The following is a 144,179-nucleotide window of genomic DNA, read 5'->3' on the forward strand; positions in this document are numbered from 1 at the left end:
TCGCATAATTCTATCAACACATTGATTTTACGACACACGCAATACCAATCACAATTCACAAGAACAGCTGCCTAAAGGTGTCCTTGCAAAATTGATGCACGTGTTTCCCAATAATTGTCCAGAATACAAACTTGGAACTTGACAATATAGCAACAATAAATTTGACATTATAGTAACTTGAAAATAAATTAGTAATTTGACAATATAGCAATAATAAACATATATGTTATTTTATTATATTGCAGTTTACTTCATAAGCATTTTGAATGTGGAAATTCTCATTTTAGAATCGTTATCAGCGACCTCAAAAATATGACAAAACTAGTCTTCAGCTTATTTCAAGACTTTTAAAACATTTTGCATGACATTTTAGATCCGTCATTTTGAATTTTTGAGTTTTGACTTCATAATCATGATTAGCGACTTCAAAAATATGATAAAACTATTTTCAAGCCGAACTGGAGAACTTTAAAAACATTTTGCCCGCCATATTGGATTCGCTATTTTTATTTTTTTTAATTTTAGACCTCAATTGTTATCAGTGACCTCGAATGCCTACATATTCATAATATTATGCAAATTCAACAATGTTTTCATATTTTTACCAGCTTTTTAGAATTTCAGCTCACTGTACAAAGGTAGAAATTATACACGTAATGACTTATTTTCTAACAAAGTAACTGAATATAGATTTTCAATGCACACACACACATACATATATACATATACATACAAACACACACACACACATATATATATATATATATACAGGGTGTTTCAAAAAGACACGGCAAAAATTCAGGGGCAGATTCCTGATGGGTAGACAAGTAAAAAAGTTCATATGAACATATGTCCGGAAATGCATCGTTACAGAGCTATGGCCACTGACACCACCTGACGGTGTGAAATAGTCACCTTCTGTCCGGAACTGTTTCCCGACGTATTACCAGAGTGTCGTGTGTGAAAGAATATGCAACACAGGTTCGAACGAAAATAATTATGCCGATTGCGCGTTGAATGGTGCAAGAATCAGGAAAAAGGGGATCTGTGGAGACATTTAAAGCCGTTGGTCTACGCATCTGCTGTGGATACTGAGGAGACGCTTCGTATTCGTATCGAAGCAGCTTGCCAGCGACTACGGAACACCCCTTGTACTTGGGCACGCGTTCGTTCATTCATGCGGCGACGGGCTGCAGCTTGCATTCGGGCAGAAGAAAGACATTTTCAGCACTTACTGTAAGGTACTACAGTATCGATTTTGTAGCGCTGGTGATGCACACAATTTACTGTTTGTGGTTGTAACTCTTGTTTGATGCTGGTTCTTTGGACTTTATGATTATCCCTGTGTCGTTTTGCTTTTCTCACTGCCATTTGTATTAGTGTGGCACTTTCCAATACGGACATTAAAAATACCAATTATTATGCATTATTTGCGAATGCTTTTTTTCTGATTCTTGTACCATTCAACGCGCAATCGGCATAATTAATTTCGTTCGAACCTGTGTTGCATATTCTTTCACACACGACACTCTGGTAATACGTCGGGAAACAGTTCTGGACAGAAGGTGACTATTTCACACCGTCGGGTGGTGTCAGTGGCTATAGCTCTGTAACGATGCATTTTCGGACATATGTTCATATGAACTTTTTTACTTGTCTACCCATCAGGAATCTGCCCCTGAATTTTTGCCGTGTCTTTTTGAAACACCCTGATATATATATATATATATATATATATATATATATATATATATATATATATATATATATATATATAGATAGATAGATATATATATAGATATATATATATATATATATATATATATATATATATATATATATATATATATATATATAGATATATATATAGATATAGATATAGATATAGATATAAAGAGAGAGAGAGAGATGAAATCAATTTCAATCTGCTCAATCGATTCTTTATTTAACCGTGAACTACTCTCCTGGGAACTCCGAACCCGGTCGCTATGTGTTCCTCTCCAAATTTAAAATTGCGCGATTTAAAGGCGTACCCTCTTAATTTGTCGTAAACTATCATTGCATTAATCGAAATAACTTTCTTTTTTTGGCAATATGTATTACTCACAGGCTGAGATACCCTGTCCCCGGGAGTATAAATATTAGTATTTTTCATTATTGAACGTCATGAATGATAAGCCCGATTTATATATATTACTTAGCTTTCGCTTTTTATAGGTTTGGTATTTATTTATATATACAACTGTCAAAATGACACAACATATGCCACTGGTCTAGAGATGGCGTTATTTTCTATGGCTAGTCCAAGTTCAAATGGATTTTTTTTTAATTGAAACTGCAAATATCTGATGAAGAGTGTATATATGAGATGACGATTTATTTGAAATGCCAAGACAAGGATTAAATATCAAATAGATTGTTCAATTCCTTCAAGACAGTTTGGAGGAGGAAACAGACGAACAAACTGAAAGCGATATTAAGTAAAAGAAATCGATAAGTAAGCGATATTGGAAAAGTGCAGTCACACAATGACTAGTGATGAACCTTGTCTTGAGTAGGGATGGCCAGAGCCAGTTCCTGGTTAAACCGGTTTTCGGCTCTGAACGGATCCGGTTCTAGAAGATCCAGGTCTGGAACCGATTCCGGAACAGGTTCTGAAAATCGGATCCCCAACAACCGGTTCCTAAGATCCAGTTCCGGAGCCGGGTTTTCGGAACCAGGTCTGGAACCGGTTCCGGAACAGGTTCTGAAACCAAATCTCCAAGAACCAGTTCCTTGCGGAACCGGAACTTTGTGGCCATCCCTAGTCTTGAGGAAATACGTGGGTCGTTCAATATATAATTTTCCGAAGCCGTAAAATATTTATTTTCTAAGATACATTCCTAAACTATACATACATATGTAGGTGGGTCCTTTCTCACCTCTCTACATAATCCCTATTGAGATTCAGGCAATTGTCTCACCGTTGCACCAATTTGTCCAAACCATTTGCAAAAAATCAGAGCTCTGGTTATTTAGTACTCTTCTCACATTCTGTTTTACTTAATCATCAGTTGGCAGGAGCTCTCCATTGACTTCTATCCTTAGCCACCTGGATCAAATTTTTACTTTGTATTCTTATTTCTGCGAGATTCATCTTAATATTGTTCTCCCATCTCCACCTAGGTCTTTCTAATGGTCGTTTTCCGATTGGACTGCCAGTTAAAACTTTGAAAGCATTCCTACTTTATTCCATCCTGGCTACATGACCTACCCACCTGAGCCCCTTAGACTTGATGACCCTAACAATGTTCGGTAAACCGTATAACTTATGTAGTTCCTCGTTATGAACTTTCCGAGATTCCCCATTCCCGCTCCTCTTGGGTCCGAATATTCGCCTCAGGATATTATTATCAAATACTTCAGTTTACGTTCTTCCCTCAGAGTAAGCGATCATGTTTGGCAACCATATAGAACAGGCATGATTATCATTTTATATATTTTAAGCTTCAAATTCCAGAACGGAATTCGGAGCGGCAAGAGATTTTGAACTGATTAATAATATGATTTCCTGCTTTATGCCTTATGAGTTAGGAATAATACAAGGTCTAATAAAGTAGAAAATAATAATAATAATAGTTAAAGGATTGAAGGCAGAAAATAAATCATTACAATTTTCTTCTTTTTTTTCTTTTGAAATTGTGCCAAGCCGAACAAATTAATACTCAATACAAAATCATTTCAATGGTAATCTTAAAAGGTACTAATTTATTTAGCTTGGCACACCCTTAAACAATTTTTATAAATAATAATAATGAATTATGTACTGCTTTTAGGCTCTCTATTATTATTATTATTGTCAATATTTTGGTAATTTTATTATTTTCTTTAGTGTTTTCATAAGATAGGTTATTTTTATTTTTAAGTTCATTTGACTTCTCCACTTTTTCGTTATCTTAGATAGACCACTTCGGTAGCTACCTAAACTAAAGGTATAATATTTAACTATCAATAAAATGGATCGGGCTAGTAACTGCGATATTAACAATGTCACCCGTTCAACAGTTTCGTGATCTACCTCGGAAGACTATCAGCAGATCATACTGAGGCATGATCATAGGCGCCCGAAGGGGAGCAGCAGGGAGGGTCCAATGACTAACTAAAATGTATGGGGAATATAGTAAACCAGACGTAATATAGCAACAATGTAGATGCCACCCCTAGAAAATTCTCCTCGGTCCCCCATGGGTATGTTGAGTTTGAGTTTGAGTTTAACGTCCCTTTCCGGAGCGAGGCTATATGAGACGGGATCTATTGATCAATGTCGAATCCGAACCACATGCGATCTCGCCGGAAATCGAATCCGGGTCTCCCATGCCAAAAGAGCGTACACTAAGCGCTTAGCCAAGCAGAGCCGCCCATAGGTATGGTGGCTCAGTGGTAGAGCGCTAACCTCTAATGCGTGGGATTCCTCGTTCGATCCCCGACCAAGTAAGTTTGTGGTGGACAACATCATATTCGTAGGTTTTCTCGCGATATACCTGTTTCCTCTTACATTGTCATTCCATCATTTTTTCCATCATCATTCACTTTCCTTAGAGATCGTCTCCTTTAGCCTAAAGGGCATAAACGTGGTATATTAAACTCAAAGATTTGAATTTATTTCATTTATCAAAAAGAACCTCCTGAAATTTACACGAGACCACGGTGTAAGAATATTCTTTACACTACTACTACTACTACTACTACTACTACTACTACTACTACTAATAATAATAATAATAATAATAATAATAATAATAATAATAATAATAATAATAATAAAAGTAGACAACTTATCTCCCTGTTAAGCGTAATCACAGATAACTACAGATGAACACTGTCAGCTGTTGATCAGTTTCATCGTCTAACTCCGAAGACAATCATTGTGATGAAATTTGCATGAAACTACCAGGAAACTATACTGTTTTAAAAAACAAACAAACAAACCAGAAAAAATCGTCTAAATCTGTTCATGTATGTCTAACTTATGCCTGAATATACCCACAACAACGAGGTGTGTTGACAAAGAAACTAAACTTTTGCTGTAATGTCTGTATTGCTCATTGTACAACATTTTAAGCACTGTCTCCCTCAAAGTAGTGGCCTCAGCTCAATATACTCTTCCCAACGTTTCTTCCATTTTTTGGAAAGCCTCCCAGAACGCACTTTCTGGGATGGTGCGCAGGTCCCATGTCACATTGTCCTGAATATCCTCTATGATTTGAAAACGACGTCCTTTCAAAGTGATTTCAAGTTTGAGAAACAGTCTTCTGGGGGTAGGTCCTGAGAATAGAGTGAATGGGGCACAACAGGAATCTGATATTTTCCCAGATCAGTGCAGATGAGGAGCGAAGGGTGAGTAGGTGCATTGGTACGGTGCACCATTCAAGTATGATTTGCCCACCATTCAGGAATCTTCCAACGCACAATATCCTCAACCGCGCTTACATTTCCAGGTACAACTGTTTATTTGCCGTCTGAATACGTGCTGAATACGTGACAGAAATTCATGATGAACAATAACTTTCGAATCAAAAAGCACAACCCACATTAACTTAATCTTTGACCGAGTCATGCGGTTTTTTTTTTTTTTTTTTTTTTTTTTTTTTTTTTACGAGGAGACCCTCAATGAACTGAAAAGCAACTGAAATGTCTTTGTAAATATTTTGCCAATTTGTAACACAATTTCACATACATATGTCGTACTTCAAACTCTTTCATTCTCACTATATCATTAATCTGACGAACAGTTTGTGCACGCGCTCACTTCAGCAACTGTAGCTCGGCAACTAACTGTCAAAGCGAAACGGAGCAAATGGCAATTTGCTGTCTGAACTTGCCACTTGGTGTGCTCAGTAGTCGCAGCGCGCTCTCTCCCCCGATTAGCGCGCTATTTCAAAAGTTGTTTTCTTTTTGAACATACCTCGTATACTTAAAGAAACTCTGGTAAAGAGAGTAAGAAGTATCGCCCAAAATGTAAACAGTTATCCCATCGTTCTTAATCTATACGATATTGACTCTATTAACGAAGTCGACCGAAATAGTCTCTCTAGCTATCTATTCCAAATAACAGAATTCAAAAATTCGGTTTTGTTCAAGAATTATCATGCGGAGTAAAATACTAACAGTAACTGTTTTAAGTTCCATTGCGTGATCCTAATAATTAATTAATTATCGAAATAATTATTTTTAATAGGTAAGAATCTTTCTCAAGCGGATCGAAATACAACAAATGCTTCTGCAGATGAAATTTCATCCTAATTTTTGTTATTGTTTTTTTCCGCCTTTTAGTTACAGTTCTTTTAAATCGATTTTTTCCTTTTATATATATATATATATATATATAGTTTGCCTCCGCTTGTCAGCACATGCAGACACAAGCGTTCTACGTCTTGCCGACGTTTGTATGCATATGCATACACGGACCTTTATCACCTGATACATGACGTTGACACTAGAGAAATGTAAACAGAAACAGTTGAATCGCTTTTAATCCTTTCTTTGACATTTGACCTTCAATTGTGAAGTAGGTGTCAAAGCCTGACATGATTATCAGAGTTGAAACCACACCATTCTTTAGTCTACCTCCATATAGGCCTCTTAATGTTTTATTCCTCGAAGTAAGAGCTTGGGAAGGAAGTTCCCGTCAGTGTTGCCAATTTAGCGACTTTGTCGCCAGAACTAACGACTCTTGGAAGTGTCTAACGACATTTTTTATTATTATTTAGCGCCTAGCGACATTTAGGAATTCAGATATTTTGTTCTATATTTATATTAAAGGTTCCAAAAGTTTGCAGTTTGTGATACTAATAATTACTTTTACACACTCGGTTGCACTAGAGCTCCTCCGTGGCTAAGCGGTTAGCGTACGCGCCTTTGGCGTGGAAGACCCGGGTTCGATTCCCGGCGGGAGCTCATGTGGTTTGGATTCCACGTTAATCAGTAGGTCCACGTCTCATATAGCCTCGCTGCTGAAAGGGACGCTAAACTAAAATCAACTCAAATCAACTCGGTTGCACTACTACTATGAACGACTTACTTCGTTGGATTCATCGCTGCTATGAGGAATATGTCCTTCTCTACGGGTTCGGAAATCCGGGAATTTCCCGTATCTAACTAGTTGCGCCATAGCTGGTAACTTCTTGCATTGTACAGTGCGTGCAGTGACAGTGGCTCTGGAGATTATTGTGCTTTTCTAATTCAGTGTAGTGCGTGTGATTTATATATTAATATAACTGCGGTTGTTCTTAATATAAATTATACAGAAATTTTCGTGGGGTGAGTTGATTGAAGTGTTCCAATGCAAAAGCAATATGAATTTCCCCCTCCAAAAAATCGTATAGTCAACATTATAGGAAGGAATGGGAACACCATCAACATCTGTAGATGAATCTTTGGAAGAAATTGAGGAAGAGGATTTGGATTAATTTTCCGATGACTCTGATGACGAGTAAATGGGTGAGTATTTGCAAACTTTTAATGCTATGTTTATTAATTTTGTATTCTTCAAAGTGCGTAGTGCATTGGTTCTGTCAAGATGATCATTTCTTTTCAAAGAAAAAATACTCGAGTCTCCCATTGTACATGAAAAACATTTAAATTATTATAATTACTTTGTAAAATTATATAGCGACTTTTTTTAGCGACTTGGCCGGAGGCGTTTAGCGACTTCTAGCGACTTTAGAGTACTAAACTAGCGACATTTTACACTCGCGAGTTGGCAACAGTGGTTCCCGTTTGCCGTCAGTTTTCCCTGTCAATTCAATGAAAGTGTTTCTGCATCGTGTACCGCATGTAGGTTCGTATTTTCGCTTGTGTCTCGTAAGAGAAAGGACATTCCCAGCACGAGCGGTACAACTACTTTAAGCCGCGCCGTCCTCTTATAAGAAACTCGGAGATGAAGAAAGATGTTCTGATAGTTATGTGTCGGTTCAAACAAGCAAATTTCATAGGTTTCTGAAACTAAAGAAAATATTGGTGGTAGAAAGATATTGAAAACGGGATAAATATTTAAAATAATGACTCCTAAAGTTAGTTGTGAACATTTGTACACTTGTCTCAAAATTCTGTTCCCCATAGTTCCCCGGTATCAGCAGAAAATATATTTCAGAAGAAAGCACCGTATATCTATTCAATGCTTTCAATACTTTGTATCTGAAGAGTGGACAGAAAGTACAGACAGTGGCTAAGATTGATAAATATACCGAAAAACAAATACTAAAAAAGGGAGCGGGAGGGGACTCTTAGTACAACATTGGTGAAAAAATCACTAAGTTTGGAACACTGCTGATTCTCTGTGCATAAATATAAAATATTAAATTTTTTACTGAAAATAGTTTTATCCTTTTTCTAATAATATGTCAAGTTTCATTTAATTGGTTTCCAAAACATACGGTCCATGGCTTTTTATCGAAACCGTTAAAAAGCGCCGTCACCAAGGATTTACAAATTTAAATACCCTGCAGGTTCAAAGTGTTGATGTCGTGTTACATGCATCTCTATCGAATAAGAGACAGTTTCAACCATAAAAATACTTCTTTCTATTTGGTAAGCATCCCACAATACTCCGGAAAGGTACAGCCTTGCATAACCTACAGGATATTATGAATTAAGAGGAACAAATCTTACTGGTGCTTGTGCTTGGTATTTATTTAATTACAGATACATTAAACTGAAGGAAGGAGTGAAATGAAGAAAATAAAATGAAATCTTTCAGTTTCACGTTCCACGTTTATGTCCTTTAGACTAAGAGAGACGAATGATTAATTCAAGTGAATGATGATGGAAGAATTGGTGGAATGAGAATGAGGGAGGAAACAGGAGTACCCCACCAAAGGCGCACGCGCTACCTGCTAGACCAGCGGGGAGGGCGTCTAAAAGCTTAATCCAAAGTCCTATTCTGATTTTTGGTAGGAGTTTAGCATTCATTTCAGGCACACAGAGGGGCTATCCGAGGCTATATGAGACGTGGATTTCCAGTTGAAAGTAGAATTTGAACCAGTATGAAACGTTCAAATTTCAAAACTTTCGTAAGGAGGCAGAACCCTGGACCCTGTGCACCAAAGATGCACGCGCTAACCACTGGACCAATTGGCTGGGGTACTCTGGCACTTCTCCTAGGTTAGTATCTCCATTCTGGATCGCAACCAGAACAAGTCGGAGTGAAAACATACACACATTTGCCACTTCGCTATGAAGGGTGATTTCTTTCTTTTGTTTGCACAGAACATTTAAACAATGGCTGAAGCAGGAGGAAGAAAAAAAACTTCCGACAAATGATCTCCTAATAGGAAAGGAAAGAGTCCCACGAAAGCCTATCTTGAAGCCAGAGTGAGTCAGCTGTTGCAGAGAACCAATAAAGCAACGTTGCCAGACTCACAAAATGTGAAAATCGTATGCAAGACAAGAATGAACCGTTTTATCCTCCGGAGGGCTGTGTACAATAAAAAATCTGATGAAAGCGCTATACTCTTTGATTATACTTAACCTTTTTTATGCTTATGTCTATTCTTTTGCTTTAGGATTGTACACGATAGTTGCCAGTTATGGAAATATTTCAGCAAGACGCAGAACACTATGATAATTATTAAAAATTCACTATTTATGTTAGCTTAAAGCACAGCCAAATAGCAGGAAAAAATCACAATCGCCGATTTCTCAATTATCAGAACTAAAATTAAAGAAGGCAGACGCAAAACCGCACGAGTTCACTTGTGATCAAAAATGTGTTAACACTGGAATAGTATTCCTTATAATATCATGCATTAGTTCCTGTGCAATACAACATAAATTTCCATTACGAAGTTCTTAGACCCTGATGAAGAAAGTCAAAGCAGTTGAAAAACAAAACCAGTTCTGAACCTGTGGTGCCTTATGCAGAGTCGTTCTGACGTGTGATTAGTGTCATACTAAGGAGTTTTACTAACATATGTTTCCTTCAATAGTCAGACCTCTAGTATGACGCTAACCATGCGTCAAAATGACTCTGCATAAGGCCCGTGATGTTTTGCTACTGACACAGCACGTCATATATACGTTGGACTTGTGCGGTTTTGCATCTGACTTCTTCAACTATTATCTTCACCCTCCGATGGGACGTCGTCACTTTATACTGAATGCGAGTTTTCATTCGTACAAATCATAGAAGCCAACTTATTATAGAAGCTTAACTTACAGCTAACAGGTTACCTTATTTGAGGATGGTGTGAATCTGTTACATGTGGATCCATTATATTGAATACTGACTGGCTAAAACATGAGCAATCACTGCAGAGGTAACGAGGTAATACGTTTACTTCGGTCTATCGCTTTTGTTATGTTTATACATACACTGTAAAATATATAGTTTTGTCATTCTTGAAACGGTAGTAAAATTGCGTTAACATGCACTGCCTGTGTTCCAAACATGCGTTCGGGCCGTGGTGGCTCAGTGGTAGAGCGTACAACTCTGGTACATGGGGTCCTGGGTTCAAACTCTGCTCCCGCCAAGTGAACTTTGTGGTGGACAAACACCGTTTGCGTGGGTTTCCTCGGGGTTCTCCCGTTTCCTCCCACTTTCTTCATTCCACCATTTCATTCGTTTCTCATAATCACCGTCTCCTTTAGCCCAGCTGGCATAACCGTGGGAAGTAAAACTCAAAAATTTCATTTCATTTCATTTCCTAACATGCGTTATCTCGAAAATGTGTCCTGGCAAGACATAGTTTAACAACTTCTTTAAACCGATTACTGTCAAAATAATTTGAAAACCCTATTAACTTAACGTTTTTACGGACACACTGTGAAGATTGCTGAAACACACAGTGATTCACTTAAGCCGTATGGGATTGATACACTTATCTGTGCTTCTGATATAGACGTGTGATTTGTTGAATATGTGAATCTCTTCACTTGAATACCGCCTATATTATAAGCACATGATTTTTAATTTAGCTCTCTTACTATCCGTTGAATCAGTACCGTTCAATTCTCATCGTCTTCTTTTAAATAAAGAATAATCAAAAATGTTCAATTAAAGAAAGACACTGCGGACTCATTAATTCTAACAAAAGTTTAATACCCTTGAAAACTTTACTGAACCTGTTTGGGTAATTCGAATGCACTAGAAGCACTTTCAGTGCTGGAAAAGTTACAAAAAAAAGAATTCAGTTTCAAGTGGTTTCCAGTTATTCAGAACCAGCCAAAGAGGAAGAGTGACAAACAGACACACACACACACACACAAAAAAAAGTTGACTTTATGACGATGATAATAAAGATGAAGAGGAAATAGGTGATGAAGCAAAAGGCTGTACTAAACCCATCTGAAGTTTCAGAAATAATGGGTGTAACAAAATTCACGCAAGATTTGAAATTGTGCGGTAAGGTGTTGCAAATGAAAAAAAAAAAAAAAAGACGGCGTGGCAGCTGACAGTCCAGGGTTATTAAAAATGTAGCGCTACACGAAAGAACAAGACATTTTCATTGTTGAGCAATATCTTAAAAATAATTAAAGTTTCGCAGCTACAGTTCTGCTCGTGTAATTTCAGTTTCACTCGTGTAATCGGCAGGCCAGATAGTGTGATTTAACACCATTGGACGTTTTTCTTTGATTGTTTTTAAGTCTACGGTTTATGTCAATAATCACACCACCGCCCACGCCATGAAGGACGAAATTGAGCTCTGTATGAAAGAAATTCAGTCACAGTTATACAAAACGGTCATAGAAAATTTCAACAGAAAAGTAAGTATCTGCCAACAAAGCTGTGGAGGCCATTCACCAGAAATGCTACGCCATACATAATCCTATGCTGTATACTTTATGAATCAATAAAAAAATACAATTTTTTATTATAAACCTGTGTTTTCTATCAAAATTAGTTCTTGCGTGAATTTTAGGACACCTGTTAGTTGAAAGTTTAAGACGGTTTATTGAATGTCTACCAAATGTTCACGTTAAAGGATGGTAATGAGAAATTTCACACAAAATAAAGATTTTGTTGATTATCTAAAATCAATCAAATCTAAACAAACGAAGATCACAAAATTCTTTAAATGAGAACATATACTTAAGATTCTTACTCGTGAAAATATGAAATAAAGACTTTCACTTTAACGTCCCATAATTATGCCCTTTAAGCTAAGGGAGACGATGATTAAGACAACTGAATGATAATGGAAGAATTCGTGTAATGAGAAAGTGGGAGAAAATAGGAGTACCCCGAGAAAACCCAAGGACACGATGTTGTCCACCACAAATTTATTTCATCGGGGATCGAACCAGGAAAACCACACACCAGAGGTAGGAGCTCTGCCACTGAGCCACCGTGCTCCAAGGTTCTTACTTCTGTATGTGTTTTATGTTAATTCACGGTATGTGATACTGTACTTAAATATTTCCTATCTTCCTTGTGACTTAATTTATTTGTGAGTAAATGTCGTTCGTTTGTTTGCGGTACTCCATCTCGCAAGTAATATGTTGCCTTAAAGGCAAAAGGTCTACTGTACATTAATTATTTACTTCTTCATATACAGTAGTTTTGTTCATTTGAGTTTAAAGATGAATGTTTCTGGATATTTCGAATTTTGGATAATTCAAACTTTTATCGTGTCGCTTTCCACTTTGAATTAAAAGGAGTCCGGTGGATATTAAAGTACTAATGGAACTTTAAAAAATATACGAAACTAGATATCTGCATTCCTATTAACCTTAACAACGAAGTGTTTCAATGAATGAATTATGTATTTATCCGTGACTTGCTTTTCTTCACTGCCTGTAGTGGCACAGTACAAAATAAATAAATAAGTTAATTAATTAATTAATTAAAAATAAAAGGTAAGGTGGTAGATTGCTCACTTTTCGTGTGTGTAGTCCTTTGTTCAATCCCAGCTCTACCCAGGTATTTTTCATGTGTAGTATATTGTAATTTATAATTGCGTAACGTCAGCGTTAATTTCTGAAAAAAATAATGGTCTTCCTCAAAATAAACACGTTGGTGCATGCCTGGTCAGCTGCCCAAAAGTTTCTATACAGGTGAATAAGTGTCATCCGGGATTATTCAACGAGCTTCGGTAACGGGTAAAGTGTCCTATGTTCAACAGTCGTTTTGCTCGTATATTCTTTGAACACATCGGAACTTCTTGTAAATTTGAATACTCTTAAGATAAATTTCTTCACTAATACACTTCAGGACACTTTTGTACATGTTAAGCAATGTCCTAAAAAGTTTGTGAAAAAAGTCCAAAACATGTTCAAACATGATTTTTTTTTTGGCCACGGTGGCTCAGTGGTAGAGTGTTCATCTATGGTACGTGGCGTCCCTGGTTAGATCCCATTCGCGCCAAGTGAATTTTGTGGTGGAGAAACACTGTGTGCGTAGATTTCCTCGGGGTTCTTCCATTTCCTCAGACTTTCTTCATTCCACCATTTTATTCATTTCTCATCACCACCGTCTCCTTTACCCTAGCGGGCAAAACCGTAGATGTAAAACTCAAAGATTTCATTTCACTTTTTGTCTTCACGAATTTATTTTTTGCAATGTACTGAAGGACGAAAGGATATCAGCGCCGAAACAGCACTAACTACAATGGATTATGGCGATTTGTTGACCAGTACTTAGTGGGAGATAAAAGCATGACAGAAAATAACTTTTTGCTTAAAAATAAAATATTACAATGAAATCTGTGCACGTTGGCCACCGTGAACTACACTGCAAAGTAGCCAACTTACAGAAAATAAATTATTTCTGACACAAAAACTTAATAACTACTTCTAACGCAGCTACTTATTGTTACCTATGCATTAATTTGTATTTTATAATTACATGGTAAAATATGCTTTGAAATAAGTATCTATCTTAGCATGGGCGCCCGAAGAAAATTTTCTAGTGGGGCTCAAATTCCTGGCTGCTTTATTACGTTTCGTATTTTTTTATCTGTATTAAGAAAATCTTAAGAACTTTAAAATACATTTTCATGAGTCATAGAAGAGCTTGGGCCCCACTCTACCCTCCTCTTCGGGCGCCCGAGCTCTACCTTAGTCATTTCGCACATTATGTTGTTTCTCAAGCATGCTACAATGACCAAAGGGAGACATGAACTTTGACCTAGATCTATCCGATCGTCAACTCTTACCCATGAAATTTAGACAGTGTCGTCTCTCGCGCTATACGGAGAACATCTGAGAACGCACGAAGCACCTACTTTATTTGCATCTCAATGTTTAAATTAATGTAATTATATAGTTATTTGCTTTGCAATATTTAATTGTAGTTAAAATTTGCGTTAATATTTTATTTCGTTCTAACCATTTTTTTTAAATAACATAAAGAGATGACATTAAATAATATAATGTTGTGATATTATTTATGTATATATTTTTTCGCTCTGACATGTAAATTCGTTATTTAATCTCATACTGGGAGCTGTAGTAATATAGGGAAGTTAGTATATTGAATTGATTTTTAATCTTCATGACAGAAGCAAAACTTCAGTTTTTTTTTTTTTTTTTTTTTTTTTTTTTTTTTTTTTTTTTTTTTAAAGACATTTCCTGTAATAAGCTGAAACTAGTATAATGAACGTGTCACCAAAGGGCTGTTATGTAGAGTACGGATGGCCAATCACGACTTCGCGTTTGCTGTCACTGTGCGAAGGTTGCAATGCTAAAGCTGTTCTCTATATTGCAAGGATCCCCACATCACGACAGACGCACGTGGCAACTCAATACGTGCTATTATTTATAAACAACCTAGCAGACAGCAAGCCAACGCGGAGGACACCGCGAGGGACACCGAAAGCAGACGGACCTCACGGAAGGACCCGAGGAGGACAAATAAAAGGAGGAACACCGAGGGACCCAGCATCAGTCGTCCAACTGATCAAATCAGCTACACCGCCCTGAGGTGTATTTCCGACTATTAATCTGAGTTCATTTTCTTGTTCTACCAAGCCCAAAATACTACCATTTCTTCAGAAAGCACTAATTTAGATCTATTGTAGTCAGTAACTGAAAATTAGTGTAGTCACTAACTATATGCCGTTTCAAAGAAAAAAAAAACGAACAGTTATTGCAACAGCTCATGAAACGATCTTATTCTAAAATATGAGGCAAGCTGTTATACAACTAAAGTGGGTTGCATATAACCAAGGGGTTGAGAACATTTTGGTAGCCAGGTAGTTCTAATCGGTTTAACATTGTTAGTGTGAGAAATTTAGGTGATTGGTGAGGTCATCACTGTTTACATCCCAGTCTTGCTCAACATTTAGAATAACATCCAATTTTTGTGTGATTGGTTTCCCACTACGAGGAGCATCTTAAGACACCGACATTTCCAAAATAGAAAAAATGAACCACCTTTTGGATATCTCTTTTGATAATGTATCTTCCACATAAACAGCATAATTTCATCACGTGCCTGTGCAGCATTTGCGCCTATACCAAAATAAATTTGTAAAATGTAGTTTTGCAAAAAGTTTACTCATCTTCACGGTCGATTACCTTGCGTCTGATTGGAAAAATTTCAACAGTTTTTTTTCATATGTACGAGGCCTGTCCAGAAAGTAACAGAAGTTTTTAAATAAAAAAGTAACAGAATGAATAAACCAACTTGTATTATTATTATTGTATTACTATTGAAAGGTACAGTCTTAAGCTATTTTTCCACGTGATCGCCACGCAAGTTAAGGCATTTATCATACTGTGGCATAAATTTTTAAATAACGTCACGGTAGAGATCTGCCGCCTGCGATTTCAACGACCGAGAGAATTTCACGCATCAAACTTCATGAAATTTGGGAGAAATGATCAGCACAGCAAGTTCCGTAATCGTGAAACGACAATTTGCACGAATATCGTCGTCGATTTGCTTCAGCAGTTCATCAGACACAAGGCTAGACCTACCACTGCGGTCCCCGTCGTGAACATTGGAACTGGATTTTTTTTTTTTTAATCAATGCACCATTGCTTCACTCGGCCTTCACTCACTATTGCAATTCACACAGTTGGCGATGGGTTTCAATTGGCTTGTGGTTTTTTGCCAACAAAAACCTAATTACAGAACACACCTCACAAGAGGCGGGGTTTTCTATTGCAACGGACGTTGTAACACGTCACAGAAAGCACAGTAAGAGCGTAACAGTCCTCTCACTACCACAGGTGGGTGCGTTCTGAGTGTAGCAACGTTTTGACACCAAGATAGCGACTCTAGTCCCGCCCACTGCCGTGATAGGCCAAAACGTCTGGGACTTTCTGGACAGCCCTCGTACTAGCTTCAAGTGTCACTGTGAAATAACGTTACATCGGACCCGATACGACTTCTATTCCCTGCGATCTGGAACACTAACGCCGTCTTGTGTGCAACAGGTTCATTAATTTTTAGACTACGTGATATTTTGATGCGGTTTTAAGTAATGTAATGGGCCATTCCCAAGCAAGGTTCTTACCTAGAGTGAAAATATTTTCATAATTAATTATTACGGTTTTATTCACGTATGTTCCATGGAGAGGCCCATTTTAGAGGTTGGTGTCGTACCTTTAGTTAAGGTTTCTAACTAAACTTTGGGGTACAGTGGCTCAGTGGTACAGCGTTTACCTCTGTGCGTGGGGCCACTGGTTCGATCCCCAGCCAAGCAAGTTTGTGGAGGGCACCATTGTGCCCGTGGGTTTTCTTGGGATACTGCTCTTTCCCCTCACTTACTCAATTCATCAATTATTTCATCATTCACTTGCCTTATTCATCGCCCCCCTAAGTCTAAAGGGCATAAACCTAGGACGTTAAACTCAAAGATTTCATTTCGTTTTCATCTAACTTAAACTACAGGAGTAACGAAAAAATGCGAAAATGAAAAAATAAAAATCAAAAAGAAAATAACCGACTTGAGAAACGCACTACTTTCAATGTTTAGGTCTGGCAACACTGGTTGATACTTAAAAAAGAAACGCTTTCATTTGTTTTTTGGTTTGTTTTTGAAGTCGGTTATTTTTCAGTTAAAATCATTTTATTGTTTATAATCTACATAATGCGACAAGCTAGTCACTCTTAAAGTAATCTGATCAGGAAAACTAAATATTTTATTAATTATATACTCAATGGCAGTTTCATTTTTTTTTTCAAGTCATATATCCTAAAGAACGGGAATCGCTACAATTTGGTATAATTGCTTCTTTAAATAAAGATAATGTAAGTCTAGATCATAGAGGACAATTGGAGAATACATTGAAAGATTTGCTTAATATTCGTCCTTCTACCCATATTTCGCTATCATATTTTCAACCAACTTAAAAAGTTCGTCACTGAATTCTCTATATCTGTCTGTCTGTTATTTGCGATTTTTTTTTTTTTTCAATTTTGAACCCTTCATTCGATAGAGCATCAAAAACTATCTGACAAAATGACTAAATTTTTCGCGTCACTCTTACCGTTCCCGAGATATTGAGTGATATCAATAAAAATGAGTAACTACTCCTGAGAAGTCCTGCTAGAGAATCGGAGTAACTACACCTGGAGTAATCTCCTCCCTTAATTTCGTATCAACAATACAAGTCACTACTAAGGTCGAGACGCTCCACATTTATGAACGTTTACTCGCGTTTCCTCTACGCGTAGCACAGAGTCATATCAAGAAAAGAAATAATTAATCATTTCTCTCATTTGCCGGGCGATCATTCCGTTGTGCTTAACCTATGACGCAGTATCCTAAACGCCATGGAAGGGACAAGTAGCAAGGGCAGTTTCAATCAAAGTGCATTTGTGGATATTATAAAAGTTTCCAGCATGGGCGCCCGAAGAAAATTTTCTAGTGGGGGCTCATCTCTCTGGTTATTACGTTTGGTAATTTTTATTTGAATAAAAAAATCTTAAAGTGTCTAATATATTTTCTTGAGCCAGAGGGGGGCCCGGGCCTCACCCTGCCCTCCCCTTTAGGCGTCCATGGTTTCCAATGGTACTTTCGAAGCACAGCCACCAGAAAGTAAACGAAGGAAAGCCGTGGCTTTGAAAGCAATTACAGTGAAATGCAACTAAATATCAAATACACCAACGACTGAGACACAAATCCGAAACTGCTTTGAAAAAAGCGGGAAACAAGATAGTAATAGTGAAACCATGGGAACGAACTTATTGGAGCTGATGGATGCTGATTCGAATCCAGCAATATCAAGATTAACACAATAAGCGCATATCACGTGTTGCCCAAGGTTTTCGTAGATTGCTTGGCTTTAATAATGAAATCAGACACTTCGTCTCTTTGTTTCTTTAAAAAAGAAAAAAGAAAAAAAGTCCAGAAAGTCACGCCATAAAGCATATCCATCTGATTGTGTTTTCCATACCACACGTGTCCCCTTCCGCCTTGGCATAAACAAAATACATACACATATATACCCTTTCCTATTAACGTATTAGTCTCCAAAAAATACTAGGTTTCTTCATTGCCACGTGTATACAGTCAAGTGCTCCGGAAATGTATATTGTTCTTTACCATACATGCCTGTGCTGCTTGCATATTACGCACACTTGCCGGAAAATTTCAGATTTCGTAATAATTGCATCCATTACGAAATAATAGACACAGACACAGTACTCTGAGTTAGAGTACGCGCCTTTAGTGTGGGGGAACGGGTTGTATTCCCTGCGGGACCTTATGTCGTTCGGATTCACGTTAATCAGTAGGTTTCGTCTCATATAGCCTCGCTGCTGATAGGAATGTTAAACGCAAAATCAACTCAACAGTACTTTGAGCCACACCCGAATCTTCTGACATTCCGGCCTGGAATCCCGGATCACTCACGTAACACACACACAAAAAAAATAATAATAATAATAATAATAATAATAAATAAAATAAAATAAAATAAAATAAAATAAAAGGCGTCTTTTCGTCATTATTTGGTGCGCCATCTCGAGTGTCAGTTGATTCTCCTAAAAAAATGTGCTAACCACTCCACGTTTTATTTCTTCAACCTATAAAGTTTTTTTCTTTCGTTTTTTTTTAATCGCCATTTGCAACATTTCTACCCAGTTTATATGTTTTTCTACGTTACAAAATAATCATGTACTCTGCCATGTTTCTTACGGAGTCACCTACTGAGCTTGCTCCACAAATTTGGAAAAGTTTCTCGCACCACAGGGCAGTTTCAGAATTTTATTGATACCAAACGCGGAGTAGTTACTCAGCTCGAGAATAGAGGTGTAGTTGCTCTAAAGGGGCTTCTCCGAGATCATCCGAGACGAGTAGCGCTCAGTTCACCTTTCATAGATACCACAAAGAGTAACTACTTCAAAATTGGGCAGAATGAGTAACTTCTTCTCTTCATTGATATAACCCATTGGCTAAAAAATGGCCGATTTCTATATATTTAAGGAGCCATATCTCGGGAACCGTAGATCACAGAGATTGGTGTTGATCAATATCTAAGAATCTGGTAGATATTTTGGTACCAAATAGTAATCGGTGGCCAATTTTGAGGACTAATTACGTACAAATTTGTAATAACGCAACGCAAAATTTGCGTTTTAGTTTCGGTTTTTTTTTTTTTTTTTTTTTTTGCGCGTTGTGATCCACAAATTTGCACAGACCAATTCATAACGATACCCCATGCATTCCTACCACGAAGCAGGGAAAAAGAGAGAAGGGCCCCAAACAGGCTACAATTGGTAAACAGTACGTACAACAGTAGAAAATGTCTACATGAAGAATACATGGTCAGCTGAAAACCGTGATGCAAACTTCTGTTTTTGGCGCAAGCGATCTGAAAATAATAGTAGAATGTCTATGACGTTGATGATGAACCATGAAAGATAGAAAGCCAGTGTACTGCTGCATAACAGTTTCTCTGCGCATTAAAATTATTTAAAATGCATAATTTTGGCTCCGAATATACTCCGAGACAGTGATGGGACCCAGAAGCAGTCAGACTTCTAACCCAGGAGACCCGATCAGTGTTGCCAGATTGAGCTACAAGTAGCGGATTGGCCGATTTTTTAAAAGTGTCCTCACTACCAAAATTTCAAATTGGGAACACGCTACTTCTGGCCTACTTTCAATTATCTGTAGGCTATAACTCTTAAGAGTGCGCTACTTTCTTATCTTCATATATGAAATCCCAAATTATTAATTTTATGTAATACAATAGAAGTTTTATTTGCTGAATGTTCTATTCATACCGGACAATAGTTTTAGTAAAACTAACATGTTCGATACTAATCTCATTCTGGTTTCAGTTCTTTTTAACTCCAGATCTGACAACGCTAGACTTTTGATGAGTTTGTCTGTTGCAGTATCACTGACCGTGTTGCCTAGGTTAAAGCCAAGCCCTAATACATGTACGGAGCTCTGTAAACGTGAACATCGCAAATTTAATTCTGTTACTATAGTATCCATAATAACAGTAAGTGGAGTTACAATAAAATCTTCCAAAATTCATAACTCCCAGACAATGCAGTTTCACAAATGAATTAAAAAAATGAGGGATAATAGTGAGAAGCATACTGTAAGCATTGTAAAGTGTATTTCAGAGTCCATAAAATTGACTTAAACAAACATATCTCTTTACACATCAGAATGGTCTATTTTATAGTATTACTGCCTGCCCAGTTCATTGCACACAGCTGTTCTACTGCTACTGACGTACTATGGAGTTTCCCCTAACACACCACCACCAACAGTCCGAAATTGTAGTCGCTGCCTGACTGTTGCCAACCCAGACATCTTACGTATCTCAACACCAGGTGTTTCTATTAAATTGATAAGGAGTCATTATATATGATTAGTATAAGTGTATAGCTACAAAATGATTCATTTTTACGTTTGGCCTACACAGTGATTTATTTGTGGATTTTGTAGAAGGAGGGAATTTTTATAAAGGATTGCTACTAAAACGTGAAGTTGAATTATTGTACTTTATAACAGATTATATAGCCTATGAAAGGGGTATTTTCCCTGGAAAGACTGAACTAAGAGACAAAGAAGTCAAAACTTAGAAGGGGGGAAATTCCCAGGCTTCCCTCGCTACAAATAAATCCCTGGGCCTACAAATAGCTCAAATCCGCTACTTTCAGAGCATAACCTGGCTACTTTTTGATCTTCTGATCTGGCAACACTTAATACGATGACACACAGTGATCTGAAGACGACAAAGCACACATACACATGGGGAGTATAGTGGAACAGAGAATGTAATTCTAAACAAGGACGTTTCTTTTCTCTGTATCTGTTGTGGCGGGCCGGCGGTATGCGTTTGCGTAGACCGACACCCACACAAGAGAGTTTTGTAATTTACCAAAATACTTCTATTTAGTCAACCAAAGTTTCTGCAAAACACCAACTATAACTCGAGCGGTAAAGTTATACTGGAAACAGGAACTCAGCTAACAAAACAGTCTGAAGAATCTTAGTATTACACGGTAGCGTTGGCCGTGGCCAAGACTTATCTTCTAATGGAAACAATGGAATCGTTATCCTGATTAAGGTTTGATAACCAACAATCCTTTGGGATATCTCTTGAAACAAAACTCGACAAATATGTTCCTTGCAGTAAGCCTGCAGTTTATTGGCTCTAAGCAAATTACAAGAACCAGAGCCGGGGCGATAGTGTAAGTACTGTGTCTATATATAAAAGAGTTTTAACTTACGTGGCGACGTTCCAATAGGTAGTAAAAATAACTCACTAAAAATCACTGATAAACAAACAAACTTGACTGTAGCACTTTTCACAAAATAAAACAAAACTGCACTAGACTGGGAGGGCACGAATCAGTCCTAGTGGGTAGGTAGGTAAGAGGTATACTATTTGATCTACCGGTCTGCGAACAGACATCAAATAGGGTAGGCTACCAGAGGTTAGGAACAGGTTACCGTTTGATCTACCGGTCTGCGAACAGACATCAAACAGGGTAGGTGTAAAGGTTACCGTTTGATCTACCGGTCTGCTAGGCAGACATCAAACAAAGTTGGTTACCAGAAGGAATTAAGGTTACCGTTTGATCTACCGGTCTGCGAACAGACATCAAACAAGGAAGGTGTAAGGGTTTACCGTTTGATCTACCGGTCTGCGAACAGACATCAAACAGGGAGTCACTATTTGATTACCGGTGCGTTTTAGGCCAGCTAAGCAATAAACTTAGAGTCTGTCAAAACACACATCAAATAGGGGTGCGACAGAACTTTAGCCGTCAACTTCCTAAGCTTGCCAGCAGTTTCTGGAGCGAGTCCGGGCTGAAGCGAAACTTGCGGAAGTAGATTGCCAAGTTCGAAAGGAAGTAACTTTAGCCGTCAGTTTCCTAAGCAGACCAGCAATTATGGGAGAACCCTGGCTGAGCCATCTTGCTTTCAGAAACAGATTGCCAAGTTACTGTGAGGATTAGGTAGGGTAGTACTTTGACCGTCAGTTTCCTAAGCCGACCAGCAATTATGGGAGAACCCTGGCTGAGCCATCGAGCTTTCGGAAACAGATTGCCAAGTACTGGGTAAACCAAGGTAGTGAGGTAGGTAACCAATAGATTGAGTAGGCAGGCCTCCGTAGAGGCAGAGAGGTTTGAAGGCAGAGGGATGGACAACTAGAGACTTCTTCGTGATAAGTTCCTGAACTGAGACGTACCTAACGAATTGCGTACTCCTCGTAGTCTGCACGTCTCTGAGGGGTTCAGGAGAGGGACGTTGTCCGACGAGAGAGGCCAAAACACGCGTTTTTAAGGGCCTCGGTCGGAGGTGCAAGCGGCACCAATTTACGGTCTGTGTGCAAAATAGTAACGTGAGCAAACGTTGCACGAGGACCGTAAGGTCAGAGGTTGAGCATGCGTGGAGATCTAAAAAGTACCTAGGGCGGAGCCCGAGGGGGACCAGTATCCTGAAAAGAAATATTATTGGCTTTGCACACGATTTCGGGTGCAGATGACCTCGGAAGAGTTCCACTCTGAGGGGTGGAGCGACTAACTATTGGAACGAGCCATGCCATTAACATCTAGATTGGCTAGAACAAGGTGCCTTGGGCGGAGCCAGGCAAAAGATAAGATTTTGTGTGTGCGCATGCGTGTGCATGTGATGTGTAGTCCTTGAATTTATGTGTGTGAGCCCCTTTCTCTGGAAGAATGAGGTTACATCGAGATATTACAGAGAATGGTACAAATAGTATCTTAAACTATAAACATATACTAAACATAAAAGATTTCAAGTAATAAACTTGAAAGGTTTTATACATAATGAACTCAAGACCCTTCAACAGTTTATCTTACTTGTTTTCGACCAAAGACACACATATATATTTAATGTTCTGAAGAACGAAAAAGAATCTTCTTTCAGAAGCAAAAATGACATTTTAAAGATACACAAACTATATGGGTTTTCTTAACAGTATTCTACCACTAATAATAATAATCTAACTTGTTAAAAGACTACATCAATATAGAAAAAAACTAAGCTTCTGTATCGAACCAGAAGGGGAGAATGTTTATCTTAACTGCTGTTGACCTACAGGTCAGAAAGGGGGAACTCGGTGAAGGCAGACAGGATGTCTGGTTTCCAGCTAGGAAAAAAAAGAACACTCAACACGAATTTGTATTTTAAAAGAAGTAAATGAAATACGAATTCTGTCGCAGTTTAAAAAAAATAAAAAAAAAGAAATAATTATTCGCAAAAATAGTTTGCGAATTTGCGGCCCCACTACAGTCCTTCCTCCTAGGGAAAGAAAAATTTTAACTGTAAGGCAAAAATTTAGATTTTAACTGTAAGGCAAAAATTTTTCGTACTAACTACAATCAAAGTAAAAAAAAATTCCAAAATTAAATTTTAACGATAGTTCCTAGACCTAGTAACTCTCTGATTGAGATGAGGTGAATCATCCTCTTGTGATTCCTCGTTAAAAGTTATTTCACCAGAAGCAGCTCGATAAGTAGCATTAAGAGCTGGACTATTTGATTGTACACCTGCAATGATTGTTGGCTTAAAACATATGGTTCTGATACAGTCTGAATTACACCATTTATTCCTATGTCTACAACAATTAAACTTAAAACTACAATACACACAAAGAAATATCAGAATAGTAAACATGATTATATAAGTCAAAATAGAATAAGAAAATACATGATTACTTTGTCTTATCTGCCATTCTTGTTCATTAATTAATTTTTCAACATCCTCAACACGATGGCTGGCATATTGTAAATCTGTAACTTTGTGTATGATATGATTTAACGGCAAAGTAAATTCCATATTCTTAATATTGATCTTTGAGTTTGAGAATATACAACAATCAATGCTATCATTTAGTAGTGGAAGCAAATCTTTACTTGTACTGTTACTTACATATATTTCCTGAGAACTGATTAAGGAATTTGGACCATAAGCTTTACAGTTTTTATCTAAAGTTAATTTTCCAGTTTTATGAATCAAAACAGTTTTCGACACATCATTTCCACAAACTATTGTTAATTTTTCTGGGAATGGCGAAGCAAATAGCCATTCATTATTATCTAATGAAATCCATAAAATATTTCTTAATTCTACTATACGTTTGTTACAATCTGCTGGAATTGATTTAACAAAATCAATAAGTTTTACTTCACAGTCTTCATTACTATGTGTAGGTTTTAACGGAAATGTTTGTTTGCAAACCCTTGAAAATGAAGTTAATTCCTTACAAGTATTAAACATATGTTCATCAATTTTACCATAATATTGTTTCGATACTTCAATAATCAAATACGGATTTTGAGGCTGTATAAAGAAATACTTATTGTCTTTAAGCTCAGTTGGAAATGGAATTAATTTATACATATTAAATCTTAAACCATCAGTCAAAGGTAAACTAATAACATAACCAAGAATTTTCTGATTGATAAAAAAAACAATGGATCTAGATGTTTTTATTAATGTATGACCTGGAATTTCATCAATGTTTGACTACAAGTATTGACTACGTTTAATAGACAACACAGTGTCATGAATAGTTTTCAAAAGACTATTTAATAATAAATAACATATGAAATGACATCTGATTTAATTATCGTAAATAATTAAATAAGAGTCATTGATAATTAACATCTGAAATACCAAAATGAGAATTTTTAGATTTCAAACAACCAAATTAAATTTATGAAGTTAATTAAATATTCCTCTTTGGTTTTTCACCATGTATGTATTTTTAAATTTGCTCAACCTTGTGGAGTTTTCGGGTGATTACATTTAATTAAAGTTCTCGATGAGAATACTCAGAACATATAACAAAAAGTTTTTTTTTAATATAATCAAACAAGCAGACAAGGAGAGAGGATGTCTCATGATGGCTGCGAACAAAAATGGAAACTACACTACCTACTAATAGTCTACTAATAATATAACTTTAACCTATTAGCATGAACTACAAATGTTTTTCTTCGATTAGCAATAGTACAATTAACACCTTTAACTTTAACTACTTTGTATGGACCGATCCACTGTGAACCCAATTTCTTGGATCGTCCTCTTCTAACAGATTCATCTCTAAGTAACACTTGATCGCCTGCTTTAAACAATTGTTCTTTATGAGAGGCGGTCTTATCATATTGTTCTTTGTTTTTAACCTTAGCTTGTTTCAGTTTTGATCTAGCTAACTCGTAACTGTTCTGAAGCTTCTGCTTTAGGGTTTTGATGTAATCATCATACGCGTAATTAATGTCGGTAGTTTGTTTCTGTAATATACCAGGGATGTTAGCCATCCGGCCAAACATCAACTCGTGTGGAGTATAGTTAGTTACTGAATGCGGAGTTGTATTGTAAGCAAAAGCAGCGTATGGCAACCAGACGTCCCAGTCCAGTTGGTTTTCAGACACATAATGCCTCAGATACTCAGCAAGAGATCTATGAACTCTTTCAACGAAGTTAGTTTGAGGGTGGAATGCACTAGTATGTAGTTTCCTAATCTGGAACATGCGACACATTTTCTTAAAGGTATCGCTCATAAAATTAGTTCCTTGATCGGTTAAAATGGTTTGAGGTATACCGAAAACACAAACAAATTTCGTCACAAATGCTTCAGCTACGGTTTCTGCATCTTGTTGCTGTAGGGGAATGGTCACTAAATATTTCGATAATTCATCTTGGCATGTTAAGATGTATTTGTTTCCGAGAGAACTCTCAGGAAACGGCCCTACAAGATCTAAAGCGCATTTCTCAAATACTACATCAGGAGTGGTGGTCAAAACCATAGGAAGTTTGACATTAGGTTGGGTGAGTTTGTTCTTTTGACACGACTCACATTTCTTTATGTATTCTTTGACATCGGTGTTTAGTCTTTTCCACGATTTTGGATCGATATTGTTCAATTCTAAGTACGATTTAATTTTAGCTATAGTTCGATGAATACCTTGGTGTCCACCGGCAGGAAGGTTGTGAAACTCTTTCAGAATCCTACTCTTTGTTTCTTCGTCAAGGGTAGAAGGTTGACCTTCTGGATTGGGGTCTAAATATGCAATACGACTCAATGCATCAGCATTGGTATTACGGACACCTGCTTTATAAACAATCTTATAATTATATTCTTCTAACTTAATTCTCCATCTTAAAAGTCTACTACTAGGATCTTTTACACTAAACACCCAAAGCAAAGGTTTATGATCAGTCACAAAGGTTGTTTCTTTTCCAAAGATGTATGGGCGGAATAGTTTGGCAGCCCAAACTATCGCAAGTAATTCACGTTCGGTTGTGGAGTAATTTCTTTCAGCATTATTAAGTGTACGACTAGCGTAAGCGATTGGTTTATCTTGACCAATTTGGCCCTGAGACAAGATAGCTCCAATTGCGACTTCTGAGGCGTCACAGGTAATAATAAAGGGACGGCTCATGTCAGGATATTGAAGGAGAGGTGGTGTTGTCAACTTTTCCTTCAAAGTCTGGAACGCTAGTTCTTGTTTAGTTTCCCACTTGAATGGAACATCTTTCTTTAACAAAAGAGTGAGAGGTTTGGCTATATTGCTATAGCCTTCAATAAATCTACGGTAATAAGAACTTAATCCTAAAAATCCACGCAATTGCTTGGCATTTTTCGGATGCGGAAAATGTAACACTTTCTCAATTAAGCGAGGGTCTGGCTTCAGACCTTGATCTGTTATTTGATGTCCTAAATATGTTACTTCTTTTCTAAGAAATTCACACTTATCAGGCTGAAGTTTGAGGTTGTAGGTTCGAAACCTATCAAATACAAGTTTCAATCTTGACATATGTTCTTTTAAGTCTCTGCTATAGATACAACAATCGTCTAAATACGAAAAACACTTTAATCCTTGCAATCCGGATAGAACAATATTCATCATTCTCTGAAATGTTGCGGGGGCACCGCATAATCCAAAGCTCATGCGATTATACTCGTAATGACCATATGGTGTACTGAAGGCGGCCTTACTACGGTCTTCAGGTTTAATTCTAATCTGTTGGTACGAACTGGCTAAATCCAAGGTCGTAAAGTATTTCGATTGCCCTAACTGATCCAGTATTTCTGTAATATTCGGTAAAGGAAAGCTATCTCCAATAGTAATCTGATTAAGCCTACGAAAATCTAAACATATACGAATCTTAGGTTTGCCTGATGCGGCCATCTTTTTCGGCACTATTAATATCGGAAAATTCCAAGGACTCTTGCTTGGGGAAATTATACCTTCATCTAACATCTTGTCGATTTGATTTTGTACTTCTGCCTTATGTACCTCGGGAATACGGTACGGTTTCTGAGTCACGACTGTACCTCGTTTGTCGGGATGAATGGGGATGCTATGTTCAATCACATCAGTATAGGAGAGTTTGTCTCCCTCTAAATAAAATAAATCATGATATTCTTCACAATGCGACAGTATTAACGCTTTCTCTTCTGGATTCAAATGGTCTAATCGCAAGTTCTGCCTAAGTAATTCTAAACGCGATTTTAACCCTTTAGTTTGACTTGCATTGTCAGATTTGCTCAATGCATAAACACTATGAGATTTTGTCATATCAAGAAGGGGTTCAAAATCTAAAGAGATTGGAGGAATTTGTACGTCTACCTCATTTTCAGTCAAATTCAAAATGCTAGTAACACATTTGTTATCGGATGCTTTAACTATAGCGTCTGGCAGGAATACACCGTCTGCCAAAGTACGTTTGGACAAAAATCCTATCCCATTATTTTCAGTCTTAACTTCAATTAGCTTTTCAGTACGTGCTGGGATCTTTACTTTAGTTCCTACATCAATTTTCAATTCAGCTTGTCCGTCATACGAAATTACACAATGATGTTCAAGAAGAAAATCTCTGCCTACTATACCGGCTACATTAGGAGGTAATAAATCACTACGCATTACATGAAAAGTATGAGTCACTCTATTCTTGCCTATTTCTAATCTAAGATCTAATGTACCTAAAGTATGGGCATGAAAATTATTGAATCCATGCACTGGAGTGGAGTCACATCTATGTATCTTTCTCAACATTGACTCACGCAAATGGCTATACTTAATAAGCGATAGATCTGAGCCTGAATCTAATAACATTTCGTAATTCTTATTTAAATCCATCATCCGCACTTTAATTTTACCCTTTTCATCGATTATACTCTTAGTGGAACATTCGCATAATTGGGCGTAACGTCCAATTGTATCAGACTTAACAGAATTTCGATCAGGTTTCTGAGGTGGGGACACCTTCGTACAATTATCACTCGTTTGTTCAGTGGAACAAAGGAAAATCTTCTTAACATTATCATTCTGATTTCTATTACTATCAAAACGTTTCTCTAATTTAACTCTGGAGGAGTTGTGTCTCGATAAACAACATAAAGACTTATTCTTGCTACAAGATTTTGGCTTGGTGCTGTGGTCAGCACGGCATTTCTCTTTCAATTCACAATCATGCGTGTCAAAGGCGGGATGACGACGCGGTGAGACATTATTCGGGTTTGGTCGCGGAGAAGGTTTGCGCGGTGTACGGCGCTGAGGACACACATACACTGGGCGACGCGGCGAAGGACTACGCGCTGGGCGATGTTGAGTGCGACGCGGAGAATGACTATGCGATCGGCGACGCTGAGTGCGACGCGGAGAATGAGTACACGCTGGGCGATGACACTGAGGATGGCGCGGAGAAGGATCTCGCGCTGGGCGACGCTGAATGCGACGCGGAGAACGGCTTCGCGTTTTGCGGCAACGAGAACTACGCGGAGAAGGACTGCGCGTTTGCCGGTGATGAGAACAACGCGGAGAACTCGTGTTCTTTCGGGTACAAACATGGATACGCTTCTTCGCACAAGTATGGTTACGCTTTGCACGACAATGATAGGAGTGTGTACAACGTAAAGCACAACAAGAATTGGAATCCTCAAATTTATCACTATTTTCACTACAATGTTTATCATGCGGTTCTTCATGCGAGTCTACTGAATGATCGCAATCTTCTAAACAATGAACCTTTTTCTTAAAATTTTTCCTATCCTTACGGGAATGAGAAAAGTTATGGGAATCTCTAGATTTACTTTCAGAATGCTTTTTCTGGGAAAATTTCCTATTTCCTTTCTTTTCTGAATTATGGTTATGATTTGAAGAATTTGCCCTATCTTCATTCTTAGAATCTAATGGCTTTCGTCTCTGAGACAATATGTGCGACTCTTCAACTAGAGCGAAATCTACTAATTGAGCGAAACTATCATCTTCTGTACTTTTACCACGAATTACTGTTTGAATGCGGGGATCGCTAATTCCCTGGACAAAAGATGCTTTTGTCAAATGATCAATAAGTGAATGAGCACCAGCTCTTTCAGTTTCACGACATATTTTCGAAGCAGCAGCTTTCAGATCAGCTCGAATTGTATCTAATTTGCTAGCCCATGAGCTAATACCCTCATTTTTGCCTTGCCTGGCAGAAAACAATAAACAAGCATAATAATCAATAGATCTATGTGTAGCATAATTCTCTTCTAAAATTGTCTTAACTGCTTCCCAAGTATCTACGTTCAATCTAACTAAAATACGATTTCTAGGTTCTCCTAAAATTTTCGACTTAATAAACTTCAATAATACAGGCTTATCACGGGGGTTAACTAACCCTTGAGCAATTTCACAACTATCAATAAATTGCCTTAACTTAGAACGATCTCCTGTAAATGGTTCTGCAATAACCTGAATTGCCTGAGAAACTTTAACATATTCTGGCTGTACGTTACTTCCGTCAGCTTCTGCCATGATTAAAAATTCAAATTACGTTTCTATGTGGAAACAACAAGTTAAATAAATGAATGAACCTCTTAGATTTGCGAAAACTCGAAGGTTTGAGCAATAATGGTTTCTGAGAGGAATTTCTCACTTAACCTAACTAAATCTAAATTTACGATGAGTTTATCATCTGTATGGGGCTTTAAATGCCTAATTTCAACACTAAGATGCACTGCACTTATTTAAACACTAATGAACTGAAATCACTAATGTGCGTTTGGCGTCACGATACAGTGAGCAGGATGTTTTGCTGATTGATGGCCAGTCAAACAACAAAAGCGTCCTTTTCCCTTTTTCGCTTCCGCCAAGGAGGATGGAATGAAAGTTAAACAGATGGAAAAAAACTTTCAGCACACAATAAATATCACACATGCAAAATGCACATGCACAAAACACAGTTCACTTAAATAACTTAAACTGGAATCAAAGTTTACGATGTCACGATTATTCCTGATATCCTAAGGCTGTGCAAAAAGTTCACGATATCCTAGGTTGTTCAAGATATCCTAGGTTGTTCAAGATATCCTAGAGATGTTCAAGATATCCCACAAAGCTGACACCAAATTTTGGTTACAGATCCTTATCGCTGCCACCAAATTTTGTGGCGGGCCGGCGGTATGCGTTTGCGTAGACCGACACCCACACAAGAGAGTTTTGTAATTTACCAAAATACTTCTATTTAGTCAACCAAAGTTTCTGCAAAACACCAACTATAACTCGAGCGGTAAAGTTATACTGGAAACAGGAACTCAGCTAACAAAACAGTCTGAAGAATCTTAGTATTACACGGTAGCGTTGGCCGTGGCCAAGACTTATCTTCTAATGGAAACAATGGAATCGTTATCCTGATTAAGGTTTGATAACCAACAATCCTTTGGGATATCTCTTGAAACAAAACTCGACAAATATGTTCCTTGCAGTAAGCCTGCAGTTTATTGGCTCTAAGCAAATTACAAGAACCAGAGCCGGGGCGATAGTGTAAGTACTGTGTCTATATATAAAAGAGTTTTAACTTACGTGGCGACGTTCCAATAGGTAGTAAAAATAACTCACTAAAAATCACTGATAAACAAACAAACTTGACTGTAGCACTTTTCACAAAATAAAACAAAACTGCACTAGACTGGGAGGGCACGAATCAGTCCTAGTGGGTAGGTAGGTAAGAGGTATACTATTTGATCTACCGGTCTGCGAACAGACATCAAATAGGGTAGGCTACCAGAGGTTAGGAACAGGTTACCGTTTGATCTACCGGTCTGCGAACAGACATCAAACAGGGTAGGTGTAAAGGTTACCGTTTGATCTACCGGTCTGCTAGGCAGACATCAAACAAAGTTGGTTACCAGAAGGAATTAAGGTTACCGTTTGATCTACCGGTCTGCGAACAGACATCAAACAAGGAAGGTGTAAGGGTTTACCGTTTGATCTACCGGTCTGCGAACAGACATCAAACAGGGAGTCACTATTTGATTACCGGTGCGTTTTAGGCCAGCTAAGCAATAAACTTAGAGTCTGTCAAAACACACATCAAATAGGGGTGCGACAGAACTTTAGCCGTCAACTTCCTAAGCTTGCCAGCAGTTTCTGGAGCGAGTCCGGGCTGAAGCGAAACTTGCGGAAGTAGATTGCCAAGTTCGAAAGGAAGTAACTTTAGCCGTCAGTTTCCTAAGCAGACCAGCAATTATGGGAGAACCCTGGCTGAGCCATCTTGCTTTCAGAAACAGATTGCCAAGTTACTGTGAGGATTAGGTAGGGTAGTACTTTGACCGTCAGTTTCCTAAGCCGACCAGCAATTATGGGAGAACCCTGGCTGAGCCATCGAGCTTTCGGAAACAGATTGCCAAGTACTGGGTAAACCAAGGTAGTGAGGTAGGTAACCAATAGATTGAGTAGGCAGGCCTCCGTAGAGGCAGAGAGGTTTGAAGGCAGAGGGATGGACAACTAGAGACTTCTTCGTGATAAGTTCCTGAACTGAGACGTACCTAACGAATTGCGTACTCCTCGTAGTCTGCACGTCTCTGAGGGGTTCAGGAGAGGGACGTTGTCCGACGAGAGAGGCCAAAACACGCGTTTTTAAGGGCCTCGGTCGGAGGTGCAAGCGGCACCAATTTACGGTCTGTGTGCAAAATAGTAACGTGAGCAAACGTTGCACGAGGACCGTAAGGTCAGAGGTTGAGCATGCGTGGAGATCTAAAAAGTACCTAGGGCGGAGCCCGAGGGGGACCAGTATCCTGAAAAGAAATATTATTGGCTTTGCACACGATTTCGGGTGCAGATGACCTCGGAAGAGTTCCACTCTGAGGGGTGGAGCGACTAACTATTGGAACGAGCCATGCCATTAACATCTAGATTGGCTAGAACAAGGTGCCTTGGGCGGAGCCAGGCAAAAGATAAGATTTTGTGTGTGCGCATGCGTGTGCATGTGATGTGTAGTCCTTGAATTTATGTGTGTGAGCCCCTTTCTCTGGAAGAATGAGGTTACATCGAGATATTACAGAGAATGGTACAAATAGTATCTTAAACTATAAACATATACTAAACATAAAAGATTTCAAGTAATAAACTTGAAAGGTTTTATACATAATGAACTCAAGACCCTTCAACAGTTTATCTTACTTGTTTTCGACCAAAGACACACATATATATTTAATGTTCTGAAGAACGAAAAAGAATCTTCTTTCAGAAGCAAAAATGACATTTTAAAGATACACAAACTATATGGGTTTTCTTAACAGTATTCTACCACTAATAATAATAATCTAACTTGTTAAAAGACTACATCAATATAGAAAAAAACTAAGCTTCTGTATCGAACCAGAAGGGGAGAATGTTTATCTTAACTGCTGTTGACCTACAGGTCAGAAAGGGGGAACTCGGTGAAGGCAGACAGGATGTCTGGTTTCCAGCTAGGAAAAAAAAGAACACTCAACACGAATTTGTATTTTAAAAGAAGTAAATGAAATACGAATTCTGTCGCAGTTTAAAAAAAATAAAAAAAAAGAAATAATTATTCGCAAAAATAGTTTGCGAATTTGCGGCCCCACTACACTGTCGTCTCATTAAACTTTTTCTCTCTTGTTGTGTGCGTCTATAGCCTACGTCAAGAGCGCCGATCCCGGGGGGTGGCGAGGGGGCCCGGGCCCTCCAGAGCTCATGTGGGCCCCATTACTGCATTTGTAAATTTACAATATTTGGCTTAATTGGAATGCAATTTGTTTTAAAATCGTCATATATGCTTTGTGCATCTGAATGCCCCCCCCCCCAAACTTACAGAGAAATCGGCGCCCTTGGGCTCTGTCAAAGTATTGCACTGAAAGCACTGCCAGATCATATCACAGGAAATATTAGTGACTGCTCGTCCTCACGAGATGATGATGACGTTGGGGTCTCAACCTAATATTTTGAGAATAACTAAGAAGCTAATTGAAAAAAAAAAAAAAAAAAAGTATAGCTGTGGTCTAGAAATTCAGCATTAACACCGGGATAGAGGAGATATGCTGAACACACGTCACTTCAAAGGCATGAGTTCTACAAGTCGGTGGGTAGTAGTGTTGCCAACACAACGGCAAAGAATGACTATAAGTAATAACTAAAAATGGCCAGAAATGGTTAAAAACAAGCCGTGCTTCCTCGCTGAGACAAAGCTAAATAAATTCGGTTCCTATAATTACAGAAAATTAAAGCTTAACTCCCCTAACATAAATAAATATCGTCTTCTTCTTCTTCAGGTTGAGGCGAAGCATTTTATTTTTATTTTTTTATTTTTATTTATTTATTTATTTATTTATTTATTTTGTCTCGGTTGCGTGTACCGGAGTAATTTTGTTTCCAAACTATGGCTGAAATGTAATTCAGAAATTAACACTTCTGCACATGGTGCTACCTACATCTCATTCTTAAAATTTAAGAAAGCGTTTTTGTTTTCAACCTGTTCCTAAGTCTGTTTTTGACTATATTCGGCTGGTTGAATACACGCTTTCACTCCCACGTTCGAATGTGAAAACATTAGTATGAAAATACTCTAACGAAACTTATGAACAAAGACTTTTTCCACCAGCATCTGTGTACTGATTTACTTCTTGCAAAAAATTCTTTAGTTTTAGTCTTATCTTACAGAGCTGTCAACTTTTCAAACTGCTCACCCGTACATTCACACCTTGAGTTGAGTTGATTTTAAGTTTAACGTCCCTTTCAGCAGCGAGACTCTATAAGAAAGGACCTACTGATTAACGTGGAATCCGAACCACAGGAGCTGCCGCCGGGAATCGAATCCGGATCTCCCACGCTAAAGGCGCGGACGTTAACCGCTTAGCCACCAAGGAGCTCTATTCACAGCTTGAGTCCTCCAAATTCAATTTCGTTAAATTAGAACCTTATTTCACTTAAACACATCCATACATGTTTTTTTTTTTTTAATCTGTTTAGCAGAGATTCTGATCACAGTAGGGTAGGCAAATAAGGCTATTTTTTATTTTATTTATTTATTTTGCGAAATGATAACAATAATGATCGAATTGTTTCTTTCACCCAATAAAAGATAACCAGTGTCAAAATTATTAGTTCACCCGTACATTTTGAATAGTAACCCGTACACCCGTATCTAACTTGTTGAACTCGTACAGTTGGCAGTTGTGCTTATCTACCCATTTCATGAAATTCATATTCGCCACTGATTTTCAATTTTATATTCGAATCCCAGAGCGAAAGCAAAATAGAAGTCAATAAAAGACTGTTTCACTGGCTTCAAATCCTCTCTGGCTCTGGAAAGCGACACTCACTTAAGGAAGTCTGTTCTGAATTTCTTTAACAAGTTCTTTACTAAAACCTACATGTCTTTCCCGAAGATTTTTCTCAACGTCTACTGGTAACTTACACGTTTTGAGCTCATTTCCTACTGTGTAACCGAGATACGGGGAGGGGTCAATATGACCATCAATGCTGTATTTTAGGGGGTCAAGTTTCGCAGTGGGATTTAGAATACTATCACTTAGAGAATGAATCAAACTTTTCAGAAAATAGTAAAATGACACACAATATATCAATAAATGGCTAAACTCAGACATTGCCTAGAAGTGGCTAAAAACAAAAAGCATATAGCTAGAAAAGACACTAGTGGCTTTTCGAAAAATTTGTGACCACTAAGGTTGTCAAAATGGCCAGAACTAAGCACAAAGTGGTTAAAGTGGCACACTAGCAACAGAAACTCATTGAATAATAATTCAGGTATACACTTTTTAAAAATTTTTAATGTGCATCGGTCGAATCTCAAAGTGAGGACGATTGACTTGATGGATTTCAACAAAGAAATATCACCATACAATACGTAAATGCAGTTTAACTTATATTTTAAGAAATTAAATTATACTTTTGATTTGGGAGGCGGTGGCTCAGTGGTAGAGCGCTTACCTCTGATATGTGGAGTTTCCGGTTCGAATGAAGCTCTCGCCAGTTGAGTTTTGTGGTGAATAAATACAGTATGAATAGGTTTCCTCGGGAGTCCGTTTCCTTCCACTTTCTTCACTCCACTAAGTCGTTCATTAATATCTTGTCCTTTGACGTCTGTGAATAAATGTGGAACATTAAATTATATATGTAATTCAACATCCGCTTGTATAGCATGTAGGCTAAAGAAAATAGATAATACACACAAATTAATGATAATGGAAGAATTAGTGTAATTAAGATAATAGAAAGAAATTAGAAATCTCCTAGAAAACCCTCTGAACTCATTTCCACCACAAGCTTATGGCGGTTTGAATCGACATTTAGCATCAGAGGCAATGGTATCAGCAGCATATAAACCTTGGGGGGAGGGGGATGAGGACAGACTGCCGGGGGACTGCAGTATGTGGAATATCCCCAGAAATGCGAGGTCCTCCCCCAGAAAATAAAAAAAAAGTCTTATTACATTGCATTTTGAAGCTTTTTTGGCTTAAAAAAGCAAACAAAATCCTTAAATGTTTTGTTTTATTTCTATCTTTTGATAGTTTTTTTTCTCAAAATGGTACTAAAAGCACACACACTTTGCAATTTGTTCGTTAATTCAAACAGTAAAATTCAACCTTGTTTTACAATTTTACTCAACCGTTAATGATACCACGTGTATGGCAATAACAAAATAATGATAAAAAGTAGTGTGAAGTAAGTACTCAGAAACAAAAATGTTTTGAAAACAGGTTTTAGGCCTACAACTAATTTAAATGAGGTAACAATGTATAGTTAAAAAGTTAGTTGAATTTTTTTTTTTTTTTTTTAGCTAAAGTTAACTCGCCTTAAAGTTTGTTACTTTCCAGTTTCCTCCACCTTCACCTTCATAGGGTCAAAAATTGATTGCCTTTTTCACAATTGGAAAAACTTCCCCGCTACTTTTTTCATATCCACTTTGTCTAACATTGTTTCGTGAACGTGCAAACTGCTACATGCTTGAACCTCTTTTGCGTCATAGTTGACCTAAGTTACATGAAATATTGTGGGAAAGGAAACCGTTTCACAAATATTGCGGGGACACGTCCCCGGTGGGATTGACGCCTATGGGTGTACAACACGTAATTGTCTCCTTGTGCTAGAATTTTTTCGTGATAAAATAACTAAATATAATAATAAATAAATCGGGATAAATAAACAAGTATAAAAATAAATAAAATTGTAGCATACTGACCTTCGGTTTGAGTGGTCTTAAATTCGAACGTGGCATGGATTTTAAATGTGGTTATAAGTAGGGAACGGAACTTTATTTAAATAAATGTTTATTTAATTTATTTATTTATTTGCCAAAGTTCCAGATACAGCAAGGCAGCCATTTTACACTGAAACTATATAACATAGAATATAAAATTAACAATAACAAGTATAAACAAAAAGCTATATAAAGGTCCATCTTTTTTCTACAATGAGATAGAGGCCCATTCTTTTGCCAAAATGCTGATCATATCCTTTTACGCCACCTCATCAAATTTTATTTTACATAAAAACACATATTTTCCAATTTTCCGTATGTAAATACATATTTTAAGAGTTTTCGTTTTAAAAACATAGAATTACTCATTGAGGACTGCTACATCGAAATCTTCGGAAGAAGAAACGCTTATTTTCCCACACCTCTTTTATATCGTGTGTCAGGTTTGTTTTGTCTTTGAGCACGTTGACTGGTAGACTTCTGGTGCCTTACTTTAATCTACACGTAAGGTCCTGTTGAGGGAATTCTACCCAGCCACAAGCCAGTTACAACACTGCAGGACTTTGAATCCACTTCGTGGCTTTTAGTTTATTCTATTCTAAGTGGTGCTTCAGCACAGTGTATGTATTTCCTTACTGTAAAATGCCTAAAATAAAAGCAAGTGTTTCATCTCGTTTGCAGAAGTTCTGTGACGAATATAAAGATGTATTTTCTACTGATGACAAAGTGCTATTTTGCCAACTGTGTGGTAAATCTGTCGCGGCTGACCAACGTTTACAAATTAAGCAGCATTTGGAGAGCAAAAAGCATGTTGTTGCTGATTCACGTTTGAGGAAGAGACAGGCATTTATCTGTCAACCAATTGTGTCTAATTCTGGTAAACCGTCAATATTGTCCGCTTGTTCAATGGATTTGTGCAGAGCTTTTGTATCCGCAGATATTCCACTGTTCAAATTAAAGAACCCTGAATTACGAAAGTTTCTCGTGAAATATACGAACTTCGAACCGCCTGACGAATCAACATTGCGAAAAACGTATCTGCACAGGTGTTACGAGCAAACTTTACAACATATTTACTCGGAATGTGCGCATCAAAATATTTGGGTATGTATGGACGAAACTACAGACTCCAGTGGTAAAAAAGTGGGAAACGTGATTGTAGGAGTGCTAAGTAATGGTGATGAAACTGTGTTGACGAAAAATTATTTGCTATTGTGTAAAGAGCTATCTGCTGTTACACATGTAACGATAGCAAGGCTTTTCAACGAAGCAATGCAACTTGTGGCCAGAAGGCCTAAAATTTGACAATGTTCTTCTTGTTACAGATGCTGCAGCTTACATGAAATAAGCTGCAATAGGCCTTACCGTTAGCTACCCCAAAAGGGTGCATGCTACCTGTGTGGCTCATGCGTTGCATAGAATATGTGAAAAGATAAGAGTCCCTAGGTCGATAGACTACATAGTTTCAAATGGAAAGAAAATTTTTACCAAGTCACCTAAGCGAATAGACATTTTTAATCAAAAATATTCTGGGATTCCTCTTCCAACCGCTCCTGTAGTTACACTATGGGGCACTTGGTTGAATGCCGTTGAGTATTATACCCAAAACTTTGAACAATTCGTATTTGTCGTAAATGATCTCGACAAAGACGAAGCATCGTCCATAGAAATTCTACAAAAGCTGTTAAAAGATCCATCCGTAAAACTCGAGTTAGCATTCATTTCAACAAACCTGTCCTTTCTTTCTCGTTGTATAGAAAAGCTCGAATCTTCATCGAATGTATTGTCAGCTTCAGTAGGTGAAATCCACATAATAGAAACGAAACTGATAGAACTTCCTGTTGCTAACGGACAAGTGCCATTGTCTAAATTTACAGACATTTTTGAAAGAAACCTAAGTTTTGAAACATTGTGTAAAATTGTACGTGTTTTGGAAGGAAAAAAAGGTGAAGAAAGGTGTGCCCAATATCAGAGTTAGTGAAATTTCGTGTTTCAAATATGTGAAAATTGTTTCTTGTGACGTGGAGCGATCTTTCTCGCAATATAAGGTGCTTTTTAGGGATAATCATCACAAATTTACAATGAACAACTTGTAGAAAATTATGGTAGTCTAAAGAATAGCTCGCTAGAAGGTAAACATTTCAAAACTGAATTTAAGATGTTCACAATACACGTAATATTTAAGTTTCTGTTGCCAAATATTTTTTATTTTTGTCACATATTTTTCTAATTTTATCACATATTTTCAAAATTTATAGCACATAAATAAATAAATATTTCTGAGTTTTTTAGCACATGAAGTTCCGTTCCCTAGTTATAAGCGACATAGATACGCAAACTAATCCAAAGTGTATTTAGATTAATTTGGTTATCCCGTGAACTTTCGAACCAAACGAAATATATTATTCATATTATATTTCCAACAGAAAATAGTATTATTAATGACTATGATGGTGTTATTACAGTCTCATATTTTCCTGTTGCTATAACACACTCAATGTTATTATCAATGGTGTTATTCTAATTTAAAAAAAATGATATATATATGAACAGGTAGATAGGCAGATGAATAGGTATATAGATAGATATAACTCTCTTCGGAAACAAAGAAACAAACCATACAAGGTAAACAAAAACAAAAAAAAAAATACTGAATACCACAAGTGACAAGCAGAGACCTACACGGCATACTAATGCAAGGTAGTGTGACGAAATTAAGTAACCCTGCGAATATCTTGGAAACGAATTATCCAACATAGATGGTTGCCAAAAGTGTTGGGAAAACCTTAATCCAGCAATGGATCGACAATTGTTGATAATGGTATGTATGCGTTTCAAACATAAATAACCCTCACCACTACACTCATGTGATTCAGTTCTCAATCTTGGTATCCGAGCATTTGAGATTAAGAAATTAATGCTTATACCTTGTTCTGAGAGATCATATGTTTAACCCTGTAGCTATAAGAATTTCTAAAACCAAAGATAGTTAAACTAAAATTTGCTGTTCCTGGATATAACTAGATACAATTTAATGTTGTGTCTGGATATATATATAAACGGTTCCGCGAACTCGAATTATTTTAACAAACTGTTCTAGGGAACCGGCTGAATAGCACCAATGGTTATTAGTGAAACAAGTCCGTTTACTACATGCAACATTCGCCCTCTGAAAGCTGGTTTTCTCACCGGAGATTTGGCAACAGCGGGCTCATTGGTTGACAATTGCCAATTCGGCTGGTGTGAACTATAGTAACTCAATTTCACCGGAAGTGGCGCTTACATTTTTGTTTGTCCGAGTCGCTCATTTATTCGAATAATTTTTGCAATATTGAAAACTAATATTCTGATATTCGAACAACAGAAGACAAAGTATTCCAATAAGTTTAACAGCACAACTTTGGACCATATCTTAAGAAACATATTTAATGACTTTTCTACGAATAATCAATTTTCATGAAACATAGTATGTTGTTTCCTTGGGACTTCCAGATCGAACATATTGCTTGAAGTAGAAAGTGTAAAGTAATGAATGTTGAGTTTAACGTCCATTCATCAGCGAAACTATATGAAACATGGACCTACTGATTAACGTGGAATCCGAACCACATGAGCTTTTGCTTGGAAATCGAACCTGGGTTTCCCACGCCAAAGGCGCATATGCTTACCACTTAGCCACGAACTGGCTTAGGAGCCACGAACTCCATACTACTTTGCAAAAAAAAAAAAAATGCATCATGAGGGACGTGCTAGAGGTAGAGATCTGAACTGGCCGGAATTTTTAGCCCGGGTCCGGCCCGGCCTGTAAATTTATAATGTGAGGTCCGACCCGAGTCCGAAATATGCTTTAGCATTTAGGCCCAAGCCCGGCCCGAGCTCGTGAGGTAAGCAACTGAGCCTGAATTACAGAAACTTAATAATTAACGAGAATTGTATTTTTAGACAATTAGAGGTTTAATTTGGAGTTGCGCTTTAAAAGTTCTCCACAAAGAACGGTTCAATAAACATCGAAGAATAGTGTATTTACAAAGTTAGGCCCGAAAATGCCCAAGAAATATGGTTGCATATTTAAAAATATATGGCCAGAGTCCGGCCCGGGCCCGAAGTGATGTATATTGTTGAGCTGATTTTGAATTTAAATTCCCGTTCAGCAGCGAGGCTATATGAGACGTGGACTTATTGATTAAAGTGGAATCCGAACCACGTGAGCTCCCGCCGTGAATCGAAATTATTTATATTGTGTAGGCCCGTGTCCGGCCTTCGGGCCGAGTCGGGATTAAGCCTGAGGATATGGTGGAAGGAGAGAGAGGAAGAAGAAGAAGGAGAGTGAATTGATGGGCCGATATCTGAACAAAAGAATCGTACTTGAAGACGAAGAGGTTAGCGGTGGATCGTGGAGCATGGAAGCTTCTCAGCTGCGGCAAGCGGTGTGGCAAGAATGGCAGAATAAATATGATGATTGCAAGGAAGAACAAATGAAGTTAATATTTTATTAGGATATTTTCATGAGACATGGTATGGCTACGTAGTTCCTAAAAATCTTAAAAATCTATTGATGGTCAACTGACTGATAGGAGTACAGTTACAAGACTTGCCCGTATGCAACCCACGCTACTTCTTTGTTCCGCAGGCTTACATAACAGCTAAGGATAAATGCAAGTTTCTTCCGTTTTTGTTAAAGAACGCCTTACCCATATGCAACCAACACTACTCTTCTGTTTAGAGGGCCTGCATAAAAGCGAAGGATAAATACAAGGTTGGACATTTAAAAGAACACCTTTCTCGTATGCAAGCCATACTACTTATTTGCCCGCGGACTTATATATCAGTAAAGGATAAATCCCTGGGCAATGGAATATAGACACTTCGTCTCTTTTTATCCCGATTCTGAATTACGACTGGTAATTATTCCTTTCACTCAGGTTTGAATAATTTCTTGGCAACGACGGGTATTTATAACTAGTTTATGATTAAATGCCAATGCACTTATTACAGAAAAGAATAAGACAACGAACATTCAAGGCCTCCTTCGTGGCTAAGCGGTTAGTATAGCGCCTTTGGTGTGTGAGACCCGGGTTCATTACCGACGGAAGCTCATGTGGTTCGGAACCGATGTTAAGCTGTAGGTCAAGGTTTTGCGTACATTTGCTGATGAAAGTGATTCAAAACTAAAAACCAAATCAAGAAACGAATATTCCAAGATGGAAAGAAAACTTCTTACAAACCACAACAATAATAACTGGGGACGCGGCAGAAGTCCTAAAAGGCATAAGACCTAAACGGCATTAAACCTAAAATGCACAAGTCCTAAAAATTATTTCGCGGCATAAGTCCTAAATGGCATAGGACTTGTGCCGTTTAGGACTTCTGGATGTCACACTAATAACTCAGACACGAATCTCCTCTAAGCGCTACACAACATAAAGTTGGAATTTACTAACCTCAATATTTAAAAAGCTCAAATATAGATGTAAGGTGAAATCAACGAATGACTGCATTCATTCCAGTTCGACGAGTTTTAAAGTATCACTCAAACTATAAAACTAAAAATGATGAGTTGGGGTGAGAGATATTTCAAACAATACTGGTTGCATCTCAATATAAGGCAGTAGTAAACCCATGTTTTGAGTTCTCTGCGAACGGCAGATTGAAAAGTATAAGAAAAATACGATTACTTTTAAAATCTACGGTTTCAAGACATCAGAAACATGTAGGAAGTGACCGCAGACCTCGAAACTTTCCAGCAGCTTCCCTCGGATGTTATTAGGATTGGAACATTTCTGGTTGATATAACAAAAATATGTATGTTTTATTTATTTATTTATTTATTTATTTTTGTTGTTGCGTGTTTTCCTCAAAATAATATCTGCAACTTTATTCTATACCCTCCCCCTGGTACAGTGATAGCAGAAATGTTTTTGCTTACATGGAGCGTGTTTCATTTGTTATCTCAATGTTTCGACTGTTTTCTTTAAACAATTTATAACTGAAAAGAAGTATTGTAGAGTCATATTCAAACAACTTATTTTCCAGAAGCTATATATTTAACACCACACTAGATTTCATAAGATTTGTTAGCTGTATGCTATATTCCTCATCTTTCCTGGCTTTTTCTCGTTAGCAAATGCTTCACAACGCACTATCTGCGGGTGCTAATATAAAGCATTAAGGAAAAAGGGTGTTACTGTAGTCGGTCAGACGGCGCTCGTTTAATTTGGTGCTGCGAGGTCAGCTCACTGTCACCGAAGCTTCATTATTTCAACTTTTTGCATCAGAGTTCGAAACATCTTACTTCAAGTTTGCTCTACAATTGACATTAGATGCTACATCAACTCCAGAAAATTTTAGTAGTACCAGACAACGGACACTGAAGTCGGACTGCTAAACAGATCCTACGTATTAAAATTAAATAAATAAAACTACAACATCTACCTTCTGTCTTAACGCTTTATATTTGCATCGACAGATGGTGAATTTTAAAGCTTAGGCTAACGAGAAAGATTTCAAAAGGAAAAAGAAACATCTTTGTTGAACGTATCACAGAATGTACGATGATAATCACGGAGAAAGGAGACAGTGATAATGAGAATTAATAAAATAGTGGAATGAAGAAAGTGGGGGAAAAGACAGAACCTTGGGAAAAGCCACGCACATGGTGTTTGTCCAACATAAACCCTCGAGTGCTCTAGGAAATCGTATAAAAACAATGTGTTCTGTGACGACAGTTATTTCGTATGCATATACGTTCAAACACTGCGAAAACCTCAAAACGATTTGCAAACACAAAGTGCCAGGATGATCGAAATGATGCTGTTAGTGGTCCCCTGGCACAGGTTGGTGTGTATTTTCTCTTTTGTGTACATGGAGCATTGTTTCGTACCTAAACCCCTGGACTCTCCACTGACGCCGAGTAGATACAACTATTGGTGGCAATGCACCTAGCACAAGTTGGTGCATTTTTCACGTAAGTATTTCTTTTTTTGCGTTTAGTCACCGTCGCTTCGCGCCTGCTAGCTATGCACGCATGCCCACCCGAGCTCACGATCTTCTTCCTCCCCTAACTCGGAAAAGATATATAATTTTTATTTGTAGTGGCCACCTAGCACAGGCATATCCTATTATTTTGAATGAATCACCGTTTCATGGTACACCAGTTTGCACGCATCTTTTGAACCAGAACGCAATCATTTGAGAATGTGCCATGAAAATATGAGAGGATTAGTGTCTTAGGTAATCATGCAAATCAAGAAACATGGCTTCTTTTTAATTTCACGAAATATTGTAAACTTGCAAGAGAATTACATCTATTGCGGTTCTGCAGGTCGAAGCTGGTTGGCCTCTAGGGAGCACGCACACTAAGCGACAATGGATACGCGAAAAAATGAAAAAAAAACTTTTTTTGCGAAGAACACAAAAGAAGGAATACGAATGTGGGAGTAGATGAGAGAATCCCAAGGTAAACCACGGACATAATGTTGACAACAATAAACGCACATGGTCCGGGATGAAACTAGTGCTCGCTCTGACCAGAAGTGAGCTTTATACAACCAAGCCACCTTATCCCCTTGAAACTTTCCAAGAAAAAAGTGTTTTCAAATAGAGAAATAACTAAGAAATTGCCTTGGTCCAAACAGTATTGAAGGAGTTGAAATAATTTATTGATGTCCGAGTTAGCATTAGTATCGTCTTTTGTCATGATGTGATGTTAATTGTTTGTCTTGATGTATTCTGTAAACTTATATTAACTACGTCTTATATTTAATGTACTATTAACTATTTCGGTGTTCCGACCTAGATCCGTAACGGCGCCGGAAAATGTGGCGCGTGTGAGAATATCCATCCAGCAATCTCAAATGCTTTCAGCACTTATTCAGGTCTACCAGGTGATTTGTTTTTCTGTGTTGAACCTGTTTGGTGCCAAAACTCTAATAGTTTCTCTGGAGTAGAATCATGTCGACCAAGTCCAAACGGAATGCGAAATGCTGAACCACCATTACGATTATATTCCTCCACAACAAACACAGGCGCCACGCCATTGAGACTACTAAAAATGGTACATATACTGCTATCGATCGATATCCCCTCCACCGCCATATCCAAAAGCAACTCAAACAGGGTCCTCTCCATATACGGGAGGTCTTTTTGTCGAACCCTGTACTATAGTGGTTCAGATTATACCTTCAATTGCAGATTCAAGTCTCATATTGCCTCGCTGCTGTAAAGAATCACTGAACTCGAACGAACCAATTAAAAGAAAGATTAAAGGTTTCAATTCCACTTAAACAGTGGACCCAGTCTTCCGTACTTTAGGTTATCGTCTAAAAAGCAGCCACGAACTCCAATTAACCGGATCAAGATTTTCTCAACATCATTATCACCTCATGCAAACCGAGAAGCTTCTAAAATTACATCACTCACTGCGTCCTTTCTAATTTGAGATCCTATTTAAGGCATTAGTCCTGTATCGCCGGACCACACGAAAAATTAAAAAAAAAAAACAAGCTTCCAAAATATAGTAAATAGGTAAGAAATGTACTAAATTATGTTATATAAGGTAGGTTAGGTTAGACCTGCAAAACTCTTCTATGAAATCGAAAAAAATGGGTATTATTTAGCTTCTTCTCCCAAATCACTTGGTAATGACTCCGGCTCAAGTACTTGCTCCGGAGTCGTCGATGGGGGTATGGATTTGCATTCCTCTCTACAGATTCACTTTAGGAGGATTTCAGTGTACATACGCGGTAAGAACTACTGTGTAAATGGCACCAACCAACTTGTGCTAGGTGGCCACTAAATAGCATGAATCGTATCTAACCGAGTCAGCGCAGCAAAGGGGCCCGAGCGACAGCAAGGCGGTGCGGTTGTAGGAAGCAGGCGCGTCAGCGACGGTGGGTATATACATAAACGGGGATTTTACAAAACATAGTATATGGCATAAAACACCTAACGTCTGGATTTGTTGTAGATAGTAAATGCCATTTAAAAAATGCCAAAATCAGGTTATATTAGGTTAGGTTAGACTACACCTTCAAATCAGAGACGTGCAAATTTTTTCAATTTTCCGGTAGAAAATCGTGTACAATCGTGTAGAAATGTACGTGCCATTCTCACACTGCCTTTTCCGCGACTAAATCATATGAATGTACCTCTCCGCCAAATAGTCCCCTCCGCCTTCACATACAGTGCCACTTACAACATCGAAAACAAATACCAACAACAGACACTTTCTTAACTTCAATTAATCCCCTCACCTGACTTTCACTCACTTCCTCACAAATCAAAATAAATTCTTCAATTGACCCAGTAAATTTTCTAAAATTGGTCCGGTGGTACAGCATTTAACCCCATTTAGTTTTATCAAAGCACTGGCAGTCTGAACAATAATGACCTCTTGTCAAAGATATGGATTTTTCACAATGTAAGATCACAATTCACAGACAACTCATATATACGAAAAAATTGAATGGCGACTGAAAACAAGGAATTCGTGTTATTATTCAGTTTAAAATCTTTTGTCGTCGCGAATTCTGTTGAGGAATTTGAAGCTTAAAATATATAAAACGACAATCATGCCTGTTGTTTTGTATGGTTGCGAAACATGATCGCTTACTCTGAGGGAAGAACATAGACTGAAAGTATTTGAGAACAAAATCCTGAGATGAATATTCGGACCCAAGAGGAACGGGAATGGGGAATGACGGAAACTTCATAACGAGCAACTGCCTAACTTACATGGTAAATCCAACATTGTTAGGATTATTAAGTCTAGGAAGCTCACGTGGGCAGGTCATGTAGCCAGAATGAAAGAAAGTAGGAACGCTTTCAAAGTTTTGACTGGAAATCCAATCGAGAAAGGACCATTAGGAAGCCCTAGACGCAGATGGGAGAACAATGTTAAGGTGGTTCTTGGAGAAATAGTACAAAGTACAAACTGGATCCAGTTGGCTAAGAACACAAGTCAGTACACATATTTTCTTAATAAGGGACAGGATCTCCTATTTCCATAAGCCATACAGTTATTGTTATTATTATTGAGTAAAACGAACTTAATAAACTTAATTGACTTATTGTGCGCAAGTAAAATGTTTTACTTAGGCCTACAAAACGATAAACTTCGTTGAACTGTTAGATATACGATTGACACCTCCATATCATAGGCAATGCAGAATGTTTTATTAGGGTTTTCGCTTATATTACTTAGCCACCACTTGAATGTAATATGATTTCACACTCCTATATGTATTTTTAATCATAAGATTAAGACTTTCGAATTGAATCTTTAACGCGTTTTCTATCGGTTTTGCTTTACAATGTGCACCATCACGCGTCATGTGTTTGTGTGGATCATTTATTGTTTCATTTCTGATGAACTGTCAATGTATAAATCGCGGAATTAAGAATAACAGAATGGAACACTCGAAAACGGAATGAAAACTCGATATTCAAATCCCAAGCACACAAATTGGTTTTCAACACTAAACACACACAAACTTGTAAGTAAATTTACTACCTCAATTTTAATATGTCAATAGAAAGAGAGAGAAAGAGAGAGAGAAAGGAAGAAGGAAACAAACAATAACTTCATTTATTCCAGTTGGAAGGATTTAAAAAAAAAAAGAACATCCACACCACAAAAATAATAAAGGGTACGGACAACCGCACTAACCTTTCTCGCTCTCACTTCTTAAATCTAATTATATTACGCTATAGTAATAGTAATATTGCAAAAACTATTCTGTAAAAACAAAATTATAATAGGAGTTTTCGGAAAATTTTTTGTATTCAGCATAACTTATTCCATGATCAAACTACTACTTGTGATTTTTTTTAAATGAAAAATGTTTTATACTACCATATTGTAAGTTAGCTAATGAAACATTACCTCAGCAATTTGAGGGTCGTATCTCAAATTCTCACTTTTTCAGACATAAAGAAAGAAATAACAATTACGGGGACAGGAAGGCAGTTGAAGATGTAATAACTCGTCACCTATTCCAGATAATAATTATGGGCAATTATTGGTCAATTATTGCACATTTAGCTTTTTCCTCCTCTGTGGAATTAAATTTCTTTATTTATATATGAAAACGTGAGATTTTGAGATACGACGCTTCGTCAAATTGTTGACGGTTTGTGAAATATGAACAAAATTACCCCAGTCGCTTTTAAGAAAATCATCCGAGGAAAACTCTTCCCCAAGAGTAAACTATTCATCGTGGATTTTATAATGAACAATGATTTATACTATATTATAATCTTGTTAATAAAATATTTATTTATGAAATATCAACAATTTTAGCTGAGTCGCTTCCAGGAACATCGTCCGAGAAAAACTCATTCCAATAGTAAACTACCCTTCTGAGTTTTAACAAAGAAAAGCGGCTTATGCTATTATATAGGGTTGTTAATGAAATGTTAATTTATGAAAAATAAACAAAATCCTCACGGCCGTTTTCTTGGAAATCACAATCATTTATTTTCGCCCTTAGTAAACTACCCTTATTTTTGGGGATTTAAAACTTCTCTGGAAAGTATAAAAAAAAAATTAAGTTTAAAATTTGGTCCAGATACTTAACCTGGGGGCACTAGCGCCTGTTAGTGTGACTTGAGCATTGGCGCCTAGTCTCAGAGACCCATTTGTTAAATTTTAAATCTTTACCTAATAATTTTTGTTTAAATTTTGTTGATGATAATTTTATTTTGTATTATGCATATTAAACGGGTATATTGTGAATTTCAATACAAATGTTACATTTTAGTGTATCTTTGGAAAAATTGAAGAGTTATGAAAAATTTGGTAGAATTATAAAACAGGTGCCACGGTTCTGTGAGACTTGAAGCCAGTGTCACCGGGTTAACGAGATGACATCTAGGCAGGTGTACATCAGGATGAACAATCAAACAAACAGAGGGACAAATATCGAAAAAGTCACTTTTTTTTTAATGTAGGAACGGCTAATAATGAAAATCCATTGAAATAGGGTCTATTGAATTCGATTGTTTTCACGATTATTATACTTCATTCTCTCCTATCGTCGATGGAAAATAAAACTGGTGAATAGGGCTGGGAGATGTTTCAACCAAGGTATGAACTCAATATAAAGCAATAACTGCGTTCCTTGAGTTTTAGCAGGGCCGGGTTAAGGGGAGGGCTTAGGGGGGCTGTAGCCCCGGGCCTCCAGGTGGGCAGAAGCCTTTACTCTGATCAAAATTTTAACTGGTTATCTAAAAGCAATCACAAAGATACAATCATCATAAAATAAAATATGACCAAAAATATGAAACATATTCCCTTAAGTTTCTTACTGTACTTTCACAGAAAAGTATTAGGCGAAGTCAGTAGGGGCCACATATTTTCTCTGCCCCCGGGTCTCCAGATGGGTTAATCCGGTCCTGACTTACAGAGTGGGCTGAAATTCAAAAAAGCTGGTCAAAATATGAAAACGTTTTTCAATTAGCATGATTTTACGAATGTGTACGCATTCGAGGTCACTGATAACGATTATGAGGTCAAAAATCAAAAAAATAAAAACAGCGTATCCACTACGGCAGGAAAAACTTTTTTTTAAAAAATTCCCCAAATATGCTGGAAAATAGTTTCATAATATTTTTAAGGTCGCTGATAACGATTATGAGGAAAAAAATAAAAGAATCAAAATGACCTATCAAATATGGCGGGTACATTCAAAAAAAATCTCCGAATAAGCTGAAAACTAGTTTAATCATATTTTTGAGGTCACTCATAACGATTACAATGTCAGAATTTCAACATTCAAAATGGCCATGAACTAAACTGCAATATAGCAAAATCACACATATATTTATTATTGCTATAGTTTCAAATTATTAATAATTGTTAAAAATTGGTTCTTGACATCTATTGGGGAACACGTGTATAAATTCTGGAAGGACGCCTACAGACAGCTTTTTTTTTTTTTTTTTTTTTTTTGTGAGTTCCGTTAGCTTATTGTATCAAGTGTACTTTAAAATCAATATGTTAATAGAATTATGCGAAATTCACAACTGTTTTCTGCATTTATCTACTTTTTCGTATTAATTTTTCTTCATTTTTCGTTAATTAAATGATAATTTGCGATAATTTCAATTGTTTTCTCTCCTTAAGTTATTTAGATTTGAACTCTACATAAATTCATCCATTTTATCCATTTTAAAAATAAATCAAATGTTGAAAATTGACAAAGTTATGGTACTCTAAACCAAAGTTTTTTTTTTTTTTTTTTAACGTTCACGTTCACTACATCCGAATCGGTCAAATGACGCTTTTCAATGACTGCCTGTCCATCCGTCAGGTAGAACAAAAGGACGGATGTTTTAACGAAATTTGATACTTTATACTTTCTACCATACCACCCAATACCTAGAAATTCTCAAATCAATTTTTTGACCAACTTTTTGAGATTTCAGGGTACAGCGAGTTTTCTGCAAACGGCTGATGGAAATTACAAGACTAATATCATTCTTTTCAAAAGCAACAATTTGAAGTGGACCGACAAACTAAAATTAACTAAAGACCCCTAAAATTTTCAGGATTCTCCCTCGGACGCTAAAAGGGTAGGGACACTTCTGGTTGAAATAAGAAGGAAGATGTGTGTGTTTTCTTTTATCTTTTTATTGCTTTGCCTCCCTCAAATTCAATTATAAACTTTCTTCTAATAAGCTTTGACATTAACTTGCGTTGGGTCAATTAAGTACCTGTGGTCTAACACAAGGAAACAAATACCATGGAACTGTGGCGGCAGTTGGACGTTAAAAGTGGAGGGGGGGAAGACATGATCTGAATATTTGTATATCAATGTTAGTTTACCTGGTTGATACTAACACTTTGTTTGACGGAAGGTTGTATAACTAATAGGACACCATCTTTTTCAGTTAAAATACCGTATATCGTATTACATATTTTATTAAGTAAATTGACAAGAGCAACGGAAGTAAGTACTAGCAACGTGTAAGAAGTGTAAAATTTGATTTGATTTCCTGCTCATGAACATCTTAAAATTCTGTGTGGAAAATTGTGTGATCAGATTATTTAATAACAAATTTGCAAGACGAATAAATAGAAAGGATAATATTTAATTCCACACATGCTATTAAATGTTTGTTATTACTCTTAGAAAGACAGTAAATACTATGAGTAATGCTACGACATTTAAAATATTACTTTTGCAGCTTCCCGAAACATGTTCGTTGGCATTAGGTGCAGTTTTTACTTTCTTGGAATACATCTAAAATCAACAATACTTAGAATCACTCCTCACTCCAGTTATACAAAGTAATTCTGAAACCTAGAATTATGTTGAATTCACTAAATCTAGTTGCATATAGACTAGTACACCCCTAAACACACCATTTCACTCGTATATTATTACATTGTAAAACAATGGAAAAGGCAGAAGTTGTTTCTTATTACTCCTTTTTTTTATCAGTATTCCTTGCTATTAGAAAAAGGAAAATCCATTTTAGGAACTGTCAATTTTTATGCAATTAAAGAATAACTTGTGAAAGACTTTTTTTTTATCGAAGTGTTAACTCAATTAGTTTCAAAACGGCTGACTACCATTGTACGAAGAAATGAAAGTACGCTGGAATTATTGCACTCCAATAGGTTAAATTTTGGACCATTTTCCGTGGCAACTAAAACATCCTGTAGCTTTCTTAACACCATCAGAAGAGAAATAACCAATACGTCTCACGCAACGGCAAATATATGGCATCATTCTTTTCTATGAAGCAATAATATATACAATAATTTTACATTTTCAAATGAAACTATATACATCAATGGATCACTTCAAAAAGTGGGGGTTACTGCCCCCTTTGCCCCCCCCCTAATAGCTGCCCATGCCATGGAAGCAAACAGATGTTAAGATTTTAAAATTATGCCAATACCAAGATGCTAGGCGCTGGTATCCATGTAAAAATGCTATATCTAGCACCTTTATAGTGGGAATTGCAACCCTGAGTGTTTGACAGCGTCATGTAAATAGTGGCTGAAGAAAGAAAGAGAAATCTTCAAGCACGTAACCTCGTCACACACACGTGTACAAAAAAAAGAAAAAGAAAAAAAAAGAAAGAAAAAAATAAAAAAGAAAAAAGCTTAGAAGCCCTTCCGTGAGGCCAGAAGGGATCAACTGTTCCAAAAGGAGTGATGTAATCTTCTAAACTGACAACCATCAAACTCTGGTCAGCTGTACTCGGGAAACTCCCGTTGCTCAGTTGAAAGTTGCGATTGATTCTTCTCATTTCTGATTCTTCCTTTTATTGCAAACAAATGATCCTTGTTGTTTGTACTACCTCCAAAATATTTATTGATTAACAAAACGAAATACCACCGGTGACTGAGAAGCTATAACGTTGCTCCGGAGTTTTTTTTTTTTTTTTTTCGAAGAAAAGCATGAAATGAAATCTCTTAGTATAACGTCCCATGATTATACCTTTTAGTCTAAGGAAACGATCATTAAAGCGAGAGAATAATGATGGAAGAATTTGGTGGAATGATGATGTGTGAGGAAACGGGAGTACCCATGAACACCCACGGACAGGATGTTATCAACCACAAACTTACTTGGCCGGGGATCGAAACAGGGACCCCACGCACTAGGAGTAAGCGCTCTACCACTGAGCTACCCTGCTCCCTTTTTCCGAAGAAAAAATAGTTACGTTAACGCACTAAAGTTTAACAGTTATAGATTGAAACTTCGCTCACAGACTAGAGGCAATGTGCATTAGTGGCAGAGTGTTAACCTCTAGTACTTGGGGTTCGTGTTCAATGCCAGGCTATGACACTTTTTGGTAGACCATATAGTGTCTGTGAGTTTTTCCGAATAATTCTAATATTCTCATTCCAACACTTATTTTAAAATTGTAAATAATCATTGAAAATCCGTCTCTCTTCCCGTACAGAGTGTAAACGTGGGACCCAAACCTAAAGATTTTTTCTCGCGCAAAGACAAAAAGAATCAACACTCACATAATTATCCGTGCAGATTTTAAGACGTTTGCTTCGTCCATTATTAATACAGAGATGAATTGTTTGGATCAGCTTCCTCATGTGTTGTTGTTGTACGCTGTAGAAAATTGAATAATTCGATGCATAGCGTATGAGAGGTCTGGCACGTCCGCTTCCTATAAGTAAACAAAATGATGCATTTAAACGAATAATGTAATACTGATTTAAGAACAATATACAACATTAACAATGATGATTAAAATATTTTAGAAAAGCATTAAGTAAAAATAACGCCATAGTGAATTACAAATAACAGCTTTCGTAAGGAAAAAATAACACTAGTTGTCAAAGAACTTGCCTTCGAATTCTTTCAAACCCAAGAAATAAAGCAGCGACTTTCAAGCTTTCAGCAATGCCAACGACATATTTAATGAAATTTTACTTATTTTTTTTTCTTTTTTCTAGGAGGGCAAGGTGGCTCAGTGGTCGAGAACTTACCTCTGGTCCGTGGGGTCCCTGATTCGATCCCCGAACAAGCAAGTTTGTGGTAAACAACATTGTGTCCATGAGTTTTCTTGGATACCCCTTTTCCTCTCACATTCTCATTCTACTAATTATTTCATCATCATTCACTGGCCTTATTCATCGTCTTCGTTAGCATAACGGGCATAAACGTGGGACGTTAAACTCAAATATTTCGTTTTCCTTTCTTTCTTTTTTCTAACGTAAGTTAGCCTGAAATATGTTCTTGAAGTTGAAACAGAATATACGGCAATTTGCGGGTTAAAAACTATTGTGACGATTTAGAAACTTAAAATTTGCCTTGGGGCCGCGGTGGATCAGTAGTAGAGGGTTCACCTCTGGTGCTTGGGGTCCCGGGTTCAATCCCAGCCCCGCCAAGTGAACTTTGGGGTGGGCAAACACCGTGTGCGTGGGTTTTCTCGGGGTTATCCCGTTTCCTCCCACTTTCTTCATTCCACCATTTCATTTATTACTCATCATCAGCGTCTCCTTTAGCCTAACCGACATAACCGTGGGACGTAAAACTCAAAGATTTCATTTCATTTTCATTAAAAATTGCCTTCTTTCAATTTTATTATTCCAAAATAGAAGAAGAAGCGTAATCAAGTTTTAACTGACTTAAAAAGAAAAAAAGGTACTTAGTGTGTATGCATGTATGTATGTTTGCAATTAAATCGAGAAGCGTTGGTCATAATTCGGTGCAGTTTTCGTTAACCTAGTATCCAATTCGCAAGGAGGTTCTTACGTATAAAATATTTAAAACCTTTCATGATCAATTAATTATATTTGAAAAAAACATTCAAACTTCCTGCAGTGCCTGATTAAAAAAGAATACACCTCATATTAACATTGTAACACCACCGCGAGAACCTCCGTGAAAGTCCGTGAAATAATTCATTGTGGCAACGCTTGCGCATCCAACAATTGAAAAATTTCGGCCGCAGCAACTTGTGCCTCCTCTTTCGAGGGAGGTACGGGAAAACACACATCAACAGCAGCACCAGAAGGGGCACACTTGACATACAAAGACTCCAACATAGATGCTCTGATTTTTAAGATTCTTCTTTTGTTTGAAATACTGCACTTTTATAGAAGTTTCAGATGAATTACATTAGGATCTCATGAGAGCACTTGAAGCTACACTGTCAAACTCAACATAAGTAGCAGTGTTAATATCTTACTTATGTGTTACGTTCATGCTTATTGTGTAACGAATAGATCTTTTCTTTTAGTATTTATTCATGAATTTCTCGTAGGAAATGCAAGTTTATAGGAAGGTAACCTGTTCTCCCTCTAGTTGAATTGGGGTTTAGCGCCTCTTTTAGCACCGAAACTATATAAGACGTGGATGTACATCTCAACGTGGGATCCTACTCGAGACGTGTTGCTTTACCTTTATGAAATAAAATCTTTGACTTTTACGTCCCACGATTATGCCAGCTAGGCTACAGGAGACGGTGATGATGAGAAATGAAGGCAATGGAGGAAGAATAAAGAGGAAACGAGAGAACTCCGAGCAAACACACGTACACGGTGTTTGTCCACCACAAAGTCCACTTAGCGCGAGCTGGGATCGAACCGAAAACCCGGTGCACCAGAGGTGAGCGCTCTACCACTGAGCCACCGAAGCCACTGCTTTACCTTTAGTCTGGGTACCTACCTCAACTACTGGTATCACGGAAAGTGGAAAAATTAAACGAACTTAAGAGAAAAATATCCATTGAAAAACAAGAAATAAGTCATTATTATCATCTTTAAGAACTTGAGGCCGATACAAAGCCAAATAATTCATGCCACTAATGAATTATTACCATGAAGCAATAATTCGTTATTGCTTCGTGAAATTACTATTGAAATTATATTTCGTATTACTCATTAATATGTTTGCCTTAGTATTAACTTCAAGTTATTTTTACAGATGATAAATATGAATAATTTTCTGCTTCTTAGAGCTTTTTTTTTAAAGGTCAGTTAATATGTTTTAAAAAGTTTTTATAACCAATAGCGTATTGCGAGGCAAAGGCTTGGCGAGAGAAATTAGTGTTCTTAAATTTGAAATATCAATTTGTCCCTAACTTGTATCAACCTAGTGAAATGGCTCATGTTAGGAAGCCTTAAAGAAAAGCACTCCAGGCTTCAAGAAAATAATTCTAGGAAAGTTAAAGTTGACCTTTTTTTTTTAAAAAAAAAAAGAAAGAAAGAAAGAAAGAAAGAAAAGATTAATGCATCAATTGACTCTTGTATGATTTCAACTTTAAATGATGGTCCTATTTGGAAACCTAAGGAAACAACATCCCAAATTCCATTAAAATCAGCCAGAGTTTAAAAGTTATTCTTTAATATGTTAATTATGGAGTAAAATAACCCCTTTGTCTTTGACTAATTCCAATCCCATACAAGAGGGATAATTTCTGTTTTACGCAAATACACGCTATCCGTAATAGAAACTGGAGAATTTGTGCTAAAGTTATCGATGTTTTTTTCGTTTTTCTTTTTCTTTTTCGTTTTTTTTTTTTTTTACTTTTTCAGTAAATTGAATGAAGTAAAGTCATCCTCTTATTCTTGATTCTTTTCAATTTCGAGTAGTGAGGATAACTGAGACCCCTAAGAAAACGGTATCCCATATCGCTTCAGATCGCGTTCTTTTACGAAAGTTCTGAAATAAAAATTAGCAACTTCAGGTTCATTTGCTCTTATTGTAGTGCAAACGATAAATCAATGTTTGCACATTTTTAAAGTAATAACTTTCATTATTACTTAACATGTCCAACAATGTCCCCAAGTATGTATCTAAACTCTCATGTGTCAAATGAGCATGTAGGAAGAAACAATTTGTTAAAATGTATAAACGATATTATGTAAAGTATCTTAATTCTGTATAAAAGACACTTCGTCCTCGCATGGTCATTGGACAGATCTGAATTTCGGGTACACTTAGAATATTCTTCGGGCAGTTCCTAGTAACAAGTTTTTCGAGGCATTCTAGACATCTTTTTTATTTACTGATTCAACACTTCAGGCATTAGGGTGGGTTGAAAAAAATTGAATTTTCTTTTCAAGTCGTAATACGGCGGAAAAATTGCGAACTGGGGAAGTTATAAAACTAAAATACGAAATAAAATCAGTTTATATGTTTCGGTTGCGCATGTGCTCTAAAATTTGCCAACATTTAAAAAAATACAAATTTCTACAATAACTTTCTACCTTACTAATGGTCTAAAATACTTTGTTTTTAATCATTTAAACTTGTACTCAATAAAGAAAAAAAAACATGTTAGCTGTCAGTTTTTCTTTCCTTGAACTGTGATCTACCTTTATTTGTAAATAATTTTCCAAAATTTCATTAATATTGAAGGCAATGCGCGACTGGAAAATGTTAATGGATTTAAATAATATTTAAACATTAATTTCTGCGGTTCAAATACAGGAGAATTTGAGTTATTATATTCGGGAAGAGGTTAATTTAAAAATGTCATAAATTATTGTAAAAATGTGATTTTTTTATAAATTTCGGGAAACTTGAGAACACATGCGCGACCGGAACATATAAATCGATTTTATTTTTATTTATTTTTTTTTTAATTTTTTATTTCATTTATTTACTTTTTAATATTTTTCTTTGTTGTTGTTACTCCTTTTTAGTCATAGCAATTTGCAAATTTCCGCGGTACTACGACTTGAAAACAAAATTTTGGACTTCTTCGTCCCGCCCTATTGTACATGTTAAACAGTAAACAAAAGTTATACCTAAAAAATGTTCAAAAACTGTTATATACATTTATTTCATATATCTACAGGAAAAGTATAAGGCACCGTAAATTAAAACTAAACACTGTTTACGAAAGTTATTGTCTAACCAACAAACAGACACACACAAACATCTGTGTTAAATCGAATAGTATAAGTTTCGTCTATGTTTACCTAAATAGTGCCTTCACGATAACGATAATAATAATAATAATAATAATAATAATAATAATAATAATAATAATAATAATAATAATAATAATAATAATAATAATAATAATAATAATAATAATAGAAGAGTTATACACGAGACGAGACGGAATGAGACACAACCTTGCCAATACAAATAGATACTTTCCAAGACCGGACATCACTTTCAGTTCCGAGACACGACACCCACCTTCAACTCAAGTCCTGTCGCATAGGCAACCCTACTCATGGTAATTTAAAAATACACTACTTATATTCTCAATTCGTTATTTAGTTTATCTCATAGCCAAGTTTTCAATAGCCATCCATTGGATTTCACTAAGTTAATAAGAATAGTAACGTTTCCCTTGAAAAAAATGGGGGGAAAGAGGGAGACATCTATTTATTGACGGTTACTTTTTACTCTCATTTTAAGCCTGTGTAGTTCTGGGCCATATTTTTTCTCATTAATTTATATATATAATCGAAATTTTAAACAAACTGAGGGACTTTTGAATAGGTTTAAGTTAGAAACCAGTAACCCTTTTAAATTTTGTTTTTTTAAAGATAAATTATAGAATTTCAGTCAAGCAGCTAGAGCATCATCGCTATTTATCTTAGGATCATGCTTTGTACTTCATTCTCTTCAGTTCATGTGGTTCGGATTCCACGTTAATCAGTAGGTCCACGTCTCATATAGCCTCGCTGCTGAAAGGGACGCTAAACTAAAATCAACTCATTCATTCTCTTCAGAGTAAAACAACCTTTCAAACGGTACAATTTATATTTCCCTATCGTGTCCCTGCTGCGGGAAATTTTGCGAGAAATCGGGATTTTTTCTCAATTTTTTTCTCAATTTTGAGCTCCTCTCGCCCCACCCCTCTGTTAACGCACAGATCTCAAAATCAAATGAGAAATAATACTGTAAGTAGTAAATGTGTATACAAAATTTCAGGCTTCTATCTTGAATAGTGAGAGCGGGAAAAATATTTACCAATAAGCTAAGAGCATCCCCACAATACACCAGATGACTTGGATGTAATATAAAAATTTCCTCAGACATCCCTATTTATCCTAGGATCATGTTTCGTACATCATTCTCTTCAGAATAGAACAGACTTTCAAACGATACCATTCACATTTCTCCATCACATCTGAGGTGGTAAAATCGCTAGAAAATCGATCATTTATTAAAAATATCCTCTTTCTAAGTTTTTACCCATCTGAACTCCCCTGTTTTAACTGAGAGATCTGAAAAAAAAATCTGAAAAATACTAAATGGTGAGCTGAATGTATGTGCAAAATTTTAATGTTCTGGATAGGAAAGTAAATTCGCCAAAAGTAATAAAAATAGACATAACAAAATATATCTTTTTAAAAGTTATGGCGTCAACACACCCTATGTCTCAACGCAGAAAGGCGTGAAAGCACACGGAACGTGTTCTACAATGCCCTTAGCCTTGAAAAAAAATCCTGAAGTAAAAGCTTTATTGGTACTTTTTTAATCGAATAATGAAGATTCTACACCATCACCTAAAAGTCGGTGATATAATTTAAAAGCGGTAAATCAAACTACTAACATTTCCGTTTATTACAAAAAAAAAAAAAAAAAGTCAATACAAATCAACGAAGACGGTGCAAAATTCTTAGAATCGTAATGGTTTAAGGTTTTATCATTTACACTAAAGCATACTTAGAACTTAAAACGTTTCAGTTTGAATTATGTAGCACTTAACACAAAATAAAATATTGAAGTAAGATGAACCACACGTCAGAAAGTCAAATTCTTTAATTAATGCCATTAATAACAGATTAAAATGAAAACTTAAAAAATCATCGTTTTACCAAAATTGTAAAAAGAAATATATTCTAATATTAAACTAGTGTAACGGTAATTGTAGATGAAGCATGATGCTAGAAATGAGAAGAAATCTCTAGAGTTAGCCGATTGAGCCGTATTGACTAAATAGACGGATGATTAATGAAAGTGAATAGCTATCAAAAAATGAGGGAAGGTTGAACGAGACGGGAAAATCCCGAGAAAAACCTCGGACACGTTTTTGTTCACCACGGCTTATAAGGCTTGTGAGAAAAATGAAATCTGTCAGTTTCACACCTCACGCACGGTTATGCTGGCTGGGCTAAAGGACACAGTGGTGATGAGAAATGAATACAATGGTCGAGTGAATAAAGTGGGAGAATAACGAGAAAATCCACTCACACGGTGTTTGTCCACAACAAGTCTTGGCGCGAGCTGGGATCGAACCAAGGACCTGATACACCAGAGGTAAAATCATAAAGGCAGTGATAGAAGTTAGAACCCCTCACAACAAAGGTAGTTGAAATCGAACGAAATGAAATATTTAGTTCAACGTCCTACGAATATGCACCGATCTAACGGAGATGCTGATGATGATAACGCTTAATGAATGAAATGGTGGAATGTAAAAGTGTGAGGAAACAAGAAAACTAAGAAAAACAATTCCCACGATGTTTTTTCATCAGAAAGCCCACTTGGTACGAGCTGGGATCGCACCAGGGACCGCATGTATCAGAGTTGAACGCTCTACCACTGAGCCACCGTGGTCCGTCTACCACTGGACCAGAATAACCTCTGCTTATTGTTGGTTTCCGGAAGAAGATATTATATCTATCTTGACAACAACACCAACGTCAACAAAGGAAGGATACATGTTGGCTGAGTGGTACTGCCTCATCTTTGGTGCAAGTATTGACCTTAGTTCCAACCCAGGAAATATAAGTTTGTGTTAGCCAACACTGCCCGTGGTTTTTCTCGAGCTTTTGTTTCTTCCCCCATTCTTACTTCACGATCATTCATTTTAATTAATGAAACGTCTTCTCTCTAAAGTGCATAATCGTGGGTGTAAACCTAGGAATTTCATTTTTTTTTTTTCTACTTAGGTACCGTGTCCCGCGTGATGGTAAGTACGTACGAACTGACTGGAGGACAGGATGCTGTCCGTGACAACCTCTTATGCTTTGTGTATGAAACCAGAAACACTTCGCATCAGGGTTAAGAATAAGACGTGTCTCCTTGATAATCAACACACTGGTTAAGGCAGCGTTTTCCAACCGGTGTGCCGCGAATGGGCCGCTGGTATGCCGCGAGGAAATCGAAACAAAATTATTAATTCTATAGCAATCAAATTGCAAGACGAAGGAGAAAATGTGTATCTGTATTTCATATTATTATGAACTTCTACTATGAATCTACAATTTTAGGTTTCGTACTGTGTTACTTTTCTGTACATTTTTAATGTTGAAAAAAAAAAGTATTTGTTATCATTATTGCCTGTTTATTGTTTCAGACTATTTCATAACTTGAAATTTTAAAATATCATTCAATCCTTTCGACAAAGCAAACATGCATACAAATTAAGTACATTTGTGTTTTAAAAGTAAAAGAAATTTGTTTGTTCGTTCGTTATTTAGTGATCTTTCTTCTTAGTGAAAGGTTGGATATAGTTTTCGAAAAAAGAAGGTGTACTTTTAAACCTGATTCCTATATCTCATTGCAATTGTTTTCTGTTTTTAAATTAGAATGAAAAATAAACATAATGATTTACCATGGGGGAAAACCAGTGATCGAGCTTTCTTCTCTGTGAGAAGAAGATCAGTAATCACAGAAAAGAATTACCATGGTATTTTATATTTACAAATAATATCTATATGAGTGTGCCGCGAGAATTCAAGTTACCCCTGTAGTGTGCCGCAAGTTGAAAAAGGTTGGGAAACGCTGGGTTAGGGAAACACGGTAATTCAGTGGCATATTGCACACCTCAGCTGGCTACGGTTGCACAGTTTGTAGAGGATAACATCGTTCCCGCAGGTTGTCTAATAGTTGTTTCACTTCTAGTAATTAGTCCATTATTAATTTCCGATTAGCTATCATTCGTTTTCTATAACTGTCATAGAGCATAACCGGGGAACCTTCAACTAAAAACATAGCTTTATTTTTCAATACAGTAAACCCAGTGGTGTCATTCAAATCATTTCACAACCGGTTCTGTGATTAATTAACTTAGTATTATTATTATTTATTTATTTATTTATTTAAAAAATACTACCAGTAGTGACTATGATTCATTCATGTAACATCAGTACACTGATATTTTGTATGCTGATTTTCAACAAAAAGTACTACTAGGGAATTATTATTTATAAGTACTAAATCTAGAGGTGAAGAGACACTTTTAACAACCGGTTCGGGGAAACCGGTATGAACCGGCTGAATAGCACCACTGAGTAAACCTATTTGAAACAGAGCGCACGGTACTTTTTGACCATAATACTAAATCAAACAGAATGTTAGGTCTAACGTCCCTCGTATATGCCTTTGCGCTGAAGAATTAGAATTATAATACCTCATAAAGATGATTGACAATGTGGAAGAAACCAAATGAATCCGAAACGTATAATGTTCGTCCTGGATGTACATAATTGGAACGACATAGTTAACGTATCAATGGTAGAGCGCTTACCTCTGGTGCCTGGGTACCCTGGTTGGATCCTAGGCCAAGTAAGTTTGGGGTGGACAACAGCGTGTCCGTGGGTTTTCTAGAGGTATTCCCGTTTCCTCCCACATGCTCATTCCACCAAATCTTTCATCACCATTCACTTGAATTAATTTCATAGATATACTCGTGGGACGTTAAACTGAAAAAGATTAATTTCATTTTAATAGTCAAGGTACGAAGAGGCACTTCAACAAATCAGTACTTCAGCATTCGTCCACTGACCTACGCACTGCGCATTAGTTACTTCAGTTTAGAAACTTATTTCCGGGAGTTTTTTGCTTTATATGACTGGATTAGATTTGAGTTTAGCGTTCCTTCCAGCACCCAGGCTATATGAGATGTTGACTTACAGTTCAACATGGAATCCGAATATCATGAACTACCACGCTGCTCAACATAATGTTTTCGTTTCTTAAAGTTGAGCGTCCCTTGTTCGCAACTACAAAATATCACTTTCGTCTGACAATGTGTTTGGAAGGTGCTTCTGCCCCGTTAAACCGTTTTCCCGCAGAAAAAAAAAGTATTCGATCATTATAGGTATAATTTCAACTAAAAAAGTTCACACTTTGCCGGAATGCAACACTCTGCGAAAGTTCTTTGTTAGTCTATGTGGGACGGAAACCTACAGCTTAAGGTAGAATACGAATCATCGTAGTTTTCAAATTTTTAATGGTCTCCCACTGGGAAAAGGATCAGGAACCACTCGCATTAAACGTGCCCATGCTAGCCGCAAAACATATGAGAAGAAATACTAAATAAAATGAAAACTAAATTCTTCAAGTAGGGAACAAATGAAAAAAAAACAAAAAAAAAACATAGCAACACAATGTCAAGCTTACTGTATGTTTCGTGCTATATAAATAAACAAAATCCCTACCCTGCCCTGCCAGACTGACTTGAGCTACTACGGACATATTGAAACGTACAAAATTTAAGATTAAAACATATATAAACTTGTCATATATAATACCACATAAGCCGCCAGGTAACCATTTTTGGCGAATTGCTTGTTTGAAGTTAAAACGCTCGTTTCCAGGTACAAGGGTATAAGACATGAAGAGCTCATTTCTTTTGTTAGTTGGTTGAAGCTTAATCGCGGTTTCTAGCACTGAAGCTACAAACCGAACCACAGTAATCTGTTCAAATTTTTAATGCTCCCCACTGGGAATCAAACCAGGCACCAAGTATATCAAAGATGTACGCGTTAGTCATTAGACCAGCAGGGACGGAAAAAAGTTTTCTCGCAACTCTATGGCTATTGGAGTTTGATTGATTTGACTTCGGTTTAGCGTCCCTCTTAGAGCGAGGCTATATGAAACACGGACTTTCAGCTTAACTTAGGATCCGTACCACATGAGCTCCCTCCGGGAATTGAACCCTGGTCTCCCCGCCAAAGGTGCGTATGCTAACCGCTTAGAAGCGAGGGATATCCTATATGCTTATCATACATACACCATGTTGGAGTTGAGTTGATTTCTAGTTTAACGTCCCGTTCAGCAGCGAGGCTATATGAGGCGGGGACCTATTGAGTAACTTGGAATCCGAACGAGTTCCACCAGGAATCGAACCCGGGTCTCCCACGCAAAGGTGCATACCCTAACCGCTTAGCCACGAAGGAGCTTACACACCTGGTTTGATTTGCGGTGGGAGCTCTTATGTTTCAGATTGCACATTATGCGGTAGGCCTATGTTTTATATAGCATCGGCGCTAAAATGGGTAATTAAAAACTCCCAATTAAATTAACAAAGTCGAAATAGGCCTATAGTTACGAGAAATCCAAATACATCCACCAGGAATCAAATTCGAATATTTAGCACCGAGAATTACATGTAGCTGCTACAGATTTCACAGAGTATTTCGAAGTCTAACAGCGTTACCGAGCTAATATTTTCTTCATGTTGCGTGTTGTGAATACTTAACTGGACGAATTATCACCAATATTTCTACACTAAAACGCACTAACAACACTTAAACTCTACACAGAGCTTATTACCTCAAACTATATGGGTCCATATTATATTAGGTCGATATATTTTTTGTGTAACAGCTAGAGTAACAATCCGAACAACAATGCACATTTTGGCGACCAATAGCCAAAGAGCACGCACTTGCTTCACACGTGATACGATCAATCTCGAGTGGATTTTATCCCACAATAGACTGCACATACATGTTTTACATTGCATCCGTGCTCAAAAGAAACATTAAACTCAAGAGAAACTTTAAACAATATTTAATTTTTAAAAATTAGACACATTTTTCCATGTGAGCAATGATATTTCATTGCATGCACTGACATTCCCACGTGGTTCTGAACGCTAAAGAGAATACAAATTATTTTTGCACAATAACACTAATATTTGTGAAAGTAAAAGCATTTACATATAAGAAACGTAATATTCATTTCGTATAATATGTATTTCTAGGAATATACTTACAGCTTGCTGTGTTCCTCGTAATTGCATCTCAATGCCATTCCGGCTTTGACGTTGCACTTCTACAATAGCGTCGCGTCGCGTCGTGACGCTTGAAAATGACAGTTGAAAATGTGTCGTTGCCAACTCACAGCAGCAAAAATGTTGCGCACTCACATAACGCTTGACAAGGATGATCCGATTTATCTTCCGGATAACCATGCAATAACTTTTCTCACGAAAGAGGTTTACTTTCCACTGTACCCAATCATTTTTACTGGTTTGTCTAGAAATTATGCTTGCTGAAGCGAAATTTATAAATCATTAAGACAATCATCTTAAATTGTAATTTTATTGATAAGTTTGCAGTGTGGTAAAATAGAAAATAAAAACTCACATATTTTTCAATCATCAAAACTAAATTTATCATCCTGGTAACAATTCGGCTCTTGGATCTAGAATATAAGAACGGGGAGAATTGGAATGAAACATGCAGCATTAGAATACAATTAGAATAGAAACCACCAAATATACAGGGTGTGTATTAGGCCACCAGTTTCAGGCAATTCTCTCGGCTCGTAGTGCACGTAGACACATCAATCAAAAACTTGAATGACCAAATCGTATGCGAAAAATCAAATGGTGATGCTTCATTATTCAGTGGCTAAAAATTGCAAATAGAAAGTGGTATCAATTTCGATTTATTTGGAAGAATTATTTAGAAAGAAACAATTTTTACAGGAAACACTTTTCGTTAAATTCTACGGTTTGGCATTACTCTTATTTGTTGTTGAATTGCTACTATCAGACAACACGTCTCAGGCATTTTTCTCGGCTCATAGTGCACGTGGACACTTCAAATAACAATCAGATTTGGTGTCCAAAATAGTTCTCTGCACGCAGACTGTCACAACGAAAGCAAGGAATGAAATTACGTATTGCACGTAAGTTAGGAGATTCAAAAATACTTTCCCCGATATGTATGAAAAAGAGCTTAAATGTCGTGTGAAACAGTTAGCTAATAACTTAATATCATTATCACGGCAACAGTCCTCATTTGGCGGCAAACTGCAGCGCAGTGTAAAAACACATTGCGAGCGATTTAGCTTTTCACATATACGCTGCGGTCGCCGCAAATTTACGCAGCGAAGAAAAACAGCCGCCTCTCTCTGCTAGAAAGCGGCAAGGAAGTTGAGTTGAGTTGATTTTGAGTTTATCGTCCCGTTCAGCAGCGAGGCTATATGAGACGTGGACCTACTGATTAACGTGGAATCCGAACCACAGCGGCAAGGAAGATTGCCGCGTATAGCCAAGCGAGAGATTACAAGCAATGGTGCTCTTTACAGACGGCGATCTGCCGCTTGGGTGTTGGGGGAGGGACCAAATCTTGCCAGGAAAGAGTAGAGAGTGGTTGCGATAATATGGATATGTGTGTGTTTTACGTATATATATATATATATATATATATATATATATATATATATATATATATATATATATATATATATACAGGGTGTTTAATAAGTAATGGTCATAAATTAAACCGTAGATAGTACACGCCAAAACTAACAAAAAAGTCTTAGTAAACATGTGTCCGCAAACGCTTCCTAACGGAGATAGGGGCTGTCGAAAATGTGGGAAAATGAAGTTTAGAGACGAATATCTCATAATGTATGAATCGGACAGAGGGCGGTCCAATGAATGACTATCGAAGTCAGACCTGCGCTATGCAGAATTGCATATTTGATAACTCTGCAATGCGCGCGCAAGGGTTTCCCGGAAAAATGTCCAAGTAAACGGGGCTCGAGATGAACATCGAGGGCGAGTCTATCCACCAGTAATTCATAAGTCGCGGTATCAAGTCGAAAGCTCGAAAAGACACAAAATGGCGGACAATGTTTACGTGCCGTGTGTGGTTGCATAACCAGCAGAAAATGAGAGGGGGCAATCGAAGAAAGGTGGTAGTGCATGTTGTGCACTAATTAAGAGCACATTCCTAAGACGAATGCACATGCACAGAGTAGTCGTTTACTGTACCAATACCAAGGTAAAACAAACGATGCGCAAAAATGAATAGAATGGCCAAAAGAAACACTGGTAGAACATGCAAGCCAGCTGGAACTACTGAATCGGAGTTGCAACAGACGTTGAGCTCACCTTGGGTGCATGATGTTGCGGGTTCAAACCCGCTGAAGTGCCCACTGAATGCAGTGGTTCTGATCCCAGATTTTCAAATCGTAGGTTCTGTCCTTCGAAGCTCCTTAGCTCGTTTAAAGCAACAATAACTCAATCAATCGAGCGCCTGTAGGTTGCTCATTATTTGATTCATCCCTTGTACGTATACATGAAGAAAAAACTGTGCACGCAGTTCTTGTCAATCAGCTGGTAAGCCAGGAAATATGGAATGGAAGAACACTACATTGTTTCGATTATAGACATGATTTGGAAACACGCTTGCCTTTCCACGTTTGTTTATGTTGCCTGAAGGGTTCTGCTACAGATCTACATGCTTTCGTCGTACCAGAGTAGTCGCTTGGGAGAATGATTCAGAATGTAGAGGTTCGTTGTCTTCATTCCTCTTTCTCGCCTACAGTGAATGTAGTAGTTCTGTGTGTTGAAGAGGTGTCAAATGCGCGTGCCTTTACAGTGTTGTGGATGTACTTACTTCACCGAATTGCAGGGAACAGTGCAATAGTTTCAGTAGTGATGCAAAGCCACGGTGATACTATTGTGCAGTGTTAATTAGTGCTATTAGTGTGTTGCTAAATTATTGTTTACCTTGCCATTGATACAATGTACAGTAATGTTGAGTATGCTGACATGCACTTTATGTACGGCAAAGCAAACTGGAATGCGGTAGAGGCCGCAAGGTTATATCGCGAGACTTTCCGTACGATACAGCTACCAGACCGAAGAACATTCATCAGAATACATCAGCGGCTACGAGAACATGGGAGGTTTACACTTTGTTCCAGGCCGGAAAGGTAAAGGACAGTACGTACCCCTGAATTAGAAGGACCTGTGCTACAGGCAGTTGACGAAAACCCAGGAACGAACACAAGACGTGTGGGACTTGCCGAACGCGTATCCAATGCTCTCGTATGGCACATTCTCCATAAACAGCAGTCGTACCCATACCATCTGGAACGTGTCCAACTTCTGACCCCCACAGACTTTCCGGCGAGAATGCAGTTTTGTCAGTGGCTTCGCAGACAAATTACTAGCAATCCTCATTTCACTGATGACGTCCTATTTAATGATGAAACACAATTCACCCGGGATGGCATTGTAAATTTTCACAATTCACATGTATGGGCCCCTGCGAATCCACATGCAATAGTGGAGGTAGGACATCAGCGTAGGTTTTCCTTAAATGTGTGTGTAGGACTCTCAGGTGATCAGCTCGTAGGACCTATCTTTCTTCCTAATGCATTAACTGGGATCTCATATTTGCGATTTCTCCAACACGATTTGACACTTCTACTCGAAGATATACCTCTCGATAGACGTCAGCGACTGTGGTTTATGCATGATGGAGCGCCAGCACATTTTTTAACCGTGACTGAAAACATTTACATGCCCGATTCGGACGAAAGTGGATAGGACGTGGGGATCCTATTTTTTGGCCACCGCGCTCCCCGGACTTAAATCCTTTAGATTTCTTTCTCGGGGGCCATGTGAAATCCCAAGTTTATTCTACCCTTGTTGCAACATTAGCAGCCCTTCGAGAAAGGGTGGAACAATGTCGCGGACATGTTCAACAAAATGCCAACATGTTATCACGAGTACGTGCATCTTTGCGAAGACGGGTACGAGCATGCATTCGCATGAATGGACGACAATTCCAACATTTACTTTAATGATAGAGGTAAGTTAATTTCTCATGCATCTCTTCTGTGGTTACATATCTGGGTATTTACAGTTTACCTTATGATTAATACTGTACACATTACCAACATGACGATTTCTGTTTATTGATATGCACAAACACGATATGTCCATTATTTTTTGTTTGTTGTAATACACTTACGCGTTCAACATGCGGAATGTTTCAGATTCGCCTCCCATATACTCGAATGTTGTCATGCTTTTCCCATTGCAAACCACTTTGTTGATATTCGTTACGTTAACTGCTTAGCACATAATACTTCATCAGTGCCTTGCATACCGTTTGATTTACCTAAGTGCTGCCACACTTGTACGTATGCATTAGTTGTCGGAATTCTTCCTGGAGTCATTTACAACGTACATCACCACACTTCGATTGCCACTCTCATTTCCTGCTGGTTATGCAACCACATACGGCACGTAAACATTGTCCGCCATTTTGTATCTTTTCGAGCTTTCGACCTGGTACCACGACTTATGAATTACTGGTGGATAGACTCGCCCTCGATGTTCATCTCGAGCCCCGTTTCCTTGGACATTTTTCCGGGAATCTCTCCGTCTCTTTGGGGAATCCCTTGCGCGCGCATTGCAGAGTTATCAAATATTCATTTCTGCATAGCGCAGGTCTGACTTCGATAGTCATTCATTTAACCGCCCTCTGTCCGATTCATACATTATGAGATATTCGTCTCTAAATTTCATTTTCCCACATTTTCGACAGCCCCTATCTCCGTTAGGAAGCGTTTGCGGACACATGTTTACTAAGACTTTTTTGTTAGTTTTGGCGTGTACTATCTACGGTTTAATTTATGACCATTACTTATTAAACACCCTGTATATATATATATATATATATATATATATATATATATATATATATATATATATATATATATATATATATATATACGTGTGTGTGTGTGTGGAGTGTAAATGTGTATGTTTTATGTTTTAGCCTAGGATACCTGGAGAGCTTTAAACCAAACTTGTTACATACAATATATGAGAAAAAAATGACATGTAAAAATAATCGAAAACGACCGATACTACCGAAGTGTCGAATCCATAGGTCGTTGAATAAAAGGAATCCAAATCAATACAAATTATTTTCTTCTATATAATAAAAGATTGGGATAAATGTGCGGGCAGCGCTGGGCAAATAAGCTTGTAATTCTATAAATTTCTGCTGCCCCAAAAATGATATATATATTTGAGCCAGGCCCCCTTGCTCAAATTCTTGGCCTCCCTAGTGCCCCTCCCCCCCCCACACACAGAGCGATATTACTATAGGTCGACAAACGTTGAGTTGGTATGCCCTCAAGTGAAACTACTACCAAAGTATCTCTCGACAACAGAGTTACCAACTGCAGAATACTGTATAGGCCTATATTGCAATAATCTGCGTTCCGAGTAAAATAGTTCCAGGCTCATTTTTGTTTGTAGTACAGCAAGATTAATTCATTGAAATCTGTAAAGTACATGCATTGACCTCATCACCTCAACATTCCTTTTAATCTCTGGCCCTTATCTCTCACATGTCGAATCTTCTTTGTTTTCGACAAAGAACCAGAAAAAAAGAATCAAAATCAGTCGGCATTCTCTTTCGTTTTAATGTTGAATGTCATACTAAAATATGAAATGCTTACTTACAAATAGCATACACTGCAGTAAAACATTACACTTGTGTTGGACGAAAGAAGTCTTCGTACAGTGCTTATTATAATTCGTACACTAAGTAATTAACTTCCATTGATTATGGCGACATAGAACAAATGCATAGCATCCATTAAATAATTTGTTATTATTATTATTATTATTATTATTATTATTATTATTATTATTATTATTATTATTATTATTATTATTATTATTATTATTATTATTATCTTCTTGTTTAATATACAGTAAAAGAAAAGAGTAAACGTTTTTATTATTTCTGTCAATCTCTCTGTTGTTAGTATCCCAATCGTTTGAGAAAATTAAGATACTGAATACTACCAACACCCACTATATGCTACTGATACCGGTTCTCACTTTCGACTACCTTGTGTTCTTGTCTCTAATGCGTCTAGTTTCCTAACGCTCTTGGCCATTGGCAACTTTGTAGAAACCTTCTGCTACGATGTTAACTAGTGACCTCCAAGGTAAAACGAGTCAGCACTTAGTGGGCCTGTACTACTAACAAAAGACTGGAGAAACGTAGTAAAATTCAGTGATTCTTTGTAAATAAATCGTTCAGAAGTGTTTTCTTTTAAATGATTTAACTGTATCTTAATGCCCAAAATGCTACTACTAGAGAAATTCCTAACTTTATCACAAAGCTAGTGCTACAATCTCCTGATTGCTAACCATCAGGTAAGATACCGAGATGATTCAACTTGTTGACGGCAGTAGTAAAAGTGGTAGTTACTTCACTGACCATGTTGCATCATTCCGTTATCTGATGTTTAGTAATCAGAGAGATATCAGGAGTTTGTGGGACTGGTCCGCAGATATTTCATTCAGTAAGTTCAGTCAGTGAATACCCAATTTTATCGCAGATTTATATTTGTTCTTCGTCAAAATATGTATTTCTGAGAAAATTAAGCCTTAAGCATTTCTGAGGAAATTACATTGTAGGAATTATGCAGAGCATTAAATGAATGGTGACATGAATTTACAACAGGATATACTAAATGATACCCCTCCTTCAAATCTAATCTCAAAACTAACAATATTAATTTAGCATCGACTACAGGATAGTAGCGTTAAGTTACTTTAACTACATTTGAATTTATTTTAAGGCTTTGAAACATCCGAGGTTCACAGGACAAAAATGAGGGAAATCAGTCAATTGAGTCATAAACATTTTTCTAGCGACGCTGAGAAAGAATCTTGGTAAACTCCTCAGTCGAAATATTTACCCACGATCAATCGATCACACCATCTTCCGAATCTTAAGTTGATGTTGTGCCGCTGATCTTTGGTCATTCGGTGTGGGTGTGACGTGTTTGTGTATTTGAATTCACGTCAAATTCTAAAAGCTAGAGAAGGTAAACAAACGAAAGAAAGGAAGAATAAGGCCCCGTATACTTCTTTCGCTGTTAGGAGTTCCGATTGAAATGCTTTTCTAATACTGTTTCATATTAGGAAAAGGAACACACATTTCCTCGTTTTGCTTCAAAGTGTGTTCACTTCATCATTTTAATAAAGTAAAGTCAAATTCATTACTCAGTTTTAGACTTCAAGGGTAAAGTAGCCAAAAATAATTCAACTACGGCCAGACCAAAAAAATGGGCTGCAACCAGGGCAGTTGTCCCGGGAGCCAGCAAACTAATCTATGTATTAATGGGCGTAGATGTAGATCAAGGGGATGCTAATTGCAAAATTTGCCCCGTGCTCCAATTGTCTAGTTTCATCACTGATTAAGTTACCATATTTTTAGAGCGTGAAATCGGAATTTTAAGAATGCATGTTGATTACAGGCAGTTCACTTTAAAGTGAAATTTAAGTTTCAAGAGCAAGGCTCAAAATTTAAAGTAGGCCGAGACGGGAAATCAGTGTCATGTTGGAGTTTAGATCCTGATCTTGTGTGACGTTTGTCTCTTAAGAACATGTGTCCTTGTCCATCACTTTTTACTTTATTATTATTATTATTATTATTATTATTATTATTATTATTATTATTATTATTATTATTATAAAAGTTGTAACGGGTGAATACACATATATAACCTTTAAATAGCCCCCACTACCCACAGTCCTGCGAGAACGGACGTCACTCCACTTCCCCCTTTAGAATATAAAATTTTAAAAGGAGAGAGAAAGAAGAGAGGAGAATCGCCGCACCGTCATCCCGTCATTGACACTCATGAATGTAACTTAAGACATAAATATCGTTCTGAACACAGTACCAAGCCACAATCTTGTCGTCGGAATAAATCTTTGTGTTTGTCAAAACGTAGATCTTCAAAAGCGTGTTGAAAGTTGAAAAACGTGTTGATCGTAGTAGAAACCAAAGTGATAGGGTTAATAAGATTTTCTTTACTCTTCAGAACCAACGAGAATAAGTTGTAAGAAGGTGTCACCACCTCAGCAATCTGATCGCGTTGATAGAAATTCTGTTAAGTTTGATACAATTGGACGTTACGACCAATTATGCCAATGATCCACTAAGAGTATAATTGATGAAAAGGATAAAATAAAAGAACCTATGATGAACTTGAATAAAAATAAGATGTTATTATATTCAGGCTCAGATCTTTGGCTCATCAAGTACTGTCATTTACGTGAGTCAATGTTGAAAAAGATTCATAGATGTGAATCTACTCCAGTGCATGGATTCAATAATTTTCATGTCCAACCCTTTGGAACACTAGATCTTAGAATAGAAATGGGCGAGAGCAGAGTGACTCATATTTTTCATGTAATGCGTAGTGATTTATTACCTCCTAATGCAGCCGGCATAACAGGCAGATATTTTCTCCTCAAACATAATTGTGTAATATCATATGATGGACCAGCCGAATTTAAATTAGATGTAGGCACTCGAGTTAAAATCCCTGTACGTACTGAAAAACTAATTGAAATAAGAACTGAGAATATTGGGATGGGATGTTAGTATAAACGTACTTCGGTGGACGGTGTATTCTGCCTGTTGCAATAGTGAAAGCTTCCAATAACAAATGTGTTACTAGTATTTTGAATTTGAACGAGAATGATGTAGACGTACAAATTCCTCCAGTTTCTTTAGATTTTCAACCACTCAATGATAAGACAAATTCTCATGCAGTTCATGTATTGAACAAGTCTGACTATGCAAATCAAAATAAAGGATTAAAATCGCGTTTAGAATTACTTAGGAAAAACCTGCTATTAGATCATTCGAATTCTGAGGAGAAAGCTTTAATATTATCGCATTGTGAGGTGTAAAGTGATTTATTTTATTTAGAAAGAGACAAGCTCTCATATACTGATGTTATTGAACCTAGCATTCCCGTCTATCAAGACAAACGAGGTACCGTTGTAACTCAGAAACCGTACCGTATTCCTGAAGTACATAAAGGAGAAGTGCAAAATCGAATTTATAAGATGTTATTGTGCTGCCAAAATGTCTTGAGCCGTGGCAAAAATACGAACTAACCTCACACCCTCACACACACGCGCGTTGAGCCAATAAGGGTTCAGCTGTTGCTAAGCGAGAGAAAGCGAGTGGAATTCTTTCAGCCGATAGCAGCGCTTGCAACGGAAGACTAGGGATCAAGTCAATGTAGCATATCTACAGATGACGGTGTAATTTCCCAAGTAAGAGTAATTGAAATTTTCCGATATTGATAGTGCCGAGAAAGATAGATGCATCGGGCAAACCGAAGATTCGTATATGTTAAGATTTTCGTAGATTAAATCAAATTATAATTTTAGTTAGTTTTCCTTCACAGATTATTACTGAGGTTTCTGATCAGTTAGGACAATCTAAGTACTTTACGACCTTGGGCTTAGCCAGTTCGTTCCAACAAATAAGAACCAAACCTGAAGACTGTACTAAGACCGCCTTCAGTACCCCATATGGTCATTGTGAGTATAACCGAGTGAGTTTGGGATTTTGCGGTGCCCCGCAAATTTTCAGAGAATGATGAATATTTTGTTATCCGGATTACAAGGATTAAAGTGGTTTCCTTATTAAGATGATGGTTGTTTTTATAGTAGAGATGTAAAAGAACATATGTCGCGATTGAGACTTGTATTTGATAGGTTTCGAACCTACAATCTCAAACTCCAGCCTGATAAGTGTGAATTCCTCTCAGAAAGGAAGTGATGTATTTGGGACATCAAATACAGATCAAGGTTTGAAACCAGCCCCTCCTTTAATTGAGAAAGTGATCCATTTTCCTCAACCGAGAAATGTCAAGCAGTTGCGTGGACTTTTAGGATTAAGTTCTTACTGTCGTAGATTTATCGAAGGTAATAGCAATATAGCCAAACCACTCACCTTTCTTCTCAAGAAAGATGTTAGATTCAATTGGGGAACCAAGCAAGAACTAACTTTTCAAACTTTCAAGAAAAAATTAACATCGTCTCCTCTCCTTCAATATCTTGACATGAGTCGTCCCTTCATTATCACCTGCGATGCCTAAGAAGTCGCGATTGGAGCCATCTTGCCTTAGGTCCAAATTGGATAGGACAAACTAATCGCCTACGCTAGTCGTACACTCAATAGTGCTGAAAGAAATTATACCACAACCGAACGTGAATTACTTGCGATAGTTTGGGCAGACAAATTATTCGTCCATACATCTTTTTAAAAGAAACAATCTTTGTGACAGATCAATCTTTGTGACCTTTACTTTGGGTGTTTAGTGTAAAATACTCTAGAAGTCGACTTTTAAGATGTAGAACGAAATTAGAGGAATATAATTATAAAATTGGCTACAAACCGGCCTCGGGAACACCAATGCTGAAGCATTGAGTCGTATTGCTTATTTGGATCTAGAAGGACAACTTTCACCCCTTGATGAAGAAACAAAAGCTAGGATTCTTAAAGAGTTCCATCACCTTCCTACCGGTGGACACCAAGGTATTCATCGAACTATTGCCAAAATTAAAGCATACTTAGAATTGAATAATATCTATCCGAAAGCATGTAAAAGACTAAACACCGACGTTGAAGAATACACCAAGAAGTGTTAGTCATGCCAAGACGAACTATCTAAATATTTAGTAACCATTCCCCTACTGCAATAAGATGTCGAAACCGTAGCTGAAGCCTTTGTTACAAAATTCTTTTGTGTATTCGGTGTACCCCAAACCATCTTAACTGATCAGGGTACTAATTTTTTGAGCGATACCTTCAAGAAAATGTGTCGCATGTTCCAAATTCTTTTGCTTTCCTCCCTCAAACAAACTTTGTGGAAAGAGTTCATATATGTCATGCTGAGTATCTGAGGCATTATGTGTCTGAAAACCAACTGGACTAGGATGTCTGTTTGCCACACACTGCTTTCGCTTTCAATAAAACTTCGCATTCAGTAACTAATTATACACCACATGAGTTGATGTTTGGCCGGATAGCTAACATCCCTGGTATATTACAAAAACAAACAACCGACATAAATTACGCGTATGATGATTATCTCAAAACACTAAGGCAGAAGCTTCAGAAAAGTTACGAAAAGAAAAGCATATATACTTCAGAAAAGCATATTAGTGTTGAAAAATTAGGCATTTAAAGCCCGATACAGATGATAAACTCATCGTGAATTTAGTTTTAGAGATAGATTTAGTAAGACATTCCTCTGAGAAACCATTGTTGCTCAAACCTTACGAGTTTTCGCAGAATTTCTTGGAATTGATTGATTTGTTTAATTTGTTGTTTCCACGTAGGCACGTGTATTTGAATTTTTAAACATGGCAGAAGCCGACGGAATTCAGTACAATCTGAATATGTTAAAGATTCTCAGGCGATTCAAGTTATTGTAGAACCATTTACAGGAGATCGTTCTAAGTTAAGACAATTTATTGACAGTTGTGAAATTGCTTTAGGGTTAGTTAACCCCCGTGATAAGCCTGTATTGTTGAAGTTCATTAAGTCGAAAATTTTAGGAGAACCTAGAAATCGTATTTTAGTTAGAGTAAACACAAATTCTTGGGAAGCAGTTAAGCTGGATCGGTAGTCACCTTTAGGGTCAAACTTTCTCACTAGATGGCAGAGCACATTGCAATACATGCGATGTTGCCACATGAGTTACGGATAGAAAAGTGTTCAGACACGATCGCATTTTATACATGATTTACAACAAAGAGAAATGAGAGCTTTTATTTCCATTTTACTCAATACTGCCTGCTTTAAAATATGAATTAATTATATTCTTTGATCAAAAGTGATTTTTTCTCATGAAACGTTATGCATATCTCTCAAACTAGATGTCTTTACGGTGCACGTTAAGAATGCCTATATTAATACAAAATCATTATGTAAATTTCATCTTTTGGACAAAACAGACTCTCAGTACGCTCAAAAATGTTTTTTTATAAGCGTAGTTGTAATCCTTGGTGTAAAACTTAATTATCTCTACTTTAATGAGTTAATATGTCATGGCTAAAATTCTGGTCAATAGGGGAAATCAATTTGCATTTAGGGGAAAATTATATCATTTCTATGGTAATAGTTTCTTACAAAATGGCAGTTAAACGTTATACATTTATTTATAATTAGATGCCTCTACGGTGCAGATTAAGGATACGTGTACAAATACAAAATCATTACCTAGGTAGATAGGACAAAACAGATTCTTAGTAGGTTCAAAAATGTTATTTTATAGGCGAAGTTGCAATCCTTGGAGCAGCTTATTTTAGGGGCTTAAATATCATGGCTAACATTCCAGCGTTTTCTGGGCAAAATTCGACTCAAACTGCATTTAGGGGTAACGAAATCTACTTTTATGTTAAAATTTTCTCTACAAATTACAAAGATATACGTTTATCTATAACTAGATGTCTCAAAGATGCAAATTAAGAATAAGTATACAAATACAAAACCATTACACAAATCCAATGCTTTTCAACAAAATAGACTTAGTTCCTTGAAGCGTGGTATTTTGTCAGTTGTATTCCCGTGCAGGTATTTTGTAAGTTGTGTTCCCCAGTGCATATATTTTGTAAGTTGAATGTCTTAGTGTAACTTTACTTTAGATGGCATAATCATCAGGCCCGTATCCAGGGGGTCTAGGCGTGCCGGGACCCCCTAAATTTTGGGTGACCCCCCAAAATTTTCACGGTAGGCTTGCAAATGAACTATAATATTGTTGGATCGAGCTCCATCTAACTTCAGCAGAGCCACCCTACAATTTTGGAGTGGCTACCGGGATGATAATCATTATGGCTAAAATTCCAGCGTTTTCTGGGCCAATCATGCCTTCGTTAAATGTAAACTATCACCAACTTTTACTACGTTTCTTACTTACATAGACAGATTTGTTCCACAATCCAGGTGGAATGAGGAATCTGAGATAGGGCTTTATGCAGAGTCGTTTTGACATATGATTAGAGTCATACTAAAGGCCTGACTACTGCAGGAAACATACGTTAGTAGAACTCTTTAGTAATCACGCGTCAGAATGACTCTGCATAAGTTCCTGCAGCGAGTAAACTACGCGATTAGCACGGGTGTTAGGGTGCCGAAGGCGCTATTTGAAAATTTCTAGTTTAATATTCCAAGATTATAATCCAAATCTAAAAGGAGCAGTGATGATGATTATCCAAAATGGTGGACTGAAGGAATTGAGAAAACACCGAGAAAATCTACGCACACTATGGGTCCTACATAAAACCTTCCTGGCGAAAAGTGGGATCGAACCAGCGATCTCGTGCGCCAAAGGTGATTTATCTACCAAGCTATTTACAGCTAATTTTATTAAAATCTACTAGTGTATTTAACCTACTTCATTTCTCCAAGTGTTTTGCAAGTACTTGCTTTTGCACCTTGGTTGCTGGACTTCATATATCACATGATCTTCAACACTTCATATATCACATAAGCTCAAGTATGAATTCTCTAATTCTTGTTTATAGTGGCATATATTCAAAACAATTTCACACTATCTTTTAGTACTGGTTCATAATTGATACTATGCACACCTGAAGATAATAACAGTTCCGAATAAGAACACTTTTATCCAGAGACACCTGCAGGATTTGTCCAAGGTCGGGGAAGGGGCAAAAGCCCGACACACATTGATGCGCATAATGCATGATGCAAAACAGTTATTATTGAGGCATATTGAGGCATTTGTGGACTACATTAAATAGGTCTATATTAAATATTCTAGTAGGTGTAACCAAATATAATGTTCCTTCATGTGTGTTTCTGGGCAAAAGCGTTTCGAAAATGCAGGGTAAAGCGATTGTCCCCTTACCTCCGCTGCGGACGCTCATGGCCTGATCGTTGACACAACATACGGATCTATTGCTTAGCTCAATGGTGTCATTCACCTAGTTCGCCCGAACCGGTTATTATAATTTCTCAGAATCTTGGAACTAGTGATGAGCGCAAGAGTCTTGGTCTTGCAGTTTTTGCAAGAGTCTTGCATGCAAGACCAAGACCAAGACCAAGACCAAGACCAGGAATCCCGATGCAAGACCAAGACGAAGACCAAGGGGTGCAAGACCAAGACCAAGACCAAGACCATACCTGCAAGAGCAAGACCAAGACCAAGACTCTTGCGCAAGAGTCTTGCACAAGTAGCGGCACTACTTGATTTTTTTTATAGAATGTAAAAAAGATTAATTTTTTGGCTTGAGTTAAAATGCTGCTGGAGTGGGTGTGTTTCCAGTACTTTATACAATCCGTGTGAGTCGGTTTGCCCCTGTAGCATATAGCTACAGTATGTCGTTTTCTGAATTGATTGTTCGCGTTTTCTGTAGATATTGGTCTCGTTTTCAAGCCACACAGGTGTCATCTTGCGCAATGTGAGTTTTTTTTTTAATCGACAAACACTGTGTATGTGGATTTTCTCGGTGTTTTTCCGTTTCCTCCTACTTTCTTCATTCTACCATTTCAGTCATTTCTCATCATTACCGTCTCCCTTAGCCTTGGTGAATAATCGTGGGACGTTAAACTAGATACTTCATTTCATTTCAAAGCATATTAGTGGTGTTCTTCTTCCAAAACTAAAGAGAAATGTAGTAATGAGCATCGGTAATACCGTACACCATAGGTATCGACTACATGGGTATGGCCTTGGCTCGGAGACTCAAGCATCCGTTGGAAATTTTTAATATGTGCTCATAAAATTAATATCAAAATAACATTTTCATGACATTGACAAAAAATTAGTGCAAGTGACCGCAAGTTTGATTTTATGGGAGGATGCTTATACGTTGAATAATTGTTTATTAATATAACTTTTAGCCTCCTTAGGTATACGGCACATCGAGGATTGAACGATATAACCAGACCCGCAACCAAAAGGAGACTAGGGGGGCCTGGCCCCTTAAACTTTTCGTGACCCCTCCAGACATCAGTACAAAAATCACAATTAAGATATTTTAAGGAAACTTTTAATGACTTAACCCCCTAATATATTCGTGCCCCTTCCCCCAAACTTCTGTGGCTGGTTTCGGGCCTGGATATAACATTATACTATCTATATTATAAAGTTGAAAGTGACTGTTTTTGTGACTCCTAATCTCTTGAACCACCCGACCCATCTCATTCAAATTTTCAACATAGATGAGGTTTGGGCCTGGAAGTGTTTTCATCATTTCACTTTGGAGGGAATAAGGGGGAGTTATCAAATAATAATTAAAAAAAAGCTTAATAACTCTTGAACCAAAATACCAATCTTGATTAAATTTTTAACTTAGATAAGGTTCAAGCCTGGAATGTTATCTGTCAGTTCACTTTGACGGAGGAACGTAGAGGAGAAGGAGGAGGAGTAGATGCACAAAAATCAATGTAAATGAAAATAAAAGTGACTAAGTTTGTAACTTAATAACTCTTGAACCGATCTCAAAATTTTTAACATATATGAGATTCGGTCCTGGAAAGTTTTTTAGAGTTTGTTTCAGTTTGATGGTAGAAGCTAGGGGAGGAGAAGGGGAGGGGGTATATATAAAATAAATAAAACTTAATAACTTTTGAAACACCCGACCGATCTTGATCAAATTTTCAACATAGATGAAGTTCAAGTCTGGAGCGATTTTTATCATTTTACTTTGACGGTGCAACATAGGGGAGGGGGAGGAGGGAGATATATATGTAAAAAATTACAAATATAAGTGCTGTCTTTGTGACTTCATCACTCTTGAACCAGCTGATCGATCTCAATCAAATTTTCAACATAGATGAGATTCAAACTTGGGGTGGTTTTATGAAATCACTTTGACGGTAGAACTTAGGGAGAGGGAGGGGATAGAAAATGTACAAAAATAAATAAAATTTAATAACTCTTGAACCACTCGACAGAACTCGATCTCATTTTCAACATAGATAAGGATCAAACCTGAGATGGTTCCTGTCATATCACGTTGACGGTGCAGTTTAGGGGAGGAGAAGGGGAAATATATTTAAAATGATCGAAAATTACCGATATTAAAATGGAATCTGTAGTTTTGGGGGTCGCTGAGATAAACAGTGAGACTTCCGATGCTGTTTAAATCCAAATTCAACCCCGTAACTTGAGGAGGAGGAGGGAAGAGAAATATAAAAATAATCGAAAATGACCGATATCAGGGAGCGCTTTACTTATAGTAAAAAGTGACTGACGAACGAAATATATTATTATTATTATTATTATTATTAATAATAATAATAATAATAATAATAATAATAATAATAATAATAATATTAGTTTAACCCAACGAAGTGGGTAATTGATGCTGGTAATCCATATTCACAATTAAGACTTCAAATAACTTGAAGTTTGATGTCGTTATGTTGTATTTCTAATATAGGTCAAAAGTATTTATATAAATTGAGTTTACACAAAAGACATAGACAGTTCAGTCGTTTCCAGTTTTCACTCAAATTATTCTAAAATATTAAGAAGTTTGATAATTATAATTATTATTTTAATTTTCTCTCTTTTTTTTTCTTTTGGCCAATATTGCTAAACATATGATCATCATCATAATAGCTATTCTGCCATTATTGACATGTTACTTGCGGCAACTGAGAAGGTTCGACGGTCCTCAGTTAGTCTCTTCGTCTACACGTAGCAATTTTCTGTTTTAATACCTTCCTTCAACTAGTCTCCTTCGCTCCCTCCCTTTCTTTCCTTCCACAATACCCTCCAGCACGCTCCTCGTAATACAGCTCCTCCTCAGCCGGTTCCTCTCCTGATTAACATCCTAATTAATATCCTAACCAGTTTCTCTTCCTCCTCTTAACAATATCTAAAATTCTTTTTTCCCCTACTGCTAATATTTCTAACACCTTTTCATTCGTTTTCCGTTCAATACAGCTAATTCTCTCCTTTTTTTTTCTCCATGCCAATGTTTCGAAAAACTGCAATTTTTTCATCGCTTTTGCGTAATGTCAATGTTTCTGCTCCATAGAGTACATATTGGAATCAGTAAAACGAAATCTCAACATTCAATTGGAAGTTTGTTTAATACTAGGATTAGCTAATCATGGTTGAAAAGAAGGATCTGACGACTTTAGAGTGTAAAAATAATTTTGCAACTCATGGTATTTCAATAACCTGTGCCGTCTTGATTTTCTATCATGCGTCTCAGGGATAGCTTGCCCAGTTTGGGTACCAGTGGAGTGTTGGGTCTGTTAAAAATTAAGAAACATTACGAAACGTTGTGATTTAGGCATATCTTATAAGTAGTGAAGGGTGGGCACCCATTAAAAAAAATAAAGGTCATCACCTATGTTGTACACTATCATGATACACGAAGTTAAACTATATTACATTTAGAAACATACATTGTATTTCCGTTACTATTGGCGCATTGTAGAGTTTATTATCCCTCATATCCAGAGTAAAATTTACCAATAAAAAGCTTGAGATTTCTTAAATGCAAGACTTGCAAGACTCTTGCATGCATGACCAAGACCAAGACCAAGACTAGGTGTGCAAGACCAAGACCAAGACCAAGACCAAGGATTCCAGTGCAAGACCAAGACCAAGACTGGATGTGCAAGACCAAGACCAAGACCAAGACCACCCCGGTCTTGGTCTTGGTCTTGCATTTGCTCATCACTACTTGGAACCGGTTGTTAAAATTGTATCTCCACTTCCATACTTACGGAAACAACAATTTTCTAGTGTTACGAGGTGTCAAAAAAACCTTTGAAACTTAAAAAAATGGAAAATATTGAGTGAGTATAAAACAAATGAATTTCATTTTTCTACACAATCCATTCTACGCTCAATATAAGTTTCCCATTACTTACAAAGTGTCCCAATGCCTCTCAAGATCTCTCTTTTCTTTTTTCTTTTTGATATACGCAATTAATCACACACATCAATTAATCCAATCTTCTGATGGATACGCAATTAATCATACACCATTCGTTGTACCTCTTCATCACATTGCAACTTCTTTATCTTTAGTGCCTTTCACCATTGAGGCGAGATTCGGTACGAAAGGCGAGATTCACAGCCATTGCACAGGCAGTAGTATGAGGCCGAGCATTGTTATGTTATAGAGGAAATTTGTTTTCAGAAGTCCGTGTTACTTCGTATAGTAAGTTTAGGACCTTTTTGGAGATCGGAATACAATATACTATTGACTATGCGTTTCCTATGCTGTAACGCTCCAAAATGTCACCCTTTTGGTCCCAGAAAAAAGTACTAACTTCCCTGTAGATAATTGTGTCCGATAATGGATACTGCCATTGCATGCTCTCTTTCTTACTTCCGGAATGTAATAGTGCACCCATGTTTCATACCCAGTAACGAATCTCTTCTGAAAGTCACTACCTTCTCGTTTACGGCAAGGCAAAATCTCGTGACACATCAACATATCACTGCTTCAGTTCGTCTATCAACTGCCGTGATACCATCCTGGCACACACATTCCGAAATCTGAGCACAACGTGGATAATGTTACTGATTGAACAGTGACTTATGCCAATGATTGTAGCTACTTCATCCAGTCACTCTGCATTGCACCTTATCACACCTTCAATTTACATAGAGCAAAACGGTAAGCGATAACAAGAAATTATTTGTTGATATAGATTCAGCGTCCCAAGCATGGGTTCCATCTCCGCTCTTTATTCTTATGTTGAAACCGCAAGCTGTAAACGTATCACTTACAAATTCAGAATTCACGGACAATATTCGTCAGAATATTGGTTCAATAAGAGCTAGACATAGATCACTCACTTCTGGTGGGTCAGGTTTTTGGCTGGATCCCAGCTCGCGCCAAGTGAGCTTTGTGGTGGACAAACCATAAGTGGAGTTTCCTCCGGGTCCCTCCCTTTCTTTCATTCAACCATTTCATTCGTTTTCATCATCTTCTTTCTATCTTTCCTTCGGAGCACAATGATAGGACGTTACAGAAAAAAAAAAACATTTATGTCTCTCGGTTATGCCATATAAGGTAAACGAGATGGTGATGATAAGAGTGAATTAAATGGTAGAATGAGAAAGTAGGAGCACAGAGAAACTCTGAGAAAATCCACACACACACACATGGTGTGTGTCCACCAAAAAGCTCACCTGGCTAAGCTGGGATCGAACCAGTGACCCCGCATACAAGATGTCAATGCTATACCACGGAGTCACTGCAGCTCTGGAGTAGAAAAAGGATTTGCATTTCTACATGAGTGGTTGCGTATCTCAAGTGAAGTTATAGGGTCTGAATACTTTCTTTTCATTATAGGAAAAAAAATTCAAGCTTTACGGTTTTATGAATTTTTAAATACTAACTAGAGAAGGTTGCGGGATATTACTCTGACTTCGTTTCGATATTATGCTCAGTCGACGCCTTTTTACATATGAAACAATTAGCCAACCGGAGAAATCCTCGATCGCAACCGTGTTCGAATTATGAACGTTAAAAGTTCAAAATTGAACAGATTTTGCAGAAAGTTTGAAGTACCATTTCTTGAGATAGACGCTTCAGTTTTGATATCAGGGAGTTCTCCTGGATACCCAACACAGTAGTAAGATCAAAACGTATGCATTTTGCAAGATAAGGGCAATTATTTGGAATGGTGTGAAGGGTAATGGCGTCTTACACCATGCAAATTGCCTCCCATTTGGCATGCCATTGGGCCAACCAGTGGTAAAAGTGGATTTGAAAAGGTGGGGGAACGGTAGGTAGCGGGATGACGCCACGCCATTCCCCTGCCTATCTATACCCATTATAGGCTACTGTAGTTTTTTCGGAACTGGGGGGAAGCCTTAATATTTTTCGAGGTGGGAGTACGGCGTCCCCGTATTCTCCTTCACTTTTACCCCTGGGGCCAATAGGCTAATAAAATGTATTTGATACCCCTATTCGACTATATTGTTATTCAAATATCACTTTCCTGTGTGGCCACCTTCAAATTGAACAATCACATTTGTCTTGGAAACGCTTTGCCAGGCGTGCAAAATTCAATGAAGAACGACGTGATATTCATAATTAAAACTTGTGATGATCTATATTGTTGTGTTCTTCCCAGGCCCGTATCCCCGGGGGGTCTAGGGGGCGGGGCTCCCCCTAAATTTTTACTGCTCCCCTCAAATTTTCACAATAAGCTTGCAAATGAACAATAATATGCTGATGAACTATAATATGGTTGTATCGCCCCCCCCCCCCTAACTTCTACCGCTCCTCTGCAATTTTGGACTGACTACTGGCCTGGTTCTTCCCCTTCTGTAGCTAGGTCCAAACAGCTCGAGCAGCGCCAGACAGGCTTGCCCTGCCGCGGTACTCCGACTCCTGTCGGCCTATGCTTATGCATCGCAGAATATGGTGTTCTAATACATCATCGCTAGCCATGTGCTTAGTTTTCAACAATTGCAATGTCGATTATGGGGAAATATTGGTCAAACTCCAGGAAATATTTTAAGATATTCAGCGAGAAAATAGACCGAAAAATTTAAAGAAGAAAAAAATGGTTAGCGAGAATGTGCGCTCAAAGTTGTGAACCAAGCAGGTGACTTTTATTCTCGAGAAAACCGCTGTTTGCATACATCATCTCTAGCCAATTGTTTGTTTTTTGGTTACATTTCTCGCGAAATACCGTAAAATATTGTATGAAGTTTGGCCAGTATTTTCAAACAATCGCCATTAAAATTCGTTGAAAATTTTAAAAAATGGCTAGCGATGAAATATTGAAACACCGTCTTTCACACATGTCCATGGGTTTACTCGGGGTACTCCAGTTTCCTCCCTTCTTCTTATTCCATCAATTCTTCCATCGTCATTCACTTGCCTTAATCATCGTCTTCCTTAGCCTAATGGGTATAATCATCGGATGGTAAACTGAAATATTTCATTTTTTGCACAGTGCACAGAGGCCAGTTGGGTTGGGAGTCGCGTTGAAGTTAGTCCCGCGGCAAAGCGTTTCGGAGACAAATGTCATTGTTTAATGTTTAGGTGGCCTCACAGAACGTGACATTTGAATGACAATACAGTCGGTTTCAAATAAATTTTATTAGCCTATTTAACCGGTGTGCCAAATAGGATGCAATTTGCATGTTGTAAGACGCCAATACCCTTCAACCCTTCCCCAATAAGTTTGCAAAATGCGTACGTTTTGACCTCACCATTCCGTCGAGTACCCAAGAAAACACTCCAATACCAAAAATGAAGCGTGTATCTCAAAAAATGGTTTCTTCAAACTTTTTCAAAATCTGTTCAATTTTGAAATTTTAACACCCATAATTCGAACAAGCTTACGATCGAGGATTTCTCCGGTTGCCTAATTGTTTCATATGTAAAAAATAGTCGACTGAGCATAGTATCAATATGAAGTCAGAGTAACACCCCACGACCTTCCCTAGTAAGTGGAATTAATTACTATTTTCCACTAACGGGTTCAGGCAACTATTTGTGTATATATGAAAGCACAAAAACATATATAGATTATTCTCAAGAAGATATAATATTTTTACCTAAACAAATTAAGTTTCAGCAAAAATAAAGAAAGGAAAAAAGAAGAAAAAGAAAGAACACATATTAGGCTACATATTTAACGATTCAAAATAATCATCAAAATAAACTATCTTTGTATTACGTGGAAACAAACAGTTAAAAATTGAAAAGCGCTTAGCTGTTTCTTCAATTTATTCTCCCTTTCTCTTTGCTTCCTTTGGCTCTTCGATCTTTTACTTAGAGTTGGATTCTTCTTTATATATATATATATATGATTCCTTCCGTTTCACCATTTTCCACTTTTATTAACTATAATAGTTTTATCACAATTCACAGGTTTTGCCTCTGGACCTCAAACGCTAACAAGAAATTGCCCTGCTACTGTGACTGCAACAGTACACATGTAAGTTTGGCAACGAAGCATTATGGCGTCCTGCGTAAGCATGAGATTCAGCCGCTACAACTATTTCCGTAAATATAGAATAATATTTTTATAAAATGTAAAACATAACACGAAAAATGGTAATATAATATCCATATTCCGTAATGAGACAACTAATTGTAAAATAATTTATGTTTGTAAATAAAAATTTAATAAAACTGAGCACAGGAGTAGCAAAATCTAACAGCAAGCGCCATCTTGCGTACTCATCTTAAAACTGATCAAGTTTTCCTCTTATATGTTACTTTTTTAGCTAACAGAATACATAAGCACAGAAAATAGTATCTCATGTTGTAGCTGACGCATAACTCTATTTTATAGTGTAATACTTACAATATGCCGCATTTATTTACGAGTTGATTAAGGCAAAGAACTAATGCTTATACTGACTTCCGGGTAGTGATCCACCTTAAGGAAATTTTTGAAGAGAATTATGCTACGCATAGATCCATTGATTATCATGGTTGTTTATTGTTTACTGCCAGGCAAGGCAAAAATGAGAGTATTAGCTCATGGGCTAGCAAACTAGATGTAATTCGAGCTGATCTGAAAGCTGCTGCTTCAAAAATCTGTCGTGAAACGGAAAGAGCCGGTGCTCACGCACTCATTGATCATTTGACAAAAGCATCTTTTGCCCAGGGAATTAGTCATCCTCGCATTCAAACAGTAATTCGTGGTAAAAGTACAGAAGAAGATAAGTTCACGCAATTAGTCGATTTCGCTCTAGTTGAAGAGTCGCACATTTTGTCTCAGAGACGAAAGCCATTAGATTCTAGAAATGAAGATAGGGCAACTTCTTCAAACCATAGTCGAGACAAGACAGAAAAGAAAGGAAATAGAAAATTTTCCCATAATAAAAGTTCTGAAGGTAAACCCAGAGATTCCCATAACTTTTCTCGTTCTCGTAGCGATAGGGCTAAATTTAAGAAAAAGCTTCATTGTTTAGAAGATTGCGAAGAATCAGTAGATTCTCATGAAGATGAGGATGATAAACATTGTAGAGAAAGTAATACAATTGAGGATTCCAAATCTTGTTGTGCTTTACGTTGTACACACTCCTATCATTGTCGTGAGAAGCGTACCCATACTTGTGCGAAGAAACGTATCCATAATTGTACCCGAAAGAACAAGAGTTCTCCGCGTTGTTCTCATCACCGCCAAACGCGCAGCTCTTCTCCGCGTAGTTCTCGTTGCCGCAAAACGCGAAGCCGTTCCCCGCGTCGCATTCAGCGTCCCCCAGCGCGAGATCCTTCTCCGCGCCATCCTCAGCGTCATCGCCCAGCGTGTACTCATTCTCCGCGTCGCAGTCAGAATCGCCGGTCGCATACTCATTCTCCGCGTCGCACACAGCGTCGCCAGTCGCATAGTCATTCTCCGCGTTGCACTCAGCATCGCCTAGCGCTTAGTCCTTTTTCGCGCCGCCCAGTGTATGTTTGTCCTCACCGCCGTACACCGTGCAAACCCTCTCTGCGACCTAAACAGAAAGCTGTTTCGCCGCGTCGTCATCCCGTCATTGACACGCATGAATGTAATTTAAAAGATAAGTGTCGTGTTGAACACAGCACCAAGCCACAAACCTTTAGTCAGAATAAATCTTTGTGTTGTTTATGGAAACATAACTCTTCAAAAGGCAAAATTGAAAAACGTGTTGATCGCAGTAAAAACCGAAGTGATAGGGTTAAGAAGATTTTCCTTTGTTCTGCAGAACAAACAAGTAATAGTTGTACGAAGGTGAAACCACCTCAGCAATCTGATCGTGTTGATAGAAATTCTGTTAAGTCTGATACAATTGGACGTTACGAACAATTATGCCAACATTCTATCAAGAGTATAATCGATGAAAAGGGTAAAATAAAAGTACGAATGATGGATTTGAATAAGAATTATAAAATGTTATTAGATTCAGGCTCAGATCTTTCGCTCATCAAGTATAGCCATTTACGTGAGTCGATGTTGAAAAAGATTCATAGATGTGAATCCACTCCGGTGCATGGATTCAATAATTTTCATGCCCATACTTTAGGTACATTAGATCTTAGATTAGAAATAGGAGAAAATAGAGTGACCCATACTTTTCATGTAATGCGTAGTGACTTATTACCTCCTAATGTAGCCGGTATAATAGGTAGAGATTTTCTTCTCAAACATAATTGTGTGATTTCATATGACGGACAAGCTGAATTGAAAATAGATGTATGCACTAGAGTTAAAGTCCCTGCACGTACCGAAAAACTAATTCAAATTAGGACTGAGAATAATGGAATAGGATTTTTGTCAAAACGTACTTTGGCAGACGGTGTATTATTGCCTGACGCTATAGTGAAAGCGTCTCGTAACAAATGTGTCACTAGTATTTTGAATTTGAATGAAAATGAAGTAGATATACAAATTCGTCCAGTTTCTTTAGATTTTGAACCAGTAGAAAACATGACGAATTGTCCTAGTGTTTATGTATTGAACAAGTCTGATAGTGTAAACCAAACTAGAGGGTTAAAATCGCGTTTAGAATTAGTTAGGAAAAACTAGAATTAGTTAGGCGATTAGATCATTTGAATGCTGAAGAAAAAGCTTTAATATTATCGCATTGTGAGAAATACCATGATTTGTTTTATTTAGAGGAAGACAAGCTCTAGTATACTGATGTGATTGAACATAGCATCCATATTCATCCAGACAAACGAGGTACCGTTGTATCTCAGAAACCGTAACGCATTCCTGAAGTACATAAAGCTGAAGTACAAAATCAAATCGACAAGATGTTAGATGAAGGTATAATTTCCCCAAGTAAGAGTCCATGGAATTTTCCGATATTGATAGTGCCGAAAAAGATGGATGCCTCAGGCAAACCTAAGATTCGTATATGTTTAGATTTTCGTAGACTAAACCAGATTACAATTGGTTATATTTTTCCTTTACCGAATATTGCTGAGATTTTAGATCAGTTAGGGCACTCTAAGTACTTTACGACCTTGGACTTAGCCAGTTCGTACCAACAAATTAGAATTAGACCTGAAGAACGTAGCAAGACCGCCTTCAGTACCCCATATGGTCATTATGAGTATAACCGAATGAGTTTTGGTTTATACGGTGCCTCCGCAAATTTTCAGCGAATTTTGAATATTGTTTTATCCGGATTACAAGGATTAAAGTGCTTTTCTTATTTGGACGATTCTTGTATATATAGTAGAGATTTAAAGGAACATATGTCGCGATTGAAACTTGTATTTGATAGGTTTCGAACCTACAACCTCAAACTTCAGCCTGATAAGTGTGAATTCCTCAGAAAGGAAGTTACTATTTGGGACATCAAATAACAGATCAAGGTCTGAAACCAAACCCCCGTTTGATTGAGAAAGTTTTGCATTTTCCTCAACCGAAAAATGTCAAACAATTACGTGGATTTTTAGGATTAAGTTCTTACTACCCTAGATTTATCGAAGGTTATAGCAATATAGCCAAACCGCTCACCTTTTTGCTCAAGAAAGACGTTCCGTTTAATTGGGGAACCAAACAAGAACTAACTTTTCAAACTTTGAAGGAAAAATTGACATCACCTCCCCTCCTTCAATATCCTGACATGAGTCGTCCCTTCATTATTACCTGTGACGCTTCAGAAGTCGCGATTGGAGCCATCTTGTCTCAGGGCCTGATTGGCCAGGACAAACCAATCGCTTATGCTAGTCGTACCCTCAATAGTGCTGAACGAAATTATTCCACAACCGAGCGTGAATTATTTGCGATAATTTGGGCAGCGAAACTGTTCCGTCCTTACATATTTGGAAAAGAAACAACCTTTGTGACTGATCATAAACATTTGCTTTGGGTGATTAGTGTAAAAGACCCTAGTAGCCGACTTTTAAGATGGAGAATTAAATTAGAAGAGTACAATTACAAAATTGTTTGTAAAGCCGGTATCCGCAACACCAATGCCGCATTGAGTCGTATTGCTTATTTAGATCCAGAAGGAAAACCTTCTCCCCTTGATGAAGAAACAAAAGATAGGATTTTTAAGGAGTTTCACAACCTTCCTACCGATGGACACCAAGGTATACATCGAACTATAGCCAAAATTAAAGCGTACTTAGAGTTGAATAATATCGATCGGAAATTATGGAAAAGATGAAACACTGACGTTGAAGAGTATATCAAGAAATGTGAGTCGTGTCAGAAGAACAAACTCACCCAGCCTAATGTCAAACTTCCGATGGTTATCACAACCACTCCGGACATAGTTTCTGAGAAATGCGCTTTAGATATAGTAGGGCCATTCCCTGAGAGTTCTCTCGGGAATAAATACATATTAATCTGCCAAGACGAACTATCCAAATATTTAGTAACCATTGCCCTACAGCAACAAGATGCCGAAACCGTAGCTGAAGCCTTTGTTACCAAATTTGTTTGTGTTTTCGGTGTACCCCAAACCATCCTAACCGATCAGGGTACAAATTTTATGAGCGATACCTTCAAGAAAATGTGTCGCATGTTACAAATAAAGAAACTACATTCTAGTGCATTCCACCCTCAAACCAACTTTGTGGAAAGAATTCATAGATCTCTTGCTGAGTATCTGAGGCATTATGTGTCTGAAAACCAACTGGACTGGGACGTCTGGTTGCCATACGCTGCTTTTGCTTACAATACAACTCCGCATTTAGTGACTAATTATACACCACACGAGTTGATGTTTGGCCGGATGGCTAACATCCCTGGCATATTACAGAAACAAACAACCGACATAAATTACGCGTATGATGATTATCTTAAGACTCTAAAGCAGAAGCTTCAGAACAGTTACGAGTTGGCTAGATCAAAGCTCAAACAAGCTAAGGTTAAGGATATAGAACAATATGATAAGACCGCCTCTCATAAAGAACAATTATTGAAAGTAGGAGATCAAGTCTTGCTTAAAGATGAATCTGTCAGAAGAGGACGATCCAAGAAATTAGGATCACAGTGGATCGGTCCATACAAAGTAGTTAAAGTTAAAGGTGTTAATTTTACCATAGCCAGAAAAAGAAAACTTCTTGTAGTTCATGCTAATAGTTTAAAATTATATTATTAGTAGGTAATGTAGTTTCCATTTTCCTTCGCAGCCATCATGAGACATCCTCTCTCCTTGTCTGCTTGCTTGATTACATTTTTAAAAAACTTCTGGTTATATGTTCTGGGTATCCTCATTGAGAAATTTAATTAAGTGCAATCACACGAAAACTCCACAAGGTTGAGCAAATTAAAAAAATACATGGTGAAAAACCAAAGAGGAATATTTAATGGTGTTAATTAACTTCATAAATTTAATTTGGTGGTTGAAATCTCAAAACTCTCATTTTGATATTTCAGATGTTAATTATCAAGGACTATTATTTAAGATTAATTGAGCGGAGCGAGCGAAGCTCTTATACTCGGGTTAGCCGTTTGGTTGTCCGCGAACTACTCCTAGACCGTTTGGGCAATCTCAACCAAACTTAGCACGCTGATAGAGTATGTCGTGCTGAGTGAGAACATAGGTCGAAATCAAAAATCCGATGTAACATTGAGGAATAATCACCGAAAAACGCTTCCATAGACTTAACATGGGGAAAAAGTTTTCACGCGATTTTTTTGTCAACAATTAAAATCTTTATGAAAAAAATTTTGCAAAAAAAGAAAAAAAATAGGATTAACATATGTAGCACTGTCACGTGTAAAAACAGTTGCTAGCTTACTTATAGATCCAGCGTTTCCACCCGATCGTCTTCTTAAAAAGATAAATGATAATTCGTCATGGGTGTCAAAGCGATAAGAAATGGAAAGATTACGAAATATGACAAACCATTAAATGTACTTTTCATTTAACTCTAACAAAATATTTAATTGCGCTTAAAACAATAGCTGTTCTCAATAAAACTTGTTAAACGATATTTAAAATAAAGTTAAGTATAATTTTTAATTTTAATTTTTTTTACTACACAAAGGCGCCAAAAAAAGATTTCTTGAACAATCATAACAAAATAACAAAATTTGTAGACATGTCTCAAATAGTGAAATACATTCCTATTTTACTAATAAAACCATATACTATACCATCTAAAAGTAAATTTAAGTCTACGGATGTCAAGAAGGTCGGTCAAGAATTAGCGAACAATTAACCAAAATTAGCCAACAATTTCTTTGGTGAAAAATTATTGACTATATCATCACATGGACGCACCGACATTCCAAAGATTTAACAAAAAAAGAAACTAATAAAACAAAGAGTTCTCGAGACTAAAACTATTCCTGAAACGCCAGTGACTGTATTCGCACCATTTCAATTGCCGCAAACGATCAAAGACGAATGTTTTAAAAAGTCAGAATAAACTGATTACGCAGCTTAAGCTCGCTCAGCTCATTTCATTGCAATCGAGTATATCCATTGCATTCCTAGTATTAAATTTTATTATTTACGATAATTAAATCAGATGTCATTTCAGATGTTAATTATTATCAAATACTCTTTTGAAAAATATTAATAACACTGTGTTGCCTATTAAACGTAGTCAATACTCGTAGTCAGTCAGTTATGAATTTCCTTGTTATACATTAATAAAAATATCTAGATCAAATATTTTTATTAATCATAAAATTCTTGGTTATGTAATTAATTTACCATTGACTGATGGATTAAGGTTTAACATGTATAAATTGATACCATTTCTTACTGTGTTTAAAGATAACAAGTATTTCTTCATACAACCTCAAAATCCTAATTTGGTTATTGAAGTATCGAAACAATATTACGGTAAAATTGATGAAAGTATGTTTAATGCTTGTAAAGAATTAACTACTTTTTCAAAAGTGTTTAAACAAATTTTTCCGTTGAAACCTACACATAGTAATGAAGATTGTGAAGTAAAACTAATTGATTTTGTTAAATCGATTCCTTCAGATTGCAATCGACGCATTGTAGAATTACAGAATATTTTGAGGATTTCTTTAGATGATAATGAATGGCTATATGCTTCGCCATTCCGTGAAAAATTAACAATAGTATGTGGTAATGATGTGTCAAAAACTGTTTTGATTCATAAGACTGGTAAACTGATATTAGACAGAAACTGTAAAGCTTATGGTCCAAATTCTTTGATTACTTCTCAAGAGATTTCTGTCACTAACAATACAAGTAAACATCTGCTTCCACTACTTAATGATAGCCTTGATTGTTGCATATTTTCAAACTCAAAGCTTAATATTAAGGATATGGAATTTACTTTGCCTTTAAATCATATTATACACAAAGTTAAAGCTTTGCGATATGCCAGCCATCGTGTTGAGGATGTTGAAAGGTTAATCATTGAACAAGAATGGCAAATGAAACAGAGTAACCATGTATTTTCATATTCTATTTTGACTTATATAATCATGTTTAGCATGTTAATATTTCTTTGTGTATATTGTAGTTTTAAGTTTAATTGTTGTAGACATAGAGACAAGTGCTGTAATTCTGATTGCATTAGACCCATATGTTTCAAACCAACAATCATTGCAGGTGTACAATCAAATAGTCCAGCTCTTAGTGCTGCTTCTGGTGAAATAACATTTAATGAGGTATCACAAGATGATGATTCACCTAATCTTAATCAGAGAGTTACTCGGTCTATGAAAACCCGTTACAATTTATTTTTATTTAAAAATTTATTTTTGATTGCAGTTAGTACGAAAAATTTTTGCCTTAGAGTTAATATTTTTCTTTCCCTAGGAGGAAGGACTGTAGTGTATGCAGATTCGTAAATCCCTTTTTTGCGAATATTTTTTTTTTGCTTTTTTAAAACTGCAACAGAATTCGTATTTCATTTACTTCTTTTAAAACTCAAATTCGTGTTGAGTCTTGTTCTTCTTCTGTTAGAACGAAAGACTTTTTCGTTCTCCCATCTGAGCATCTAATCTCCCCCTTCTTGACCTCCGAGGTCAACCGTCTGGTAGATAACAACATCCCCTCTGTAAAGGGAGATGTCTGGTTCTGTATCTGACATATATGTATTTTTGTATTAGTTATATTATTATTATTATTATTATTATTATTATTATTATTATTATTATTATTATTATTATTAGTGGTAGAATACTTTTAACGAAGTCCATATAATCTGTATGTTTAAAAATCTTTTCATTTTTGCTTCTAAAAAGAAGATTATTTTTTCTGTCCTCAAACTGCAGATGTTTATATATATTATCTTAGAAGGGTCTACATATAAATTATAGTAAGAAGATTCTTGGTTCAAACATATATAAAATCTTTTTTTTAGTATTTAAAACCATTTATGTTCTATATTTTAAGTGCTTCAATGTATGAATATTAAGTGATTCAATGTATGAATATTTGCATATTTCGATGTATGCTATTCTGCCAGAGTTTGGGGATAACACATCCAAGAACACGGAGTACATATACACGCATGCGCACCAACATAATCTTCTCTTTTCATTTAGCGCCGCCCAGGCAACCTATTGTAAACCAATTTTGGTGCTAGGATCATGACGTGTTCCAATGGCTTTTCTCTCCGCCCCTCGGAGAAGCACTTTTCTCAGTTGACTTTGCCCTTAGTGTCGTGTGCACACCAATCAGCCTTTCCTTTCAGGCTGCGGGCTACTCTCGGGTTCCTCCCCAGGGAACTTTTGGACTACCACGCATGTCCAACCTCTGACCTCATGGTCCGAGTGCAATGTTTGCACGCGTTACAACCATGCACACGAGACGTAAATTGGTGCCGTGTGCACAGCTGATCGAGGCCTTTAAAAACTCATGTTTTTGGCTCGATCGTCGGACAACGTCCCTCTCCTGAGGCCCCTCAATGTCGTGCTATCTAGATGGAGTCCGCAATGTCTTAGGCACGACCTAGCCCAGGATTTCCGAGTTGTCCAAGCCGTTATTCTGCCTCTACACTCTCGGCTTCTCCGGAGGCCAACCTACTCCCTTGGTTCCATCCATACCTTATCCTAGTGGCTAACTTGGCACTCTGTTTCTGAAAGCTTGACGACAGCCAGGGGTCTGCCCATAATTGCTGGTCGGCTTGGGAAACTGACGGTCAAAGTTACTTCCTTCGAACTTGGCAATCTACTTCTGAAAGCTAGCTCCAGCCGGGACCTGTGCGCCCAGAAACTGCTGGCGAGCTTAGGAAGTTGACGGTCGAAGTACTGTCACTCCCCTATTTGATGTGTGTTTTGACAGACTCTAGGTTCATTGCCTAGCTGGGCTAAACATACGACAAATCAAATAGTTACACCTTTGCACCTAACCTTCTACTAGGACTGACTCGTGCCCTCCCAGTCTAGTGAAGTTTTATTTTATTTTGTGCTTCTCTGTGCAGTGAGTGACGATTGGAACCTGTCACGTAAGTTACACTTTTTATAACAACACATAACCACACTTAGTGCCCCAAGCTCGTGGACTTGTAAACATTAGGAACAATAAACTGCAGGCTTACTGCAAGGTACTTTACTTCTGCGTTTTGCTTTCAAAGATATCCCAAATAGGAATGGTAACTATCAAGTTTTTGTCGAGATAACGACTCCACCGTTCTCTAGTTAGAAGTTAAGTCTTGGCCGAGGCCATCGCTACCTTGTAAAAGCTAAAATCTTCAGATTGGTTGTTAGCTGAGTTTCTGTTCCAGTATAACTTTGCCTCTCGAGTAATAATTGGTGATTTTGCAGAAACTTTGTTGACCAATTAGGAGTATTTTAGTTAATTATTAAACTCTCTTGTGTGGGTGCCGGTCTACGCAAACGCATACCGCCGGCCCGCCACACTCCTCTTTCGCTTCTTGGTTACTTCAAGAACATTAAATGTTGCATTATAAGCTAATACCATTCCGTGTTATCTGCTAACGGACGAACTCACTTTGGCGTAAATGGCTTTATATCAGGAAATTTTATAGGGGGTAATATTTCATTACCAAATTTATACACCCTTTCAGTTTTTCGTTACTTCGAAGACAACATCACCTATTACATTATAATTTGATACTATTCCGTGTTATCGGTTATCGGAGCACTCACTTTGGCCAAGATGGCTCTATATCCGAAAATTTTATCGGGTGTAATATTTCTCAACGAAATCCGTGTCTGTTTTTGATTACTTCAAAGACAACAAACATCAAATGTTACATTATGGATTTATACCATTCCGTGTTATCTGTTAACTGACGTACTCACGTTGGTCAGGATGGCTTTATATCAGAAAATTTGAAAGGGTGTAATATTTCTTTATGAAATTTAAAGCCCCCGTTGGGTTTTTGTTACTTCAATGACAACACCAAATGCTTAGTTATAAATTTATACTATTACGTTTTATCTCTGAATGAACGCACACGTTTTGGTCAAGATGGATTTTTATAAGAAAATTTCTTAAAAGGGTAATATACTCCCAGGAAATTTATACCCCTTGTTGGTCTTTAGTTACTTCAAAGACAACATCAAATGTTATAAATAGATACCATTCAGTCTTAGCTGATAACGGACGCACTCACTTTGTTCTAAAATTTTATGTGGTAATTCTTCCCTTCGAAATTTATAACCCCAGTCGTTTCTGGTTACTTCAAAGATAATATCAAAGGTACATTATTAGCTGATGGTACTCAATGGTATTTCTTAACACAGCAACAAATTCCTCAAGATGACTTTATATCCGAAAATTTCAGGGAGTAATATTTCCCTTAGAAATTTATACTCCTCTTTCGGTTTCTGGTTACTTCAGAAACATCAAATATTACATTATAAATTGATAGCATTCGTGTTATCTGTAATCGTACGCACTTAGTTTGTTCAAGATAGCATTATATTAGAAAATTTTATCGTGGGTAACATTTCCCTACGAAATTTATACCCTGTCGGTTTTTTGTTACTTCAGAGACAAACATCAAATGTTACATTATGAATTGATACCATTCCATGTTATCTGTTAACTGACGCACAAACTTTGGTCAGAATGGTTTTATGTCCGAAAATTTGAAAGGATGTAATGTTTCCCTATGAAATTTGTAACCCCTGTTGGTTAATGGTTACTTCAAAAATAACATAAAATATTACATTATAAATTGATACTATTCTGTGTTATTTGTTAAAGGACGCACTCACTTTGTTCAAGATGAATTTATATCCGAAAATTTGATAAGTGGTTATATTTAACTAGGAAATTAATATCCTTCTCGGTTTTTGGTTACTTCAAAGACAACAAAAGTTTTCATATAAAGTGATAGCATTCCGTGTTATCTGTTAAATGAAGCATTCACTTTGGTCAGAATGGCTGTATTTCTGGAAATTTCATAGAGAGTAATATTTTAATAGAAAATTTATACATACTGTCGCTTTTGGTTACTTCAAAACAACATCAAATGTTACATAATAAACTGATATAATTCCGTGTTAGTTCTAAAAAAAATCCACTCTCTTAGGTCAAGATGGCTTTATATCCTAAAATTTTATGTTGTAATATTTCCCTAGGAAATTTACAATCTTCTGCCGGTTCCTGGTTACTTTAAAAAAAAGTGAAATATTACATTATAGATTGATACTATTCCGTGTTATCTGCTAACAGGCAGGTCACTTTGGTCAAGATGGCTTTATATTCGAAAATTTGTTAGCGGATATAATTTCCCTAGGAATTTTATACTCCTCTCTATGTTCCTGGATACCTCAAAGGCACCATCAAATCTTATAATATAAGTTGATGCTATTCTGTGTTATTTCTTAACAGCAACTTACTTTGGTCAAGATGACTTAAAATCCGAAAATTTCATGGGGGTAATATTTCCCTAGTAAATTAATACTCACCTTTCGGTTCCTGGTTACTTTACAAACAACACCAAACTTAACGTTATAAATTGATACCATTCCGTGTTATCTGTTAGCCGACGCACTCACTTTGTTCCAGGTAACTTTAAATCCGAAAATTTTATGGTGGATAGTATTTCCCTGTAACCACTACATGTTCGAGGTCTCTGTTCGGGTGAACATTTATTTGTAACCAATCCGTGTAATCTGGTCGCTGTTCGTGGTTCGTGGTCCTACCAATAAGTATTTTCCTGATGCCTGAACTTACCTGGATAGAACGATTAAGGACCTCTCCAGGAAGGGTTACAAATTGTTTCCAAATCGCTCGTCGGTCTCAATGATGAGACGAGCATTAGGCGCCGAGAGATTCGGGTGTCTCGTCTCGAAAACCTCACGGATGATCAGGCGGTCATCCAGACCATAACGCACACAAGTGTCACTCATACAAACAACGAAAACACACTGGATTAAAAAACACCATACTTACTTATTAGAACACTATTATATAAAAATAAGGAAGAGAAATGAATACAACACTTAACACGGAATATGGGTTATAATTTTCATCAGTGAAATCACACTTTGCCTTTCTAATGCACTGTAGCCCTTTATATATATATAAGATTGTAATTCAGATTTCACTGCAAATGCTTCTCTCACACCACTTGGGGGATTAGCACTGGGGGAAATGTTGCCGGGACAACCTCACGAGAAATCCAGTTGCTGCGCGAAACAATCCTGAAGCGTAAAGATGAGTCTTCAGCAAATTAAAAGAGAAAGTAGAATGCTGATGTTGGAGGACGCGTATATAACTGACATGTGCGCAGAAGGTGTGCGGACCTGGGACTTCACTAGTTGGCGCTAGCCGTAAGAAAACGTCCTTCACCGGCTAATAGCTTATTCCCCTTAACACAAAATCATACTTGATTTCCAACGCGACGTGCGTGGTTGCGGCTTCTAAACCTGGAGTCAAATTCCCTGAGCACCAAAACTCAAGCTACGGGCTGCAATGGTCGACTGTAGAGTGTTGGCAGTTCATTCCAAAAATCACTCAGTTAAAGCACCTGTGTGCACATGCAAACAGAATACGGAAAATAATTTATGTTAATTTTACTCTACTGGCTACGATGCACGAGACACTGCGATAACATAAGACAACGTCAAATGTTACATTATAAATTCATTCCATTTAATTACTTCATTTGATTACTTCAAACAAATGTTTCTTTAAAATTGATACTATTCCGTGCCTCAGAGTATAATCCTGCTAAGATTGGTAAATTATGAGGCATAATGCTAAATTAGCTACATTCAAGCATGTTACTCTTATCCAACTTAGTCACTTTGGTCAAGATGGCTTTATATAAGAGAACTTGATAAGGGGTAATATATTCCTAGGAAATTTATACCCCTTGTCCGTTTTCGGTTACTTCAAAAACATCAAATGTCCGTTTATAAATTGTTACCATTCTGTGTTATCTGTTAACGGACACACTTACTTTGGTCAAGAAATCAATATATTGGAAATTTAATAGAGGGAATATTTCTCCAGAAAATTGATACCACCTGTCGGTTTTTGGTTACTTAGAACACAACATCAAATGTAACATTATAAATTGATGCTTCTAAATTTTATTTCATAACAGAACAACTCACTTTGGTCAAGATGACTTTATATCTTAAAATTTCATGGGGGTAATATTACCCTAGGAATTTTATACTTCCGGTCTTTCTCTGGTAACTTCAACGGAAGCATCAAAATTTACATTATAAATTGAGACAATTCCGTGTTATCTGTTACCTTGACGTACTCATTTTGGTCAGGAAGGCTTTATATTCGAAAATTTGATGGGGGTAGTATTTCCCCATTAAATTTATACCTCCTGTCGGTTTTTGGTCACTTCAAAGAAAGATCAAATGTTACATTATAAATTGGTATGATCTGTCAGGAAAGTAAATGTACACCTATTTTTCGAGTCTGGCATTCCTGCGCTCCATCCGTGGAGAGTATGAGAATTAAATCAATCAAATATTTACTGAGGGGCAAAAAGAAAAGCTTAATCTGAATAAGACATTGCAGAGGGGCACAAGCTGTGAATACGAATAGTGCATTCTGTAAATAAAGGACGACACCGAAAGAGAAAGCCAGAAACAGCTGTTAAACTTACAAAAAAAGAGTAAAAATTGTCGAAGTGGGAACATAAAACACAAATACAACAAATACGCCGACAACTAAACGGTCACCATGCCATGATCTTGGTGTAGTGGTTAAGGTGCTGGCTTACAAATGCAAAGGACGCAAGTTCGAATCCTCGGGAAGGACATTTTTAAAAATTTTTGTTAATAATACATACAACTCATGAGAGATGGTAAAAGAGGTCGTATTTAGTTTTTCGTAGCAATTATTATTGGTAATGTTTAGTACTGATAATACTTTTTGTCTTTGCGTATTGCTTTTATTCTTTTCTTCATTTCCAAAGAAACGAATATCCGAACAAATGCCACCAAAATTCCTCATATTTTGAATGTAAACGCCATTTGCAATTAGTGAAGAATAAAAATTGAACGTTCCGATGTAGCTGCAAAAAGTAAAAAGAAAAACATGGAAGTCGACCATACTCATGGTTATTAAAAATACAATTTCTGCATGCCTTACACCTCCCGACCACGTTTCTACGTTAGCAAGTAAGAGGTTTGTGTTTAGGTTAGTTTGGTCAATACGTTTTGCAAAGGGGCCCGGTTTAGCTCTGACGCACCACACGTGCGAGAAGGGAGAAAAACACTTTTTCTCTCTCCCTCTGTGTGTCTACTTATCTATCTATTTGTATATATATAACGCTATTTGTGAATGCCATAACCACCCTAATTTTCAGCGGATTGAGACGAAACTTGGCACAAACATTAATTGTTGAAATATCTTGATGAGTTCGTTAACCAGAATAATCAGATGAAAATGTTCAAAATGGTGGCCCTTCAAACTCTTAAAAAGTTCTAAGGGAACCAAATTTCGCCCATAAATAGGTATTCAGAAAGTTTGAATAAATTTTCCTCTTTTACTGAAATATTTGTGTGCAGAAACTTATTGAAATATTGGACCCGATTAATCGCCTAAAGAAGGTTCACGCCCTTTCGCTACGGTCAGTTCTTTTTATTTTTTTTTTTTTTTTGCAGGAGGGGGTTATCTTCCTATTGGAACAAGATGATTGTTACTGATGATATGAAATTACACATTGAAAGTGAAGTAACTTGTGTAACGTGTTATTTGAAAGAATAATATAATAAATGTGCATTCCTCTAACACAGAGAGCTCATGTATTTCGAGTTCGTGAGCCTGAATGGCGAGGAGTGTTATTTGATTTGCTTTTTAGTAACACATTGCATTGCAAATAAAGGTAGGCAACATTAGTGGTAAGTAAAACAATAATAATAATAATAATAATAATAATAATAATAATAATAATAATAATAATAATAATAATAATAATAATAATAATAATAATAATAATAATAGGTGTTGTTTGTGGCAAGGCAATATCTTCCTCAGTTCTTCTTCAAACGTAATGATTGTAACGCCATATCTCCCTTACAAACAAAATATTAGCAATTTATATCGAGAGAACGGGAAACTGTAGAGCGATGGGACCAACGTTGGACAGTATGCACTCATAGTACTCAGAAAACTAAGCGATTTCAATGCAAAATGAACGAAGAGTCATTGTCATGAGTACTCATGGGGCCACGGCAGAGCAATCTTTAGGCAAAATGTCGATAGCTTATATCGAGAAAACAGGAGGTGATACTGGGATGGGACCAACGTTGGACACCGTGGACCCATAAGGCGCATCGAAAAAATTAGGGAGGCGGGCGCCAGCCTGCCTTACTTATTTCCACATAATAATATAAAATTATATTGTCGAAATACACACACGAGTTAGCTACTAATATTTCATATTATTATTATTATTATTATTATTATTATTATTATTATTATTATTATTATTATTATTATTATTATTATTATTATTATTATTATTATTATTCAGTTCTTCTTCAAACGTAATGATTGTAACGCCATATCTCCGTTACAAACAAAATATTAGCAATTTATATCGAGAGAACGGGAAACTGTAGAGCGATGGGACCAACGTTGGACAGTATGCACTCATAGTACTCAGAAAAGTAAGCGATTTCAATGCAAAATGAACGAAGAGTCATTGTCATGGGTACTCATGGGCCCACGGCAGAGCCCTCTTTAGGCAAAGTGTCAATAACTTATATCGAGAGGTGATACTGGGATGGGACCAACTTTGGACACCATGGACCCATAAAGCGCATCGAAAAAAATAGGGGGGAGGGGCGCCAGCCAGCCTTACTTATTTCCACATAATAATATAAAATTATGTTGTCGAAATACAGACACGAGTTAGCTACTAATATTTCATATTATTATTATTATTATTATTATCGACAGCGTCTTTTCATTACGTGTGCGTGTTTGACATGAAGCCAAAGAGAAGATCCATCATTCGTAGAGAGAATAATAGTCAGTTACTTTAACTGTGAACGACAGCGAAAAATACGAAAAGAGTGGACTACCTGTAGCGTAAAGAAGCAATATTTTCTCTCAAATGGATAAAAAATCAAGCCGAGATTAATTCGAACTCGCATGGACGGCGCGAAAAGCCAGTGCTTTGTCCACTTTTTTTTTAACTGACTCACTGAACGTGTTTCAGTAACTTACTTATTGCTAATTTTACTTGCTTCACTCGTTTAACTTGCTTTTTCTAATAACTTATAACGACAGAGACACTAACACAGAAACATCGAGAACAGTTAAAAATCATAGATGCTCTCCCGCCGGGAATCGAACCCGGAACTCCATACACCAAAGGCGCACGTGCTAGCGACTAGACCAGCGGGAAGGGCAACACTCTCTCCCTGTGTCCTTAGGGATTACGACCACTGTCTTGCCATCTATCACTTCTGTCGGTTGTATACTATGATCACATGTTTCTTCTCTGCTGCAAGAGTAAAACCTACATTATATGTAATACATGAGGTATTTAGACCTACATGCTCTTCATATAATGTAATAAAAGGGTCATGCTGGGAATAAGAAAAAGAACATTCCTTGGACAAATCGGAAACTATTGGCATCAGAAATATTTATCTACGAGGCATGCGCAGTAGTATATTTCAGAATAGTTACTGTTTTGTTCAGTAAACGAAGAAAGGGGTATAAAAAAGCAAATATGTCGCGTCAACGAGATCGACCAGATTTGACAGGGGCGGAAGCAGATGTATAGTAATACACCAACTTCGCTCAGTTGATACGAGCCGAGCCGGTTGATATCACTACCCGAGTTGGTCTTCTGCTTGGGCTCAAGAATTCGACCGTGCAGGTCTCAGCCTTAATTTTAAGAACTACAGTATAATTTTAAGTACTACAAGAAAAATACCTTTGACTCGACTCGGATTGAACTCGAGTCGAGTCGAATTTTGGCTCGACTCCTGCTCATCCCTATTCGTATTTGTATTTTGTTTCCACTTCAACAATTTCTACTCTTTTTTTCTTCGTTTACCTATTGTTTCTGGATTTCTCTGTCGGTGTCGTCCTTTATTAACACCATGCACTATTCTTATTCCCAGCTTGTGACCCGCTTCAATGTCTTATTCAGTTTAGGCTTTTCTCCTTACATTGACTTGACATGTGATTGATTTAATTCTCACTTTCCGCGCATGACCGATGAAAATGTTTTATTATTATTATTATTATTATTATTATTATTATTATTATTATTATTATTATTATTATTATTATTATTATACTATTGAACTTGCACGGCGAAATTACTGTATAATACGATATCATTTCAGTAATTTTATTCCATTGTATGTTATTTAATTTATTAATGGGCACTAAATTGTCTCCAGATCAACGAATAAAATAACTACGGCATGCACTTTGGTGGAAATATCATTACATGAACATCTTTGGAACGAACCAATAATCTTATTGTAATGATATTTCCACCAAAGTGCATGCCGTAGTTAATTTATTCGTTGATCTGGAGACAATTTAGTGCCCATTAATAAACTAAATAACATTCAATGGAGTAAAATTACAGAAATGATATCGTATTATACAGTAATTTCGCCGTGCAAGTTCAATAGTATAATAATAATAATAATAATAATAATAATAATAATAATAATAATAATAATAATAATAATAATAATAATAATAATAATAATAATAAATCATTTCCATCGGTCGTGCGCGGAAAGTGAGAATTAAATCAATCACATGTGAAGTCAATGTAAGAAGAAAAGCCTAAACTGAATAAGACATTGAAGCGGGTCACAAGCTGGGAATAAGAATAGTGCACGGTGTAAATAAAGGACGACACCGAAAGAGAAATCCAGAAACAGCAGGTAAAAGGAGAAAAAAGAGTAGACATTGTTGAAGTGGAAACATAAAATACAATCACGAATAGGGATGAGCACAAGTCGAGCCAAAATTCAATTCAACTCGAGTACAATTTGAGTCGAGTCAAAGGTAATTTTCTTGAATTGAGTTCCGAGCCAAGTCGCTGTTTTCGAGGTCTAGTTTCGAGTTGAGTTGAGTTTCATAATGGCTCGCTCGCTCGTTCAGCTCGTTTTAACTCGTTTTGAAATATTGGCCTGATCAGACTGGAAAGCAAAAGCCATGAGAAATGTAAGCAGTAATGTGGAATACTTTTAGTGTTGCTCACGATAGAGGTGCGTCTCATCTCGTAATTTTAGTGCATCTCGTGGGGCAATTTTAGTGTATCTCGTCTCGTCTAGATAACGAGAAGACAAGAGTTTATTATTATTATTATTATTATTATTATTATTATTATTATTATTATTATTATTATTATTATTATTATTATTATTATTATTATTATTATTACGAAACAGCCTCAAATATCGTAATCACCAATATAAGTACACCTTGTCTCAAAAAGGTTGAGCGCATTCTTTATTGGTGTTTTGAGGCAAAAATTTTCTAAGTCCAGCTTCGGGTATCTTCGGGAAAAAGTAAGCCAGGTTCGAACCTCCAAGCCAGCCTTTGCAATCGGGAAAAAGTTTGCAGATGTGTTTTTCTTCTTTTAAATATAATAAGACTTGTTACCAAGTGTTTAAAAAAGCAACATTGATTGAAATACTTAATGATACAATATTTCGAAACCTTTTTTTTCAATCTCAGCACATGCTTGTTTGTCATTTAGCTCTCCATACGTAATGGAACATTTAAATACGTTAACGAATCTTTCCATATGTAAAAGAATGCTCAAAGTTAAGAAATAGAACATAATTATCGCCTGAGTACTAAAATAAAAGTCAAAGTAGAACAGAAACAGCGTTTGTAATGGATATGAATGTCATAATTATCTTGAGATCCGTTATACATCGCTAGAAGGTTGTGTTAGCTCATTGGTAAGCTGTCGGGTTTCAAATCATAAGTTTGAGGGTTCGAATCCCGTCTAGGCTAATCCTTTTTTTAAAATTATATTTTCCGCAATGCATGAAAAATTATATAAAATAATTACATTAGAATACATAAGTTGTGTATATATAACATAATCATTGCACAACATAGTAATTATTATGTTTAAAATATAACATCTGAGATAATTTTCACAGTAGGTCGGTATTATATATGAGGATGTAAATACAAGTTAGGAAAATCATTTAATAGCAATAAATAAGTTATGTAGTGTATTTATTTGCATCTATTTGTCATACAGATGTATGACAAATATTCTCATGAATGATATCAATATTCTCATTACAGCATGTCATTTACATTCGTGAAATACAATATATTCCTACGGATATAGAAAGTGTATAAACAGAGTATCCAAAGTCGTATCCTGCTTCAAGACACATAACTTTTCCCGATCCCCTTAACGTCACGGGAAGAAACACAAATTCTCTTTAGAACGGAATGTCGTTACTTAGAGACTCATTCGAATACGTTGAATATGCTTTTGTATATTCATCTCTCTCTCTCTCTCTCTCTCTCTCTTTCGCTTTGTTTATGTGTGTGTGTGTGTGTGTGTTGCGGGGTGATGGACTACATAATGATGAAAAGATGCGGGTTTTCTTCAAGGGCGCCGATCCTGAGGGGGCCCGGGCTCCCCAAAACTCATGTGGGCTCCCTATTGTATTTATGAATATACAATATTTGACATAATTAGAGTGCAATTTGTCTTAAAATCCTGATATATATACCTTCTGCATCTGAATGCCCTCCCCCCCCAAATTTACAGAGAAATCGGTGCCCTGGGTTTTCTTGCGTTACGTGAGTGATCCGGGATTCCAGGTCGGAATGTCAGGGGATTCTGGTATGGCTCAAAGTACTGTCTATGACTACCTGAAAATGGATTGTTTCCGGAAGTGTGCGTAATATACAAACAGGAAAGGCAGAGTGGCAAGAACAATATACATTTCCGGGTGCTATCGGAGCACTTGACTATACACAAGTGGCATTAAAGAAACCTAGTATTTTGAAGAGTAATACGTTAATAGGAAGAGCTATTTCGTGGCTAAGCGGTTAGCGTACATGCCTTTGGCATAGGAGACCCGCGTTCGATTCCCGGCAGGAGCTCATGTGGTTTGGATTCCACGTTAATCAGTGGGTTCTGTCTCATATAGGCACGCTACTGAAAAGGACGTTAAACTAATAATCAACTCAACTCAACGTTGATAGAAAGGGTGTATAAGGGTGTATACATGAGAATGTATTTAGTTTATGTCAAGGCGAAAGGGGACACGTATGGTGTGGAAAACGCAATCAGATGGACGTGATTTATGACGTGGGTGGCTGGACTTTTTAAAAAAGAAAACAAAGGAGCCAAGTGTCTGATTTTGTTCTTAAAGCCAAACAATCTACAAAGACCTTGGATAACACGTGATATGCGCTTGTCGTGTTAATCTTGATATTGCTGGATTCCAATCAACATCCATCAGCTCAAATAGGTTCATTCCCATGGTTTTAGTATTACTTTCTTCTTTCCCGTTTTTTTTTTAATTGTTTTCTTCTTTTTTATTTTTCTTTTATTCTCGCTCGAATATTAAAGATTCTCTTTTGAGTTTGTGTCTCAGTCGTAGATGTATTTGATATTTCGGTGCATTTCACTGTAATTACATTCAAAGCTTCGGCTTTCCTTCGTTTACTTTCTGGTAGCTGTGACTTTGAAAGTACCACTGGAAACTCTTTTACAATATCCACAAATGCACTTTGATTGAAGCTATCGTTGCTACTTGCCCCTTCCATGGCTTTTAAGATACTACGCCATAGATTAAAAACAACGAAATGACTGCGCGATGAATGGGAGAAATGAGTAATCACTTCTTTTATTGATACGACTCAGTGCTACGTGCAGAGGAAGCGCGAGTAAACGTTCATAAATCTGGAGCAGACTAGACCTGAGTAGTGGCTTGTTTTATTGATACGAAATTGAGGGAGGAGATTACTCCAGCTGTAGTTACTCCGATTCTCGAGCAGGACTTCTCAGGAGTAGTTACTTATTTTTATTGATATCACCCATTGTCATCGAATACCAGAAATTGAAAATCGTGTTTCTTCAGATTGGGTTTGCGTGTTCATGTTAGCTCACTGGTAGAGTACGGACTTGCCAATAAAGAGGTCTTGAGTTCAAAGCCTACAGCTAATTATCATTCTTTTGTTGGTAGGATTGCACAGAAATCGGATACAAGGAGTGGTTTACTTCTAGAAATATTTTCAGAAGCGTTTAAGTAGCCCTGAAAAGGGCTGTTTTCGGGAGTTAAGGCGGGGACATTAATATTGTGTCCAAGACCCTTCTGAATTTATTACACGCTCCATTCTTCTGGGCATGGAATCTATTACATGGGTGACAAATCTATCTCCTTCCCCTACCTCCAGCCATGCTTCGGAAACAAGATGCCACAGGTCATCCTGAGTTCTTGGTGGATCTGCCTCAGGCCAACTTTCCCTTAGAGTACGCTTCACTTCTGCCCACATATTTTGCATGAGATTGAGGTCTGCTCCACGAGCGGCCAGTCGATTAAATCAATCTCAGGGTGCCCTGCGAACCATTCCTGAATCACACGGAAAGTATGTATTGGCGACTGGTATTGCTGGAACTGAATTACACCATCAGGCTGAAATACTCGTACAGATAGCACCATGATATTACTGATAATGTCTAAGTACTGAGCATTGTCCAGATGTCCTTCAATTCTATGAAGCTGTCCTGCTCCGCGACTAGAAATCCAACCCCAACATAAAATAGATACATGGCCACTGCGATTGCAAGCAGCCACATATCCATGGTCATATCGGGTGCCTCTCGGACGATACACAAAACGGCGTCCCTCCTTTGATGTTGTGAATATGGACTCATCTGAGAAAACTACGTTTTCCCAATTGAGACCCACATTCGCCTGTGCAAACGCGAGACGGTAAATTTTGTGGTCGCCTGAGAGTTTTTCCTACACGGCAGCAACACGGCCACGTAACCCAGCATGAAGAAGCCTTCGCAGAGCTGTATGCTTACTACCAGGAAAGAGAGAAACTTCCCTTAGCTGTCTAGACGTCCTTAGTGGGTCTAACCGGGCTTCGTTTACTAATCTCGCATCTTGGGCTTCGGTTGACACATGCGGACGACCAGGAGATCGTAAATTATCAGTCTGACCTGTAGCACCATATTTCCGAATCCATCGCCTTCCTGTAGAGGCCGGGACACCTACTCGCTTGCTAGCTGCAGTTGCAGAATAACCTTCCAACTCCATAAAGTAATTACTGCTGTACGTCTATCCATAGTTACCAATGTTCTGAGCTGTGAGAAGGAAGCAATAGGTAAAAGCTAGTACCTGACGTGTGATTGGTTACTTGCACGACACGCCTATTGTGGGGAATAGCGTTGCCAGATCTAGCATAATGATGCTAGATCTAGCATAATTTGCATGTCTCTAGCATCTAGCATTTTGCTTTTAGCATCCTGCCCAAATCTAGCACAATTTCAGCAAGTTTATCGAAAAGCCGTAAAACCTGGAGATGAGAAAGAAGTTGGTCGTGGGAAGAAAAAGAACGGCAGAAATGTATCCTCTTCCATTGATTCATACAGTCGGTAAACCATACAGGCAGTCTTATTTTTCGAAGTAAGTTCGAAACGTCTTTGGGCTTTTTTGTGGCTCCACCCAGGGTTTTCTAATCCTTTAACTCCGACGCGTGGGCGGAGCTATGGGGGCCATTCTCCCCCCAACTTTTTGACAACTTCATCTTTATTTCTGACTTCATGATCATATTTATTCCTGAAATGACAGCTCCGAGACCGACCAAAAATCTGCCCCCCCCCCCAGCAGACGATTCCCAACTCCGCTTATGCTGCGAAGTAATTTTCTTTCAAAATATGTAAACAAAAACTTTGCATTCATTTATACGACATATACGCCATTGAATCTGGCAACGACTGCATTAATTATTATTATTATTATTATATAATAATGTAATCAATTGTGTACACCTCCTATAATTGGAGAGATCTCTCTGTTGGAGGAAATAAATAAATAAATAAATAAATAAATAAATTTAGTTGAGTTAAAATTTTGGTGCGTGAAGTATTGAGTTCTATCCATGCATTCTTGCTCTCTGTGTATTTTAAGTTACGTTATCGTATCTCAACTTCGTTTTTTCAAACTCCTGAATTAGTAATTATGAGGATCTAGCATAATTTGACCGAATCTAGCATAAGTTCGATCAGGTTTTGGAATAATTCCGAGCTGTGAGTCTGGCAACGCTGGTGGGGAACGACTTGGTCAACGACTCGCGAAAGAAATCTGAAAATGGTGCGCCGTAATAATAATATTAAAAACAGTTTTTATAAAGAAATATTAATACATACGAAAAGCTGTTTAAAGAATGAATTGTTATACTGACTTTACACGTATAAAAACATATACCATATACCAAACAGATTGAGCAATATGATGATAGCTGTTTTGAGACAAACACTTTCGAAGTCCAACTTCGGGTATCTTCGGAAAACAGTAAACTAAAGCTGCTGGTTCGAACCTCCAAAGCCAACCTTAGTAATCGGGAAACGATGTACAGATATGTTTTTCCTTCTGTTAAATATAATAAAACATGTTGAAATGGTATTAAGTGTAGAAAAAAGTAACATTGAAATACTTAATGATACAATATTTCGAGACTATGTATTCACACTCTCGTTTCGTCATTGTGATTTCCATACGGAAAAGAGCATTTACGTATGAGCTCAGTTATATTTCAGAAGCAGCTTCCGAAAAGCGGTCCTGTTAGCTCAGTGGTACACCACCGAGCGCTAAAATCGTGAGTTCGATACCCGTTCAGGTGAAATTCTTTTATGATATTCTACTTTCCTCAATGCATGAAAATTATGTAAAATAGTTACATTACAATTCATCAGTTGTATATATCAGTTGAATATATATATTCATATCATCAGTTGTATATATCAGTTGAATATATATATTCATATCATTTCACGACATAAGTAATTCTTATCTTTAAAATATAACATCTGAGGTATTGACAGAACGTCGGTGTGTTATGTGTGAATATTGAATACAAATTTAAAAAATCGTGTAATAGCAATAAATAAGTTATGTAATGTATTTATTTGCAGCTACTTTCATCGCAGATAACTTCTCAATATTCGCATTACAGCATTTAGGTAGAGCATATCGAAAATCGGATCGTGGTCCAAGACAAAAAACTAGCTAGCCCCAAACTGTCACGCAAGAAATTCGCGAATCGCAAAAGTAAAGCGGCAATTCCTTAATCGCTCTCTCTCATATCTCTCTTATCTGCATTTATACACATAAAAGTGTATGTATGTATGTTCCAACATAACTCATGTATGCCTAGAGCAGGGTATCTCAACCTGGGAGTCGCGGCCCCTAGGGAATCGCGAAGATAGGCGGAAGAGATAAATGTAGTTAGAATCTAATACCAGAAATTATTTTTAAATATTATTTTTAAATATTATTTTTAATTTTGTTCTGATAAGCATACTTTTATTTTTTATACACACTGTAAAGAACAATAAAAAATAAGTCTACTGAACATTTTCAAAGGGTGTAGAATTCGTGTTACTATTCGGTTCAAAGTCTCTTGTCGTCGCGAATTCTGTCGAGAAATTTGAAGCTTAAAATATACAAAACGATAATCATGCCTGTTGTTCTGTATGGTTGCGAAACATGGTCGCTTACTCTGAGGGAAGAACATAGACTGAAAGTATTTGAGAACAAGATCCTTAGACGAATATTCGGACCCAAGAGGAACGGGAATGGGGAATGGCGGAAACTTCATAACGAGGAACTACATAATTTATACGGTTTACCCAACATTGTCAAGTCTAGAAGGCTTAGGTGGGCAGGTCATGTAGCTAGAATGGAAGAAAGTAGAAACGCTTTCAAAATCTTGACTGGAAGACCAATCGGAAAACGACCATTAGGAAGACCTAGGCGCAGATGGGAGGACAATATTAAGATGGATCTCGCTGAGATAAGAATACAAAGTAGAAACTGGATCCAATTGGCTAAGGATAGAAGTCAGTGCAGAGCTTTTGTGAACGCGGCATTGAACCTCCGGGTTCCATAGGCCATAGAGTTAGTTAGTTAGTAGAGTTGTTTAAAAATGAATTTAAATCAAAGAGGTATGATATAAAACTAATGAGAACTGTATATAGAAATACTAGAAAAATACACATGCAACAAAACCTGCACATTGAAATACAATTAAAATTAAAACCTAATGAGATACCTAAGCATGGTGTAATTTCACTAGTGCAGCAATGTCCGGTTCAATCTTCATGACGAACATTATCAAACCATTTTCAACTGATAAGCGATTTCTTATCTTTGTTTTAATGTTTACCATAAAAAAACACACTTTCACACAAGTGCGATATAGCAAATGGAATTATTACTTTTAAAGCAGCAATCCCCAGACCAGGATATTCTTCTCTCCTCATCAGGCAGAACTTGTCCAAGTCTTCGTTACAAAAAAGTCCAAGTCCTCGTTACAGTTGCAAAGACTTGTCGCATGATCATTCTATTATTTGGTCAAGAAGTTGTGGGCTTAGATCGGATACGTTAATGGCCTCTTCAATGAAGGAGTTTAACATCCATCTTGAACCAGCACCTTCGACATTGGGAATATAGATATTACAGTTACTGTATCCACTGTCAGTGCCGGGCGCCGAAAAAAGGGGCCACACATTTCGGAGGAAGTGTGTTACTCATGTTAGGAAAGTACATGTGCACATGTGTAAAATAGAAGGAAAAACGTAATAAAATGTGCTCAAAATTAAGGAAAGGTAGGGTTTATTTTGAAAATGTTATTGAGCTTCGTGCCAACCATGGTGGCGCTTCGTAGCTAGTCTGTCGACGTCACTCATATATACGGTGACATCGTACTATACTCTCGCCCCGGGCACTGATTTTCCATGGCACTGTTCACTATAAACAAAAAAATGGATTCTACCATTATAGAAATAGGTAAAACAAATTATAAAAGGGTCGCTGGCAAGAGCGTGTGATAAAAGGGGATCGTGATAGGAATTAGATTGAGAACCACTGGTCTAGAGTAATTTTAACCACATTTCTTATAGTTTCAAAAAGATTGCTGTCGGGTTACCTATGGTGAATGGGAGGGGGATACATATAAAAGATTGCTAGAAAATGATCGATATTAGATTCATAGTTTTCGGGGTCGCTTAGATAAATAGTGAGACTTTCAATTTCGCTTAACTCCGATTAAGCTCTCATTAGTAGGGATGGGCACGAACGACTTTCCTTTGAAACTCGACTCGACTCGAAACAGACATCTTTGAGGTCTACTCTTGGACTCGGCGCGAAAAATATCTTCCAACTCGACTCGGATTAGAGTCAAGTCGAACCAAAACGAGCCAAATCCTGTGTGTAGTCCTACCTAGACAATACATAGACAATAATTATTCTATCATCAATTATACTACTATTACTACAAATAATAATAATAATAATAATAATAATAATAATAATAATAATAATAATAATTATTATTATTATTATTATTATTATTATTATTATTATTATTATTATTATTATTATTATTATTATTATTATTATGACAACACCGTGTACAAACATGAACAATAGATGGTTAGTAAAGGAATACTAAAAGCTAGTTGACTGCCGACGTCGGTAGTCATGAACTCTACAAGGCAAAGACATCGTTCATTACTCTAAGCTGTAAGCGTCGGTGGACTACAGATGGTCAACTATTGACCTCTCGCCAGAAATTGGTGGCCCCGCAGCGACGATCCGTGGTGGCCCAAGTTCCATTTTGAAAACTTTACCACCAGCAGCAGAGACGCGATGAAACGCCAACGAACCACAAAATTACTCTCCCGAAATATGTCAAAATGCCTATATGTGTGTTTTGTTTATATTTAGCTGAATCAAAAAAACACAAAACAAATACCCGGGGTGGACGCAAACTATCAATATTACGATTACTAGGCACGTGTTCTCCTGACTTCCCCACGGAAACGATCATAAAAAGCTTGGTTGTTGAAGGATAAATCATTGACGTCTTAATTTAGCCAATCAGACAAACCCCTACATCTCGAGTTCTAGAAGGTGATACCGTGAACCGTTTCAGATTTATTGCTTCCTGGTGGAGTACTATCCATGAGCAAAATTTGAGCATAATAGCCGACATACATCTTCGGTCCCTCTTATCTTTAGTACAATTTTAACCAGAGATGGTGTGGGTCAATGAAAATTTGATCCACGACCCACCATGACCCACTATCACCCACCACCCAAATGCCCCATTGGCCCACTCTGACCCATCAACCATCGTGATCCACTCTGACCCACCACCAACTATGAACCACTCTGAACCATTGCGACCAACTCCGAACCACCAAAACCCATCGACATCAACTCTGACCGATGGCCCACGTCCTCTTCTCCATTGACTAAAGAGGTTACACTTGTAATAAAACAAGACTGTGAAATTATCACTTATCGGAGTTTGAATTTCTACCGTCAATGGCTCAAGCACCTCTCTGTTACAATACTGGTGGGTCTGACCTTTACGATATATAATGGCAAAGTGTTTCTCATCTTCCAAATTAAAATGAATTTAAATTTATCATATATATATATTTCTTTGTTGCCTTACAGACACATTTCAGTAGAAAATAGGGTGAAATTTGAAAGTTTCAAATCAAGGAAAAGTAGACCAACGTAAAAAAAAAAGAGAGAGAGAGAGAGAGAGAGAGAAACTAATTTTCTATATAATTAAGCATGCCGTACTAATTGAAAATGCCAATGTAATTAAGTTTAGAATACAAATTTTATGGCCATTTTTCTCTAACTTTATGGCACCAGCTTCAGCAATTATAAATAGAAAGCAGTGGGTATAAAATTCAAAAAGAACTTTAGTTTGCATTACTCAATTTGTTTCTCAACTAATATCAATCGTTTTCGATTATTTTTACAAATCAACCCACTACCAATTTCCAATATATAGAAAATGCACCCCCGTTCCCCCGCTCATAAAAGATAATTTTAAAAAATGCCAGGACATATTTTCTTTATTTTTAATAAAGAGTTATATGTTGAATTTCAGCTCTCAGTTGAACGGCTTGTAAGATACTAAATTTTTCGCAAAAATTCGGACTTCTACTCCCCCTAAGGATATGTATTATAATGAAAGTGACACGCGTATGGTAACTTCCCAGTTGGGAATGGAGCCTGATTATATACCAAACGTCAATTCATTTGACTTTGCAATTTGACCGTGATGATTACGCAGACATAGTTACTTTCAATTTTTTATGATACATATCCTTATTTCATATGTTACAGATGATTCAAAAATATTTTTTCAAGCAGTTAGCTCCTCTAGAATCTCACAGGCTGCATCCCAAAATCCAACTCCTACTATCCTATGACAATCCAAAAGTGACTGAACTTTTTTTTATTAGAAACAAATGACAAAAGAAAAATGGAGATCTTGAAAGTAAAATGTAGAAAAGCTCGGTGCCCCCAATAACTACATATTTCTCCACCCCTTCATCCCGAACTTAAAAATAAAACTTAATTCGAATATGGTTAATTAGTGAATTTATTACAGTTAAATTCCACTCACTACATGCTACAGCTACAACTATGTAACAAAAAATAACAACTGTGAAACATGTTCTGAATTACTATTAGATTTCTTATGCTATTATTAAACATATTAAAATAGTAAAAGAGGATTGTTCGTGAAATAGTATATTTGCTCTTGATTTATAACTTTTTCATACGGAAAAATTAAAATATTATTCAAGTTTTAAACTTTGCACTCTGCAAATATGTTGCCCTCTAGGCAATGGGACTAATGTGAAATGTGGACTAATGTGGACTAATGGGAAATGCTGCACTGTTAGCGGCGCTGAAAACTTACGATTCGATTCTAATATCGAATGATTTCGATATCTTTATGTCGCTACGTAACCACCCTGGGTGCTAATGGAAGCTTAATTGGACTTGAATTGAAAGTAGAACTATTCACCTAAGCGACCACGAAACTATAGATTCGATACTAATATCGACCCGTTTCTAGCATTTTTGATATGTATCCCGACAGTACTCTTTTTCCAGACTGTAAGAAATATAGTTAAAATTGCTCTAGATATATCAGAATTATGTTGAAATACACACATAAATCCACTTTTATATTCTGTATAAATAGAGAGTGAGCGAGCGAGCGAGCGAGAGAGGGCGACTCAAGGCATAACCACCTCCACATTGCAAAAGCATATATCAGGAATTGAATTGAAAATCTATGTAAAGACTTTCTGCTGTGGCATGCTTCATAAGGACAATTCCAGTCTGCTCACGTGACCTTTGGGGTTCATGAATTTTTTTGCGAGCGTTCCGACTTTGGATTCTCTGTTTATACCTTCTGTTTATGCATCCAATAACTTTTCAAAAACATAAATGACATTCTGTATTATGAATGTTGAGAATTAGCCTCTATATGACAAATAGCTGCAAATAAATACACTACATGATTTATTTATTGCTATTGAACGAGTTTCTTAACTTGTATTTACATCCTCATATATAATACCGACCTACTGTGAAAATTATCTCAGATGTTATATTTTAAACATAATAATTACTATGTTCTGCAATGATTATGTTATATATACACAACTTATGTATTCTAATGTAATTATTTTATATAATTTTTCATGCATTGCGGAAAATATAATTTTAAAAAAAGGATTAGCCTAGACGGGATTCGAACCCTCAACCATATGATTTGAAACCCGACAGCTTACCAATGAGCTAACACAACCTTCTAGCGATGTATAACGGATCTCAAGATAATTATGACATTCATATCCATTACAAACGCCGTTTCTGTTCTACTTTGACTTTTATTTTAGTACTCAGGCGATAATTATGTTCTATTTCTTAACTTTGAGCATTCTTTTGCATATGGAAAGATTCGTTAACGTATTTAAATGTTCCATTACGTATGGAGAGCTAAATGACAAACAAGCATGTGCTGAGATTGAAAAAAAAGGTTTCGAAATATTGTATCATTAAGTATTTCAATCAATGTTGCTTTTTTTTAACACTTGGTAACAAGTCTTATTATATTTAAAAGAAGAAAAACACATCTGCAAACTTTTTCCCGATTGCAAAGGCTGGCTTGGAGGTTCGAACCTGGCTTACTTTTTCCCGAAGATACCCGAAGCTGGACTTAGAAAATTATTGCCTCAAAACACCAGTAAAGAATGCGCTCAACCTTTTTGAGACAAGGTGTACATACTGTAGTTCTTAAAATCAAGGCTGAGATCTGCACGGTCGAATTCTTGAGCCCAAGCAGAAGACCAACTCGGGTAGTGATATCAACCGGCTCGGCTCGTATCAACTGAGCGAACAGCTCGAGTCGGCTCGGTTGGGATGAGCCGATGACCCGAGCCGGCTTAGTTGGAACAAGCCATCGACTCAGCTCAATTGAGCCGATGGCTCGAGCATTCTCGGTTGGGATGGGTCACCTACTCGGCTCATGTGAACCGGTTCGAGCCAGCTTAGTTGAAACTAGTTCATCAGCACGTTTCGACTCAGCTCAACTAAGCCGATGGCTCAAATCGGCTCGGTGTGGTGAGCTGTTGGCTCGGCTCACTTCTCGATTCGGTTCGATATTGAATGAGCTGTAAGCCGAACCGCTCGAGCCGTTGAGAAGCCCAAACCCGGTCCCAGCTGTTTTGAGTATTTTTGGATGAAGCCTATAACTTTTAACAATTTTTTGCTCGAGCCCGAATACTTGCCCCTTCGGAACTCAAACCCAGAACGTGACCGATGTCCTTGCCTCCTGAAGACTTCCAGACGACCGAGATCGACAGTCAATTAGCTTTTACTATTCAGATACAAACCGTATATCTTTTAAAGATTATACATGGAGTTGATATAATAATAATAATAATAATAATAATAATAATAATAATAATAATAATAATAATAATAATAATAATAATAATAATAATAATAATAATAATAGTTTTAAACTTGCCCTGAAATTTGGCAAAACTTACTTAAAAGTAGAGATTTCGGGGAAAGGGTTCCGTACCTTCAAGACACACCTCTGCAACTACCAACATTTTAAACTAGAACCTTTTATTGAAGTTTCATGTAGAAAGTATGTTTTGAGGAAAATAACTGTAATAAATATAACTGAATATCACGCGACAGTAAGGCATATAATAAACTAATTTTTAGAATATGCAGAGGTAAATATAAAAGCTTTGCTACAAAAATACCTACACAGAGCATAATTCAATGAGCTCTGAAATACAATGTAACGAAATAGCCTATGAGATTCAGTCTACAGAGCAATTGTTACTTAAAGAATGGACATACACTATTTCGAGAATCGAGACAAGACGGGAAATGTTTACGATACTTTTCGTCTCGTCTCGATTCTCATCTCCAAAGAGAGACGAAAATTTTGATTTAGCCCTGACCCTTCTCGAATGTAAAATGTTAATTCTCATGTTATTTTATTTGTTTTAGAAACGAGATGAGAAACTCCTCTTCTCGTGAGCAACATTAAACCAAACCGAAATATTCTTTCGAAATGTCACGCTTCTCCTTGTAATGGTATGACCTGAGCGATAATTTAGCTTCTAGCTTTTAATCTTCTACGAGATAATAATTATTATTATTATTACTATTATTATTCCTGAAGATTTGATAGTTCAAGTATTGAAACATCCGAGTACTCAAATATCTGAATATAATAAAACGTATTTTATCGCTGATCAATCGCCATCAAAAATTCTAAAGTAAGAAAAAAAATTGCAATGTGCATTCGCAGAAGCACCTTGACCACTGAACCGCGATCGCTACGCGGTAAACGATCAGTCTTTAGTCTGGTTACGTTAGGTTTCTTTGTCTCTGCTTGCAAACTTGTATGTTATATTTTTCGATTCAAAATGTCTTTCGTATTTCTTTTATGAAGTCGGCAAAGTTTATATTAATAACTTGAGTTTTTCTTAAACCACTGGTTCACAAGTTCGTTCTATCTCCACACGAAACTACAAATATGACAGATTGAATTCTCATACTCCCCATTTCTTTCAAAGCAGTCGCCATTACCTGGTCAAAGACTTATTTCCGCCACGATTCATATTAACCAAAATAAATTCATTTTTCGGAAGCGGAACTTTCACTTTCCGGATTTCGCAAAATTATGGAATTCAGTTATACTCCGGAATTCAGAAGAATTTCGGAACTCGGAAAGAATCCGGAATTTAGAAAATTCCGGAATTGAGAAAAACTCCAGATTTCGAAAAAATCCGGATTTTCCGAATTCCGGAATGTTAACGAAATCTAAAATTTCTAAATTCCGGATTTTTCCGAATTCCGAAATTATTACAAAATTCGAATTTTCCGAATTCCGGAATTTATCCGGCTTTACTTTCGGGAGTCAGAAAACTAATAATTCCGGAACGGGCTATCCCTAGTTTATACACAACCTTTCAGAACACTAAGCTAGTAGCTGTCTACAAACAAACAAGTAATGCAAAGCATGTTGTATACTGCAATACGTCATGTATTAAAATCCGACACCATGACCCTTTTATTACATTATATGAAGAGCATGTAGGTCTTAATACCTCATGTATTACATATAATGTAGGTTTTACTCTTCCAGCAAAGAAGAAACATGTGATCATAGTATACAACCCACAGAAGTGATAGCTGGCAATACAGTGGTCGTAATCCCTAACGACACAGGAAGTGAGCGTTACCATCGCCGCTGGTCTAGAGGCTAGCACGTGAGCCTTGGGTGTATAGAGTCTCGGGTTCGATTCTCGGCGGGAGAGTATCTATCATTTTTAACTCTTCTCGATGTTTCTGTGTTCGTGTCCCTGTCGTTATAAGTTATTAGAAAAAGCAAGTTAAACGAGTGAAGCAAGTAAAATTAGCAATAAGCAAGTTACTGAAACGCGTTCGGTGAGTCAGTTAAAAAAATAGTGGACAAAGCACTGGCTTTTCGCGCCGTCCATGCGAGTTCGAATCAATCTCGGCTTGATATTTCATCCATTTGAGAGAAAGTATTGTTTCTTTTCGCTACAGGGTGGATTTTCTCTTTGGTTTCATGTCAAACATGCTCACGTAATGAAAAGACGCTGTAGATAATAATAATAATAATAATAATAATAATAATAATAATAATAATAATAATAATAACATAATAATAATAATAATAATAATCATATGAAATATTGTAGCTAACTCGTGTGTGTATTTCGACAATATAATTTTATATTATTATGTGGAAATAAGTAAGGCTGGCTGGCGCCCGCCTCGCTAATTTTTTCGATGCGCCTTATGGGTCCACGGTGTCCAACGTTGGTCCCATCCCAGTATCACCTCCTGTTTTCTCGATATAAGCTATCGACATTTTGCCTAAAGAGGGCTCTGTCGTGGCCCCATGAGTACCCATGACAATGACTCTTCGTTCATTTTGCATTGAAATCGCTTACTTTTCTGAGTACTATGAGTGCATACTGTCCAACGTTGGTCCCATCGCTCTACAGTTTCCCGTTCTCTCGATATAAATTGCTAATATTTTGTTTGTAAGGGAGATATGGCGTTACAATCATTACGTTTGAAGAAGAACTGAGGAAGATATTGCCTTGCCACAAACAACACCTATTATTATTATTATTATTATTATTATTATTATTATTATTATTATTATTATTATTATTATTATTATTATTATTATTATTATTATTATTATTATTGTTTTACTTACCACTAATATTGCCTACCTTTATTTGCAATGCAATGTGTTACTAAAAAGCAAATCAAATAACACTCCTTGCCATTCAGGCTCACGAACTCGAAATACATGAGCTCTCTGTGTTAGAGGAATGCACATTTATTATATTATTCTTTCAAATAACACATTACACAAGTTACTTCACTTTCAATGTGTAATTTCATATCATCACTAACAATCATCTTGTTCCAATAGGAAGATAACCCCCTCCTGCAAAAAAAAAAAAATAAAAAAAACTGACCGTAGCGAAAGGGCGTGAACCTTCTTTAGGCGATTAATCGGGTCCAATATTTCAATAAGTTTCTGCACACAAATATTTCAGTAAAAGAGGAAAATTTATTCAAACTTTCTGAATACCTATTTATGGGCGAAATTTGGTTCCCTTAGAACTTTTTAAGAGTTTGAAGGGCCACCATTTTGAACATTTTCATCTGATTATTCTGGTTAACAAACTCATCAAGATATTTCAACAATTAATGTTTGTGCCAAGTTTCGTCTCAATCCGCTGAAAATTAGGGTGGTTATGGCATTCACAAATAGCGTTATATATATACAAATAGATAGATAAATAGACACAGAGAGAGAGAGAGAAAAAGTGTTTTTCTCCCTTCTCGCACCTGTGGTGCGTCAGAGCTAAACCGGGCCCCTTTGCAAAACGTATTGACGATCCTAACCTAAACACAAGCCTCTTACTTGCTAACGTAGAAACGTGGTCGGGAGGTGTAAGGCATGCAGAAATGGTATTTTTAGTAAGCATGAGTATGGTCGACTTCCATGTTTTTCTTTTTACTTTTTGCATCTACTTCGGAACGTTCAATTTTTATTCTTTACTAATTGCAAATGGCGTTTACATTCAAAATATGAGGAATTTTGGTGGCATTTGTTCGGATATTCTTTTCTTTCGAAATGAAGACAAGAACAAAAGCAATACGCAAAGACAAAAAGTATTATCAGTACTAAACATTACCAATAATAATTGCTACGAAAAACTAAATACGACCTCTTTTACCATCTCTCATGAGTTGTATGTATTATTAACAAAAATTTTTAAAAATGTCCTTCCCGAGGATTCGAACTTGCGTCCTTTGCATTTGTAAGCCAGCACCTTAACCACTACACCAAGATCATGGCATGGTGACCGTTTAGTTGTCGGCGTATTTGTTGTATTTGTGTTTTATGTTCCCACTTCGACAATTTTTACTCTTTTTTTGTAAGTTTAACAGCTGTTTCTGGCTTTCTCTTTCGGTGTCGTCCTTTATTTACAGAATGCACTATTCGTATTCACAGCTTGTGCCCCTCTGCAATGTCTTATTCAGATTAAGCTTTTCTTTTTGCCCCTCAGTAAACATTTGATTGATTTAATTCTCATACTCTCCACGGATGGAGCGCAGGAATGCCAGACTCGAAAAATAGGTGTACATTTACTTTATTGACAGATCATACCATTCAGTGTTATCTGTTAACGAACACACCCACTGTTATCACGATGGCTTTATATTCGATAATTATAGAGGGGGAATATTTCCTTAGGAAATTTATAGCATCTGTGACTTTTTGGCTATTTGAGAGACAACATCAAAAATTCATATCAATCTGTGTTATCTGTTAACGGACGCATTACTTTGGTCACGAAGACTTTATATCCGAAAATTTGTTAGCTGGTAATACTTCCCTAGGAAATTTATATCCCCGGTCGATTTTTGGTTATAACAAATTTTACATTTTAAATTGATGATTCTCCTTTTCATTTCTTCACAGAACTACTGACTTTGGTCAAGATGACTTAATACCCAAAAATTTCATGGGGGTAAAATTTCACTCAGAAATTTAAACTCCTCTTTCTGTTACTGGTTACTTCAAAAACAACATCAAATATTAAATTGTAAATTGATTTTCTTATGTGTAATCTCTTAACGGACGCATTCACTTTGGTCAGGATGGCTCTATATCTGAAAATTATAGGGGGGTAATATTTCCTTAGGAAATTTATAGCTTCTGTCAGTGTTGGCTACTTCAAAGGCAAAGTCAAATGTTACATTATAAATTGATGCTACTCCGTTTTATTTCTTAACAGATCCACTCACTTTGGTCAAGATTACATTATATTGAAAAATTTCATAAGGGTAATATTTCTCTAGGAAATTTATACTCCCCGGTCAGTTTCTGGTTACTTCAAAAGAAACATCAAGTGTTACACTATAAAATGAGACCATTCCTTTTTGTCTGTTATCTGACCCACCCACTTTGGGCAGGAAGGCTTTATATCCCAAAAAATTGGCAAGGCGTAATACTTCTCTAGGAAATTTATACGTCTTGTCGATTTTTTTTATTACAAAGATAAGATCAAATGTTAAACAATAAATTGATACCATTACGTCTTATGTATTATCGAACAGTCACTTTTTTCAGGATGCCTTTATATCCGAAAATTACAGGGGGTAATATTTTCTTAATAAATTTATCGCTTCTGCCAGGTTTTGGTTACTTTACAGACAACATCAAATGTTGCAATAATAAATTAATACCATTGCCTGTTATCTGTTAACGGACCCACTCCCCTTTGTCAGGATTGCCTTATCACGGAAAATTTGATAGGGGGAATATTTCCCTAACGGTTGGTCTTTTTTACTTCAAAGACAACATCAAATATTATAAATTGATACCATTCCCTGTTATCTATTAATGAACGCACTCACTTTGGCCAAGATGCCTTTATAACCGAAAATTTGTTAGGGGGTAACATTTTAATAGAAAATTTATACCTCCTGTACGCTTTGGTTACATCAAAGACAACATCAAATGTTACATTACAAATTGATACCATTCCGTGTTACCTGTTAACTGACACACTCAGTTTGGTCTTTATATCCGAAAGTTTGATAGCGGGTAATATTTCCAACCGAAATTTATACCCCTTGTCGGTTTTTGGTTACTTCAAACACATCAAATGTTACATTATAAATTGATACCATTCCGTGTTATCTCTTATTGAACGCACTCACTTTGTCAAGATGGCTTTATATCCGAAAATTTGATAAAGGTGTAATATTTTCCTACGAAATTTATACCCCCTGTCGGTTTTTGATTACTTCAAAGACAACATCAAATGTTACGTTATAAATTGATACCATTCCGTGTTATTTGTTAAAGGCAGCACTCTGGCCAAGATAGCTTCATATCCAAAAATTTGATAGTTGGTAATATTTCTCTAAGAAATTTAAACAATCGGTCAGTTTTTGGTTACTTGAAAGACAACATCAAATGTTATATTATAAATTGATACCAATCCGTGTTATCTCGTACCGAAAGCACTCACTACGGTCAAGATTTCTTTATAATTTCCTTCCGAAAATTTTATAAGGGGATCATATTTTAGTAGGAAATTTATCCCCACTGTCGGTATTTAATTATTTCAAAACAACATCGAATCTTAAATTACAAATTCATACCATTCCGTGTGATATGTTAACGGACGCACTCACTTTTGTCACGAAGGCTTTACGAAAATTTTATAGGGGATAACATTTCCTAGGTAATTTATACTCCTTGTCGGTTTATGGTTACTTCAAAGACAACACCAAAGGTTACATTATAAAATGGTGCTACTTCGTGTTTTTTCTTAATAGAGCCACACACTTTTGTCAAGATGACTTTATAACCGAAAATTTGATAGGAGGTAATATTTCCCTAGGAACTTTACATTCCTCTGTCATCTCCAGTTTACTTCAAAGGCAATAATAAATGTTACATTATAAATCGTTGCTCTACGTGTTATTTCTTAACAGAGTTACTCACTTTCGTGAAGATGGCTTTATATCCAAACATTTTATGCTGGTTTTATTTCAGTAGGAAATTTATCCCCCTGTCGGTTTTTGTTTACTTCAAAGACAAAATCAAATGCTACATTTTAAATTGATACCATTCCGTGTAATCTTTTAAGAGACTCACTCACTTTGGTCAAGATAGCTTTATATCCGAAAATTTGATAAAGGGTAATATTTCCGTTGGAAATCAATCCCTCCTGTCGGTCTTTCGTTACGTACTTCAAAAACATCAACTATTACATTATAAATTGATACCATTCTGTGTTACCTGTTAACTGACGCACTAACTTTAGTCAGAAAGGCTTCATATCCGAAAATTTGTTAGGAGTTAATACCTCCCTAGGAAACATTTACTCTCTGTCTGTTTTCTGTTTCTTTAAAGACAACATCAAATGTTATATTTCAAATTGATGCTTCTCCGTTTTGTAACTTATCAAAGCCATCACTTCGGTAAAGGTGACGTTTTATCCGAGAATTTCATGGTGGTAATATTTCTTTTCAAAATTTACACCCCCTCTTGGTTTTTCGTTGCTTTAAAAAGAACCTCAAATATTTCATTATAAATTGATACTATTCAATTAAAGCTATTTATAATTATTATGCATTTCAATGCAAACCACTTTGCCGAAGTTTGGAGGCAACACACACAAATACACAAAATACGCATACATATACCCATGAGCACAAACGAAAACTCTTCTTTGTATTTAGCGCCGCGAAGGCACCTTGTTATAAACAAATCTTAATGATAAAATCATAACGTGTTCCAATCTCTACTCTCTCCGCTCACGGAAAAAAACTTTTCTCAGTCAACTCTGCTCTTAGTGTCGTGCGCAAACAAATCAGCTTCCTTTTCAGGCTGCTGACTATTTCTTGGTTCTTCCCCCAGGGAAATTTGAGACTACTACGCATGTCCAACCTTTGACCTCACGGTCCTAGTGCAATACCTGTACACGTTACATCTATGCGCCCGACACTTAAATTGGTACCTATTGCAAAGACGATCGATCCCCTTAAAACCCCGGTTTTCGGCTCGATCGTCGAACTTTTGCCTTGTTTCTGGCTCCCTCAAAGTCGTGCTATCTAGACTTAGTCCGAAATGTTTTAGGTACGTCTTAGTCTAGAAACCTCCATAAAATCCTAATAATTCTTGCAATCACTCTGCTTCTCACTCTGTCGGCTTCCCCGGAAGCCTCCATACTCTCTTCTTTACCATCCATACCTTGTCCCAGTGGCTAACTTGGCACTCTATTTCTGAAAACATAACAGCAGCCAGGGGTCTGCCCATAATTGCTGGTCGGCTTCAAAAACTAACGGTCAAAGTTTGCCTCCTTGAAACTTAACAATCTGCATTCTGCAAATTTAGCTCCAGCCGGAACTTGTACGTCCAAAAACCGCTGACAAGCTTAAAATGTTAACAAACAAATTTCTAGTACTCCCCTATTTGATGTGTGTTTAGACAAACTCTGAATTCATTGCCTAGCTAGCCTTAAACACACGGGTAAATTAAATAGTTACACCTGCACACTTAACCTTCTCTGGTAAACTCTCCTGTTTGTTGTGTTTTTAAGCAAACTCTAAGTTCATTGCCTAACTGACCTTAAACACATTGGTAAATCAAATAGTTACACCTGTCCTTGTAACCAATTTAATTCGAGGTCTTTATTTGGGTGAATATTTATTCGTAGCCACTCCGTGCAATCCGGTCGCTGTTCGTGGTTCGTGGTCCTACCAATAAGTATCTTCCTGTTACTAGGACTTACCTGGACAGGACGATGAAGGACTTCTGCAAGAAGAGTTACAAACTGTTCCCAAATCGATCGTCGGTCTCAATGATGAGATGAGCATTGGGCGCCGAGAGGTTCGGGTGTCTCGTCTCGAAAACCTCACGGACGATCAGACATTCATCCAGACCATAACGCACACAAACATCACTCATACAAACAAAGAAAACACACTGGATTAAATAACACTATACTTATTTATTAGAACACTATCATATAAAAAAATAGCGAAGAGGAATGAGCACAACACTGAACACTGAATATGTATAATAATTGTCATCACTGAAATCACACTTTGACTTTTCAGTGCGCTATAGCCCTTTAAATATATAAGATTATGATTCGGATTTCACTGTAAGTGATTCTCTCACACCATCGACACACTTGGGGTTAGCACTGGGGGAAAGTTGTCTGGATCGTCCCACGATAAATCAAATTGCTGCGCCGACAATCCTGCAGCGCAAAGATGAGTCTTCAGCAAATTAAAAAAGTAGAATGCTGATGTTGGAGGGCGCGTGTATAACATACATGTACGCACAAGGTCCGCGGACCTGGGATTTCACTAGTTGGGGCTAGCCGTAAGAAAACGTCCTTCACCAGCTAAATAGCTTGTGCCCCTTAACAAAAAGTCAGACTTGAAGCTCGACGCGAGATGCGTGGTTACGGCTTCTAAACCTGGAGTCAAACTCCCTGAGCACCGAAGCTCAAGGTACGGGTTGCAATGGTCAACTGAAAAGTGTGGGCAGTTCACTTCAAAAATTACTCAGTTAACTCACCTGTATGCACATACAAACAGAATACGGAAAACAATTTTTGTTAATTTTAGTCAACTGCCTATAATGCACTAGACACGGCGATAACTCTGGCGTGAGAAAGTACAGATAACGAGCTACGAAACAACGCAGTTGGTGCCACTTTGGTCACTGGAACATCTGGTCAGCCCGTATTTCTCTAATCTATTGCAATGTTTCCATAAGTGATTAAAGAAAGCACTTAATTCAGTTCCCAATAACTATAGAATATATACTGTGCATATAATGAGTCAGGGAGAAACACTGAAATGGTTCGTCACTAACTGAAATGTTCTCAGTAAAAGCAATGTTTTAAATATATATACATATATAAGAAAACGATGAAAGACTTCTTTGTCCAATTGTGTGGGAAAAAAGCAATTCCCACCGAAGAAAGAACTTATATGCGTCGCAGAATAAAGTACAAATTTAAAATAATAATCACTGTCTTTAAGAAATATACAGGGTGTCCATAAAAATCCTTCTATAACCTGGTAGCGGTTATATGCTCCTAAACGTTCTACTAAAACTGACTCGAGCCCTCCCAGTCTGGTGAAGTTTTGTTTTATTTTGTAAATTATTCTCTGTGCAAGTAGTTAAAAATTAAAACATGTCAAATAAGTTTTACACACATTTTCTATAAGCAATTACACTTAAAGCCCCGGCTCTTGAACTTGTAACATCAATAAACCAATAAACTGCATGCTTATTGCAAAACACTACACTTCTTGTTTTTGTTTTCAAATAAAATCCCAAAAAGTTGGTAACTATCAAACTTTTATCAAAATAACAAAGTCTACCCTTCTCATGGAATTTAAGTTTGGCCGAGGCCAACGCTACCTTATAATCCTAAAATCTTCAAATTGGTTATTAGCTAAGTTTCTATTCCAGTTTATAATTTTACCGTTCAAGTTATAATTAGTAATTTGCAAAAACTTTGTTATCCAATTAAAAATATTTTGGTTAATTATAAACTCTCTTGTGTGGGTTCCAGTCTACGCAAACGCGTAGGTTTAGAAGGTTATTTAAATTCCCAGATTATTATCTTCTCTTTGGCGCGTCTTTTGTCCATATGTTTTTTTTTTCTGGTATTATGTTGTTTACTGTGAGTACGAGTATCCAAATAGTCCCTTTTGTCATTTCTTCTGCCAGCTGTGCTTCTTTTACAATAAGATTCTTTATTGTGGAAGTCAAGTGTCATTTTCTTACTTTCTCAAAGAAATAACTCGTTGAGAGATTTCGTAAGAATTTAATGATAATGAACTTTTTGATACATACAACGCAGTATCAAAATACAGTTAGAAACACTTATAAATGAAATGAAAATGAATGATACATTTGTTTAACGCTCCATCATTATGCCCGTTAGGTTAAGGAAACTGATTAAGGAAGACGATGACATACTAAAAATAATACAAAATTTACAATTTTCCTTTTGTTTTTCATAAGTGAAAGGAGATAATCAAATGCAACGTACCAGAGCCGTAGATAATGTTATTTTACAACAGAAAATATGAACCTGATGAATTTTCAGTATTGCCATCCTTAGAAATTAAAGTGTTGCTAGAATAAACATTTCCTCCAAAATCTAAGTTAAGGCAGCGACTAGAGGAACGAACTCAACTGCATTTGATTACGTATTACTTTGTCCTGGAATCCTGTGAACTACTTTTTAAATAATACTTGTACTTAGTTTGCAATAAACAAAACAGTTTTAACATACAGTTATTAAAATTAAATAATAATGTTGTTTAAAAAGTAGTTCAGAGGATACCAAAACAACATGATACGTAATGAAATGCAATTGAATTCGTTCCTCTTTGTCGCTGCGTTAACTTAGACGTTTGGGGAAATGTTATTCTGGCAACACTGTAATTTCTATGGATGGCAACACTGACAAGTTTTCTGGGTCATATTTTCTGTTGTAATCACGTATGAAAAACAAACAAAAGAAAAATGGTAATTATTTTATTATTTTTAGTATGTCAGGCTCTTAAGGCAAGTGAATAATGACGGAAGAATTGGTGTAATGACAATGTAGAAGGAAACTTGAGTGTCCCGACAAAACTCACGTTCAAGATGTCTAGTACAAACTTTCTTGGCCGGGAAATCAACCAGAGACTCTACGCACCAGGGATAAGCGCTCTACCACTGAGCTACCATGTCCCTGTTGCTCTTGGGTAGATGCAGGACAGTATATAAATATTTAATGCGGGCACGTTCTAACTTTAAAGTGGTTTAATTTTTCACTTTACCTGCAACAAATGTGGAATGTGAGAGATTCTTTAGTGTGAGGAAAAATTAATGCTGTCAGATATTAGTGTCTGACTAATATGAAATGACTTACTTCATATGACTATAGATTAAAGAAGTTATGAAAGTAAAATTCAACGCTAAGAATAACATGTGAAGAGTTCAGGGTTGCAATAAAGGATAATGTTCTGCTACCCAGGAAGGCAAAATCATCTCAGTAATATAAATAGTAATGAGTGCACTATTTTATTGTTAGTTCCAGGGGCGGCTTTAGGATTTTAGTTTTGGGTAGGCCTGCTCTCTCACTTATGGATACATGTACACATTTGATTGATTAATGTTAGTAGGAAGTTACATTTGCAGTAATGGTTGATGCTATTTGTTAAATAATTATTTACCATTAATATAAATAGTGGAAAATATATTTACTCTTGTCTTTTAACGTTTATATATTTTTAAAAGTTTTCGATAGTCCCGTGTCTCCCAGGCCTCCCCGCTAAAGGCGCCACAGTTTAGTATTTTAAGTTCGTCTCTGATATGGCACGGTCTCAAGTTATGAAGATACCTTTGTTTCCATTTTCCTGTTAATTTACTTTAATATACTCGTTTTAATCAACCACGGTGGCTCATTACTTGCTCTTCCCGCTGGTCTACTGGCTAGCACGTCCACCTTTGATGTACGGGATCCCGGGTTCGATTCCCGGTGGGAGAGCCTTTGGAATTTTAACTGTGCTGGATATGTATGTGTTCGTGTCCCTGTCGAATTTTGTAAAAGTTAAAGAAACTTTGTACAGAGCAAACTCGGGTTCTCAGGAACTGAGGTAGGATCGGTTGGTCCTTTATTTAAAAAGAAAGGTCCTAGAGCGTTCACCTCTGGTGCATGGGATCTTTGGTTCGATCCCAGCTCGCACAAAGTGGACTTTGTGGTGGACAAACACCGTTTGCGCGGGTTTTCCCTTTTTCTCCCACTATCTTCATTCCACTATTTCACTCATTTCTCATCATCACAATCTCCTTTAGTCTAACCGGCATAAGCGTGGGACGTAAAACTCAAAGATTTTATTTCATTTCTTTTTCATCAAAATATTTCTGGTCACACTACCTAAACGTCAGGAATACTTGTTCTGCAGGGTTCGAGTCAGATGTGTAACTATATTTATGTCCGTCCGCAATAGAATACTCAAGACAGTGGTGGATCAAGCCCGGGGTCGAGAGTCTAGCCCCCAAGTTTTTTGAGAGACAAAAGTAATTGAAGAATTATTAATATATTTTTGAAAATTTATACTAAACGTTACTTTATATACCTTATTGGAAAATTTCTGAAACATTAGATATTTCTAGTTCCTATTAACGATGTACGTAAACGGATTTACAATTGAAATGATTTGTGTAAACTCATCAGATATCTATTAGTTTGTGTTCTGGCTGCCCCACAATTTTTACCTTCTAGATCGGATACTGACTCAATACCCCCGCCCCTCCCGTCCCTGTGGCAGACACCCTGCAGCAGCATGGTGTAACATCTAAGCGGGAAAAGGCAGTACGTACCTATATAGCATAAATGAATAACGTATTCTCCTTACAGATTATTGTAGGAAACATATGGATCCCGTATATTTTTTACAATTTACCGCTGTCGGGATAATGGAGCTTTCTCAGTGTGATAAAATTGTCGAATAGCTCATTGTTGAAACAAAAACGTTCGTACGTTGTTTGCATTTTCAGAAAACAAAAGGATTGCGCACTTACACGAAGTTTTAACAACAATGGGTTTGAAAATGAAATCTTTTAGTTTAACGTCCCACGATTATCCCATTTAGGATAAGAGAGACAAATGAATGGTGTGGGAAGAATTGGTGAGATGAGAATGTGGAAGGAAACTCACCGACACGATGTTGTTCACCACAATTTAACTTGGGCGGGAATCGAACTCTGGACTACACGCACCGGAAGTAAGTGCTTTACCAGTGAACCACCAACAATCGGCTTGAATATCGAGTAAGTGGTTGGTGAGGTAACAATAAATAATAAGAAAGTAGTTTTGTCCAAATCAAATTTAATCGCCGGAATGTGAAGATTATAATCTTATAGTCTACTCTTATAATCTTATAATCTTATAATTTACTCTTGAGTAAACGTTTCCTTCTTATTTCATTCGAAGGGTAAGGGAAAAAAACAAGGAATGTCACAAAACTACATTTTCCAGAAAACGGCTTTTTAATATTGAAAACCGTATAGAAAATGAATAGGGTTGATTTACAAGAACGATCGCTTAATAAAGTTAAAAGTTATTACTATCCATTTATTATTGTACGCAGTGAAATAGTACCAACAGTCACCAACAGATAGGCCAAAGCACTCGTTAAAGCACACACATAAACATTCCTTGTTTTTCCCCCCTTACCTTTCATTTGTAAAGTGTCAATTTAATTTTATTATTTTTTTAACGTTCGAAACTATCGTACGTTACTGACTAAGCAAAACTGAACTAAGAGGTCGATTCCGTCTATTGACAGCCTTCGTGCGAGGGCCCCCTTGCAAGAATCGCCCAATCCCCACCCCTGCTTTGCGGGGTTTAGTGCAATAGCAGTTACGCTCTTGGTCCCACTATTTCTGCGGCCGTCTATAGCTACGTGGGTTGTTTTAGTAGAGTACTGTAGTATGACGTCACGAGTGATCACATCAGGCATGTTCTTATCTTGACTGTAAACATTCCTTAAAAGAAAACATAAATTCCAATGCAAACAATAGGAGACGTTAATGGCCGTAAATTAATAATACGCTCTGGATGGGAAGGGATGAAACTACGCAGCTTGAAGAATATGGAGCCGTCTCCGTCCTCCAAAACACTCATTGGCTGAGAAATCATCACAGTGAAAATGGAGCAAAGACGTAAAAGAAACAAAAATCTTTTCCCACTGGAATGCTTCGAAAGTGACAATCCATATATCTGAATATCTATAATTGTTAAGTCTTGTGAATGTGATATTAAAGATATCGCCAACATGTTGCAGAGGGTGGTGATTAGTAGAGAAAAAAATGAAGATTAATTACACACAAATTACATATTAATTACTGTAATATGTTTGAAACTTCTGATAGCCTAATGGTGGCACTTCATTATGCTCTTGGTACCTTATTAGAGAACGGAGTTTTATCTCCAAAATGTTAAGTAAGATGGAATTATCCTCCATCCCTTTCAGAATTTAACACCGAGGTTCCAGAGGACTAACAGTGGAATCTGAATTTTACAAAGTACAATTGTTCCACATCTGTTTAAAATTCTGATGTGTGCACTTCTATTATACAGTTCCATTGCAAGCGCTCCAAATTCACTATATTTAGTTTTTTGGTTTAAAAAGTAACTTTCTTCGGCCCAAATTTATCATTCCCGAATTTGGTTGCTCCATTTTCAATGAAAAATTGACCTAATAAAAAGGACCATGTGCGCAATTTGCTCTTTTAAACCCCCGTATGGGTCAGGGGTGGGCATTTTCCTAACCCTCACTCACACGCACCCACACGCTCAAGCACCCTTACACCCAAATATTATTCAAGCCTTAACCCTCACTGGCACTCATCCTTACACTCACTTGCCCTCACACTCAAATACTCAAATATTATTGATGCCCTCTCCCTCATCTACCAAAATGTGGGAAAGTACGGCCATCTCGATGCAAAAATGACGACGGCTCTCTTTTTCAAAATATTCTCTCGACGTTGAAATATTAACCAAAAGATATTTTGTATATAGTTCCCCTATATGTTGCACATTTCTTTTTCGTTTTAAGAAAGTAAAGACCGCTCAGCATGTTGGCCACTTCATCATGAATATTTATCTATTTATATCTACATACTTTTGGGCATTACCATGACAGTAAAGTCCGTCGCCCAGACCCGTGCTGGGGTAGTAACGAGGGTTGTAGACAAGTCCATCAAAAAGGCGCCCATACAACGTGAATACGTATTATATATATATAGGCACCATTTTGTAATTTAAAACCACCATAATTGTTTTAGTAACGTAAATAGCTAAATTGTATAACTTCTTTACAAAATAAACATTTTTAGGTCTTGCAATAAAATGAAGCTAAATATACCAACAAATCAGCAGCATCATAAGTATTCTTGCATTATTGGCAGGTCATTTGTCGCAACTGAGAAGCTTCCATATTGCACAGTTTTCGCTAATCTTTTCTTCTTCATGTGTGATCTTTCTGTTCTGATATCGATCATTAATTGTAGTCTCCTTCGAAACCTTCTCTTTCCTGACACCATACCCTTTACCACTTTCTCTTGCTCTTCTAAATATCTAAAATTGTTCTTTCCTCTTCCACATTTCTAACACCGTCTCACTTGTTTTTCGCTCGATCGATTGATTCTCTCCCTTCTTCTCTACATCCACATTTCGAATGCTTTCAGTCATTTTAAATCATTTTTGCGTATGTTCATGTTCCTACCCCACACAGTACAATACTCCACACGAAGCATTTTATGAGTCTTTTTCTCAACTCTTTATTCAAGGTCCCACAAAATAGTATTTTCATCCTCCTAAAGACTTCTTTCGCCATTCATATCCTTGCTTCTACTTCATGTTCGCACTTCATATCATTACTAATAATACTACCCAGATATCGAAAACTAGTCACCTTTTCTATTTTCTTCTCTCCTTTTTCTATATTTGATACCGCCTATCTATAACACTTATTTTCACCCCACATTCTTCACAGCCCCTCCTCAAGTTTTCTAATATTACTTGATTTTCTTTTCAGATTCCGCAACAAGGGCCATATCTTCTGCAAACTGTATGCACCTAATCATTCTACTTCCTATCGAAATGATTCATTATGTACGCTCTTTTTCAGTACCTTTTCAAGATTGATATTAAATATTGTTCAGGAGAGACAACATTCTTGTCTCCTTCCAATTGCACCCTCCTCTGTCGTTTCCTCCTCTGTTCTAACACTTAATTGTTGGTTCATAAATATAAGTTTCTTATGAGTCTTTGCACTTTCCACTCCAACCCAACCTTCTTCAAAACAATTCCCAATTCACGACGACGGTGAACATTTTGGTACTAGATAGTAATCCGCTTTCCAGACATTGGGCAAAAAAGTTCCGATTTCGGGAGATTTAAGGGGCCATATCTCGGGAATCGTAAGTCCTACACACATGAGATTGATATTTATCAATGTCTAAGAGGATGGTGAACATTTTGTTAACAAGTAGTAATCGGTGACTACTGGTTATATCTTCATTTTCAATACATATATGATGATAAAAAGTCACAGCTCAATATAGCTAATTCAACAGATTCCCTAATACACAGGTTCCAAATATGTAAATGTATTATCTATTGAATTTATTCAAATACATTTAATATACAATTTCAAACAAATTTCGAAAAAAAAATTCATTTTAAGTTCGTTCTGGCAATGGTCTTCCAGCATTCTTAACTGTTTCTTTCTTGTTTTCTGTTCAAAGAAAAAAGTCAACGAGAAGGGCTTTGCTGCGTCTGCAAAAAGAGCATTGTTGTGTCTGCTAGTGAAAAAAGAAACAACTTTTTTCACCACCAATTTAAAACCGAGAAATATCATAAAAGCTGTCGGCAAAACAATGAAAAAGGTAGAAATTGATTGTTATTACTCTCTTTTTATTCAATATTTCTTACTATTAGAAACAAGAAAAGACAGGAATTGTCGATTTTTGTGGAATTAAAGAATAACTTGTGAAATACTTTTCTTGTTTTCCCAAATGTTCTCTCAATTAGTTTGAAAGTGGCTGACTAATATCGAGATCTTGTAAGAAGAAATGAAAGTACGATCCAAAGCTGGAGTTAATGCGATCCAAAAGCTTAATTTTTGGTACATTTTCCGTGGCAATTAAAACGCAATTCATGTAGATTTCTTAACTCCACGGGAAAACAAATAACAAATACGTACTTACGCCATGACAAATGTTATATGGCACCATATTTTCTATGAACCAGTAATACGTACAAAAACTTTACATTTCCAAATGAAACTATATACATTAAGGGATTACTTCAAAAAAGTGGAGGGCACTGCCCCTTCCTGCCCCCCTAATCGCCGGCCCTTCATACATATAGTACAAACGGATACTATCATTAAAAATTTTAATTGTTTAAAAAATTATGCGTGGTGAACCAGGTGTTGCTGTGTATACCATAAAATATAAAAAGGGTTCTTTAAGCGAAGTACAAAATGATAAAACTACTATTTAACTTTAGAACTAATTGTTTTTAACCAGTAAGTAGGAGAAAATAAGACAAAGTTATTGTCTTGTGAGTTTCTTCCATAGCATTTCCTCGTTTGGGACTCAAATGACGGGTCTGCTATCCTGACCATGGTCGCCCGAAGGGGGAAGGCAGGATGGGTCCCGTTCCCCCCTCCCCCCCGCGACCTCACGAAAATGAATACATAATATATCAAACCACGTATATTAAATACCAGATGTAATATAGCAACCATGGAATGGGCCCTCCTTAAAAAAATTTCTTCGGGCGCCCGTAATTCTGACTGAGGAACTTCGGCATTTCTTCACCAGTATTTTGATATGAAGGGACTAAAAATATCTGTTGAGTACGAGTAGTGCAAATCAAGGCTATCACATGCATAAAGAAATCGACTGTAAAATTGCTAATAACTTACAAGGAAAAGGCAGATTTTGGTAAATAAACTTTGAGGCCATTTTTTGCGAGGTGGTAGTGCACATTCAAAAAATTAATATTACAAACTGAGAGAGTGTAGCGGCCAATAATAACGGAGAAAAACCGTCTGAAAGATTTTACTCGCCGCATATATCGTACGACGCGCAAATTTATGATGTGACGGCGTGGCAAAGCTAGGAGAATATACGACTCTTATGCAAAGGGTTCCAGGTTCGATTCTAGTTTTAGTCAAACTTTTTGTTTTTTCTTCAACCAATAAAGTAGCCATTTGTAACTATAAGTAAAATATTAATTCACCATGTGTTTATAATGAATAAAACAATAGACATTTTAAAATCACTTGTAAAATCTCTCAATGTTCAATGTTAACTAGGAATAAAATTTAATTTATTCCGTAAATATTATTGTTACCGCCAGTGGCGTATTTAAGGGGGGTTCCTGGCTTAAAGCCCCGAAATCTTACTTACTATTATAGAAGTAAATGAAATATCTTGCGGAATTTTCACATTTCCAGGCAAAGTAACCCGAAAGTTAGCAAAGCCTCCCCTCCGACACAAACTAGTAAATACGCCACTGGTTACCGCAGTCGTTGTGTAAAAAATGTTCTTGACGCTTCGTGTCTACATCTGTAGACAGTGTGCGAATTACAAGGGGAATGAGGGGAAAATCTCCTTTGGTTATAGCAACATCCAGTATTAGCAAAGGGGACTTCCCCCTCAACTCCTTTGTAATTCACATGCTGTCAACAGATGTAGACACGAAGCGTCAAGAACATTTATTACACAACGTCTGTCGTAACCATAATATAACTAGTGATATCAGTATATTTACGGTATATATTAAATTTTGTTTGCTAGCTAACATGGAACATTGAAAGATTTTACAAGTGATTTGAAAATTTCTATTGTTTATTCATTATAAATATATGGTGAATTATATTTTACTTACAGTCACAAATGGCTTCTTTATCGGTTGAAACAAAAAATAGTTCGACTCGAACGCGGGACCCTTTGTATATGAGTCGCAGATCTTCCTCACTCTGCCACGCCGTCACTTGATAATTTCGCGCGTCATACGATATATAGGGCGAGTAGAAAACTTTAAGACGGTTTCTCTCCGTTATTTTTGACCATTGCGCTCTCCCGGTTTGCAATATTAACTCTTTAAATGTGCACTACCACCTCGCAAAAAATGGCCCCGAAGTTCACTTACCAAATTCTGCCTTCTCCTTGTAAGTGAAAAAAGAACTTGATGCAATTTTGGATATTGATATTTGTAATTGCAATAATAGCAGTGGTACGTATACTACTACTTGGCTTTCGAGACACAGCCTGTGAGTTTTAGAGGAGCTAACTACTGGAAAAAATACATTTTTGAATCACTGTAATATATAAATTATTATATAAAAAATAAATGTAAATATGTGTGCCTAATCATCACGGCCAAATTGCAGACAAATAAAATGACTTTAGATATATAAATTAGGCCTTAATACAAACTGTGATGTTATCATATTGCTTTCATTATAATATTTATCCTAAGGGATAGTGGGGATCCGAATATTTGCCAAAAAAAAATGAGTATCTCACAAGCCGTTAAACTTACGGAGCTGAAATTCTGTATATTAACTCTTTATTTAAAATGAACAGAACGTCTCCTAGCATTTTTTAACATTCTCTTTTATGAGGAGGGGTGCACTTTCTACATATGGTGAATACATAGTGGGTTAGTTTGTAAAAATTATCGAAAACGATCGATATTAGTAGAGAAACAAGTTGAGAAAGAAGAAATACAGTTGGGTTCGATTCCTGGCGGAAGCTCATGTGGTTCGGATTCACGTTAATCCGTACTTCATGCCGTAAGCGTCGGTGGACCACCGATCGGCAACTAGCGATATCTCGCCAAAAATTTCCGGCCCCGCGGCAACGATCCGTAGTGGTCCCTCTTCCCTTTTTGAAAATTATATCACCAGTGGCAGAGAATCGACAAAACGACAATGAACCACAAAATTACTCCCCCGAAATATATTAAATTGCCTATAAGCGTAATTTGTTTACATTAATGAGAGACTGATAAACACTAATAAAAGTTTTAAAAAGTGTCCCGAGGTGGGCGCGAAACACCAACCTTTGGATTAATAAGCGCGTGCTTTTTGGCTTGGCCGCTACAAAGAAAAAGTCGCTTGTAGAGGCATAAATCCTTGAGGTATTTTTAATTTGGCTAATCAGAGTGCTCCTGTAACCATGTATATTCGACGATAACCGTTTGAGATCTCATAAAGCCCGTTCGCCATGTAATTTTATAACAAAAATTGATGCGCGTCTATTTACTTTATTTCATGGTTCTCACATATTCACTTTCACATGATCGGCAACAGTTGTCATCTAAATTCATACAATTATACGCACTCATCTCAAGATTTTTCACTTCATGATGAAGAGCCAAGGGTTACTCTTGACCCCCGTAGCTAACTTTAGGAACAATTCGTAAGGAAAAAATAACATCTAATAATAACCGCATGCACATGACTGGCGATAACTCGTGTTGGTTCCTTCGCGATTCTCCGCGACAAATCGAAGAAGCTCGGACCAAAATGAAGTCCTCGCTGCTATGCGCTGGTAACTTCAATACTAAGACTCTAAATATCTCTTTTGACTGGACGAAACCCTGCCGTCAATGGCACACTAACGGCAGTCCTTCGATGGGTCGCTATAGCGACGATCGACATTTACCGGCAAGTGGGCCACTAGGTGTTGGCCACGTTTACGGCATGGGGTTTCTATGCGAAATTTAAAATTCACATTTTAATTTTAATTTTTAATCGTTACTTTTTATTTTACAGGTTATTTCAATATAATACAACTTCTGGAGTAATCTTTACGCTTTCTAATGGTGTTTGTTTCAAGTCCCTAGTGCACATATTAACCTTTTTATGACCATTTTTAATAATCACTGTAACTGAAAAATGTCCTTTTTTGACATTTTTGAACACCCTGTATGGGGATACTTTCAAGAGGAGAGAGGTAATATTTGGGATTTTTTCACCTCCCACTGTAATGAGCTGTGCACCATTTTTTTTTTTTTTTTTTTTTTTACAAAAATCTGAGGTGGTGAAGTCTGATGACTTGATTTGACATGAAATGTCCATCTACTCATTGTTTACAGTTTTTCCAGTAACTCTTTAAGAACAGGAACAAAAATACAGAAACATTGAGAACAGTAAAAAGCACAAACACTATTCGCGCGTTCTTCCCTTGCCTAAAGTAAAACAATAAAATATGGAGAACATGCAATTGTTGGTCTTCAATCTTCTATGTGTTGTCAAATTTGTAAAACCAAACCAATCAAAGAGCAATATTAATACACAAAACGCCCAACATCTTAGCTATTCATGACATACGTAGCTATTGCATGATCCGAATAACTCCAATATATCCACAAATCATAATTTGTCATATTTTGCCAAAATACGTCATGACTTTTCCGACAACCTGATACTTTAAATGTTGTTAATACGCAAAGTTCATTGATCTCATCACTTATTCACTTACTTTCTCATGATCATCAAAACCTTTAGGGTACTTCCCGTAGATATAGAAAGGTGAAATGTACTATCCATTCTTGGTGTAGCATGCAAATAAACAAATGAAAAGCAACAGGATGATATTTCTCTCCGCCAAGTCCCCTTCAATAGAGTGTGTTGATTATTCAACTAAAAGACGTGAAATTCAATCAGAAAATTCATAAAATATAAAATATATAGCAAAGTCTCGACTTTGCAATAATAATAATAATAATAATAATAATAATAATAATAATAATAATAATAATAATAAAGGCATAACAGAATTACAATGTTAATTACGTAAATATTACCTTCCAATAAAGAAAAAATAATAAATGCCAGGCCGGGATTCGAACCCGAGTCACTGAAATGGCAGTTCTCTGCCTTCACACTTGATACAAAAGTAAGAAAATAAACTAGTAGTTATATTAGATAAACATAGCTCACACTATTTTTACACGTGTTGATGCAATTTAAAGAATGCGAAAATAATGTCTGCCGGCTTCTCTTCTTTAGAAATTAGAAGTTACGGTGAGGAAGAATTGAAGTAATGTAAATCGGGACCAGTTAAAAACGATGAGGTAGCCTCATCTTGAAGAACGTTTCGTGATATTTTCCTCATTGACGTAGATCTATATCACTTGTTTTTGAGTTAAAGAAGGAAACCGCGAGTAAGTCATTGTGACACTCATAAGGAACGTCTCCTTATACGAGTGTTAGTACGAGTATTTTGTGTATAGTCTTACATGCAATGCTTTTAAGTAGCTAATATTTTAGAACGAAGGGGAAGTGACGTGATAGGTAAGTGGTTAGCACATTGAATTTGTATTCGTCAGACCCGGGTTCAATTCCCGTCCAGTTTTTAACTTTTTCAAATGTTTCAATTTCAATTTCAATACTTACTCAGTGTCACAAACAAGATCTTCTATCCTCCAGAAAGAAAAAGGTGTTGGAATGAGGAAAATTGGAGAAGGTCTCTCTGGAAGGCAATTATTTACTAACTTAGTTCCAGCAGTTGTTCTAGATTTGATATTTTCAGCTACTTTCAAGTATTTTCTGATTCATGCGTGGTCAGTATTTTTATTTCTCTAAACATACAGTATATAAAGAAATAATGCATTACATACACAGCAATATTAAGATAAATATATGGTGTTCTTTGGAAAACACGATCCGAACCATAGAGATTCATCTTAGAATGGAGAACTGTTTCGTTAGTCACCTATTTTACAATTTTACCTGGATAAACACCTGGATTAGGGCTACCAACTGCTGTCAATAGCGAGAAAAGTTACGTGTAAGTTGGGTTGCAACTGTCTAGGTGTTCTCACAACTTCAAATTACCTGGACCCCCAAGTAATGGAATAAGAGCACTTAGGAGGGAGATACAATGTGGTTGGGTGTACATCAGGAGTTCAGGTACATTTTGAACACTTTGAGGAGTTCCTCGTGACCACCCTTTGAAGGACTTCTAGACATCTTTAGTTCAATGATGGGACACTTCGGACATTTTTAGGACACTTCTTTCTAACCAATTTTAGAAGGCATTCTATATATATTTGTTCGTTAACAAAACATTTGAGGACCTTGCTGGACATGTTAGACATTTAACTTAAAAAAAGAGTAGTTTCTCTTTAAAAAAAATCCACGAATCATGTTCAAATACTGATCTGGTTTTTGCACTGTAAGAGGATCAACTGAACCTGAAGTAGCTGATTTTCATTTCAGAACTTTCGTAAAAGAACACGGTTCTGGTCTGGCATAATATGGGATACCGGTTTCTGAGGCTTCCCAATTATCATCACTACTTGAGACTGAAACCGATCAATAATAAAATTACTTTACTTCATACAGTTTACTAAAATAGTAAAGTCCTACTATAACTTCCGTGAAAATTCTCCAGTGTCTATTAAGAATAACGTGCTTGTATGAGACGTAGATATTATCCCTCTTGTTTAGGGTTTGAAGTAGTCATAGAGAAGGGGTAATTTTACTTTGTAAGTAACATATTAAAGGATTACTTAAAACTCTAGCTGATTGTAATGGAATTTAGGATGTTGTTTCCTTCAACCCTACTTTAAAAAAAATATCCAACTTTTATTTTTCCTAGAAATTACGATATTTTCTTGAAGAGAGAAGTGTTCTTTCGTTGAAGTTTCGTAATATGAGCTATATCACTAGGTTGACACTATTCAGGGGAAAAGTGATATTTTAAATTTAAGAACACTAATTGCTCTAGGCAAGCCTTCGGCTTGCTATACGCTATAGGTTATGAAAACTTTTTAAACAAAATATTAACTGGCTTTTAAAAAGCACTACAGAGCAGAAAATAATTATTTTGTTATTTTCAAAGAACATAATTTGAAGTCGATGCCAAGGAAAACTAATTAATGTTTAATGTGAAATATGATTGTTATGGTAATTTCATGAAGCATTTAATTTATTTGCCTTGATGCCGACTTCAAGTTTTTGTAGATAATAACAATAAATTATTTTCTGCTTTTTAGAGAATTTTTTAGTCAGTAATGTTTAAAATTACTTTTTATTCTCTACTAGCTGTTATGCCCGTACCTCGCACGGGTCAGATAAAATATCTATGTAAACAAACTGAACAACGAAAGAAAAATTAAACATTTCTAAAATTGGATCTATTTTGTGTGAATCCACATCCGACAAAGTACACATGTTTCCATTGGGATGACTTTAATAGTAAACACAGTTTATACTTAAGAGAACCATTAACTAACCTGTTTTTAACCACAATAAAACCACCTACTACTAAACAGAGAAAAGCAACGTGAATGTAGACAAAACTAAGGATTTCACACAAATATTGGTCATTTTAGATTATTTTTACATGTCTTGGCACCCTCTTTAGTATGGGCCCCGTCCTTTAGCTGATGATTGCCAAATTTAAAAGTAAACATTTTTTGAGTTTCACCATTGAGCTCAGCGACCCGGAAAACTATGGATGTGACACTAATATCGGTCATTTTCGATTAGTTTTACATGTCTCGGTAACCTCCAATCCCAGCAGGTGGCCCCTGGCCGCATATAATGGTAGCTTAATTTGAAAGTCATTGCTAATGAAAGCGTCACCATTGATCTCAGCGACCACGACAACTATAGATTTGACGCAAATATAAGTCATTTTGGATTATTTTTACATGTCTCGGTATACCCCACCCCCGGTGACACCCGGCCCGCAGCCGTTGGAATTTAATGCGGTCAGAATTTTACTATTGATCTCAGTGACCGCGAAAACTATGAATTTGGCACTTATATCGGTCAATTTCTACTTCTTTCACATGTCCAGGTAAACGCCCCCTCCCCCCTGGTTCGAAATTTCAAAAAGAAACGCTTCTTCTTGGTCTGGGGCCTTTACCAAGATACCCGTGACCCGAATTTGGTAACTCCCTGTCTACTCGTCTGGTCCCCAGAGGACACATAGACAGAAAGACAGACAGACACACAAACAAACTCTTCATTTTATTTATATTAGACTAAGTTTTACCTTTAGCAATTTACTTTCACTTGTTACGTTTTAAACATATCACTGGCATGCAATTAACTGTGGCAATTTCACTTTTCCTTCATCCGATCTTATATTTTAAAAGTTTCCCTGGTATATATTTAATTTCCAATTTAAAGAGAGTAATTCATTTCCTATAAACGTATTTTCCATGTGGGGAGAACAGCTCGGATTCGGTTAAGTTAGGTTAAGGTAGGTTCTATTGTCTGGCTCCCATCATCTAGACATAACCCCACCAATTTCTTTTCAAAACATTAAATAGGTTGAGAAGAACCTAAGCATAATGATAATGATACCTATAAACTTTAATAAAAATGACCCCGTATTCTTAATGTGTATCTTCCTACTGGTGAACATTCTAGAACATTTTCGAACCTACAGGAAAATAATATAACATGCTGGCACATTCTACAACAATTTCGAACATTCTGAAACATTTTAAAACATCCTGGATCATTCTAGAGGGTTCTAGACCATCCTGTAGAACATTCTCGAATCTTTGGAAAACTTCTATAACAGTCTGTAACACTTTCCAAGATTGTTGATAATTCTAAAATTTAACTTTTTTTTTTTAGCACAGTAACATCGTTGCTTGGGCGTTTTCTCCCTCTAAGATCCCTGCTGGTCCAAACCGAAACCTTCTTCATGGATGGGAGATACAGGTAGGGATGCGCACGAGTCGAGTCGAGTCGAGTCGAGATTTAAGCCTGTCTCGACTCGTCTCGAGAAAATGTTGTCTCGACTCGTGTCTCGACTCGAAAATATGTTTCTGTCTCGACTCGAGTCTCAACTCGACAGTTTCTGTCTCGACTCGACTCGAATTCGAGACGAGACGTCTCGAAATTCGAGTCGAGACAAAATATACGAGTTAAAATATACTCATACATAAGCAAGAATGTTATGACTACCTACCTAATTGTCAATGTGTCCACCTTTGCCACGGATAACAATGACGAACGCGTCTTGGCATGGACGCTAAGATCCTTAAAAGATCACTGGATCACCACATGCGTACACACAGGTCACCTAATTCCCGTAAATTCTGGGGAGGGGGCGGTGCACTCTGACGTCACGTTCAATCACATCACATCTGTGTTCGATTTGGTTCAGATCCGGCGAGCTGGGCGGCCAGCACATCCCTTGGAACTTGCCCCTGTGTTCCTCGAACCACTCCATCACACTCCTGGCCTTGTGATATGGTGTATTATCTTTTCGAAAAATACCACTACCCTTGGGAGTGGTCATGAAGTAGTAGTCGTCATGAAGGGGTGTACGTAGTCTGCAAACAGTGTGCGATACGCCTCGGCCGTCATGGTGCCATCATGGGCCCGACAAGTCCTGCAGTTTCCGAAATTCTCCTACCGAGTCTCCAGGGCATTATAACCTGACATCGGTCAAACTCAGATAGGTCGCGCGCCTTCCCCATTCTGCACAC

Source organism: Thermobia domestica, chromosome 17, assembly GCF_964235325.1.
Source record: "Thermobia domestica chromosome 17, izTheDome1.hap1.1, whole genome shotgun sequence".
NCBI lineage: Eukaryota > Metazoa > Arthropoda > Insecta > Zygentoma > Lepismatidae > Thermobia > Thermobia domestica.